At 33.7% G+C, this 106,263-nt stretch overlaps 2 protein-coding genes across 2 annotated transcripts; one reads left to right on the top strand and one right to left on the bottom strand.

Moving 5' to 3' along the window:
* The first annotated feature begins 18,496 nt into the window (after window positions 1-18,496).
* Window positions 18,497-43,907, top strand: LOC129225767 (RING finger protein 145 homolog). Its single transcript, XM_054860272.1, has 2 exons — window positions 18,497-18,534; window positions 40,168-43,907. Exon 2 carries the CDS (start codon window positions 40,308-40,310, stop codon window positions 41,163-41,165), a length of 858 nt encoding a protein of 285 aa, XP_054716247.1. The 5' UTR covers window positions 18,497-18,534; window positions 40,168-40,307; the 3' UTR covers window positions 41,166-43,907.
* A 1,670-nt stretch (window positions 43,908-45,577) lies between these two features.
* LOC129225513 (zinc finger protein ZPR1-like) lies at window positions 45,578-93,756 on the bottom strand. Its single transcript, XM_054859942.1, has 14 exons — window positions 93,617-93,756; window positions 91,257-91,377; window positions 86,542-86,703; window positions 78,555-78,645; window positions 77,035-77,105; window positions 76,849-76,935; window positions 75,770-75,810; window positions 69,809-69,890; window positions 66,335-66,470; window positions 55,294-55,454; window positions 53,705-53,815; window positions 52,147-52,236; window positions 49,749-49,814; window positions 45,578-45,800 (listed from the first exon to the last, which is right to left on the bottom strand). Exons 2-14 carry the CDS (start codon window positions 91,368-91,370, stop codon window positions 45,687-45,689), a joined length of 1,326 nt encoding a protein of 441 aa, XP_054715917.1. The 5' UTR covers window positions 91,371-91,377; window positions 93,617-93,756; the 3' UTR covers window positions 45,578-45,686.
* Window positions 93,757-106,263: the final 12,507 nt, after the last annotated feature.

The raw sequence follows: 106,263 nt of genomic DNA, 5'->3' as shown, positions 1-106,263 counted from the left end.
CCTCTAATATTGTAAATATGAAGGCCTGTTTTTTTTAAAATAAATAACTGTAATATATAATATTTTTATCTAAAAATTGGTTTTTTTTTTTGATAAATAATTAAAATACTAATTATCTTCGAGCCCAATGAGTTGTTACTTAGTAAAATAACAGAAATATTGCTTAGATTTGATCGGATAAAGTTTTGAATTCGACTTCTGCTCTCCTGCTGAGATGGAGTAAGATTAATAATAATAACAAAACTATATGTAACATTTCACCAGAGGAGTGAATATTTTGTATATTCTCTTCAAGTAGCAGTTTTTTACAAAAAAAAAAAAACACCATCAAACCTGCGTTTTTTATTTCAATATCTATGATTCTTACATTCATGAGGGGGGGTCATGTCTCCCTAGCTTTAGGGACGCTTAACGCATTCGCAGACTTGATAAATATATTTTTTTTTGTACCATTTCTACTTGAAATTATGCTATTTTTAGCCATAATAATGTACAAAATGGCAAAATATTTATGTATATTTTTTATTTCGTTTTAACTATTTTACAAAAAAAATGGAAAATCAAAAATTGGGTAAAGTCTCCCTATATAGAATGAAAGAGTGACTTATCTTAGAATGTGAAATTTCGTATTGGGTACTCAAACAAAAAAGGGAAAACACAACTGCGAAAACGCAACGAAATGAAATGTTCTTAGGCGTGAGTAGAGTTTTGAAAGAATATTCTAATGAGTCTTTTTAAAATAAAGTTTAGAATTGATCAAAAAGCAATTAGTTCAACAAGACAAATGTTAAAAAGTCGCTGTAAAGTAAGATTGTCTCCCTGGTTACATACGCATCAACAAGATTTATGTCCATGACCCTATTGACTTGTTGATCTCGGTTGACCTTTTGACCCTCTTTGTACTAGACCATTGTTTTACGAAAATAGTTCAATTATACCTCATACAGAGATATAAATAAGACTAATGATATGTTTATCGAGGAAAATCAATGAACTCGTATGTAATGGTGAACAAAAGGTTTACAGATAGTTTTCAACTGTCAATTCCTATCGATAGTTGTTTATTTTTAATTTTTGTGCACTATAGATCCTTTGAGAATCATAAGCTTTCCGGATGAGTATGAAAGTTCACTATGTTTCAAAAAATTATATTACAGTATATTTTTTAAACTAACTTTTATTTTTATTTTGCCAATAATAAGGTACTAATGTCTCAATGACTGGGAAAAATATGATTTATGAATTATTTATATTCTAGAATTTATCTAAAAAAAATCGAAATTAGGGGATATTGTAGCTGTTTATTTCTCAACTAAAGGTGAAATAAAGAAAAAAAAATTCCATCTCAAACTAAACAAACCTCTTTTCCAGTACACTAATATTGATTCTTCATCAGATAAACAATCCCTTAATTGGTTAAGACGACACAATGGGGGATGTTTCCTTCAGTCAAAAATACTACTTTTAGTCACTGAAATTGGTAAAATAAGCAAAAAAAAAAATAGCTTGGACCCAGAAAATAATTATTATATTTCCAACATTTAATTTTTTATTATTTTGTTTTTCAATCTTTGATTTTTAAACTAAGATGTTTCAGCGTGTGACGTCACAAGTGATGAAAGCCATCTTGAATCGGAGCGCGTGGTTGTCTTTTTCTGGCAAGATATCGTCTTTCAATGATTTCTTTTCACCGCGAGCAATTAGTGGAACGAGAATTGTTAGTTAAATAAAATAATCATTTAGTGAAGTTTGGCAGTGTCCTGAAACTTTTTCCTGGTAACCCTAGCTATTTGCTTACTTGTGCCGTCAGCAGCAAAAATTAAAACAACGGTTGCATATCGTTAAAGATTATTTTTTAAGAGTGAAAATAAATCAAAAATAAGAAAAACAGTAACTTACCCCATATTTTTTATCATGCTCTTTCAGAAAAAAAATTTTTTTTGAAAAATGGGAAACAACCCGATTATATATATATTTCAGCTATATCTTTTAATGATTTTAAGACCGGTTTCTAGGATTAAAATGAGTCTCGCTAACGTTGAAAAAAAATGATTTGTAAATTTAGAATTGATATCAAGTTCTATCTCTCAAAATGTTAATCATTATGTTTCAGTAAATTTCAACTGTTACTGAATTTTATACCAGAAGCAGTAGTTTTGTTTTTAGGAAACAGTTCTCAACTTTTCTTTACCTTTCAAATCCTAAGCAGATCACACACGATAGAATAAAGAGTTTCACAATGATTAATATTAGGTGTAATGAGATAAATTCAAAAGTTATCTTTAATAAATTTAATTACAACTTTTAAAATGATAAAAAATAGAGCGGCGCATGTTGGTACATTTTTTATTCTTTGGTATGTAACATAGTAAATTAAAGATGTTGGTTAACCCACATTTTATAACAGCTATAGTTAAGACACAACGAATAAATATTCTCTGAATACTTGCCTCTTTTGAAATAACTACTAAGGTAAGTGCACCTGTAGTAGATATACACTAGAATCGGATAATATCTTCGAAAAATAAAGAGAAATAAAACTTTTTCTTTTTCCTTAGTTAGGTGCCCCCCCCCCCCCCCCCCCCGAAAAAAAAAACTAAGGACGCAATTTTTAAGGAAACCACCTAACTAGGGAAAATGTCCTATAATCTTTTTAGTTTTTCGAAGGCGTTATCCGCATCTGGTGGGGTACAAAAGAGGGGCGATGGGGCGATCGCCCTTCTCTTGACGGACTCTTCACCGGTAATTTTTCGAAAATGAAGTTCAAAAAACTCAAATTTAGAGTTTCATTCAAGTTGGGAGAAGGGAGGTTTGGGTTTTGGACCCTATCCCGGAACTGTTTTGGAATTGAAGTCCAAAACCTTTGTAATCAGTATTTTCAAATCAGTATATATCGTAAAAAGCGAGTAATAAGGATCAATCGCCCCTCCCTTGAAAAATGTATGGATCCGTCTCTGAGATAAGTGGCAGTATCTGCAGAAATGAGCTTTTCATAAATTTGAAGAAACGCATTTCAGATTCAATACCAACAATGGAGAAACGTTGGAATTAGACGTTATTTTCGCGCTTTTTTGCTTTTTTTTAATGAAAATTTGCAGTTACTTCAATTCACCTACCCTCAACAGTATAGGTGCACTTCCTCAAGTATTCCAGCACGCCCCATGCTCCAACGTGCCCATCTCTCTACTAGATTAATTTTCACTAACTGTTCGTTCACCAGAGATTGAGAATCAGGAACATAAACTGTTGAACTATATCACAAAAAAACATTACTGCCAGTTAAAATTTCGAATTTGAATACTATTGGTTAAAAAAAATTAATTAATTAATAAACGAATTAGGTTAGTAAAATTTTTAAATAATACTAGAGTCGATAATTTTGCAACTTTTCTATGAAAACATTTATAATAGCATGAGAAAAAAAAAAAGTACATTTAAAAAAAAATATTTGTATAAAAAATAAAATCGTTTATAGCTCCGTCTTTTTTGGGCAAAAAAATAGCTTCTAATTTATTTTTTCCTTCGTTACCAGAAATGAGAGAATGGTAATAAAACTTTGGAATTAAATTAGAAATTCCACCTCAATATTTATTTATAAATTTGAGCACTGCATTCACTTCACTATTTTTATTTTTCAATACCTATTTCATTAAATTTATTTTTGATCGCCCACCGCCCCATTTTTAGCGAAACTTTTACAATACATTAAGGCAGTGGTTTCACACTATTTATACCAGCCCCGCCCCCATTTTCATTAAAAAATATTTTCCTCCTCCCCCTCCTCACTTTTTAATTTTCATAATAATTCAATTTCATAAAAACTATCTTGAAGCTACAATTTATTTAACGGGTTAGAAAACGAATACCATATTTTAAATGACGTTCATCCTTTTAGAAAGATCTGAAAAATAAATTTCGCTATTTTCACTCGGAAATATACGCAGCAGATATGATTTAGTTTCAAACTTATGAAGCAACATCCCCCGTGAGACGTAAACTACGTAAGATTCTTTACAAATACGCCAGCTATCGTGTAATGCAAACACTGAGAAGTTGCCAAACAATCTAAAATAAGTTCCTATGTTTACATCTGGCGCTAGGTTTTGCGTAAGCATACACTGTTATACAATATGTTTTTGCCGACAACGTTGATGTGAAACTTTTCAATGTTGTTCAATTCATGGCTTTGAGAAGATAAAAAAATTTAAAATTTCTTTACATAAGGCAAAGATACTTTTAACACACCCCTACAGGCATGTCTCACGCATTGGAAATCCAAAATACGCCTCAAAAATCTAGTTAAGCGTATTTTACGCTTTGAGTTTTGATCCATTACTGCCAGAATTATTATTTCCTGTAGAAAAATATTTTTTATGCATAGAATGTTAAAGAATAATATATTTAACACTAATAAGGTGGATCTTTGATTTCAAAGTAATTTACGTAGGTTGTTGCTAAATGTAGAACCTATGTTGAAAACACCATGTTTTCCTGCCACTGGACTTAACGTATGGTATTGATAATGTGCATGTAATGCCATTTAAGTTTTTTCACCTCTCATCAAGCCTATCAATCTGCATTTCGATAACCTGCACATTTTCAGCTCTCTCACTCTGTCCCCCCCTCTCTCTCTCTCTCTCTCTCTCTCTCTCTCTCTATATATATATATATATATATATATATATATATATATATATATATATATATATATATATATATATATAGGGGAGGGTGTTGTACCTTGGGACACTGCTAATTTCTAAGAATCTAATTTTAGCAGCCATGTCTTTGTAATCTCTAATAGTAACCTTCACCAATAAAAGGCGCCATAGCAAAAAAACAGTATCAAATGAGTAAAATTGACAATTTTGTGAGAGAAAGAAAATTTCATGACTCAAAAGTAAATATTTTCTTCATTTTTATTTCATATTTTGTCTTTGTAAAAAAAAATCAAACGAATTTCATTTTGTTACAAAAGAAAAGTACATTAAATATTTCGGTTATGAGAAAATATTGATAGTGCATTTAGATTGACCATCATTTTGGTTTTTCTTAAAACACGTGGTGATTGTACCTTGGGACAGCCAAACATATTGTAACTTAGGACACGTTCCGAGGTACAATGTATGCATGGTTCTTAATAATTAATATATGTTTAGGAACATGGAACAACGATCAAATGTTTTGTAATCTTTTAAACACATTTAATGTTAGATAATAATTCGTAATTCATTATTCATAATTTATTCTTCATTATTCATGATTTAATTCATTACCATGAAAGAAATATCTTGTTTTGTCTCTTTATGCAAAACTGGTTCAAGTATATGGCTGTTTCTTGAATCATGAAGACTTTCCCATGGTACAACAGGATGTGTCCCAAGGTGCAATGGGATGTTGTACCTTGGGACAGATTGGAACTCTTACTTTAAATGACTGGCAATACTTTATTTTCAAACTGTCTAAATTTAAAAAAATATATTGCATAGAAATATTTTGGGGTATTTTGATGTGACTTTTAGATTTTAAATTTGATTCAAATAATTGACGTTAAAACTTAAAATATGAAAAGTGTCCCAAGGTACAACACTCTCCCCCTATATATATGAAGAAGAGCTCTCAATTTTTTAAAAACTTAATATGAAAACTAAACTAAAAAAAAAAAAGAATTAACCTTCTAAACTGTATTAAAAGTGATAAATTAATTTTTGGTATTTTGAATCATTTATAACATCATAGGTTTTAAAAGCAACCAACAACATTTAGGGGCAATTCCACGAGTAACTGACTGACATTCTCAAAACAAAACAGTCTTTTGTAAAATACAATGCAAAATGTAAAATATCTAAAACATATTTTCCTCCTGGTTAGTGAATTTTTAGGCGGAATATAATGGTATAATTGAATTCTAAAAATACATTTTGTGATTAAAGAAAAACTGTTAAAAGCATGGTAACGGACATTAATACAACCAACATGTGAGTCTACTAAATATCATGTTGTTTCCAATATTTTTTCAAAAACCATCCAAAATTTATTTGGGGCATTCAATTATAACATTAAGTTTAGCTTAAAACCCAACAAACCAAAAAAAAAAAAGATCGTTTAAGTAATTTATATTTCACCTTGAATGTTACAAAATACTTATTGATTCGCTTTGAGAGTGTCTGCCAGTTAACCAAAGAATTGCCCGTTGTTTATTAACCTAAATGTGAAGCTAAATTAATTCTCCCTCTGATTCTTATCATAAAGTTATAAAGACCTCTTCTTACAAGTAAAATACAATAGTTGTAGTGAATAAACTGCTATTCGCAGAGTACAGAGATAACATGTCACAACAGTAACAGTTCATTTTCACAATCGTTACACTAATTTAAAATATAAATAAATCTTCACAATAGCATTTAATTCGATAATATGTTGAAACCCATAGTTAACATTACTTTCGATTCCACAACACATGTTTTTAAGAAATAATTATAAACTAATTCAAATATTTATAATTAAATGCATAACTTTTTTACGGTTGACACATATCAATCATTTCTTTTTCATTTCCTATCACTCATCTTAAAAATCAATGCTTCAATCTTCCTTTGGCGAAAATCACCTCTTCAATATTCGTACTAACTTAGAAGATGTATGCAGTCATTTTGAATTACATTGCTTGAAAGAAAAACATATTGCTAGATTAGCATGAAAAATGAAAATTAAAAAGTGTCAAATACACTCGCACAAAAATAGTGACTCCAAAAATTGTTCGTACACTTTGAAATTTTTTAGTAAAACCAAAATAACGCGAAACTGAATTCGAAGTCCAATAATTTTTTACATCATTCCTATGTCATTCTAAATAAAATCCTGTAGTTTTTTCAAAATATTCAAGGATCTTCTTTTTGAAATGGGTCAAAAAATGAAGAAACAGAGAAGTAATACGCCACAAAAGTCATCGTATACTCAAATATTTTCGAATAAATTCATGATTAAAATTATCGTATATCGTTTTTTTTTTAAATTATTTTTGCATTGTGTTGACCTTCAAAAGTCATTTGGCTCAAATTTTTTGTTTATTTATTCCTTAATTTGCTTATTTCTTTAAAATGGCTGGTATTTGTAAAAAACCACAAACACCATTCGAAATTTGAATACTTTCCTCACTGTAGTGGCAAATTGGTTTGAAATGTCTCTAAATTAGTTAATTTATTTCATTCTATAGTAAAGTGCTTGATAAAATGCTTTAAAGGAAAGAATCGGACCGAAAACAAGGTAAGAAAAGGTCAACCAGCAAAGTTGACAAAGCGTGATCGGAACTTTACAGTTAAAAAATTTATGAAAAATACACATTTGAGTGTTGCAGAAGTTTCTGCAGAGTTAAATGAAAATTTTAAATTTAATTTTCCCCTAAAATTGTTCGCCAAGTTCTGATTAGCTGGATTAAATCGGACCTCTTCCCGCAAAAATTTTCTTGGCCGTGCGAAAAACAGAAAGCTTACGCTTTTCGTCACAAAGTCGATGATAAATAAGCTCAAAACGTTTTGGAATAACGTCTGAGTTACAGATAAAAATGAATTTATTATTTTTGGTTAAATTGTTGTATAATTGCAAATAGAAGAAAAAAATAGGAACTTAATCTTAAGAAATTAGTTGCACCAGTTAATCAGGACGGCGAAGGTGTTCTTGTTTGAGGGTGCATATCAGCATTAGGATTTGGAAGTTTGGAAGTTTTTGATGAAATAATGAATCATGCTGTTCATTTAAATATTTTTAAAAACCAATTTTAAAATCTTAGCCAGAAATTTGGTTATCGGAAACAACTTTGTTTTTTATCAAAATAACGATAAGAAGCACACGGTTTTCAACGCTTGCGTCTAGTGCCTCAAAAATTGTCCTAAAGTTTAAAAAATACCCCTTCAATCTCCAGATTTGAACTTGATATAACTTATTTAGAGATACCTGGATGCTAGATTACGAAAATACGGCTTTGAAACGAAAATAGAGCTAGAAACAGTAAGACTCGAAGTGTGGTTAAACACTTACTCCGAAATAACGCTAAAAAAAAGAAAAAAAAAGAAAGAAAAAATAATGAAATCTATTCCCAGACGTTTGAAAGGTTTTGCTGATACTGCATGATATTCTACTAAATAATAACTTAATAAAAAGCTAGATTATTCAGGAATATATAGACATTTTTCGAAGTGTACGAAGACTTTTGTGAGATAAAATTCCCGGCACTTTTTGGTTCTTGATTTTTAAAAAATGAAGTTTTAATATTTCCAAAAAATATTTCATATAGTTTTGTTAAAAATTTATCATAGATCTTATAATTAAATACCTATTTCGAAACATTAATTCTAACCAATGGATAGGGTCCTATTTAATTGAAAGTCGTGGGTGTACGAACACTTTTGTGAGCCACTGTAGCTCCATTGATGTATGTTTTTAATGTGCAGTAATTGCTATATTATGTTATGAAAGAAGTGATTTCAATGTTTATTTTGAGGTATGACATCAAATAAACATGAAAAATGTATAATGGAAAAAAATAATTGGGCATGAGTACTTTTTTTTTTCTCTTGTTCCTTACTTTTCTGGATTGGCTCTCTTTTTTGAACAGAATTGTTGTTAATATTGAGCTAACATCAAAAACTTATAAGAAAAAAGGAAGCTTTAGACGCATAACTGCTTACGCAAGCTCCCGAGAACGAGCGGTTTTCTTAAGATCTTTTTATTATTATTATAATTATTTGTGAACTTTTTGTTTTTATTTTATTACGTATATTTATTTATTTATTTATTTATTTGTTGTAAACAAACTTTGATTATATATTGGGAACACATGTGTGAAATTTGAGAATATTTTTTTTTCTGCTCTTGCTTATTATTTTTCTGGATTGGCTCTCTTCATTGAACAGAATTGTTGAAATAACAAAATTCATTAGAAAAATGGGAATTTTAGAAGTATATAACTGCTGACACAGGTTCACAAGTAGAAGCGTTTCTTTTTCTACATTTTTTTATTATTGCCATTTATTATTTATTAACTTTTTGTTTCTTTTTTTATTTTGTTATTTTTATTTATATTTATTTTTATTTTCCAAATATATGTATTTATACTCTGACGGAATTAGATGCCGAAAAGAGGTTGTTTTTATCCCACGATCTTGTTTGATCCCAGCCTATAAATATTTCACTTTAACAAATAACTCATTTTAACAAATAATTTATTTCCTCTTCAAAGAAATCTTTAAATAACGGCGTAAATAGACTTAGGTCGCAACCACGTTTCCGGTCCTACTTATAGAATAAAGTAAACCTATGCGGTCAGAAATAAGAGAAACACTTTCTCTAATTTTATCTTTTGACATTTCTATGCTAAAACGAATGGAAATGTCACCCCATTTGGAATCAGACGACCACTGAATCTTTAACCTACGCTGCAGTGCGTCATCCACTTTGAGAAATCTTCCACTGCCAACGTGGCAGGCTGGAGGTTGCGCAATGGGTGGACGTCGCATGGCAACGCTCCAGAAAGATGCTTGTTTTCTTGCATCTCGTTATTGCGAAAGAGTTTCCTTACACTTTTCTGGCTCGGAAAAGGGGAGTTCAAAAGAAGTGAGGGCTTCTCGCAAACATGTTTTCAGGACGTTGATCTCCGCTTTGCGGTTGGTAAAATCTTGAAAAATTCGGAATAACTTCAGAAATACTCCGTTTCTTCCTTCAACTTCTCCCTTTCTGTCTTTCTTTCACATAAGGGTCTATCTGTTAAGACCATCCACCATCCCCAGGAGATTTTCTTAATTTTTGTCAGTCCTTTTAATTTCCAGCCGAAAAACATATCACACAAATATTTTTTGTCGAGGAGTCATGTCATGTTACACTGCGCAAAAAAAAAAAAAAAAAAAAAAAAAAAAAAAAAAAAAAAAAAAAAAATGATGATGATGATGATAATAATAATAATAATAATAATAATAATAATAATAATAATTTGAATTTTGACATCTTGAATTCAAATTATGTTTTTTGCAATCACGAGTGTGTGTGTATGTAGGCGTGTGTGTTTGTGTATGCGTGTGTGTGGGATATGGACGCAACCTGGAGACTGTTTTCGCTAGAGCAGCAGCATCGGGATGGGCCGGTCGACGGTGGTAATGCAGAGGGAGACGGGGGAAAAATAAAATCATAGGAACGTCATTCAAAGGTCAAGTGAGAACAATAAGCAATCGTGATTGCTCAAAAAAAAAACTCTAAAATGCTTCTCACACCATTCTTGTTAATTCTTATGTAAAATGACCCTTTGAATACAAATATGACCCACCGTTTTCCATTATCCTTCCCTTCTCCCCCCCCCCCTTTTTTTAGAAATAACACCCCCTCCCCTTTTTTTTCTAATTTTCGACAGTTTCATAGCCATTATTTTTATTTTGGGGGGAAGGTAGCATGATGTTAACCGATAACATTTTTCTGAGGTGCTAGAGAAAAGAAGAGCTCAAAGGTGTGAACATTTGTCGCAAGTTGGATGACTCATGGGGATATTCCCCCCTAAAATGTTTTTAAATAATCATCAAAAAACGACCTTTTTTCTGGATTTTGTTTTCACATTTTTTTTTTACTTATTTTTCATTATTAATTCAGGGTATCGGCTCCACTCCCACGAGCTCAATGTCCTAAAACATTTTCATGTGACATTTTTTTTTTAATAAAATCTTGGAAGCATTTCATGTTACATATAAGTCGCATTTCTTTTTTGCCTCATTTTGATCACCGTTTACTTAAACAATTTAACGATACTTCAATCTATACACAAAATAATTTAAGAATATCCTTACTCGTACAAATATTAACCTTCACTTCTAGACATTGAAATTTAAACCTTAAAAACAAAGACAAGCAAAAATTATGATATTTCATGTATTTAAACAAATATAAACAAGCACAGTAGGATTAATCAGCTTAAAATTATTTTTTATATTCTAAAACAAAAACAATCAAGTCAAAAAAAAAGCATGAGTAACTTTAATTAATATTTTGTCAAAAACTAGTTACCTCAATTGCACCATTTCAAAATATTTCTATGAAACAAGGTGCTGAAAATAGTTCTTCTAATTTCCATCAAGAGCAATATGTTTTTTTTTTTATGTTTGAAAAAACATTTATTATTGATTCTATTTATGTCCTTTTTCCCATATTTTTTTAATACTTATTTTGACTATTTTTATTGCACTTTTGTACTATTGAGCAATGAAGAATTTCTTATTGCGCTAACTTGACCGTAGTTGATGTTCCTCTTTAGAGTTGAATTTTCGTCGTCATGGTTACAAATCTTTGCATTCATTCGAGGTTTAACTCGAGCAGATTTTACATTAAAAACGGGAGAGGGGGGGTGTAAAATTCTTTCAGGAAAAACACCTATATAGATGAACTTAAGTGTTCTAGCAAAACTTCTTCAAATGTAAAATTTCCTGATTATTAATTCTCATCATTTAAAAATGATAAGAAATAAAAATACCATTCCGGTACACGCTGTAAATATAATCTTAACGATTAGTGTACGAGCGCAAATTAGCCATAATGCAGTGAGACCCTGATTTTACGTTTTCAAGGGACCGGGCTAAAAGGTAGTAAATTACGGCGAAAACGTAAAATACGAGAGATGCACATCAGCAAAACTGCTGATAGGACCCAATGAAAAAACGTTAAATGCGGGGAAAATGTATATTCGGTGGGCGTAAGATCGGGATTTCATTGTATCTACTGTATCTTTATTACCGCATACTAATTACTGTCGTTTTTTTATGTGTATTACCTAATACACATACCTAAACCAGAATGACCTAATCTAGAACATCAATAGTCATACACTTCAGCCGAGGACTGCAACCTCTTGCTTATTAGCACTCATCAGCCCGGCATAGGAAGTAACTGAACTGAAGGTGGAAAACCTCTTAAGGAAGCCAAGAGTGCCAAACAAACTGGTAGCTAATGTAGAATTAGCACTAACTTACTGAAAAATCAATAGTCATAATATGACGGGTGAGAATTTCTTCTCCATTTCCATTATATTATATTGGTAGAATCATTAAGCCTAATGAATAGGGTTCTATCTCAATTCGGGATTGCGAAAAACATAGTCTGAATTCAAGACATTAAAATTCAAATGAACACCTGGGCTGGATGCTGAATATTTTCTTTTATTATTATTTTTTAATTATTTATTTTTATTTTGTTTTGTCAAATTTTTCTAATGGTTAGAATCTAGACTGATCTGACCTAACTTTTAAACAGTTTTGGGTTAAATACTCATCATGAAAAAATTTTGAATATTTTAGGAACTCAACTAACCCTCAGGAGTTGAGAAATTAAAGAATTACAATTTTCATACTTTTCTCCGCTCACTAAGCAGTTTCATTTTTTATTCGGATTCATTCATACTTTTTCTCAGAATTTTCTATTTTACCTATAAGATGTTATGTGTCCCTGACGAAGTCCAAAAACTAATTCAAAATTTGAAAATCATCCCATAATCTTCGGCCAAACGCCGGATAATCGTCAAAATTGTGCTTGGTTCAATTATTTAATTTAAAATTTAATAAAATAAAATTCTCAATTTAAGTACAAAAGATCCAATAGTTTTTCAACAACTGACAATTTACCTCCTATTTCTTTAATACCAACAAGTGGATTTTGTGGTAGCCAAGAAATTTAATTCTTAAAAATTAAGAACCATTCAACACGGAAATTTATTTCAGACGAACAATGTAATCCCAAAATCCCAATTTTATCTGCAGAAGTATTTTAGTCAAGCTTAAACAATTGTTCATAATTCGACCTCATCATACATTCTGCCGCATAACCGAGAGGCACATGTAATGTTGTTTATCTTGTGTTACTTTAACGCGAAATGTAAAAGTAGATTTACAGAAAAACCCGGTCGTCCATTGCAGTGCTTCTCGACTTGTTCGACCAGCGGACAGGCAGAAATTAAGGAAAAATTCCATGGACTGGTAAGGGTTTTTTTTTTAACTACGTTTTATTATTGTTATTACTAAAACAAAAAAATCCCATGGTATTAAAGACTTGTTGAATAAAGTCATGGCAACTTTTGTCATTTATTTACATTAATATTTAAAATAAGTAAGTACACTGTAATAATAATTATTATTATTGTTGTTGTTGTTGTTATAATTATTACAAAAAATTCCCACGGCATTAAAGACTTGTTTCGTAAATTGGTTGCAACTTATGTCATTTATTTACATTTATATTTATTAGTAAAATAAGTAGATAATTATTATTATATCTAATATCATAATCATTATTTTTATTATTATTTTTATTATTATTATTATTATCACAAAAAACCGCACGGCATTAAAGATTTGTTGCATGAATTGATTGTAACTTTTTCATTATTTACAATAATATTCAAACGAGTTACGAGTCAACAAGTTAAGTAGGTAATTATTATAATTATTGCATAGTAACAAATAACCCGAGAAAAATCCCAGATATATGTATAAAGAGTATGCACAAAATTAACGTAAGAGAATTCAAATAAAACATTATTTATTTAGTTATGTATTATGAATAGAGACATTTTTTGAACTTGTACGTGCAAAATTATCCGAGGATCGGTCCAACTTTTCCGCTCGCCCGTGCTGGTTCACCATAACAGCTGTTGGGAATCCCTAGTACCCTAGTCTATTCTATTTTCGAGTACAGTAAGTTAAACTATTTTAAGAACCACAAACGAATTAATAAATTTCTGGAGAAGGAGATACGTATAACAGACAAATTTTTAACGTGTGATTTGAAAGTTAGATGTGGAACATTTTCTGCACTATTTTTAACTTCACAAAACGTTTCTTTTCAACACGTTCAAATGACTTTTTTTTTCACAAAACGTTTCTATTAAGAAATTATAAGACCACCTGAGTGAGAAAAGTAGAATATCAGACATCATTTTATAATATTTATGTAACCCTTATTATTTTATGAGGGCACGGGTAAACTTGAATGAAAAATAGCTAAGTCAATGAAGCAGCTGTCATTCAAAATTCAAGCAGAGAAACCAAACAAATCAGGAATAAAAAAGATTAAGCCTCACTGGATGATCGATAGTTTTTCCGATTCCCAACTAAAAACATTTAATGACTTGCGAAATTCCAAAGCTTTGTGTCACAATTTGAAAGAGTTTTAAACCTAAAACTAATGTAAAATTTATGTAAATGAGGAAAACGCAATAGTTATTAAAAAAAATAATGGGGAATAAAGACTAAAGTGTGCTAAAAAATTAATTAGAAAGAATTGAAAAAATAGTTTATGGAACATTTTACATTCAATAAAATAGTTTTCTGCAGAAAATTACGAGCATAAGTATTTATAAATAGCTAGTGCAGAGTAAAAATTCTTAAAATAAACAAATATTTTACGGTTCAAACATTTTAGTTACTTTTCCATTCATGTCACCTAATTAAGATTAAAATCGATTTTTAATGGTCAACCATCTTAAATATAAACTCTTAACGAACTCGGCGATATCATATTGTTTATTTTGTCAATATGTCGGAGATTAATGGTGTTTAAAATAGGAATTGAATTCGTTTGAGTCAATCAACGACTCAAAACAAAGTATGTCAGAGTATAACTTTTGAGATTATAAAGAAAACGCACTTTAAAATCTAAACATTTGTTCTAAGCTTAAAAAAAGCTACAATTTCTAAGATATTACAGATTAAGAGCCATTGTCTGTAAGAATCAGGCAGTTTAAAGCATTTGTGATTGTTGACATTTTTAATTTTTTTTATTTTCACATATGTTGTTCCTTATCATAAATGTAATGTAAATCCGAAATTTGAGCTTTGTCTGACTCACCATTTTTGAGAAAACAATTTTTTTTTGTTTAGGGGGCGTGGCACATTTTTGCCGGTTTTTCAAATTTGCAGATTTTAATGTGGTTGTTGCTTGAAGCGCCCTTATAATGACATGGATTTTTTATTTCCATTTTACTATATGGTCTTGTTAGATACTGTTACAGCTGTCAAATCGGTGACACTACGAGGGCGACGCCCACAAACTCCGTTTAAAAATGACCGAAAATGAATTTTTTTCTATATTCAAGGCCAATTTTCTCAAAGCGCCTTCATGATGACAACAACATTTTTAGATCATTTTCTAGCCACACTTACATACATCGAAAATATGTATCAAAATCGGCGTCACTTATTTTTGGAAATATAATCGTTCCAAGTTAGTACGTTATGGCGTTTTTTTATATTTATTTATTTAATATTTTCACACCCAGATTTTTTTTTTTTTGTACATATTTATTTTTAATTTAATACAAAGAAGTGTACCTTATAACATAAACAGCTTTGGGCAGCAAGAGAGTCTTTTTCTTGAATAGAAAATGCCCGTTTTGATATAGGTACCAGGTGGATCTATTGTGCATAACATGTCTAGACTATTATACTAATACTCGTCTTGTTTTTTCAGGCCAAACAAATTTATTTATTCCAATTGTTCTTGACACGCATTTGGCATAAACTTGCAAATGGTCAATTTCTACTCTTTTTCTGGGATACCATGTTTTCCCATGCTTTAGTGCTACAAAATTAGCAGTTTTCAATAAGAGATGACCGTCTTTCTGAAATTGGTTTGACTTGATTCTTAATGTTTTCTTCGTTTTGGTCTACGTTATCCTCAAATTCAGTTTCAGATTCTGAATGTTCGCTTTCTTCAATATTCTCATTTGATGTATTGAGAATGCATTCGTTTTTTTTTTTTTTTGTTTCTTCCATCGAAAAAAAAGGATAGGATTTGTTTCATAGTACAATACTCTGAAGCAACGAACAGTTTTTTCCCCGTTACGAACTGCATTTCTCATCTAGTGTGCAACTTGACGGGGATGTTGTTTTTTCCCAGTATTTTCACTAATCGTACATTGTTCTTATAAATACTCCTTCTGCTTTGAAGTGAACTTGAACTGAACTCGTAAAGATAGGGACCATCCAATTTCATTAAATTGAACTTTTGGCAATGCAGGGGTATTTATTAGTTGAAAAATTGAAGCATTTATATAAGATGTTTGTAAGAGCTTCTCTCTTACATCTTTCGTATAAAATCCATTTGCAAGTTGAGGTCAAATGTATGTCAAGAACAATTGGAATAAATAGATTTGTTTGGCCGAAAAAACAAGATGAGTATTGGTATGATAATCTAGACATATTATGCACAATACATCTGCCTGTACCTATATCAAAACGGGCATTTTCTATTCAAGAAAAAGACGCTCTTACTGTCCAAAGCTGTTTATGTTAAAAGATACACATTTTTGTTTAAATTAAAAATAAATATGTTCAAAAAAAACTATCTGGGGTGAAAAGATTAAATAAATAAATATAAAAAAACGCCATAACGTACTAACTTCGAACGATTATATTTCCAAAAATAATAGGAGTGACACCGATTTTTTTTGTGCAAATGTTAGACAAACATCAGGTTATCAACCTAATTTAGTATCAGATCTCTGCTATGAGGGCGACAGTTGTAGTTAGATTTTAAATATTTGTGTTTTTGTGAAATTTATCGAATAAAAGTTCCAATATCTTCTGGCGCCCTTATAGTGACACCGACTTTGATACATATTTTTGATGTATGTAAGTGTGGCTAGAAAATGATCTAAAAAGGTTGGTGTCATCATGAAGGCGCTTTGAGAAAATTGGCCTTGAATATAGAAAAAAATTCATTTTCGGTCATTTTTAAACGGAGTTTGTGGCCGTCGCCCTCGTAGTGACACCGATTTGACAGCTGTAATAGTATCTAAGAAGACCATATAATAGTATAGAATTTTAAAACCCATGTCATTATAGGGACGCTTAAAGCAACAAGAACTTTAAAATCTGCAAATTTGAAAAACACTCAAAAATGTGCCACGCCCCCTAAATTAAAAAAATTAATTTCCCAAAAACGGTAAGGCAGACAAAGCTCATATTTTGCACAAACATTACATTCATGATAAGGAACAACATTTGCAAAAATAATGAAAATTAAAAATGTCAACAATCACAACCTGCCTGATCCTTACTGACAATGGCTCTTAATTATCAGAATTACTCTTTGCAGATAGACTTATAAGAAACCTTTTAAAAACTTCAATGATCTCTGGTTGTCTATAAATTAACATATGAGTTCTATGGAAAGAGAGAGTAGGGTCTAGTCTTGTCTTCATGGCATTTAGATATCACGTGTGTCCGAAACACACTGTTATAAAACTGGTTTCTTTCAGAGCTGCGAATCGAAGGAAAAATGTCCGACTAAAGGGAATTCTAGAGCGTTTGACTCTAACTCCAACTTCGATTCTTTTACCTCAAAATCAGTCCGACTCTGACTTCGCAGAGTTACGGACTTTGGGGGAAAATGACCTACTCCGACTCTGTCTCTTGAAATTTTAAACCTTCGACTCTCGAATCCGACTCTTTTAAACCAAAATCAGTCCGACTCCGACTTCGCAGCCCTGGTTTCTTTCCCAATGAGTGTCCAACCACATAATCAAAATGGTGTACGAGTCTATCTGAGCAAATGTTAAGTGGCATCCCTTCCCATTAAACTTCTCAGTATGAGTTTTTTTCATCAGCCTCCTATTTTCTCATCATCAGCGACTGATGATAATTTTAAATTAAATGCTAAAAGGTAACGAATATAAAGGAAAACAATAAAAGTCATACGCATTCTGGTAGTTAGATCTGCTGCCTTTCTCTAGGTGGCCTAGGGCTCAATTGTCAACATGGGAAGTACTTGACCATTTCGTGTACGCCATGAGCTGTTTCCTGAAGTTTCTCCTTAAACCTTCTCCTGCTAAAAGGTATCGGGCAGATGATAGTTACCGAGTTCATGCACCTAAGTAATTCTGATTAACTTGCAGAAATAACAAAACAGTAGTCTCTAACTAGATCGGGTGCAATTTTTATTTTGATCAAAATTTAGCAAAAAATTTACACCAGAAATTCTGATTAGAACTGCCGAGAGAAAAGGCGGGCCCCTAGTCAGTTTGGTCTCCGGGGCCCCCTCCCTAATAAAAATAATAAAACTTATACTACCCCCGTTTCCGAAACGGGGTCCCATAAGGGCGGGGCCCCTAGTTTCCGACTAGGCACACATGGTCTCTCGTCGAGCCTGATTCTTATTGCTTAAAATTAACATCATTGATATTCTAAGATGAAAAAAACTTTTTTTTTCTTAAGCTGAAGAAGTTCATTGATGCTTTCATCTCTCTCTCTCACTTCTTCGTGAATAGAAATGACGTAAGAACCTTTTTCGTGGTAGCTGGAAGGTGTGTCATCACGAAAAGGTTAAAATCAGAGGCACAACATTCTCGGAGAAAACTACGCGACAGACGAGTGATGTTGTCATGGGACGTTGACGTAATACACCCAATCTTAGCTCTCAACGTCGGGGGCCAAGTTCTTCATTTTAGAAACTGTCTTCGAAAGAAACGGTAGCAAAACACAGCTGTCACTTGTGGATACTATTTTGAAGGTAAGTCACAAATGCTACGCAATTAGTCTTACCATAGATACCTGAACATTTCTCGAACGCCAAATTATATTGCGAAAATACTGCAATTCTTTTCTGTGTTTTCAATCAAAATAAATACAATACCAGAGCAACTTTGAGCATTGTGTAATATCTTTCTAATGTATGGATTTTGTTCACCGCGTAGTTTATTTAAAATGTCAAATTCATAAATGATTACACTTCAAATAGTTGTGCATTTCTTATGTATGGGCAAAAGTAATTTTTTTAAGTTTTAACCTATTCAAAAGAGTTTTTACAATTCTATAGAAAAAAATATGAAACATTTGGGCAGCATGGAGTAGAAGATTAGAAATGGATAAAACGACTAAATTTTGGAAGAAGCGTGTTTTAGGGAGTTACATAAAAGCATTATAATTATTGTAAAAATAGAACAACAAGATTTATGGTCTTTTCATAAATATAGCTTTGATGATTAGGAGGAATACTGCTAGATCAGTATCGTGTGCTAGTGCACCAAGGCATCGTTATTTTCAGTGATGAACTTAAAACTTCCAGCATAAAATATTCTGCAGTTCCAGTGTATAATATAGCAGTGCTTCTCAACTGGTGTGCCACGACAAGGTCCTTTGTGTGCCGCGGTATTTTCAGAGTTGTAGAATAAGAAAGAATACCTATTTTACCTGAGCAAAAAACCACATATAATGTACCTAGTTTCATCAATTGTTGCTAGTTTCATTAAGTTAATACCAACGGTGTGAACATTTATTTTACCAACATGTAATGAAATCGTACGGGGAACGATTGGTTCCGATGCAATGAATGAAGTGGTCAAAGTACCAATTCCAAACGATGTTATCATGCGACTAATTAATGACATGTGGGGAGACATTAAATACAATGGTTGATAAACTACAAGAAGCTGTTTTTTTTTCCCTAAGTTGATAAATCAACAGATAAAAAGTGCACTTTTCTTGCTAATGAGGACGGCATTCAAGATCATTTTATTTTCTGCAAAGAACTTTCTCATAATGTAACGGGTAATGAAATATTCTGCGTTACAGCTAAATTAGTAAGAAGCAACGGGATCTAGTGTTACAACTGCACGCACGCATGAAGTGATGGAGCAGTTGCAAAGATGGGAAATATCGAAGGGTAAAGGCGTGTGCACGGAGGTCACCAGGGATACCGTGGTACCCCCATTGCACATAGAAATGAAAGTTAGTACGAAAGTCACCAAAATTTTTACATTTTTAGGTTCATTAATTTCTTACCTCATACGCTTTAAAAATGCTTTTTTACTCACAATATTTGAAAATGTTCCTTAAGCGAGCAAGTTTGATAGCCTTTCCAAGCGCAATTTCAACCTCATGGTACAATGGTACCCCCATTTCTAAAGCCCTGAGCACGCTTATTTCGAAGGGTTCATGTTGAATGCGAAAAATCAAAATCCAGGTGTTCAAATCGGTTTCCTTCATCGTGAAACTTTCCTGGCAAACAATATGAAATATGAGCTGAAGTTAGTCATGGTTGAGGCAGTAAAAACTGTCAACTTCATGCAACTAAGACCATTTCATTCTCATATTTTCATTGTACTTTCGGAAGACGTGGGGGCAGATCATCACTCCCTGCCTCCTTCAGACGGTGGTTCGCTGTTTTTTGAGAAGCAAGGTCCTGCCAAGAATTTTTCAGTTGAGGGACGAAGTACAAATTTCTGGTGTTTCACTACGAAACGAAACGTACCAATTTATTCCAAGACAAGTATTTTCTGGGAAAACAAGCGTAGGCGGTTGATATTTTTTAGAATCTTAACGAACTGAATCGAAGAATTCATGGACACGGTGGGTATTGTGTCCATATGTATGCACGGATTCCAATTGTAAACGGATTCCAACCAAAAATTCAATAATGAAGAGAGAAATTCGATTGTGGCCCACTGGACATGTTTAAACGGACCAACTATAGTTGGGGCAAACCTAGCCTGGCAGCATTACGAAGGCTACGCAGATTCAAATCATCATTACGATGCTGCCAGGTTAGGTTTGCCCCAACTGTATATACACTTTGAAAGAAGAGCTTAAAATCGTGGTAGAACATTTGGCCTTGATTCAAAACAAAGTTTAAGCACTACTTCAAGTTGACTGGCACAGAACAAAATGACTGGGTTTGTGATCCGTTGACGCATTAGCAAGAAACTTTCTTCACAAGAAAAATTTATTGATCTCAGGAGTGACCACTCCTTAAAACTGTGGTTTAGCGCCTTTGGACGTACACTGACTGTTAGTAAAAAGAGCATCCTGAAAATTTCTGATCACGTTATTTATGAGCTGTTACTGTAACCATTATTCATAGCATTGACACTTTTCAAGAACAAAAATATTGTGGCAAGATCCTCGATTTAAAAACCTCCTGTAACTCTTTTCATCATAGAGCTGAATAAAAAGCGTCACTTTCCCTCATGACAGATATAACTTTCTCACTCATGTTAAATCTAAGTTTGGGACTTGCTGTCATAATAGCCACTAAAATTCATGATGAACTTTAATTCAATTTCTAAAGAAACTGAAATATTTAAAAGATTAAATGTTGAATCCATATAGAAACGCTGTTTTTTTCCCTTCCTTGCTTCGATTAGTTAATGATGAAAACATTGTCCATATTGACATATTAAATTTGGTTCAGTGTGCAGCAACAATCGAGCCAAAAATCAAGTGTGCCGTAAAGTAAAAAAGGTTGTGAAGCACTGTAATATATCAGTAACCTTAACTTTATCACGAATGTGAATCAATTTTTGTATACTTGTGAATTTCAATATGGACTTTAAACAGAATGTTGCAAATTTTTTGTCTCCATAATCTTTAATAATTGTGTTACTTTTAAAAAAAATATCATTACTTAATTAATACCAAAACAAAGTATTTAAATGCTTTTTCTGAAGTGAATTGAAAGTTTTTTTAAAAAAATGGAGTTTTAAACGGAATTTCAGTATAGAAGCTAAAGCGATGTGCCATGTAGGATTCACGAAATAATGTCAAAATTTTGAAAAACAAGACCAAAATTCTTTTTTTTTTTTTTTTTTTTGAAACCTAGATGTTTAGAGATTCAATCAACATCTGATGTAGAGTCTCATTGGCAGAAATCACAATGGAAAAAATCATCAACGCTTCATGAAACACATTTAAAACTAAACTCTAATTGTTTTGAAGAACTTCTGCTTCCTTTTTTATTGGTATGCCTCAGTTCTTATGAATTTTATGTTTTTGTTAGTCGTGTTTCAGGAAATATGTCAATGTAACCCGAAGGTCCATCTTGGAACAAGTAATCCATTAATTATACAGAAACACATATCAGCTAATGAGTGAGCACGACACAAAACTATCACTATTTTAGTGGACATTACGATAAAAATTAAAACAAATTTTTAAAATTTACTTGTTCAAATTTCAAAAAACTCAAAAATAAAGCCTTCTTCATAGAAAACGCACTGCAGCAGACAACTGAACGAAATTGACACCAGACCATTACCGATGTATTTAATGTAGAAGTAGGTTAACATTATCAGCCTTAATGGAAGAGAAAACTCCGTATTTCGTATAGACATGACTATTTCATAACATCCGCTATTGTATTATCTATCGAACATTATTGAAAATTTAAAAAGTTAATCTTAAAAGCCAACAATTGGTTAGATTTAGTCGAAATTTGTTTTCCTTAGGATTTTAAATCACGTAATTATGAAATATAATTTTTATTAAACCGCTCATACAGAACGTTTTTCATATTCTGAGTCATAAAAATAAACTACAATTATTACTTGGAGAGCCATTTTTGCAAGATAGTGAAAAGTCGGAGCACTACAAAGTTGGAATCCAATCTTGAAGCGCAAACCTGCATCCAATTTTTACATAATTCTCTAATAATAAACATCGATAGGAGTGACAAGCGAGGCGGTCATCCCGAGCGCTCAGACATGACATGGCACCTTGTGGTGAATTTTAACGTTAAAAAGCAGGATAGTTGTGCAATTATGTTTTTAAAGCTTTATAAGGTATTAATGCGTTAAAAATATTATTAATAGATTCATTTCTTTAACATAACTGAATTTAGCTCCAATTGTCACTACAGGCAGACCTGAAATTTTCTCTCCCTAAAAAGTGAAGCAAATTTACTTTGAAAACCAAACTAAATCCTTTAAAAGGAGTGCTCCCAAAATTTAAAAGCTAACTTTTCTTCTAAACAACTTTCATTTAAGCGGGAGGGGGGCGCAAGCGCCAGAGTATATTCGCCCCTAGCGCCAACCTGGCTTGGGATGGCCCCGATGATAAACCATATTATCTAATAATGTTCATTGAAATGCGATTTTCAATAGAAAAATTATGCTTCCGTGCTGTTCCAATGGCACCAACATTGAAAATATTAATCCAAATATAATTGTTTTTTCTCCCAGCATTGTGAAAGAAAAAAAAAAGACCATCGCTCAACTAATTTTAATATACATTTACTAAATTAAGTAAAACTGTTCCTAAACTTTCTATGAGTTATGTTAGAGCACTTTAAACAAAAATCTAACATAAGAAAACAAATTGATTATTTATAAAATAGCATAAAATCAAATCGATTTTTTCTTCCAAATAAAGCGCAATATCAATGATTACGCGCATTACAGAAAATCCCAATGCGAAAAGAGGAAGTACGGAGATTATCTACCTTTTTCTCGGGTGAGGGGTGTAGTTTGAAAGGCATTTTTCGTTAACGGTAATAGCAGAAGAAGAAACATTCTACTTCGAAAACAGAGTGCACCGCTCTGCAAGCAGCTAAAAGCAGAGACGAATCAAGTTCATGAAACTCATTCGGTCGCTGAACTGCGCACCAAAAGTCCGTGTTGATGAACTTCACTGAGGCCTGAAATTGCTCAGCCGTCTGGTAGAAGAGGATTCAGGGAACATTTGATGGAGCGACCCTATGGTCTGATGCCAAGAAAAAGAAAAGGGAAGAAAAAGCTGATTAGTTTTAGGAAGTCGTCTGTCTGTCAAAGTTAAAATTAAGGACTACGATAATTGAAAGAATCGAACAAAGGCAAGCCCCTATTTTAAGCCAAAAAGGGGCTTGATAAGGGGGAGCGGTTTTCGGGTCAACCCTTCTCCTAGAACTTTTGGTTTTGACACAGATTGCTAATCCTAATGCAGTGATTTTTCGCTAGTTGACCGCTATCTCCCCCCTCCTCAATCATTAATCTTCATATGCATTCCAATTATATTTAATAACATAGTATACTTTTTCAACAAAAAAAAAAGCTGAATAATGTGACAAAAATGCACATTTTTTTTAAATCAAAAACCACGTGGTAAATTTTTATCCAAGTGTCTAAATGAAATAAGTGCACTACAGTGCGTTTTCTCCCTAAAGAAAATTATCTTCTGACATTGATAAATGCATACAGTGAAATGAAAACCATCAAATTTTACTTTAACGAAAATAAAGCTCTTCTTGTGCGAATACACACACAAAAAAAAACACGCTTCACATAAAGTGAAAATTTTCCCATTTATAGTTATTGCCTCAGTTTTATGTGATTATCATAGATGATGTAACGAAAACGCTAATAAACTATTTAAATAGTTGAAGATATCTATCGAAAATGACATTTTATTTTTCAAAACATGCGCATTTCTTTTCTTCTTTGTAATTGTATATTCATATTTTAATATTAAAAGAGATAGCTTTTCGCATACAACTGCACATTCTCGTTTCTTCTCCTCTCTTCATAATACTCTATTTTTAATCATTTCAAATAATTTTATTGAAAGTTTATTTCTTATTGAAAAAAATTCTCTCGGTTTATACTATACATAGTAAACAAAGCTCAGAACCGCAGTGTTCACATGCTCGAAACTGCTATCTTGTATCACTAAGAATTCCACCGCTTCTACATTAAAATTAATTGCATAAAACACGAAATTGAAAGATTGTACTTCTGAACCTATAAAATAAGTGCCAAAAAAGTGCGCCGAGTGCAGAAAAGTGAGTAAATTAAATTTTAACTTCAAAAAAGTACCGTAAGAAAATAAAACATTGAAGCTTATTTCAGACTTTAGGTAAATTATGTTTTATATTTTAAAAAAATGCACCGTTTAAATAGTATAGTCTCAAAAAATCCGTAAATTAAATACCCTGCAAACAGCTATATTTGAGACTGTATTATACAAAACTCAGTGAAAGGATTGGAAGAACTCATTCCCTAACGAGGAAGATAGTACGTAAAGTAGAATTTTTTCGTTCAGTTTAATTATACTTGTTTCTATCGTTGCCAAGATTTTTTTTTTTTTTTTTTTAGTGCATTAGCGGGGGTGCTCACCTATGGGGGGTCATGGCGAAGACTGCGCCATTGAAATTTTTAGGGAGGGTTTTAATGGGTATTTTTTACTTTTGGGGGCTCTTGCTTTTTTTGGGAGGGGGGGTCATTGCGATATTTAGGGGGTGCACCCTGGCTTTTAGCAGATCCCGAAGTGGTTTTTTGAGGGGAAAAAGTAGGAAATAAGGAATCAAAAATTAAAAAAATAGGAAAAGTAGGAAAAAAATCACTTAAAAAAGTAGGAAAAAATAGATAGGACTACACACACGTCAAGACGACTGACAATCATCAGTATGAAAAATAAACTGGTGGAAACAAAGATATTAATTACAAAAATATGAAAATAAAATCTAAACAAAGAAACACCTTTAACCGATACAGTAATAACATTTTTAAGTGTGAAAGAATAAAATGGAATATAGCGTCCTATTTTGGCTCAATAAAACCATTTTTGTTAAAGATTTGTTTTGTCAAAAACGAAAACATTCCTTTGAGTGCATCCATTTATCATTTAAAAATACTATCACTTTCAGCTCCTGTTATCATAAACTATGATACAAAAGCAAAGCAAATATTAAATTAGTTTTAGTTAAAAATAATTAGCAGCTGATATGCATTCTTGCATAAACAGAAGCAGATGCTTTAATTTGAAAAAAAAAAAAAAAAGGAAATTGACTGAAAATGCAGAACTAAAATAAATGTATTCTTAAATATGGGACATAAAATTTATAGTAAAATAATTAAACTAAATAAATAACGAAATAAGTCAACTAAAGAGTTTGTACTGTGTTATGTATTTTTAGCATTCAACATACATTTTTGTTTCAGGCACGTCATTTATGGGGATCAATTTCTCCCCTCCCTGGCTTTGGAAAATTAATGCTAGCTATACAAGTTTGTGCGGTTTTTGTTGTTTGCAGATAAAATTTGCATTCAGTATACATTCTTCGCTAGCTACCTCCGGGGGAGGGGGTTGGGGGGGGGGGAGGAATCAAAGTGATGAGCCAGTTCTAATTTTAATCAAGCAATAAAAACGAATATTGTCTTAATGGTTTGATGATTTTTACCTCCTTCTTGTTCCAAAATTTTTGTCACGAAAATAAAAGGAAACATCGATGCATGGTAAACATAAAATTTTTATCAAAGACAAAGATCAGTTACTAATGTTTCTCTGTGCATAAAAGGGAAGGCATGTAGTTTATCTCAATCCTCACCATATAACAAAAATATTCATTCGGAAATTGTTCATGAAATTGAGAGTGAGGGGGGAGCACTTGGCATCAAATGCCTGCATATATCTCTTTCTCCACCCCCCCCCCCTCCCTTTGATCAGGCACACTAAGTACAATAACTTACAGTAGATACGCTGCATCGGTATAATTGCCGCACCCCGACAGAGTAAGAGTCTGTCAAAAAAATTTTTAAATGCTCAGAAATGTCGCATTGCCATAAACACAGCACATTAAAATGATGAGCAACTCCTCGATATTGATGATATATCAGAGTAGAAAATACCCATTAAAAAGAAAAAAAATACATATTAGTTTGTAGCTCTATCCCCCAACTTTAAAAATGTGAAGAAATGAAAACAAAATATTGCATTTAAATTGATTTCCGACTTTTCTCCAAAAATCGGGAACGTTTTGCCCATCCAGGTTTTGGTGCTTTTTTTTTTTTTTTTTGCAAATACACTCTTTGCAAGGAAAGAAAATGAAATTTTATAAATTTTATAATCAAGTTTATGATTTAGAATGAACAATAATCATATTTATGTACGAAAAAAGATTCCACGATTATTTTTGAAGTGATCCGTTTTTGCGAATTTCTGTTATCTGTCGCTGTTATCTGTAATCTGTTATTCTGTTATACTAACATCAATAAAATATGTACAGCGTACAAGTTTTCCATTTTTTGCTTCCTTATGTTCCTTTTAAGGTTTTACATTGACTTTCTGTTTAAATAGAGCTCCATTTCACTTGCAATCATACAAAAAATTTGCGAATAGGAAATTCGGTTTTTCCCGCATTTTTTGAACAGTCGGACTTTAATTAAAGCTTCTAATTGATGAGTAAATAATATATAATTGCATCAGAATGTGCTAGTACTAGGGCTCGACCGATGGCATTTTTTGGCCGATGGGCCGATGCCGATTGTTGGCCGATTGTTCAAAGATGGCCGATGGCCGATGGTTTTCCTCCAAATGGCCGATTGCCGATGGCCGATGCCGTTGGCCGATGGTAAAAAAAAAAAAAAAATCTAACAGAAATAAATTGATAAGATTGTCAGGGATTTAAAGGATCATTGATTCATTTCACTTTACTTCCTTTCTACGAATAAGGAATTGTAATCACAAAAAAAAAAGAAAAAAATCAGATTTCGACCTAAATTTTTATTTTACGCTCACCCAATTTAAACTTCACAAGTTTTTTCGGCACATCTGTACATGCATATGTACCTAAGAACATATAGATGACCAAAATATCTATTTTGAACGCCTCCTTAGTTAATTATCGCAAATTCTCTTGTGACGGCTTCATGCGCGTAAACTTGCGTCACTCAAAAACGTTATGAAATAGTAAGTTGAAAACTCATACGTACGTAGTATCACCTAAAAGTTCGAGGACAAGTTGTTTAAAACCTTACCCTGAATAGTTCACCTTACCGAAGTACATCTATCTACAAAATACTCACCTTGAACGACTATGCACTTCTGACAACGTTGATGTGACAAACAAACAACATAACGTTTCGTCGGATTTAGCTCCGTGTGACTTTTAACTGTTCCCAGCAAAAAAAAAAAAAAAACATTTGCATGGACGCCGCTTTCTTCCTTCAGGAGAAGATAAAGCTGCATCACAGAAGGTAGCGAAAAATGGCTTCCAGGAGTGTTTCCAAGAGTTATATGAAAACTGGCAGAAGTACATAGTCTCTCAAGGTGCCCTTTTGAAGGTGCATGTGCTTAGGTAATGTGAACTATTTTGGGTAAGGTTTAATACAGTTTGTCCCCGAACTTTTGGATCGTACTATGTACAATCTGTATAGGGTGTAGTTATGCTTCTCCTTTTTTGACTGCTGTATGATGGAAGAGAAAGAACAACAGCAAAAATAAATAAATAAATAAATAAAATAAAAATAAAGGAAGAAAAACAAAGAGACTGTTTAACAACCAATTGACTTTTTTTTTTAAATTGAATTATGACTAAGATTTCAGTAATATTGTAATAATGTATAGATTTAGGTACACTAAACATCGTTAAAAAACATTAAATTATGTTGTTTAATCATTAAAAAAAATTAAGAATAAAACTATGAAACCGTCAACAAATTACGCAATTAAAGTGGAAAGATTGCACGTAGACATTTTTTAGTCATCAAATTAAACAAAAAAGGGAACAGATAAATTACAATATTAAATCATAATAGGAATATTTTTATACTTATTTAAAATTTATGAAAGGAAAAGTTTGCATTTTTCATAAAAGCTATAACCGTGACATAAATTTTGCGAAAAAAAAGAAATAGCCACGAAAAGAGCGAGGTTCTTATAACGCAGCCACAATAAACAAACTCAATATTTACATCAAGTTAATAATTGAATACATATACTACTTGATCTGATGTTTTCACACGTAATATTGAACAATTTGATTGTTTAATCTTTTACGAAGCACTATAAACAAGTTCAAATTAAATTTTGAAATTTAACAATAATTTTCTGAAATTTAAAAAATTGCACAATAGAAAATCCTAAGAAACTTTTCTATAACATATTATTAAAAATATGATGAAAACGAAAATAACTTATTCATTTATTTTATATATAGAGAGAGAGAGATAAAAATAGTTACTTACAACAGAAAAAAAAAATTGATCGCTATTAATGATGCAAAAAAGATGGCGCCTTACGAAATATAGGTGAAACAAGTATAAGAAATACGCAAGATGTTATTTCTTGACCAAAATAAATAATCGCTAAGTATTTAAGAAGTGCTTGAAACGACGAGGTTGGGTTAGGGGGGTCACCCTCTGATTTTGGAGTGACTCACAACTTTAAACTTCGGCCTCATTTTTTTAGTACAGAACCGCTACCATCAACGTCTCGGAAGAGTTTCTGTGTATACTTCAGCACTTTCGAAGAAAAAATTCAAAAGTCCCTTTGGTTTCCGAATTATGTTTCCATTCAAAACGTCTTTAATCAATTTCTGACAACAATAGATAAAGCTTGAAAAAAAAATCTCTAATTTTAATTTTATAAATGGTGTTAGTTTTAAACAACTCAGAAGTACAACTAGAGTTTAATTTCAGAAATTGTTCGATTTGGAGGAGGGGCACGCAAGTGTTCTCGGAAATACAAAAAATAATCGTAAAAAATAGAGTTCAAAATAATCATAAACATTGAGCCAGGAAAACCCTTTTAAAACTTGCACCCGAGTTTGTTTTGACGTGCAGTGGCGGATTTAAAATATAGCAAATGTTGCAATTGCGCGAGAGGCCCCATAACCATAGGGGAACCGTAGGAGTTACAAAAATGCTTATGATAAATGTTTTACAACTTCTGTGATAGAGAAATAGGGCCCCAAAATGTATTTCGACGGTCCTCAAACTTGTAGCTCCGCCGAAGCAATACAGAAAAAACTGCATTACTGTGATTCATATTACAAATATCAAAAAATTAAAAATTACCGTCGTTTCAACTGGAATCTAACAAAATGAAACAAAGTCGGTTTCGCCATCTCATATTTGTTTCCATCAGTGGTGGCTCTAGGAAATCTCCGACAGGGTGGCAAGCTTGCCCGACAGGGGGGCATAGCCAAATTTTAGTTTGCATGATTCCCCCCCCCCGCCCCCCCCCCCAATGCAGGTGATAAAGAAGCTAATCATTCTTTGCGTCTAAGAACACGAATTCCCCATAAAAATTAAAAGCAAAAAATAAAAATTTTAAAATAGATAAAATGAAATATGTAGGGGAAAAAATCAAATTTAAAATGAAAAACATGAAACTAGGTTTTTGTGAACAGGTTCATCGCGAGATGAATAAACTAGAACTGTCTGAAAATCAAAATTTGACGAAAAATCTGAATATGATGTAAAATCATTATAAATGTGTGCTCAGAGTTTTTTTGCAGAGAAAGAAACTGAACAGGAATTTAGTTGTGGGTGTAGAAATTAGGGGGGTCCGGGGGTTCACCCCCGGAAAAATTTTGAAATTGTAGCTCTGAAAACGCATTTTAGATGATCTTCGGTAATGTCAAGGAGAGAAGGGTTTGGGTGCTCACCCCCAAAGAATTTTACGAAATTGAAGTCCAATAAACGAAATTTTAGTCGATCTGTAATGATATTTTATAGGGAGTGAGAGTCAAGGTGCATCCCCGAAAAAGTTTCAAAATTAAAGTATCGAAAACGCAATTGCAGGTCATGTTTGGTAACGTTAGGGTGATGGGGTTAGTGACCGATTAAGATACTGAGGGCTCCTCGCCCCTCCCCCCTCCTCCTTCCGTAATCAAACCTAATAAACACACAAATTTACGTGGTGGAAACTCCAGGGCTCAAGGTCATAGCGGTGCTCATCCACTAGCTCAAAATATGGTATTGGGGAGCAGAAAAACCCACATCTTAAGTAAATAGAAGAAGAGTAACTAATATTAAGTTAAAAAATTCAAAAGAAACTTGAGCCCGATACCTAGCTTTATATTAAGATGCACCTCGCGAGTCAGAACACGTATAAAATAAAATTTATTTATATTTTCTTTCATTATATTAGCTTTCCGGGATAACTTGGGAAAGAATGGAAAAGGGAAAACGATCACAACTACTAATTTTTGCTAGCGCAAAAGCAGAATCAAGAGAAAAAATTTAAAATCTTTTGAAGAGCGTAGCTTGCTAAAACCAATTACAAGTATTTTAGTTGATAACAAATAGAAACTGGAAACGGATAAAAATTTTGCGCTAAAAAAATTAGAAAAGGTGCAAATTTTTACGGTTTTTAATTAATTTCTATGGTTATAAAAGGTCTACATCGATTAGGCCTAGCTGGTGATGGATGGAGCCGGCGGGCAGCCGGGCCAATCAAATAAATAATCATGATCATGTTTCATAGGGGCCGCGAACATATTTCATTCCTAGATTTTTAAAAATATCATTGTACAAATCACAGCTATTTGGAGGAAAATGTGTGGGTCGCCGAAGCATGTTTGAAACAGAAAATAAAAGTTAAAATGTAGTGAGAGAGATTTAAATTATTGAAATGAATAGTCCAGGCCCGTCTCCAGGATTTAATAAAGGGAGGGGTTTTGGTTTCAATATTTTTTCATTCATTTCTGCATTTTCAGGAAAACACAACAGTGTGCCAAAAAATTATTCATTTCTGTTTGATGGTCACAATGAGGGACAAAGCGGGGAGTCAAATTACTAGAATATTTCGCTTTAAGTAATATTACCATATCTATTATTGTATTTTTTCGGTGGAACGTCGTTTATCCGGCCCCCATTTAACCGGATAAAATTTGTAGAGTTAAAAAATATAGACCAAACCAAACCCAGTGGCACGACAGCCCATGGGGACTAAGGCCTACTGTGCTCATCTCAGTCTTCCTGACCAAGGGCTCTGGGGTGCTAGGAAGATGTTCCGGTTAGGTGGTCAGCCTAACGCGTAACCTCCTGGGTTTAGTTTCCAAGCGCGCTTGGTACTCATTTTATCGGCAAACCAAAGGGATGAACGGCTAAGTCAACACATAGGGATAGAACCCGGACCTGTGGCGTGGAAGTCTACCACTGAGCCAATGGGCTTCAAAAAATATATACGCACTTAAATAATAATTGTAAATTATGATTGCTGCAAGAACGGAATTATAAATGCGACAAATATTTGGTGTTTGTTTTGATTAAACATACAACTCCTGCATAGAACATACAATAAAGTATAGAACTATTAATTTAACAAACACTATGGAGATTTTGGAGCGTCACACTGACACCGCTGCAGCTGAACTATAAATGATCAAGTATCTTCGAGAAACGGTACTATTTAGATTTGCTAGAAAACATTGGTTTTTTTTTTTTTTTGCTTTAATCTATACTAATATTATAAAGAGAGAGAGGGCGGATTTTTGTGTGTTTATATGTTCGAGGTGATCTCTGGAACCACAGCACCTATTTGAAAAATTCCTTCACTATATGAAAAGTGCTTTCTTACTGAGTGATATAGGTTATAATTCGAAAAAATCCAATAAATAGTTCCTTTTACTTCCTTTTACAAACGAGCTGATATGTGCATCACATGACTTCCTTTTACTTCAATTTAATGTCATTTTCCCATTATTGGCAATTTTAATGGGATTCAATAGTTTACTCTCTGAAAAAAGATATCTCTCTTTTTCCAAAATATGATTTTAGTCGATAAAGAGAAGGCATTTCTAAATTTCTAGGAAATTTAAAAGGGAATGTAAAAAAAAAAAAAAAAATGCCGTGCACAAACTTCAACATTCAAGTTAATTTTAAGCCAAATTTGCACTTTTTTTCATTTGGTTTATTAATTTTTCACCAATGGGAGGGGTTTAACCCCTAAAACCCTCCCCTTGGTCACGGCTCTGGAATAGTCACACCAGTAGTTCTAAGCAGGACTGCGGAGTCTGAAGAAAAATGACCGACTCCGACTTGGGGGAATTTTAGAGCCTTCGACTCTGATTCCACAAGAACCGGCAGAGTTGCAAAAAAAGGGGAAAAAGATCGACTTCGACTATTGAATTTTAAAACCTTTGACTCCTGACTCCGACTTCGTTACCTCAAAATCAGTCCGACTTCAACTCCTCACCGTTGGATCTAAGTTTTTGAATGTACAAAACGAAAGTAATGTGTGCGTGTGTTTTGTGTAATCCAAAAGAAAAACAAAAAACGAAACTTGATAATATGGTCGGCACCATGCTAAACTCGGTAACAAACGAAGGCGAAAAATCGCGAATCTCGTTTTTCAAATTCAATGGTTTGCCATAGTACTCAAAAAGGGCTATTACTACAGTACACTCCCGATTATCCGCGGAATTGAGTGGCTCAGGTACCGCAGATAATGCGAAGAAGGTTTAAAACCAGAGGTAAAGAAGTCAGAAATTATCTTTTGCTTGAGAATGATTGTATTGTAAATAAAACGTGAAACGTTTAAAAGAGATGCGGCATTAAAAAATATTTGTATTTCAAGCTCTACAGAACTAGAATAAACTAAAATTTAAATCATGAGGTTGACTTTCCGTCAACCTAAAACATTCAAAAGCCCAGAAGTGAAAACAGTGACCGCAACAAAAAAGACCACCCCATCAGAGAACTCCCAGAAGACCTGTAGGCGTTTTCCTAACCTTTCTCAATCGGAACAGATGATAAGGATAATGTCGTACGCTCCTTAGGGGATAAACTAGGGACCTTCAGTAAACACATGTGTTTTACCGAAATCAGCTGAACGCTTTCCCTTGAGGCACGTGTCAAAGAGAAGTCGATGACAATGCTTCGACTTTCACGTTTTTTGAGAAGGAGCACTTGTCGTGGGAAAGGGGGAAAAAAATCTGGGACGAATTGATTTCAGATCCGTGTTTTTGAAGAACAAAATTTTTCTCCACAAGGATTGAGTTAACTATTTTTTTTTCTTTTTCCGAGACTTTCGCGGATAATCCGCTCGTGGATAATCGAGAGTTTACTGTACTTCAAACAATAAGATTTACACTTAATGTTATTTATAAAAATAAAAACATTGAAAATAACTGAAGCGTCTGGTGGACAAAAATATTGTTTCGGCTCTCCTGAAAAGAGCCAATTTTCACATTCGGTAGTTCAGCATAGTGCCGACGATATTACGCCGTAAACAAACCTATTAAGTATCAAAGTAATTAACATTAATTGCACAAGTTTCTCTTGTGTAAGGTTTTTTTTTAAATTAACTATAAACCTAACTTTTTTATTTTTCAAATTTTTTGAAGCATTCATAATTCGAAAATGCATAACCATTAGTTTCAAACTTTTTATTGAACATGCCAGTTGAAATCTGTCATACTTTAAAATTTTAAGTTTTAATTCACTTTCCAGACTAAGGAAGGAAAATGTCAATTCAAAGTCTTACCTCAAAATTTATCTACATGGACCATTTTTGCAGATCTGCGGAGTCGGAGGGAAAATGGCCGACTCCAACTCAGGGCCGGATTTAGACTTAACGAGGCCCTAAGCTATTTTAGGTATGGGGCCCCTTTTGTAGTTTTAACAATGTTTCTCTCGGTGGTGTAAGAGAGAGAGAGGCATTTTTTAAATTTTTTTTCTCCTTTACTATGTCTGTCTCTTTCATCTGATACATACAGCAATACTTTAATTTTTGTTGATCGTGTTTTAATGTGTTTTTCCTGATATCCTGTGTTGGATTGACCTGAAGAGGGGAAATGTTATCAAGAAAGTGACACATGACTCCCTTTTAAGTGGAGTACAAAATATTCCCAATTGTAGAGAGCCCGGGGATTTCTTCCCCGGAGGAAATTTTGAAAAATAGATATAAAATTCTGCATTTTGAAGCCTTATAGGATGTAATTGGAACTACAAAAATATCAGGACAGAAATAGGCAAACAAAACTTTTTTTAAGTTATAAATTATATCAAAAATTAATATAATACACAGTAAAAATTGTTTTTGATTCGAAAAACCAATGACAGCAGTCGACAGAGAGAAACAGCGCGGGAAACGAAAAGACAACTCATTGCTTCTTGCTCACATTGGCTTTCGATACAATTAGTTTTTAATCACCCCTCCAACTCACCGACAAACAATTCAACTCCTCCGACTCCTTTACCTTAAAATCAGTTCGACTCCAACTCTCACTCCGACCCCGCAATCACTGGCAGTGTTACAGGCATTGAGGGAAAATGACTCCGACTCTTGGAATTTTTAACCTACAAATGCCGACTCGGACTTTGCCTTTTCCAAAAGGTTCGCCCCTCCCCCTCCCCCAGACATTTTTCTCAAAAAGAACCCAAACCCGATGCATTACCAACCCGACGTTTAATAATCCAATGATTGTTTGGTTGTGCCAAGCCCGATGTTTAGTAAATCATTCTCATTTCTTCTTCATTCCCAACAAAACTATTATGCAGCCTACAAACAAGATCAATATAAGTTTTTGAGAAAAATGTATTTAAAATGTTAAACATCTATTTTCTTTTATTATATTAGTCTAAAGAATTTTTTTCCTGCATTTAGCATTTGCCGACTAAAAAATTAAATCTACTTTAGTACACTTCCTTGTATGAGGTAAAAGGATAGTTTACTCATTGATATGTTTTGTTGCAGAATAATCCAACAATAATCAGAAAAGTTGTAAATAACTATAGTAATAACTTACTTGTAACTTTTGAGTGAAAATAAAGTACTTTAAAACAAGTCAATGAGTGCGTCTGCACACTTGACATGCTGATGAAGAGCTGTTTAGCAAATGTAATAGAAAAGCAAAAATCTCCAAAGCATGTTTTTTCTCCGATGACAACCCTCTCCCCTCCCCTCTCGTCTCGTCATGGCTATTGTCATTCGGTACGTATTTGTCTCGTAACCCGATGACGACGCCTTAGGTCTGACCCAGGACTGGATCTGACCGGTAATCACCACTACATTCTGCAGGGACGGGGAGGGGCTGGTACTCTTTTAGTCTTAAGTGGACACCCTGAGGTCAAAACCAGCTCATCGACACCCTGCATCGACAAACAGAAATTTCAAGGATCAAAACACACCATTTCCCCCGAAGCAATAGCTATATTTTGTCACCATCTGGACGACGCTATACGGACTCGGGCTAACCTTGCCTCAAAGGGGATTGATTCTTTTGGGGATCCGGATTTTTTGTTTCCTTTATATATATATATATATATATATATATATATATAAGATACTTCTACTTTTTTCTACTAATTTTTTTTTCGAGTACATATATGAGAAAATTTTTATCATTTACGATAAACGCCAAAGCAAACAGATTCCCCGACGAAATACTAAATTTTCCCCGACGGGGGGGCAAGACGTTTCCGACAGGGGGGCAATTGCCCCCCCTGCCCCTCCCTTGGAGCCACGTCTGGTTTCCATAGTCTCCAATTCGGCAATATATCACCGAATGATCGTCAGTTTGAGACGCTATATTAGTTTAGCATTGAAATAAGTAATTAATAGCCACAAAAAATGAGTAAATAGGCCTTTTAGAACACCCGATCGAAAACAAAAAGTGAAGTTCACAACTGGAACGTACGCACACCCCACATGCGAAAATTTAGCCTGCTACAGTTTACCATTTTTTAGCTATGAATTATGAGAGATACGTACATCCAGCCGCAAGAAACAACGCAACAATTAACTTATTTGGTACCCGAATGCTGTATAAAAAACTCTTTCAGCGGTGACTAAAATAGAGATTCATACTGAAATTTAAGTAAACAATTTTATATGAAAACAATAACTTCCTTTACTTTGTATTAAAAAGTAAAACAACAAAGGTCCTTTTTTTCAAAAACATCGGCCAATTCCATCGGCTTTTCGATGTTTTTTAAGGCCGATGGGCCGATGTTTCTGCAAGTTAGCATCGGCCGCCGATGCCGATGGCTAAATTGTTGAACCATCGTTGCGCCGATGCATCGGTCGAGTCCTAGCTAGTACCTATTTTTTTTTGTTTCGTTAATACAGTAGGACTGAAGTCAGGGCGATAAAAAGAAAAGTCGATCATAAACGCCGCAACGGGAAAAAAATTCACTTACGAAAATTTAACTTTTAAAACACAAACGCCGCGGCGTTCCTTCCAGAAATTACTGTAGTCATTCGATGAAAAGCTAAGGATCCGTTTGTTCCTTTTACTTTTCAAAACCAAAACATGCATAAAATTATCGGTACGGCATTGTAAAAATAAGAATCAATGCACAATTAGAAGTGCTATACTAAAGAAAGAAAAAATAGGGAAAAAAAAAGGAAAAAGTAGGAAAATAAGGAGAGAGCTCTAAAAAGTAGAAAAAAGTAGGAAAAATAGGAACTCTTCGGGGTCTGTTTTAGGGGGGTGCAAAGCCCTGGATTAGGAACTTGAAAATTTTGTTCCACTGGAAAAGTATTTCACTTATAATTCATCGCCAAAAACAAAGACTATGCTACATTTCTACACTGGTGTAAGAAATTAAGAGAATTTTCAGATTTGGTCAATTATCTACAGAACTACTGGATCGATTTTAATGAAATTTGGTATGTACATACATTGAAACAATACAAAACAAATAACCATCCAAAATTTAAAATATTCAAGCATGATCACAAAAAACACTCGTCAGAGCCGGATGGTATGAAACAGTGGTTGAAAAGTGAGCAAAAATTGGGTTCATTTGGGTTATGGTCCCCTTTAACAGACATATAGGCCTTGCAGTGTGACTTCATACTTAAAATAAAGCAGTTTATGGGATCCTGAGGCAATCGTTTCCACTCGTTCAACAACGCTGTTCTCAGGCTATGGATGGTCCCCGTAGGGGTGTTGCGAGTTGCTATTGCCCTCACGAGAGCGTCCCAGACACGTTCTATAGGATTGGAGTCTAGAGATCTGCTTGGCCAATCCATTCAGTGAATATCCTCCCCTTCAGAACATTCGTCGACCAGAAGAGCTCTATGTAGCCTTGTCTTAACATCCATTCAAATTAACTCAGGGCTAACAGTACCCCTCAAGAGGTGAGCATATTGCTCCAAGACCACATCTCTATACCTCGCAATTGTCACAGAGCGTTGGTCAAAGACATGGAGGGGTGTGCAGCCATCCAACATGATGCTTGCCGTGACCGTCAAACCTCCTCCTCCATAATGGTCGATTGGAGGGCAAATAGTGAGTATCGGTTCAGCTTAACGGACTATTATTATCCTACGTTCATATGGATAGAAGCAGGAACCCGCTACCTACCCTCCAATGTCCGCGAAATCTACCATTATAGCGTTGGTGGTTTGACGGTCTGGGCAGGCATCAAGTTGGATGGCTGCACACCCCTCCATGTCTTTGACAGAGGATCTGGGACAGTTGCGAGGTATAGGGATGTGCTCTTGGAGCCCTATGCTCACCGCTTGAGGGGCGCTGTTATCCCTGAGTTAATTTTAATAGACATTAACACAAGGCCACATGGTGCTCTTCTGGTCGACGAATTTTGGGAAAGGGAGGATATTCACTGTATGGATTGGCCAAGCATATATCTTGACTCCAATCCAATAGAGCATGTCTGGGACGCTCTCGGGAGGGCAATAGCAAATCACAACACCCCCTATGGGGACCATCCATAGCCTGAGAACAGCATTATTGAACGAGTGGAAACTATTGCCCCAGGATCCCATAACTGCTTCATTTTAAGTATGAAGTCACACTGCAAGGCCTATATGTCTGTTAGAGGGGACCATACCCCCTACTAACCCCCCTTTTTTTCTTTTTCTTTTTTGTCCAATTTTGCAACCTCTGTTTCATACCATCCGACTCTAACGAGTGTTATATATGATCATGAGTGCGTATTTCAATTTTTGGATGGTTATTTGTTTTGTATTGTTTCAATGTATGTACATACCAAATTTCATTAAAATCGGTCCAGTAGTTCTGGAGATAATGAATCAAATCTGAAAATTCTCTTAATTTCTTACACCAGTGTACATTACATTATAATTGTATATTACTTTATATTAATGCTAAAAATTTAAAACAAAAGTAAAGATTGTTCATCTGAATACTTATTTGTATCAAAAATAAAATCATTTGTATATGAATTGTGATACCTCATGAAAAGAAAAAAGCGCTTGGATTCCGTGCACTTTGTTTTAGTCAATGAATTTTTCAACTTCCTTAAGGCTGACTGCAAAGAAATGCATTTCGGTTGTATTGACCCTTTTTTTTTCCTCTTGAAACAAAACAAAAACTAAACCTTTTTAGTTCAAAAAAATGATCTTTAATTTTAAGTGTTTTTAAATTTTTGGGATGAAAATAGTTTAAATTTCTCAAGTAGGCAGTAATAATGATAATATTTTTGAAACGTTTATTTTCAATATTTATTTAGCTTCTTTTATTCATTTGATTATTTATTTATTTATATTAATTTTATTTTATTTCATTTTTTTTATTTGAATAAATATTAATTAATTCACTCTTTTATTATTATTTTTTATTTTCGTTACTTGTTTACATCATTTTAATCTTTCATTTCCCCTTATTGCTTATTATTTATTAATTTACTTGGCAGATTTTTTTTTTTTTTTTTTAAATCCAAAAGTGAGATGAAAATCGGCGAAGAATAATTGATAAGCTTGTTTCCAAATGACGCTAAGACAATTTCTTCCTCATTCTTGAAAAAACGTGATTTTCTTTTATAAGATTCATTCTTGAGTTTAAGGAAAATGTAAACTTTACCAGCTTTCAATTGATAATAATAAAACTAAATTACATGGTTAAAAAAATCCTGGCAGTAAAGTTATTTAAGAAATGAAAAAAAAAGGACCTAGCTTGTTTTAGAACAAAACTATATGACTTACGTTCTTTTGGCACAAACAAATGACGAAATGAAATGACTTACTTTCATTTGAAAGGAATATTGTTTTTTTTTTTTTTTTTTTTTCATGCAAATACAGCATACATTGGTGTGCAAAAAATGATAACGAAACTTTTTCAAAATAACGTTCCACAAAAGCTTTCGAAATCAACACATATGCCACACGATCTTCAAGACATAAGATAATGTAAGCAACACTTCCCAAAAAAAGAAATAAAGAGAATAAAAATAAATTTTTTGAAAAAGTAGCAAGAGCGACCTCCTAGAACCTTTTATTTTAACACATATTGCCAACTTTAACATGTTAGTTTATATCCCGAAAAGAGCTTTTAAGACCAATATTCACCTCCCTTGTATCTGCAATGAAAAAATATTTTCTAAAAAGTGTAACTTCATCTGTATACACAAATTACCGCCCAGGATGTCACTCGTGTTAGGAATGCTACTGTTTAGAAGTTTAAAACAACTAGAAATTTTAGAAAAAAATAGGGCAATTCCAACCCTTGCAAACTCACATGAAAACACTGGTTTGACAAAAAGGCTGTAGTAGGCAATTGTACCATAGAAAAAATATGATACTTTCTATAGGTAACATAAAGTGCAAAGTCTCAATGACAAATAGCGCTACAATTCAATTCATTTTTTACACAAAAGTTTAAATAACTTATAACACAGTTGTCTAAAAATAATCAATCTTTCAGAAATTCATTAAATTATATCTCTGATTTCTATTTCAGGTATCACCATGGAAATTTTAAAGCATCTAACCATCTACTGTGCAGTTAGAAGAGCTTAAATCGAATAATTTTGGGGGGAAAAACAAAAACATTAACATTTCGAAAACGATTTGAACTTACCTGCCTTATAAAAGTCTACAATGAACAGGGAGAGAAGAAACAGCGTGGAAACCTACCAGAGGTCGGAAGCCATGGCAAGCTTGATTAACCAAATCATGTTCTTTATGCTCTGCGACAGGTGGTTTTGTCCTGAAGAGAAACTGACCGGTCTGTATGCCTTGCTCTTCTACAATGTCATATGTTACTTATTAATGTACACTCAAAGACTTGTATACCTGCAAGACATCACACCAATTGTTTTTGTGTCTGAGCATTCCAACATTCGACACCTTGCAATGACAGCCACCAAAGTGATGCTGGAATTCACTAGAGCTGTTACTTTTGTTGTAACAGGCGTTTTTATGCTTCTCGTATTCGGTTTAGAACAAGGTTTGGAGCATTTCAACCCAACATGGTACTACATCGGCATAACAGCAATATATTTCACAATCACAGAGAGAACTTGTCAAGAAAAAATTCCCTCTTTGCTGACGTATTTAAACTGCGACATGTTTGAAAGTCTGGAAAATCTTTGGACACCGGTACTTGTTCGCCTGTGTTCGTCTATTGCTTCTGGCCTCATGATTTTGCTGGTATTCATATGTTCTCATGAAAACTGGATACTTCTTTCAGCAGCGAGTTTCATAAATGTTTACATGACGATTAGAGACATTGACCAACATTGGCAAGCATTGATGAAAGAAAAATCCAGCATACACAAATTCAGATTTGCTAGTGCACAAGAACTGAGTGATAATGACGACGTATGTGCGATCTGTCTGCAAGGTATGTCTAGTGCACGAGTAACGCCTTGCCACCACATATTCCATGGAGATTGTCTTCGCAGATGTCTCAGAGAAAGACCGACGTGTCCAATGTGCAAATATGTGCTGGAGTAACCATTTGGTATATTTCTCGGGATACAGAAAAAAAGAAGAAATATTTGTTTTTCAGGAAACTTGTCCCATTACAATCTTAAGCTTTCAAAGCGTCAGAAACTGCAATGTTAATACTTGAAGTGAAGTAAATAATGTTCAGCCATTAAATGGGAAAGAATACATTCAGTCATGGTTTTTGACAAAACGTTACACGTAACTAGGCATTGCCGTGCACAGAAATTTTGGGGCCTGTCAAACGACTTTTACGGGTCCCCCTCCATATTGTTTAACTCTATATTTCACCGCTCATTTTTAAAATATTGGGTCCCCTTCAGGCTCGGGCCAACAGATGTCCCTTATCCCCCTCCCCCTGTGCACGCTCCTGTAACCAGGCATCTATGCGACATATAGAAATTATTGGACGCTGATGGACCTTCAATGTCTAATGTATTCTACATAGTTTCCAATTTCCTGCAATATGAAATGCAATTTGAGTAAATGATTAGTTCAAAAAACCTTATTTATGCGATTAGAAACAACATTTCTCTTAGCTTGAAAAGTTCCCCCAGCACTTTATAAGTTAAATATTGTGTACTTGACCTTAATTAATTCACGACAAAAGTATCTTCGCCACCTATGCAATGCACTAATATAACATGTACATTATTTATGAACAAAGTTGTTATTTATGTACACTACTTATAATCTATCACATGAAACTATGGTTTGCATGAAATATAATTATGAAGATAGAAAAAGTTCTACATGAAGCTATATTTTGCATTTTAGAAGTTTTAACTAACAGTCAGTAGATTTACAAATTAGTAGTTTTCTTACTTGTGAATACTCATTGCTCATTTAATTCCAATACAAGCAAATGAAATAAGCAATAAACTAAAATAACTGAGATATGTGTTTGGAAATTCTAAACATTTTTATTTCATTTCAAAGTATGTCAGCTTTTGATAATAAAAAAAAATTATCAATGAGAATATAATTTATGATTTTTTTTACTTAAGTATCATCTTTTTATTAAATGTATGTTGTGGATTTTTTGGATGCTCCATAGTTAAAGCAAACTAACATCACTCATCAATTCTGCACTAAATTTGGAAAGTTTTCAAAAGTAAAATACTTCAAACACTTAATAATACTTACTCTAGATTATGAAATTAAGTAAAGTAAAAATTTTAATAACTCCCACAATCAACTAAAATTTAATACTCTCTGTGACGTTATAAAGTTCTTTTTTGTTGTTGTTTTTTTCAAACATTGATAGTTCTAAATAGAGTACAGTGGAGTCTCGAAAGTTTGAGGTTCCGCTTAATTAGAGGTGCTTACTTTATATATTCAGTTACATTTTTTAGTCCAAAAAGAAATATTTTCATTAAAATCTGAAACGAGAAATCTTTCACGACTGTCTAACTCATTTATTACACAATGTAAATAATAAAAAATGCATTGAGAGGCTAGTTTTAACAACACTCCTTAATTGACATGAAATATTCATCGACTACTAAATATGGATTAAAAGATGACTTGGAAATAATAACTTGATAAGTAAAATTTACATTAATTAGCTACAAAGAATGTAGATAAACGTGCCTTTTGGAACACCCAATTGGACTAAAAAAAGAAGACTCACAACTTGACGCTGCACGAGTCGAATATACGAAATTTTAAACCTTACAACTAACTGTTTTTGTGTCATGCAACAGATATACAAGCACATAGATATAGATGTTATGACAAAACTCATCAAAATGGAGTTGGGAACTCTCAAAATGCACACTTGGTTGCATACAAATTTGTACACATAAATAGGTACACAGACAAGGGTGCCCATATGCAAAACTTTAAGGGGGGCTCAGATATTTTCCTCGTGGTTTAGCAGATTTTCCCCATAAAAACCGATTTCAGTACAGATTAGAGTTATTAAAATTCGACATTTTTTAATAACTTATTCATTAATTGCTGGAGAGGAAATGTTTTTGCATTTTTGCAAAGAAAAAAGTACTAAAAGCAAGGAAGTTCTCATTTCAAAGGGGGGGCTTGAGCCCCCACTGCCCCCCCCCACTCCCATATAGGTGCTCTTGTACACAGACATCATTAAAATTTTTACAAATTCGTTTAGAGGTAATTAAAAGCGAAATTTATTCTGAAATTTCAGTGATAATATTTTTCGTGAAGATTACTTCCTTTTCTTTAGACAAGGAAGTAAATTATGCTCCTCCTTAGGTCATCAAAAATTCTAAAATTTTATCTCGAAGGATTTTCCAGATAATCCGAATTTTCAGTAATCCAAGTTGAGGTGAGCCCCAATTACCTGAGATTTTTGAGACTCCACCGTAGAATATTTTAAATACTTTTCAGAAATTGTGTGATTTTGTAAGAACAAATGAAGAAAACAAGATTGGTGTTACCTAAAAATAAATAATGCAGACACTATAGGAGCATTCAAGTAAATCTCATGAATTGACTAGTTTATGTTTTTATACACTTTTGTAACAATGAAATATGACAAAGATGACTTTCATACTGGCCCAGTTGATCTGGAATTTTGTAACTCCCGATATTGTATATGTTTTTAGGGCTCTTGTATTAGCAAGATTTGTAACAATTATAAAAAATATTTGTACTTGCTCGCGAACAATATAAATTTGTACAAAACTTATAATCGTTTTACCTTATTGTTTTAACTTATGTTTAAATGTAAAAAATAAAAATAGAAATAAATTCAATAAAATAACGAAGAGTATTCAATTTCATTCTTTAAATGCTTAATTGACTCGTTGATAGTTAAACTAAAAATTATAAATGCAAGTTTTTTTTTTAATTAGTAGTTTAACATGAGAAAAATCATCCTGAAGTTATCAGGTCAATACTGAAGAGAGGTTGCAGCGAACAGGACTTTAAAAAATTCACTGGTTGACGTGTCCAAGGAGTGCAATCATTTGATACGGAAATAGAAAACATATTTTATGAAATAGATGTATGTTACTGAATCAGCTAATTTTCAATGAATATCTTTTCTTTATCTTCAAGGGAATGAAAAGTAGAAATGAAAAAAATTTTAGTAGTTTTACAGTATGGTGTTTGAAAAGATGAATATACAAATTTTCTAATAGTTCACAACAAAAAAATGGAACTGAAATCAAATATTTTTTTTTTTTTTTCCTACAATGAGAATAAAATTTTAATATGCCAACAGAGACCGAAATGAAATTAATAAGGTATTGATGGGCAAGGTCATCAAGTCTGTTTTAAGCTTGGAAATGTCACTCTTTTACAAAAGAAAACTAAAAGATGTTACTTGCCACTCTTGGGTACTGTCCTGCAATCAGGAGAAAAGCCCCCACTGAAATGTCTTGGACTGTCTGTTGCTATAGCAACGAGGAATGTCTCATTTTCCCAAAGGAAGCTTAATGTTGGAAAAACCCATTCCACTGCACAAAGGCAAGAAGACGAGTGGCAAAATGGCACTAAGAAAACCCCTCCTGATAACCCTTGCAGAAAATGAACGAAGTTCGTTTCTATGGCAGTAGACGGGCTCAGATTTTACGTCGGGAGCTTTTCTCGTGAAAGACAGACAGTACTTCTGCATGGTATTTCAGTTTTGTTTTAATCTCTTCTTTTAGATGTATTTTAGGTTTCAGTCAGAACGAAGGAATTACTTTTCCTAGTTTAAAGAGCCATTACTTATACTTATTATATTAAACCCTTTAACCAGAGAACATAAGTGCTCAAATCTCTCATGTCTCATCACTCTGAATTGAAATTTTAACATATTTAAGTTTTGTCTTACTCAGGCACTTTTTTCCACTACAAATCACTGTTTTTGCCACTTAATTCCTTAAAGTGCCTAATCTTCAGAGATTGTGAGAAAGGGCAACCCAGACTAAAAATGTTTGGAAGAGGAAAATTTACAATGTACTGAATGAATTTCACCAAATGCTAAAACATGAGCACACACATATATGTATATTTATGGGAGGAGACATTAGGCATCATATTAAAAATAATAATAATGAAACAAAAAAAAAATTAAATAAACGAATAATTGATAATACTGATAAAAAATGTTCTGCTTTGAAATTTCAAATATAAATCTAAAACCATATATAGTCAAAAAAATATGATGTACTGATCAAGTTGCAGTTATGTAATAAGGGGCTGTCAGCAATTGAGACAAACATACTATATAAGCTGTTGCTCGCAATCCTATGAAAAAAATAATGCGCCACAATTGTTAATCGAGTGTGGTTTTGGTTGTTCTCATAACAAAATTAAAATAAAGAATCAAATAAGAGAATATTAGAAAGAAGCAGTTTCTAATCACACTTCTAAAGAAAAAGAAATTAAGAGAATTGGCTGATAGAAATATAATATTACATCTTTTCCTATGTTTGCAAAAATACAATGCTTATTATGAAGCTAAAAGTTTTATTTCACAATGATATATATAATTTGAATCAATTGTTTTTTTAAAGGCGAGATTTTAAAAATACTTTTTACACAGTGGAAGCATAAATACATTCATTTTCAAGTTTCTTCATAATTTTCAACTTTCATATCCAATATTCCCAGTTCTTCATCTTGCTCTAAAGTTCTTTGATATTTCTCGATAACTAAATTTTCATCAGAATCTCCTAAACTCTAAAAGAAAAAGTACTTTTCAAAACTTTAAACTGCAGTGGACGCCAGTTAACTAAATCAGTGGTTAATTGAATCAACCGCTTTAATGACTCAAATCGTCTAAAACAGCTATATTGAATTAGCCACTTTATTGAATCAGCTGCTTTAGGGTCATTCCATGTCAAGTGATTAAAAGTTCTTTCCCTCACCTTTTTGTATTTCTTTGAAATTTGGCTCATCGATTGTGCCCTTTGAGGTAATCAAAAATCCAAATTTTTAGATTTTTATCTCTATTATTTTTTTATTTATGGCACTTTGATTTTTCGAAAAACCCTCTTTTTTCCATGGATGCTTGAACATAAAATGGACAATAACTCAGCACCAAATATAGATAGAAAGATTTGGTAAAAAGCATTTTAAAGTACATTAGTTGCTGTTTAATGGGATAGGCAATGTGACTAATCTCAGGAAAATTTTAATTTTTAAAAAATGAAATTTGAATTTAAAATTTAAATTTCTCAGAAAAGGTATAATGAATTTTTTTTTTAAAAATCTCAAAAATTTGTGTGTATTTTATCTTCATTTGTGCAAAGTTTCAAGTTGGGATCTCAATGGGATCATAATTTTATGAATTTTTAAATAAAATTTGACATATGAAATAATAACATTTTTCAGGTTCTAACTAGTTAAATATGGGGTTCTCTTACTGGGGATGGTCTAGTAAGTAGTTAATGATCATGACTATGCTTGAAATTGAGCTGACATGAATTTGTATATTAGTACCGCCCCCCCCCCCCCCCTTCCGCCACACCACTTTTTATCTTTTTTTTTTTTTCAAAACAGTATTCAAAAAAAAAAAAAAGCTGGCACGTAAGAGTTATAACCGTAATAAACTGGGACGCACGCTGCAAAACATCAGTGGTGATAAAGGGGGGGGGGGGGGGGGTCATAAAAACTTTAACAGACAAATAGAACCACTCATTTACAGCTTTTTTTTCTTTCGGAAACTGGGACGGTAGGGGGGAGGGGGAGGAGGAGGAGGGGGGAGGCAATCTGGAATGAAACTTAACAACATGGAAGGTTATGCTCAAACTAGCAAAATTTGATTGATCTATAACTGCTTTTAATATATGTATAAATAGATCTCGCTGCATTGCTCTCCTTTACAACTGAAATTAAAAGAAAGCTAGCCTTAAAGAAAAGAAAACAGCTGCACTCCAAATGCTGAAGAAAGACATTTAGTTTTATGCGGACAGACATATGATCTGATTCTTAGATTTATTTTTAGTTTAGTGTGAAAAGAATGAAACAACACGAGGGGAAACACTCATATTTTGCTATGATCTTGGGACAAACTATTTCTTTCCTCCCTCCAAAATTGAAAGTTGGTGCAGGGGTAAGGGATGAAATGAATCATAACTTTCCTTATCAGATAGTGAAATAATCAAGTATACTTTGTGAAGTTCGGATTGAAAAGGAAACACTTGGTCTGAAAAAAAAAAAAAAAACATCAGGTGAGGTGTGATACTAGTATAGTGTTAATCGTATGTGTGGATGAGTGGGGGGGGGGGGATAATGTACTTTGTCTTGCTTTAAAGAAGAACATTTACCAGCTTTTAATATGTTTTCTATTCATTTTGTATTATTTTATTCATTTATTTATTTTTTACATTTTGAAAATAGTTTTGAAAAAAAAATAATAAAAGTGGTGGTCCGGGGGGGGGGGGGGCTTTTTCTTATTTTAAAGAAAAAACATTTACCAATTTTTAATAAGTTTACTATTCATTTTGGTTTTTATTTATTTATTTATTTTTTACATTTTGAAAAGTTTTGAAAAAAAAAAAAAAAAGACACAAAGTGGTTGTGTGGCGGAGGGGGGGGGGGGGGTACTAATCTACAAATTCATGTATTCATGTCAGCTCATTTCAAGCATAGTCATGATCAATTACTAATTACTAGACCATCCCCAGTAAGAGAACCCTATATTTAACTAGTTAGAATCTGAAAAATGTCATTATTTCATAAGTCAAATTTTATTTAAAACTTCATAAAAATATGATCCCATTGAGATCCCAACTTGAAACTTTGCACAAATGAAGATAAAATACACACAAAATTTTGAGAATTTTGTAAAAAAAAATTCATTATACCTTTTCTGAAAAAATTAAGTTTAAAATTTAAATTTTATTTTTTTAAAATTAAAATTTTTCTGAAATTAGTCATGTTGAATATCCTATTAAACAGCAACTAATGTTCTTTAAAATGCTTTTTATCAAATCTTTGTATCTATATTTGGTGCTGAGTTATCGTCCATTTATGTTTAAGCATCCATGAAAAAAAGACGGTTTTTCGAAAAATCAAAGTGTCATAAATAAAAAAATAATAGAGATAAAAATCTAAAAATTTGGACTTTTGATTACCTCAAAGGGTACAATCGATGAGCCAAATTTCAAAGAAATACAAAAAGGTGAGGGAAAAAACTTTGGATCACTTGACATGGAATGACCCTAAAGCAGCTGATTCAATAAAGTGGCTAATTCAATATAGCTGTTTTAGACGATTTGAGTCATTAAAGCGGTTGATTCAATTAACCACTGATTTAGTTAACTGGCGTCCACTGCAAGACATCTAGTAAGACATCTAGTCTCACAAATAACACTAAGATATCCTACCGTTGCTCTGAGGCGAGGATATATGTAAAACACAGTAGAACTCCAATTCTACAAACTACGATTATCTGAATTGCTGATTATCAGAATCACTTCTAAATTTTTTGTTTTTAAAGGGGAGATGGAAACATATTACGGTTTGCAAAATAATGGTTCTGCCTCAACTCGCCACCTTCTTTCCACAAAGCTAATGTAGATGCAGCGCAAGCATTATTGGAACGATGCATCATTGTCTCATAGACAGACGCAGATACAAATTACCGTTTTAGGAGGGTCATGCTAAAGAATGACCCCCCCCCCCCGCAACGGAACTATGATTTAGGGCATAAAATGTTTCTTAAAATGCTTTGGTGTCAATAAAAAGTACAAAATCAGTCAGGAATAGGGCTCCTAATAGGCATAAATGTTGCAAATCGATTGCATAAGCGATGAGAGGAGAAATTTCAAAAATAGTGAATTGAAAAGAAATGAAATCCTTCGCCTTTTTATTCATACAGCGTTACAGCACAATGTGGACGGATACTATTGTCAGCGGTTTTGGGGAGAAGGGGGGTCATGACCCCTTCCCCAGTATCTGCCACTGCTAATAGTGTAGTTTCTGTTATTGGCCTCTAATGCGTAGCACTTGTAAGCACCCTTCAAATAAAAAGCATTGCCATTTATTCTATTAATTGAAAGCTATTTTACTTTAAAAACAGTCCCCCCCCCCTTTCCTTTTAAACATACATAACGTAAGTAGACACTTTTAAGAGAGAAAATCCAATCATTCAAAATTTTGGTTATCCGAATGGGATCAAATTACAACTGACTAGGATAATTAGAGTTCTACTGTATGTGAAAAAAGATTAACAGTAAAAATGAAATAAACAATAAAAAAATTGCAGCTTTAAAGGATAATAAAATGGGGGGGGAAATCTTCTCTTTGCTGGTTTACTCTGTTGCCTAATTAAATGTTAATTTAATCAGCATGCTCATTCCAAAGTGGAAAATATTCGACGAAGGTTACTGAACTTATAAATGAAGCAAATACAAGCGATCATATCATTTTCTTAATCCAGAAAAAAATTCTCATGAAAGAATTTAAATCTAAAAAAATGATGTGATACAGCGTCATAGAAGAAAAGAGAGATTTGAACCCCCACATCATAAAGAATAGAAATTACAGTACTATATATATACATTTATATGTATGTGTGAATGAATTGCATGCATGAAAGTATGTGGGAGTATAAGTGAGTCCTCCGATTAAAATTTCTTGCGGTGCCACTTCATAAATCATGCAAAATAAAGCTTTTTATACCTGCAAATAGCTGTTGCCACAAGGATCATCAAAAATAAGAGTTGCTTTCCTTGAACCAGAAATTATCTAAAAAATAAATACACCAATGCATATTTTTAAGCAAAAAAATTACTAATGTAAAAAGTTACAAATGCAACAAAAGCGATACAGTTCCTAAAATGTTCATGAATTTCATACTAGAACATATTTTTAAAAATAGTTTAATTTCTGAATGCCATGCATGATTGCTAATACATTTCAGTTCAGCATTCAAAACAGAAAAAACTTTTTTACAACCCCAGGGGCAGAAATAGCACAGCGAATGCTGCAGCTGTGGCTTGAAGCCTGCAGATAAAATTACCAATTATAAAAAAAAGGAATTTACATTAGAAGAAAAAAATGCCCCTTTTAAACTTTAAACATGTCCCTTTTCTTTAACCCTTTTAAACATTTTTTTTTTTTTTTTTCATTTCTATTGCTATCTCAGAGGAGATATGCTAAAGGTTTGGGGTTAGTAGCTAGCAATTCCCTCTTTAAAAGACTTCAAGACTTATTACATAACAGTAGCAAATCTGATATGATTGTACTTATTACGGTCAGTAGTCCTGAAAAAAATTTTACCTTAATCATAAATTTTGAAAGTTGCATTATTTGAAAACTATGAAATGTCTACCAACATTTTAACTGCATGTCCCTAAATGTTGCTTTCAACAATGTTGTAACTTCAAAATTAGTTACCAGTGTTGGCAATGATTCAGATTATTTCTTAACATGTTTCTAGTAATTAAGTAGTTGAAACAAAAAATCAAAAATTAAACAACATTCAAGTTATTTTTCCTTATTTTGAGTTTTCTTTTCATTTAGTAGCTTCCATTAGCGTCTGTTTCAATTTTGAAATACAGTAAACTTGAGACAGCTGGAATAATATTTTATCTTGAAGTTTTCATATGTCCCTAACTCTTGAGAAGGTTCTTGAGAATTCCCATACCTCAAACTACTAATAGTTCAAAGGTATAAGCCAGTCTCTTGGGACTTTGAATTATGGAGATTAACTGTATAAATATTTATACTATACATGCTAGGTTCTTCTGCCTTTATATAGGAGTTTAGTAAGACCTCATTTGGAGTACGCTGTTCAGTTTTGGTCATCTTATCTGAAGAAAGATATTTTTGTATTGGAAAGGGTTCAAAGGGTAACTAAATTAGTAAGGGGACTCTCAGATTTAGATTATGATACCAGACTTAATAGGCTTAACATGTATAGCCTGGAGCAAAGGAGAGTCAGAGGGGACATGATTCAGTTATTTAAATTTATCAAAATGAAAGATGTAAATGGATTAAATTTTTGCGGGGAAAATAGGACAAGGGGTCATTGTTTTTAGCTATTTAAATCTCAGGCTAACTTGGAAATTAGGAAAAACTACTACTTTAGCAGGGTCGTGGGCACTTGGAATAGCTTACCGGAAGAGGAGGTAATGAGCAAGGGGGTGGATAGCTTTAAGAGGGCCATTGATCTTCATTGGGGACTAATTAATTGACTAGAACCAGCCTAGCTTGGGCCCACAGCCTGTTGCTGGTCGCCACATTTGTATTTGTATGGTACCTGAAAATTCTAAGTTTACTTCTGAATCGAAGCGCTATGGTTAGAGTAATCTTAACCTGGCAGTGTCATAATGATGTGATCTACTAAGCCTTGACAAGGCTGCCAGGTTACGTTTGGCCCAAGCTTTAGAAGCAAAGTGGTATAAGTGTCAAAATTAAAATTTTGAAGGTAACTAGTAGAAATGGTTGCAAAAACTTTCATCTGTTTTGGAGAAAAAGATGATAATTTGAAACTTATGTAAGTTGACTGCTTGTGGTGCAGTACTTTAGTGGTAAACTTATAGAGGTTGACATTTATGATATAGAACAAATTCTGCCTCCGACAAAAAGTCAACTTAGGTGATAAACTTAGCCAGCACCAATTTTTATTTCTTTCTTTATTTATTTATTTATTTATGGATATGCAATTCTTATGTTTTGATGAAATGACACAATACATCAACGTAAGATTTGCTTTTTTATTTTATTTTGAAACTCAGTAAGAGTAGCTTAAATTAGTAAGTTTATGTGATTTCATGATTTGTTTATTGTTGTCAATTGGTTTTCGTTACCAAAATCATTGATCGTCAACGTGATCACATTAAGCGTTGACTACTGTATAATTTTTTAGTTTGACTCAGATGTGATAACAAGTATAATACTATTTGCTTTTACAAACAAAATAAAAATTAACAATATTCAATGGAAAACAAAGGTATTGGCATCATTTTGAGAAAATTTAAGAACTTTTAAGGCCTTTTACTTGAGTGGAAATTATCATAACTATGAAACATCAAAATCAAGAATACAGGAAAAATAACTCTTTTTTTAAACTTACTTCATCTATTTTGTTGAAAAGCTGCTCCATTTTTTCTTTTAATAAAGCATCTGCACTGTCTCCACATAAAAAAGGATTATTTTTCTTCAACTGTAACAGAGGAAAAACTAATACATGGTAGAATGGATCAAAAATATAAATTTTGGAAATCATATTTTCCACAAGCTTGCCCTACTTTCATATTGTATTATAGAATTAAAGGGATTAAAATCAATGGAATTATTTTTATTTAGGGCTCGCAATGATTTACCACAAACAGAAAACATAAAGTGGAGTTTTTACTAAAACATGGATAGTTTGATGATAACATTTTACTAATGATATAAACAAGCACAGAAATATTGTGAAAAGGTATTTCATAGTTACAGTGGTCATAACACAAGTTTCTAAAAGGCTAATGTTAACATTTTATTCTTGTTTACTAAGATTAAAATAACATCATTGACCATCAGTGTCACCTTCTAGACCCTTGGAATTGGAGTTCTGGTCGACCTCACATATTTTCTGCATGCTCGCTAATGCTGACCAATAGGACAATAAAAGTTTAGTAATAATAAATACTGAAGCTATTGACGATATAGGATTATTATTAAGTACATTTATTAGAGAATCTTGAAATGTAAGAAAAAATGTAAATAGGACGCACCTATCATCTGGCAGGAAGCCAGCATAATATATTTTGCTTACCTTCTTGTAGATTGCTCAATTAGTGTCTGTAAGCATTGTGAAAATAAAATCATGTCGAAAGGCAAAGAAAGACATTTGAATGATTACATCTGATGATTTCAGAATTCTTTTTAAGTTATATAATTTTAATGATCAAAGTTCTGATCACTAAGATGTAAATTTCAATGATCAAAATTTTGCTGTGTGCAATTTTTTTAACAAAAAATAAATAAATAAATACATAAAAAAGCTATTTAAAAAGCAAAAACATAGAAGGTGGAAGTTAAAATGCATGACAATTTTGCTTTTTCATAGGGTGAAGAGTCATTACAATCACAGTGTAGAGGAAAAGATGAAAACAGTGCTTTGAAAAATATAAAGAAACTTGGAAAGAAAAACAGAAAAAAAAAAATTAAGGTTTTAAAAAATATATAATTGAATTCAGCGGGTCCTGAAAAAATTAACAGCTAATATGCAATCATTTGGAAAAAATTGGATAGTAATTTTTTCAAAGATTATCACCAGTTTTAAAAAAGTATGCTCATTTAAAGTTCATAATACAAGAGAAAAAAGTTTGTTTTGCAACTGGGAGAGAAGAAAGGTGAAAGAGGTGTGATAAGTAAACAAACCTTATCTAATGTCATCTACATTTTTTAAATGCTGAAAATTTAGTAAAATTTTTGCTTAGTGTGACACATTGGCTAAAAGCAGTGTCAACCATGTGTTCAGCAAGGACAATAACATATCAGCATCAAGTCAACAGCAAACATAATTTTACTTATTTTACAACAGAGAAAATCCCCAAAAGTGGCAAACCTTCTGGCAATATTTTTTTTACATAATATAAGAACGATCATAGAAAAATTTATAATTTTTAAATAAGTGTACTTACTTCATCTTTAATGGTAGTTAATATTCCTTCAACAGTACTATATCGTCCACCAAATACTGCAGAACCAGCTTCCAATTCTAATTCTCTTATGCAGATGCTACAGGTATCTGACTAAAGAAAATATTCAAAAATGAATTGTATTGAGTGAGTGCAAAAGTTTGTGCGGAGTCTGTGAAAGAAAGTCATACAGTGATTAGGCAAGCAAAACTCTTTATTCAATCAATGACATATTCTCCATCGTTGTCTATAATCTTCTTCCAACGTTCTGGCAGCATACGGATGCCCCGATCATAAAAACTGCGTGGTTTAGATTCGAACGAAGACACAACGTTTTGTAAGGCATTCAAAGAGTCAAGTTTTTTTTCATTAAAATGATTTTGCAATGACCAGAATAAGTGATAATCCGATGGTGTGATATCAGGAGAATACTGTGGATGAGTTAGGACATCCCATTTCAGGCTGTTCAGTTTGCGTAGCGTCTGTCTTGAAACGTGTGGTCTAGCGTTATCTTCATGAAAGACTATGCCTTTGCGATTTGACAAACTCAGACTTTTCTGTTTTATTTCTCGGTTCAGATTAGTTGATTGGCGACAGTACTTGTTTGAATCAATCGTTTGGCCGGCGGGGAGAAACTCAAAATAAATTATACCCTTGCAATCCCACCAAACACAGAGCATCACCTTCATCGGCTGCAAACTGGCCTTTGCCATTGCGTCACCATGTTCACCGGCCTGTTTCCATATGCATTTGCGCTGAACGTTGATGTACAGGACCCATTTTTCATCGCCCGTCACTAATCGATCCAAAAACGGCTCGTTTTTGAGCCGCCCGAGTAAAGATACAGCAGCAAAAATTCGCTGGATTTTGTTGCTCTTGGTCAACAAATGGAGCACCCATATATCGAGCTTTAAATCGAATCCGATTTTTTTTAAACGCTGAAAAGCGGTTGATCGGTCAACGTTAAGTGCTGTAGCAACTTTCTCTGTTGAAATTCTGAGTAATCTGAATTAAAGAACGCAAAACGTCGTCATCAATGCCGGAGGGTCGACCTGAGTGTGGCTCGTCTTCCAGCTTAAAGTCTCCGCAACGAAATTTTGCAAACCATTTTTCCACAGTTCATTTAGCTGGTGCTTGATCTTGATAAACGTCTTGAATGTTTTTACGGCTGCTGCAACGTTTATTCCATTCCGAAACTCGTAAAGCATAACATGCAGTAAATGCACTTTATCAACACTCATTTTAAAAGTAATCTTTCTCGAAGCAGTTTGTATCTGCACAAATTATTTTGATTGGAATGAAAGCTGCACACGTCACCTTTCCAACGATCTGACTTACGTAGATAGTGGTATTAATAACAACAGGTTGCGCCCGTTCTAACGCCATCTATTGCAACTCCGCACGAATTTTTGCACTCACCCAATAGTTTTAAGACTTAATTTAAAATCCTAAGATAAAAATCTGATTTTTTAAAATCAGTAAATACTATTGCTTTTATTAATATAACCAATATACAATTAATACTATAACATAATATACAGTTACAAGACACAATTAAAAACATTGATACTTTCTGCTTAAAAGAGCCTTACTTTTAAGACATCTCTCGATAAGTCTTCTGGAGTCTGTATAGATAAAGTAATTCTCACACCTAAAGGTTCAATTCCAGTATTACTTTTCACTTCATTGGTTTTATGGCCACAAGCATCACAAGTAGTAGCCATTATAACTACATCTTTAAAATGAGGTATCTTTGATAAAGGAGTTAAGGAAAAGTACAACTTTAGGGTTAGGTGTGCCACACAGTGCCATCCAAAGAGGGGGGCGAACGGAGCAGTCGGCCCTGAATGCCAAGATATGAGAGGGCACTGTAAACTGAGCTTTTGCTGCACAACAATTTAGTTCTCCCCCCTCCCCCTTTTAATAAGTACTAGCTGTATTGCCCCACTTTGCAGTCTACCTCAAAAATAAGTTTTGTCAAGTGACACATGTTCAACAATCAGGATTCAATTAGAGAAAAAAAAATACTACAAAATTTCCTGTTAAAATAATCATTCCCAAAAAAAGAAAACGACAAATCAAAAGTTCCCGAAATAATTAAACATACGCAACCCTCCATAAATACAGCTAGAATCCTTTAAAAAAAGAAAGAAGATAAATTGCCAAATAATTATCAAAAGGGGAAATTTTAACCTCAAAACAAAAACAAAATTTTGCTTAGTCACAGCCAAGAAAAAAAAAGTGACAACCTTCTGAACGCTAATTTTAAAATGAGATCACACAAACGATGATTTTCCGATTTAAAATGTCTGTTCTATTAGGCGAAGCAGTGTCAAGTGATTTTTTAGTTTTCTTTTTTTTTTTAAATTCAAAGGAAGTGAATGTACTCTATGGGTGTTTTTCGCGGGCTTTCGAATGGGTCCTGAATCAACAAAATCGGATTATTATTTCGGTAGAAAGAGCCATTTAATGCCATTTTTGGGCTTTAAAATTAAAATTCGAACTTTTCAGCTCTTTTTTGGCATTTGAAAGTCCCCCTATGTTTCTTCTCGAGTACCCAAGTATTTCTCTGTCAAATTTGGTCGAGATCCGACGTAAACTGTGGATTTGTATAGGGAACACCACAGCCTTCTATATTTCAGGCCTACGTGCTGTATTGCGCAATCGATGTCACGTGACCTCTCAGAGGCGATGAGCGGTAAATTCCCTTTAATTCAAACAACGTTCGTGGACTAGGTGATCATTGCAAAACAACTCTGGAATTAGTTAGCAAAGTAATAATTATTTGAAAAGTATGTGTGAATGTTCAATTTACGTTATCAGCAGTCTTTTAATGAAGACTTGGAATGATGTTCTTTTTTTCTTTCTTTGTATTGTTGTGCTTAATGCTGCAGAAGCCGTTGGGATGCTTTAGTAGTGAAAATTTAATGTTTTAACATTTCCGAATATGTTTGGAAGCTACATTTTTGGACCATAACATGTTTTCAAGAAGGTAAGTCTGATTATCAATGCTTTTTTTTAAATAGAATCGATAATAAAAAATAAATACTAGTTAAATAATTTTTTAATGATTTTTTCCCTGTAAGGTACAAATTTTTATGTGTGGTTTTTTCATGCTATACATTTTCATTACTTTCGATTTTAGTGACGAAGGATTTTAGCCCCCACTTTGGGTAATAATTATATTTTGTAAATATTGTTCCAAGGAACTTTTTAGCATGAATTGTCTGAAGAGTGCATTTTAGTAGAATACAATAAATAGCGGCATTTTAAAAAGACCAATTGTTTTATATTTTAAAGCAGCTTCTATTATTGTAAGGTACTGTATTTTATTACTGTAAGGTACACATTTTTATGTATGATTTTTTTTTTCATGCTATATATTTTTATTACTTTCGATTTTAGTGAAGAAGCTTTTTTGCCCTCAATTTAAGCAATGATTATTTTTTTTTGTAACTAATGTTTAAAGGAACTTTTTACATAAATTATCTGAAGAGTGCAGTTTAATAGATACATTAGACCGCGGCTCTTTAAAAGGGCCAACTGTTTCAACTTTTAAAACACCTTCTATTTGTACAAATATATTTCAAAATGTGGAAAATTTTTAGGAGGAATTCGTATTAAATGAAAATTAATTAATGCTTTTAGCAAATATCAGCAAGCCATGCATTAGAAATCTGGTATATGATCATCACAAGCTTTGGTCTCACAACATTTTCTTGATTTTGCGAAATGTAATGCAAACGATTTATAAAATACTGTTGTACAGTGATGTTCTCATGAATTTTTCTGAGGGTTTACTCCCAGTAATCCATTACGCACAATTTGTGTATGTAATCAAATGCATGTCATAATATGAAAATTTACGAAGCTGGAGGGTATACGCTATATGTCTAAAAAATGTTTGAGAGTATACGGCGTATCGAGTATACCCTATGGGAACACCACAGTTGAATAACTTTTCAAAAAAAAAAAAGAATGAGAACTAGTAATGAAAAAGTAGCTAAAAGAAAAATAAAGAAAATAACTCACAATAAATAGATTCCCAGTAAAAATTTATGATAAATCCATACATTTTTTGCTCTGAAATATATGCATCAGTATTGTCATAATATATCAATTATTTGGATTGTTTCACTTGTTTAGATGTTTTGTAATTATTATTGGGTATTATTACGATTCATTTCTCAAAAATGTATGCTTTTTTTTATTTTTAACAGTTAGAAAACTGTCTAAATATATAGGTTTTTAATTCCAATTTACATTATTGTTTCATTTGTTTACATTTATATCAAAGAAAATCAATACTACTGTTAATCATTTGCGGGAAAAATGATTATTAGATTATGAATAACAATATGCACTCCCCATTTATCTTAACTCATTTTACAATTTACAGTAATCAAAATTTATTTCGTACTTTCTTTTACGTTAGGATTTAAATTTCAAGAGTGTTTTCTTCATATCCATACAAATAAATTTTTATTTTCCTTTCTTATCTGTATATGTTGCGTAATATAATATTTAATGTGTCATATGCATACAGTTTAATTTAATTTACTATTTAAGAACTATTTGTGTCGATATTAAATCTTAAACGATATAAAGTTTTAAATGGGAGATGTATCAGAGTACTTCATGTGAAAACCATTTACTTTCTCAGTGGATTTAAAAAAAATCTTAAATTTTTATTCACGGTAGAGCTATTATGAGATGTAAACAAACCGCCTTCACGGGCAGCCATGTTGAATGAGCGCGCAGGCCTTGTGTTAAGATGGCTGTGGGAACACACATAACAAACATATACAGTGAAGCACCGTTTATACGTTTTTGAAGGGATTGTATGAAAAAAGCATATAAATGAAAAAACGTATAATAGGTGTACGTTAATGTGTATTAGACTCTACAGGGACCAATTTAAAAAACGTGTAATTGATAAAAACGTATTTGAGAGCAGTGTTGCCAGATTGGGGGAAATGTCCCCATTTTGGGGAAATCTGGTGCTCTCCGGGGGAAATTTTGGGGAAATGGGTTTTGAGGGGAATTCTTTGGGGAAAACTGGGGGGGGGGACCCAAAAAACCTCGGGGGGGGGGGGGGGGGAGAATTTTTTTTTCGTATTTAGATTCGCGTCAAGAAGTAGTAGTTTGTATCAAACAGCATTGGTTTAGCTTTGCTCAACTTTATGGAATTCGAATTTCGCATTATGTGGAATATTATGCTACGGAATTCGCATTGATGTTCTGCGTGAGTAACTAGTTGATACGTGAAACAAGTAAAAATAAGTGTGATGAAGAATGTTCTTGGATAAATATATACAAAAATCAAAGTTTAAATATACATACAGAAACAGAGTAGTATATGCAAGTAGAAAAAAAAACCTTTGGCTATTTCTTATCTTTCGGTTAGGCACTTATGACTAGTGTGCACCCGCACTGCTTTGCCCGTAGTAGAAAATTAAAAGGTCTTTTGGTTCCCCTGTATATTTACAAATAACGCATGATGAATTCCTCGCCAATTGGCTTACGGTTCCACGTTATGATAGATTGGTAATTTACTCGTCATTTTATGATAATTTTGCTCAGGAAAATGTTCTTAAAATTGGAATAGAAAAAGAACAAAATCGAATTTTCAAGAAATTGCTTAAAGGTGCACACCCCCATACTACAAACTAAGCCTTTGCCAAATTTCATGAAAATCGGCCGAACGGTCTAGACGCTATGCGCGTCACAGAGATCCTGACAGACAGAGAAAGAGAGAGACTTTCAGCTTTATTATTAGTAAAGATAAAGAAAGATAAAGACAAAAAAAAAGCAAAAATGGGGGGAAAAAAAGTTGGGGAATTTTATAAGAAAATTTGTCTATTTGGGGGAAAAAAAAATTTTTCAAGAGACAAAAATATTTGAGGAAGTCGATTCATTTTAAAAAAATATTAGTGGAAATTTTTTTTTTGAATTTGGGGAATTTTGATAGAAAACATAGCTTTTTGGGGAAAAGTTGAAAGGGAATTGGGGAAATCTGGATTTGACCATCTGGCAACACTGGATAGAAGCAGGAACCGGCTACCTGCCCTCCAATATCAGCGAAATCGGCCATTATGGCGGTGGTGGTTTGACGGTCTGGGCAAGCGTCATGTTGGATAGCCGCACACCCCTCCATGCCTCTGAGAGAGGCTCTGTGACAATCGCGAGGTATTGGAATGTGGTCTTGGAGCCCTATGACAACCTCTTGAGGGGCACTGTTAGCCCCGAGTTAATTTAAATGGATGTTAACGCAAGGCCACAGACAGCTCTTCTGATCCACAAATTTCTGGAAGGGGAGGACATTCACTCGATGAATTGGCCACGAAGATCTTTAGACTCCAACCCTATAGAACATGTCTGGGACGCTCTCGGGAGGGCAATAGCAACTAGCAAACCCCTCCAGTGACCATCCATAGCCTGAGAACGGCGTTGTGGAACGAGTGGAAATAATTGCTTAAGGACCCCATGAACTGCTTCATTTCAAGTATGGAGTCACACTGCAAGGCATATACGTCTGTTACAGGTTACCATACACCCTAATAACCCATTTTTTTTGTTTAATTTCGCAACCGCTGTTTCATGCCATCCGACTCTAATGAGTGTTATTTCTAATCATGCGTGTGTATTTTAAATTTTGGGTGGTTAATTGTTTTGTATTGTTTCAATGTATGAATACCGAATTTCATTAAAATCGGTTCAGTAGTTTTGGAGATAATTGAACAAATCTGAAAATTCTCTTAATTTCTTACACCAGTGTATATACACATATTCTTTGTTTTATTTATATAGATTTTTCTTAAATAGTTTTCAGAATTAGTTTTTAGAGGCATAAGATTTAGTAACTTTTTTTTTTTTTGATATGCAAAGACAGGGGTGCCCCCCCTAAATATTGCAAAGACCACCCCCTCCCCAAACAAAAGAGCCCCCCTAAAAATTTCAAAGGCGCAGTCTGCGCCATGACCCCCCCTTCCCCTAGGTGGGCACCCCTAGCAAAGATAGCATGATCAATAACTAAAATCAGCTATGATTAACAATTTAAATATGAAAGTATTCAGTATTTTTCCATTATATGCCAAGGGCGCCCATATAGGGGGGGGCAAGAAGGGGCTCGAGCCCCCCCCCCCCCCTTAGAAACTAGAACTACCTTGCTTTTAGCACTTTTCTCTTTGCAAAAATGTAAAAACATTTCTTCTCCAGCCATTATTGAATAAGTTATTGAAAATTTCAAATTTTAATGACTCAAATCTGTCCTGAAATGGGTTTCCAAGGGAAAAATATCCTGCTAAACCATGGTTAAAATATCCGAGCTCCCCTTGCAATTTTGTGTATGGGTGCCCATGTTATACGCCCACTGTACTCGTAGTTGTTAGAGTGAGTTTGGCGGCTTTAAAAGAAGGCCAATGTTCATCTTACTGTATATTGACAAATTCTTAATGAGCTTGATTTATGTATGTAAGGGGGGAGGGGGCACCTGCAAAGATTCGCCCTGGGGGCCCTTGTTTCGTTAGACGGCCCTGGTGCCACATAAAAGGTATCAAATTAATAAGAATTAAAAAATTACTTTCTTAAAGAATACATTTAATTTAAGATTTACTCCAATTCACATTTTTTAAAGATTCTTTAACAAAAACTACTAACAATATTTTTGCAAAATAGTAAATTTATAAAATAATAATCACAAATTTTTGAGCTTGCTTTTTACTATTGTAGAACTTGGATTGATAGAAACTCTCTTAATCAAAACCAAGTTTCCCCAAGAGCAGTTCTAGCTTCAGGTTTTTTAGTTTTTGAGAGGTTCATCATCAGAACAGATCATTAAAAAAAATCTTTGGCGGGGGGGGGGGGGGAGATTTTTCAAAACATAAGCCCCAAAAACCCTCATTTAGGCTGTATTTGGTTGCTTAAATGGGAGGGGAGGTCATAATCCTAGATCCATGCAAAAGCTTAACCAAGGGTACTTGATTTTTTATTTATTTATTTATTTTTTGGTGCGCAATCAACTTCTCTTCAAGGTCACCAGAAGCAGCCATTTCTACTGCAGGCACAAATTTTACATGTATTTCCATGACTTCTTCTCACAAACCCACGTACTAGGCCCTTTTTTGAACACTAAGTTATTCTAGTTTTTAAAATTCAAATAAATTCAAAAGCGATCAAATGTTAAACTACAGTAATGTACAGTAATTATTTTTTAACTACGCACTGTGGTTCAAGTTAAAGAACAAAAAATACTGTAAACCTGTATTATAAAAATTAGATTAACCCATTCCTTGCCCCGGCCGATACAGGATCGGCCGCGCAGTTTGTGTTAATACTGCCCCGGCCGATTCAGGCTCGTCACAAGAAAATGGTTCCTAACTGCCCTCGACGATCCTGTGTCGTCACGGCGTTTCTAGCAGTTTTTGCTTCGGCCGAATATGTGTCGGCGATCCTTCCAGGAGCAGAACCCTGTTATTGCGCTTCTCTGTTGGGTTCTGGAGCTTTTAGGGGAGCGGTAATCAAGCTCTTTTCTTAGACAAAAGGGATGTAACTTATAGTATTTCACGGAACTTGTTGTAATTTTATTTTACTAAGATATTAACTTTTCAAGTACTCTTTGATAGGACACGTATAATGCTTCAAATAATCAGGCATTATATTTTTATCTTTTCGTGGAAGCTTTGTTTCTTAGCATTCTGGCATTTGAACTCCTGATGAACAAGTGTGAAAATATTTCCTTACATATTTATCAATATTTCTATGCCTGAATAAAGCAAATAAACAGAAATATGTTTTTCTTGTTATCAAAAATCCACCTTCTTACGCAAGTATCCTTCACTAAATTGTTCATAATCCTCAAATTTTAGAATTTATTTTACGCAATATTTTTTTAAAAATTATCTTACGTATCTTAATTTTGTACGAGTACGTTTTTTTTATTATTATAATGTGTTTACTACGCTTTTTATTTATTTGTATACTATTATTATTTTTTAGTGCTTATTTATTTTTAAATCATGATATTTTGAAACGTAAATTATATCTTTTTATATTCGCGGCACCCTTTGATGGATTTTTAGTGATACGGTTTTGAATATTTTTTATTTCACGAAAAAAAAAAAGACGACCGCATTGACTATACGTAAAAGTGGACTATGTAAAACATAAAACAGATACGACAGTACGAATAAAATGATAATATCTTGAGTTCTTTTTTTGTACGCTTTACTCATAAGAAACAAAACATTCCTTTTCTCCCATTCTTTTTCAGATTTTATTTATTGTCTTAAAATAGCTCCAATGTTTTAATTGTACCTTCTTTTATGAGATTTTAAAAATATAAATTAAATATTTGGTTTCTTTTCAATAATCAAATTGCCATAATTAGTAAATAATCCTATGAAACTAACTAAAATTTATCCAAGTATGTTTAAAAAAAAGATTTAAAATCCGACTCGATTTCAAGCAAGATCTCCTTTTTTTTTTTCCTTCTGAAGACATGTTCCGTCATATAAGCATAAAAGCTTGCTTTGAAATTCCTTTCTGAGCTAAACTGTTTTGTTGTAAGAAAATAATGTGGAAGGGTTGACCACAAAACACTAAAACCTTCTGACCATTCTTTGAATGGAACTAACTTGCTTGGATGTTTGCAAAGAGGGTCCTTGGAGAATACAGACCTCCCAGTCGGTCTAGTTATTCCTCTCTCAGCTGGGGGCTTTTAGTTGCATGCACAAAAGTATCCTTTAGGGAAATAGGGGATTAGCCGCAAGTTTTGATCTTTTGTAATCATTTATCTTTAAAATACTTCCCACGCTTGAGCAGCTGATATCTGGGCATTCAGAAGGGATTTAAAAGTCACCTGAATTACGATAAAAGTCGACCATAGTCCTGCCATCAAAGGGTTCTGTGTTTATTGATCGTTTTGAAGTGTCACAATATATCAAAAGGCACCGAAGAATACTTTTTATCCTCTTAGAATATCATTCCCACACTTAAAGCGTTTTTGTCCATTCAGCGTTTTGTCCGCTTGCTCACGCGTTGGATCGATCAGTCAATTATTTGAAGAATGTTTTGTTGAGGCCTTTTGAAAGATAGATCATCTTACGTTTAACAGTAAAAGAAAAAAAAAAGATATACTGAGATAAAAGCAAAAAGAAAAATAAATTAATAAAATAATTAGTGTTATGAAAATAATTTCTTTTCGTCCAATCCTCTATTATTTCTTATTTTCCTGTTATGTACTGCGTAAATGTATGAATATTTCAGCACATATTAGCAACCTTGTATTTTATTGCACTATTTAATTCAGCGCTTAAAAACAAATAAAGCGAAGCGATTTTCGAATGCAAGCTGAACAGCAAAAACAACATTAAAATACCGATAGCAAAATGGGGAGAAAAGTGTTATTACAACGTAGCAAAAAGCAACTCTGTTTCGTTATCTGCGGCATGCGCGTTAAGGGTTTTCGGGCTGGTCATCGAATGGGTTAAATGACAAAGTTTACTACATTGAGTCTTATAAAATTTACAGTGTTTTTTTTTTTGATCGTGCAACATTTACAGAACACATTTGGTAAGTATATGTATAGTTAAAAACATCATCTGTATTAGTCTTTATGTAAATGAGAACAGATTATAGTTAAGTTTTGGCTGTCTTCTTCTTTCATCTGGAATTATTGATTTACCAAACGAGGTCTGATCACAATCACTTTGGTTGATCCAGGTCCTACTGTATTTTCTTAGTTGGCCAACAAAACTTGCATCAAGCTTACTCAAATGTAATTTGATCAAACATAAAATTACATTTTTGGCCAAAACTATTTTAATCAGCTATAAATAGGATACTACAAACACATTACATTTTGTAGCATTTAAAACTTTAGAAGATTTAACATCAAGAATTCAAAACCATGAAAATGCTCAAGACTATAATCTATACAAATAAAACAAAGAATATACATGTGTGTGTATTATATATATATATGTTCCTTATACAAATCCACAGTTTACGTTAGATCTAGACTAGACGTTAAATCCCGGTTATCACAAATTTGCCATTTCAACTGCGCTTGCGTGCGTACTTAATTTTTTGGGCTTTCTGTTTTAAGATTTCGTGTTACTTGTTTATATTTAGGCTGAGCGAGAGTCTCACCAAATTAATGAATGCGATCAGAATATTTTCACAGCGATTTCGTGATATATTATATGAAACTACGGATATGAATAACTGATAATCTTAAGAGAAAAATGACACTTCAATACTTATTAGTTTGGAAATATTTATTTAACATAAATGTAAAACACGTTGTGTACTTTAAAAATAATTGGAATATTAGTACAGAAATCCGTCTTTTGTGGAAATTTTACGTTAGGCGTTAACAACATATTATTATACATTTTTATTTAAGTTGAGGGTTTGGCTTTGTATTAGAAGTAATGCTGCAATTCTAGTACGCTCTTCTGAGGTTAAAAATTTGGTCCTGAAAATGGACAGACAAATCAGACGCCAAATCCATTAATAATTAAGACACAAAATTCAATCTTCACCGAGGCATAAAAACTAAATCAGAGAAAACTTTGTGATTAAACTTTGTGTGTTCGAGTTTAAATTTTGGGATCCAAAAATGGCATTAAATGACTCTTTCTACTTGAAATAATTATCCGATCTTCCTGATTTAGGTCTAATTCGAAAGACCACGAAAAATACCCCCAAAATTGATTTACTTCCTTCAAATTTCAAAAAAAAAAAAAAAACAAGACTGTAAAATCACCAGGGAAAAAGTAAAAAGCATTTTTAAGCCTAATGGAACGCCAATATCAAATCGGAAATTTATAGTTTGTCAACGAGCTCAATTTAAATTAGTCGTAATAAAATAACTTTTGATCTGTGGCCATTTTTACTCTCAACTATGAGGAAATGAAATTCTTGCTTTTTACTTTAAAGTAAAACTTTCCCTTTTGATTATTTTTTGGCCAATTACCTATTATTTATTTATTTATTTATTTTTGGACTGCTGGCAAATGATACTCAAGGGTTTTAGTTGTATTAACGGAGGATTGCGTTTAATTTGTTCAGGAGTTTCGGATTAGCCGTTAACAAAATTTATGAATCATGATTTTGATGGGAAATTGTACAGTATTTTTTTTTCTCTTATTTAAGCCTAATTGTTGAACATGCATCACTTGAAATAACTTTTATTTTTGCGGTAGACTGTGCAAAGTCAAGCAATGTAGCTAGTAACTTATAAAAATGTTTTTTTAATCAAAAAGAGTAAGTTAAAATAAGTGACTAGCACTTTGCACTAGACAACTAAGAACTAGTTTAAAATGCTTAATATATCAGCAAGTAACCTAAATTCATATGTAAGCAAAATATAGCTACAAATAAGAATTAATTTCAATATTTTAAAACACAAATTTGAAAAGTACAAATGAACAAAGAGTACTCAGCAAAATTATAAGATAAACTGAATTTCTACGATAACATCAAATCATGATAAGGTTAGACGGGTGCAAAAGAAGGATTTTAAGGACCATAAACATTACTAGTTAACATCTTGAAAACTTAACCAATTTATTTCTCAATATTAAGTAATAGTAAATGTTTTTTTGAATACATAAATTAAAAGGATATGAGTTAATTTCATGTTTGTCACACAAGGTGCATTGCAAGAATAACAGTTGGTTGGCAAACCCAAAACTTCATCTTTCAAGTCACTAGCATCATCATCAGATCCACTACATTTCTCCTCTGGTTCAAAGTCTTCAGACTATAAAAATAACATTAAATTTTAATAAAATGATTTTAGTGCAACAAACAAAAAATAATAGATGCATTAAGACTTTTTTTAATGGTGCTTTTTAATTCTAGATCACATCATAAGTTATGCTTATTGTTTTGCTTTTTTTATAATTTATTACTTGTTTTCTTATCTATGTGTGTATTCATGTATTGTAGAAATATGAACATTGGATATGTGTTTTGTGACCTCTGTTATTCTCTCCACCAAAGTGAGATACAATATATGATTTACCAAAGAAACTGAACTATGAAACTAACACCAGATTTTATATTATACAGGGTGTTCCGTTTTAACCTGCAAGATCTTTATTATCGCAACCGTTAGTCCTAGATTAGTCCTTCCAATTGCGAAAATGTTCAAAATCAGATGCAGAGTTAAGATATTGAAAGTTTGAAGTAAAAATAAAAATAAGTCAAAAGATACAAAATTTAACTTTTTATACCGGCCCCAGGCCTTTTTACTTATATTTAAGGAAATTTTCCCCATTGAAAAACCATTCCAACATAAAAAGTTTGACATTAGTACGACCGATATTCACCGAGCTAAAATACGAAGTGTTTTGCGACTTATACCACTTTATACTCGCCATTAATAACACCTTTTGAGGGAGAATATAGCGGTTAACAAAGGTTTAAAATTATTTTTGTGCATATAGTGTAATTTTTCAAATTGTTCGAGGTTTTGTGGTGTGCTTTTGCGTATCATGGCATAACATTTGCATTTATTTTGAAATAGCAATGAAAAATATAACTACTTATTTTATTTACTTCGACAACCTGCCATACCTCTGAAAGGGCGATAAGTTCCAATCTCATCTTTTGTATGGTCCAATAAAATTTTGAACTCGTATACCTTCTTGAGTTTTGGTCGCACAAATGTCAAGTTTTTTGTGTCAGTAAGAGTTTTCAATGGAGATTATTTCTCTAAATATTAGTTAGGGGATATGAGGCTCATATAAAAAGTTAAATTTTGTATTTTTGGCTCAATTTAATTTTTGCTTCAAATTTTAAATATCTTAACTCTGCATCTGATTTTGAACATTTTTGCAATTGGAAGTATACATCTAGGACTAACGGTTGTGAAAAATAAGGTCTTGCAGGTTAAAACGGAACACCCTGTATATATAGAGAGAGATACAGTTACTAATCTTTTTTTTTTTTTGAATTTTTTTACTCTTTTGAACTGCAAATAAAATTTATAAAAACAAAAACTTGTGAAATTGACAAGTACTGAAAACTATGTACTACATATGAGGCAGTAAGAAGCAAAGGGATGTAAGTGGACAGTAAAACATTTCGGGTAAATTGCGTTTAACGTTGAGATTCTAGGTAGGCTTTCATCTTAAAAAAATTCTAAATCAGCACCTACTAGGGCTACTAGTACTATCTCTTGCTCCAAGACAGAGGAAAGGTCCACCTACCATTTCTACTGGTTATCTCCAAATTTTTAATTTTGTCACTTTGATTCTCACTGCCTCATATTATATGCAAATTTTTATGGTGAATTGTATAGAAAACAGACATTTTTAGTTGATTAAATTGAATGCATGCTACAAAACTAATGCATGCAATTAAAACACTATCTTGATTGGCCTTATTTAACACATTGAAGTAGTTTGAAATTTTAGCTTGCTTAGATCCAACATTTCAAAAGATATTCCACTTCATCAATATTAATAGACACTTCATTTCTGTTTTATTCCAATTTAGAAGTCCAAAACTTGAGATGAACAGGTCAAATTGATCTTAAGTTTTTGGGTCAACTAACCATTTTGTAACAAATTGAGTTTTTTACAGGAATGAAAACAATGACAGGGGAAGATATATTCCAATAGAAGTGAAAAGGAAAGGATCTTCCCTAAGTTTTTTAATTCTTGCTGCTGAGATTTTTAAGAAAAAACTAATTTAACTTAGTGTTGACTTAGTTTGGGGAAAAAAAGAGTTTTGCTATTTTTAGCTTGTAAAAAATAAATAAAAATTACATTGTATCAATTAACACTAGAACGACTGACATTTTCTGTATACCTAGAAAGACTGAAGGGGCCAGTGTGGCTCCTACCCATTTTTGGGGTGAATTCTATTAAAAATTCTTCCTGAGGGAGTCCACATGCCTGATACACCTTCTTTCATGACTAAATAAAAACTTAGTACTTAATTATTTTTAGTTTTTCTCACTATACTGGGCAAAAGGTTGAATTAGTTTTCCTTTCTAAGAGCAATGGCCACCGTTAGGATGGTAAGCAGTCGGTACTGTTTATAGCATTTGGATAACCAATCGGCTGCATAAAGAGGAAGTTACAGGTTAAAATAGAGTTGAATGGCATTTTTTTATGCTACAACAATTAGGTGAAAGGAAAAAAAATAAATTTTTTAATTGTCAAAATGCTTAGGGGCCACTGTGGCCCCTCCCGTCTTTCTAGGTATGAGGATCAATATTAACAGTACTATGAGGCGAATGAGGAAATGATTAAACAAGCATTCAAATAGTGTCATATAATGAAAAGTCAGAAAATTCCATTAAGTTCCGTTAGATATTACCCGAGTTATTAAACAACAAACTACGCGAGGGGCCACACAGGCCCCTCCGTCTTTCTAGTGTTAAAGACTTTTCAAGACTAATGAAAAGTTTGCAAAATTATGTGCGAGCATTTGTAAATTATGTATTTGTAAAATCAAGCATTAACTGCAGATATATACTTTATATTTTACTGAAAGGAAGGATTTTACTTCAGCATTTCAGTTGCACATATGTATTCAAAAGCAATAACCATTCATACATATCTTTACTAATAATAAAGCTGAAAGTCTGGATGTCTGGATCTCTGTGACGTTCATAGCGCCTAGACCGTTCGGCCAATTTACATGAAATTTGGTACAAAATTAGTTTGTAGCATTTGGTACAAAATTAGTTTGATTTTGTTCTTTTTATATTCCAATTTTAAGAAAATTTTACTGAGCAAATTATCACAACGTGGATGAATAAATTAGGGAATTATCATAAAGTGGAACCGTAACATGGGCAAGCAAATGAATATAGCAAATTGGCGAGAAATTCATCATCCATTATTTGTAAATATACAGGTGAACCAAATTACCTTTTAATTTTCTACTTTGGACAAAGCTATGTGGGTACCACTAGTTTTAAATAAAATGTTTACATCAAATCAGAAATGAAAACTACATATTTTTATTGCTTATATTAAGCACATTAGTTTCCATTATGCAAAATATGTCAGAATTTAATGCAAAAATAAAAAAGTAGCACAAAATAAAATTTATTAAATCTTTTTTTTTTAGCATACATACATAAAGTCCTAACATAAGACTTTCCTCTCTGTTCCTCTCAAAATGAGTAACTTCTAACTGCGGATCTTGCTTAGGAGCACATCTATTTTTGTAGTTAAGTAAAAAACTTTTTTTTTTTTTAATGTTCTGTGCTTACAAAGACTTTTGTTCAACTTTCTTAAAAACACAAGATGAATTTTGTCAGAATACAAAACTTAATCTACATAAAATACAAGACTGAAAAGTAGTGGAGGATAATGTTAAAATAATTTGCATTTGAAAGTATGAAATAGCTCAGCTCCCTCTTTTCTTTAAATTAAAGCTTTTTTTCTACTTCATCAGTTTAGAAGAGAAAAACGTTTATAAATAGCTATTTAAAAACCAATTATTGAGTGAATTCTGATTTCTCAGAACTATCCCAAAATACAAACAAAATTATATAGTATGAAATTATGAGTTATTTGAATTATTGAACACTTTTAATGTGAAATAAAGATATACTTTTGTGAAGAAAAGTAAAAGAAAATATAACACCAATGAATCTCAAATTTGCAGAGAACAGCAAATATGTGTTTAAAGTTCTCAAGGAACCACTTTTTCAAAGCGGAAAAGTGAACTTTAGATTCAGCAAGCTAAAAGCTAATTACAGTAGAGTCTCGAAAATTCGAGTCTCAAACTTTTAAGGTTCCACTAATCCAAGGATAAGGCTCACTGCATTGAAAAGGGGGTTTCTTGAAACTTCTGAAACAGGCAGCAGATATCTGCAAATTTGTGAGATTTAGTGCTGTCCTATTTTCTTTCCACTTTTAATACATTTATAAAGCATAATTTATTGCTAAAGAAGTGCCCCATACTATCACCTCTCTTCAAAATAACTTTACAAAATTTCTTAAAATGTGTTTTACTTGCTATTAAAGGTGCTATCAGCGGTCAGAGTGGAGATTAAAAAAATAAAAAAAAATCAATAAAATGTTAGGACATTTTTAGTACCACAAATTTCAAAAGCTATGAAACAAACACCGTTATTTTGAGCATAAGCGTCATTTTTTGTTAAATTTGTTATGGACTGTATCAATACCACGGATGATGCTCCCCCATTCAGTGACACCCATTTAAAATTGAAAGAGGGGATTCGAAAAAAGGGGCCTGACCTTCTCAAATCTGGCTTTCCGATGTTGGAGGACAATGCAAGACCACACTTAATAACTGCAATGCAACACCATATTGCAACTCTTAGTTTGGAGTGCCTAAACCATCTACCATACAGTCCTGATCTCGCACCAAGTGACTTCCACCGGTTTCCGGCTTTGAAGAAGAATCTTGGCAAAAAGCACTTTGGAACCAGTACTGAAGTCAAACAACTCATTCTCATTCAACTCTTCTTTCATATGCAAAGTGTAACGGATTCGGTGCAACTTCCACTTTCTTGAAATGAAGACACAGTTCTTGATAAAAGCACAGGAAATTTATTTACACTATGTACAGGAAAGATCGTCAACAACTGCTAAATTATTTATCAGCAATTAAGCAACTGTTACACAACACCGTAAACTCAACGTTTACACACGTATTTACTTCCAAATACGAAAACAACACAGCGAAATGCCTCGCAATAAACAGAGCAAAAAACGCTCTCAGTTCGAAATCTCAATCGAAACTCTCCCCTTTATCACGCAGGACGCTTTTATAAACATCGAAGAATTTTCCACAACATTCTTACCTCTTCTCGAAATGCGTAGACCGTTATCAAATTTTATCAATGAAAAGAAAAGAAAATAGGGGGTCGTATACTTTAGCCGAATGAAAAGGGGTTGTATATTCATTACGGGAAACTATTTACAGGTTACGTTACTACAATAATTACTATTTACAGGATTTGTAACATTGCCCCCTTCCTAAGGACTGCACGTCCCGGGCAGTACAATCCCCAGAAAGGGTGCCAAACTTCTATCACATGTTCACAAATACACACATTAAATAATAACCAATAATGCATAGGAAACACACTAATAACAAGAAATATTACTAAACATTAAAAGCAAAAAAAAAATTATCTACAACTTTTATGTTATCAACCATGGTTGTTTACGTAATACTCATGAACTATGGCCATAGTATGGGGCTAACCGATCATAATGTACAACCCTAGGCTTTGCATTAGGTGATTTTTGGATCCTCACTACGACTGCAATTTGGGTGAAAGACCTTTCCGTCGGATGGGATTCCATAACCAAACCTTGTCGCCTTCGTTGAATTCATGTCCAGTAGACCTTGTGTCGTACCGGGTCTTCATCTTCTCCGCCGCGATGTTGATTCGCTCTCGTGCGAAGTTATGAACGTCTTCCAACCGGCCTGGAGATCCTGGATGTACTCCTCAGGCGATGCAGGCGCATCCGGAGGACGACCGAAGACGAGATCACAAGGTAGCCGAAGCTCTCGTCCGAAGAGCGTCTGAGATGGGGCAAATCCGGTAGTCTCGTGGACAGCACTGCGATAGGCCAGCAGGAACAAAGGTAGCTTCTTGTCCCAATCCTGTTGATTTCTGGAGACCATAAGCGAGAGATTATTCAGGATTGTGCGGTTAAATCTCTCCACCATGCCGTCCGATTGTGGGTGTAGTGGTGTTGTCCTAGTTTTCTCAATTCCGAAAATTTGACATAGGCCCTTAAACACAGCAGAGATGAAATTCCTCCCTTGATCGGAATGAATCTGCAAAGGTGTTCCGTATCTCGAGATCCAATGTTGGACTAGAGTCTCTGCTACGGTGGTAGCTTCTTGATCTGGAATGGGATATGCTTCCGGCCATTTGGTGAAGTAGTCGATGGAAACAAGAATGTATTTGTTCCCATCAAATGTGGCAAGTTTAATGGACGGTCGAGCAACCGATGTGGGAGCGCCAAACTGTACAGAGCCGCTTTCCGCGGTCGCCAATCTCCTTTCCATGTCTTTAATTATTTCTTCCTTAAATGAAGTAAATTTCTTGTCTTCTTCTTCCAACTTATTTTCCACATTGGCGATACACTCTTCCACAGTATCAAATTTTTCTTCCAGAGCATCAACTTTATCACCCATGGCGGTTAGTTGATTCTCCATCATGGTTTTCATCGACATTAGGTCACTTTTTATTTCATCTTGACTTGTAGTAATTTTAGCAGTTAAATCACTATTTAACTGTTCTTGGTTAGTCGCCAAACTTTCGGTCAAGTCACTTTTCACAGCATTAATTGCTGCCAGAAGTTGTTTTAATTGGTCATCCATTGCGCGAGTAATCACCATAAAAACAAAGTCTATAAATTCAAACAGTCTTTATGAAAAAAAAATGTCCAAAGTCACACTTACTCCAAGAAAGTCCAGAAGAAGCCCCACGTTGGGCGCCAAATTGTAACGGATTCGGTGCGACTTCCACTTTCTTGAAATGAAGACACAGTTCTTGATAAAAGCACAGGAAATTTATTTACACTATGTACAGGAAAGATCGTCAACAACTGCTAAATTATTCATCAGCAATTAAGCAACTATCACACAACACCGTAAACTCAACGTTTACACACGTATTTACTTCCAAATACGAAAACAACACAGCGAAATGCCTCGCAATCAACAGAGCAAAAACGCTCTCAGTTCGAAATCTCAATCGAAACTCTCCCCTTTATCACGCAGGACGCTTTTATAAACATCGAAGAATTTTCCACAACATTCTCACCTCTTCTCGAAATGCGTAGACCGTTATCAAATTTTATCAATGAAAAGAAAAGAAAATAGGGGGTCGTATACTTTAGCCGAATGAAAAGGGGTTGTATATTCATTACGGGAAACTATTTACAGGTTACGTTACTACAATAATTACTATTTACAGGATTTGTAACAAAAGCATTTAATTTATCCCGATGGACTTAAAAAATGTTCTAATGTTTTTGGTACTTATGAGAAAAAATAAAGTTATGTCTTATCTTTAATGTCGTACAGGGCCGGATTTAGACTTAAAGGGACCCTAAGCTGTTTAGGTATGGGGCTCCTTTTGTAGTTTGAACAACATTTTTCTTAGTGGTGTAAGACGCAATTTTTTAATTTTTTCCCTTTTTATGTTTGTCTCCTTCCTCTGATACATGCAGCAATACTTTAACTGTGTTGATTGTGTTTTAATGTGTTTTTCCCCGATGTGCTGTTTGAATTGCCCTTAAAAGGGGGAATGGCATCAAGAGAGTGACCCAGGACTAAAGTGGAGGGCAGTTAAGATTGGAGTGGAATATTCCCAATTGTGGGGGGGGCTGGGGGGTTACCCCCCGAGGAAATTTAGAAAAATAGAAAAAAATTCTGCATTTTGAAGCCGTATAAGATGTAGTTGGAACTACAAAAATACCAGGGTAGAAATAGGCAAACAAAACTTTTATAAAAGTGATATACTCTTTCTAAAATTACGATAACACACAGTAAAAATTGTTTCCTATTCAACAAATCAATGACAGCAGTTGACAGATAGAAAGAGTGCGGGAAGAGAAAAGACAATGCATTGTTACTTGCTCACATGGGCTTTCTGTACAACTACTTTTTAATAACCCCTACAACCCGACGACAAATACAACAGTGAATTAAATATAAAATGATCAATAGTAAAAAATGCTTCAAAATAAATGGTTTAATTTTAGAAAATATGTAACAAGAGAGTGACACACTGCCCATTTGAACAATTCATAATGTATACCCTTCATAAGAAATAAAATTAGAGCCTACTTTGCTTAGGATTTTCAAAGGCTTATCTAATATTTTTCAAGGACTCTAGAACAGTTAAAATTATTTAATGCAATTCATTTGCAGGGCCCAATTAAGATATCAGCGGGCCCTAAGCCATATGCTTCCTAGGGGCCCCTGTGTAGACAGACAACCCTTACAGTTTTAGCCATTGGAGAAAACAGTTTAAGCTATTGGTTAAAAAATTAGCCATTTGGGGCCTTTAAAAATTGGGGGCCGTAGACCACAGCCTAGTTGGCCTATTCAGTCATCAGGCCCTGTTTATTTGTACTTTCCTGTCTCTGATATTTTAGTACTTGATTGTCACTTTTTACAGTCCAGTTCTAACTTTGTAAGAAAAACTATTTTAAATTTAAAAGAAAAAAGAAACTATAGATTTCTTATAACAACAACTTTGCTGCAGTTGCAAGTAGGGCAGAAAACGAAAAGGAGTCGAGGTAGGTTTTTTTTTTTCCATGCTAAACAGATTACAATATGCAGAAGAAGTAAACTAAAAGCAAGCAACAACAAAAGAATTTCCAAAATACATTCAGAATTATATAAATAGCAAGATATGAAACATTATGAGTCACAAAAATTTGTAATATGTTTCAGAAATGTGAGAACCATGGTTTTTACATTTTTGGTGCAGGATGTAGCAAAGAGCTGAACTTGACATAAATTGGCATTTCTTCTCCCTATCCCTTCTCATTTGTAGTTCGTAGCCACACTTTTCCAAATTTTCAAGGTTTTTAAGCACTAGAAAATGAAATTTATTTTTTCAAGAGCTTTTTTTTTCAGAACAAATCGTGCAAATTTCCGGGAGTTTGTGGCCCTTAACAAAGTGGGCCCCTATGCTATAGCTTGCTTAGCTTGTACCTAAATCCAGGCCTGATGCTGCATTATATTTTTTGACGTTCATACACAACTCTGATTACAGTCAACAGGGGAAACATATTTTCCAACTCCCCGTCATAAAAACAGAAAAGAAATATTACAAAGAAAGATTCTACAGGGGGGAAAGCAGCTACAGTGCAACCACTAGCATTTCAAAAAAAATTTGCTGATTTTGTGACCTACAAGCTTTGTGAAAAGGGATCATGATATTTGCAGAGAGTTTTGGAACTCAGAGGAGGCCAAAAAACAAGTCCCCGTTCTCTGAATACATTCACAAACACATTAATTCACAACTCAGATATTGCAATTTACAATGTACAAAGAAAAACAAATGTAATTAAAATTAGAAAAGGATACAAATTTTCAAGAAAACTATTTCCAGAGCAATCACGCACAATCTGAAAGAAGACAAAAAACAGTTACATACTCAATTCATAAAAGAAGAAGAAAGTACTTAACAGAAAACTTACATGAATTAACTAAGGAACAAAAGAAAAGTAATGATATATTATGTGCAAATTTTAGCTTCCTAAAATGAGGCAGTGAGAAGCAAAGCCTTTTTTTTTCTATTCAAAACATATTTCGGTGACTCCTCAGTTTTCCTCTATTTAGCAGTGATTTTCGTCATAATACTTTATGTAAACAATTAGAGATGTAAATATGTCGGTGGCCCTGATGAAGTTATCAATTTTATTTATCTTTTTTTTTTTTAACTGGAGCTTGCCATGAGTACCATATACTTTTTTTCGTTGGAAAAAATCTGAAACGTACATTTGGTGACCTTTACTTAAATAATTTTAATAATACAGAATTTTGTATGATTCTAATTTAAGATTACACTGTCTTTTAAAACTTTGCAGAATAAATACTTTTTGTTACTTATATGAAATTTGTTCATTTATTATTACTATTTTAGTTTTTTAAGACTGTGACTTCTTTTTTTGTGCATCGCTAAAATATAATTGGAATGGAATTCTGAAAAAGGGTGTGGGGTAGTACCCACTGTACTCCTTTGAAGACGGTCCTGCAGTACACTCAGGGCCGACAAGAGGTCATGTCAGCTTAGCCCGAATCTAGGTTGCCCGCCTCGGAATCGCAGTCATTTTAGTTTTAATGAGGATAGGGGGCCAGAAAACCAACAGACAGGTGGCCTTGGCTCTCGGGGGCAGCGAGTTCACTTAAAAATTTCCTCATGGGCCCTCCTGATATTAAATCTATATCCTGTGCCTGACTGCCACCCAAGCCTCAATTAAGCATAGGCCTGCCGCAGGCACCACCAAATTTGACGGTCCTTCAAACTCATATTTATGAAGAGAGTGTTGCAAGTAAAAAAAAAAAAGAAAGTTTAACCACAAATCGCAACTGATCCCACAGCCCACCGGCCCTTTGGGAGACAGCCCGACCGCCCCTGAAGTAGAAACATCAAAAGAACTCACAAAAGTGAAAGGAACATCTCCAGTTTTAAGTTTTGTTAGTTCTTCCACAAATTCTGACAATTTTGAAGCCGATTCTGAATCCTCAATCTGTAAAAAGCATTGGATAACATTGGATAACATTAGATATGTCATTAATCAAACATAAAAAAATCAAGGTAAACAGTAGAAAATATTCTTTGCTTAAACCTTTAAATAGTTCAACTTAGAATTCAGTCCACTGCAAGTTCTATCAATTATTCCTTCAATAGTTGTTACAGCTGGAACGAAACAGACAGAAAGATTCTAATTAATTACTTTAGACACAAAAAAATAAATTAATAAATGAGTCAAGATAGGTACAATCAGAAGCACAATGTACTGGTTCACCACAAATGAATTTTCACAAATGTTTTTTTAAATGATTATGTTCCAATATAAATTACTGCTTTTTATTTGATTGAAGTACAAAAAAAAAGTCACAATATTAGAAAAAAAAAAAAAACCTTATTTGTGAGAACAAGTATGGAATCACATTATACAAAAAATTTTATTCATATTTTTATGTCATTACACTAGGTCCTTCATTTTGAGTTTTTTAGATGGAGGGGGCAAAAGGTATATGCTCAAAACAAATTACAACAAAAACAGCAACAACCATGCTCACTTTCATGTAAATACATTAATTTTCCACAGCCAGGGGTGTAATTGACCCCCTAAACAACAGGCCTGCATTACACAAATCCAACATTAGTTGAGTCATGGAAAAGAGGTGGAGAGGCGCTTACAGATACAAGCATTAGTCACTAAGATAAAAACAGAGAGGATGCTTGTGTTTAAACCAGGGGTTCTCAAACTTTTTCCACTTGCGGCACCCTTTGAAGATATATTTTTTTCTCACCACACCCTAGTCCATCTCTATTATGTAAACTAATAACTTGTTACTTTCTAGTGGTTTTCCCACACCTGTGCACAGTTCCTGCACATATGTGCAGCATATGCAGCACACGGTCATATCCTCCTCCCATACTCCGGTGTTATATTATAAAGACACCGGAGTGTTAATAAGGTGAACCATGGTCCTATCGTACTACAATCTACTTTACTAGGTTATCAAATCTCGAGGGGGGGGGGGGGAATGAAGGCACCCAATGACATTTTTCTTTTTGAATTTGTCAACTACATAATTTAGGTTTCAAGATCAGTATGGAACTTTTTTTATTCTAGTTAAACTTCAGGGAACCATGTAGAAACAAAATTTATCATAAAATAAGATCAGTTGGTTTTGACATCATTCTTCTGCAACAACTTTTGCTGCACTGTTCACTGTTGCCTGGTAGTATAAAATGGTTTGTCGATAACACTTTATCACCAGTTAGGCTTTTCAATAACGATGAAAAAGGATCTAGTGAATTTTTGTTATATTATATTAAAAAAGGGTAGGATTTTCTTACTAGTCAACCAGGCATTATTTGGCTCACTCGCCTTACATATATATTGATATCACGGACGCTTTGCAGCACCCCTCACCACTTCTTACGGCACCCAGTTTGAGAACCCCTGTGCTAAACTATAAAAGAGTGGGGGGATGCCAATGTGAAAACAATGCAAAGAGCGAACACTTTAACAATGCATGAAAATGAATACGAGATATATATATATATATATATATATATATATATATATATATATTAGAAGTAAAAAGTTTTGATTAAAAGATTAATACTTACTGCCTTCCTGAGATTGTGCAGGAATTTCAAAATCGAATTCTGGAATCATAACACTTGCCCATTCTGTTTTCACAACAATTCTTGATAAATCCTGAATGGAATTAAGATTACACATGAATATGTTGAATTTGTTCTCATAATAGCATGATTAAGCTAGGGGTTCCTAAACTTTTCTGATTCACGGCACCCTTTGAAGAGTTGGAATTTTCTCGTGGCACCCTAGTTTATCTGTTACATATGTATTGATACCATGGACACTTCATTTTGGGAATCCCTGGGTTAAGCAATTAAAACATAAGCAGCAAAATTTTGTTTTATTTGAAAGGTGATGTCCTAATACTAACTAAGACAGGAAGAGTACCCTATTTTCCTGCGTATTATCCGCGGGCGGAATATAATTGGCCAGAAGGAAAAAAGCTTTGTATAATCCCTGGTCGTATAATCCACGGATAATACGATGTAAAAAAAATAAAGTTTGAATTTGACATACCATTAGAGCAACTAAACTAAAAACGTAAAAAGGTAATTACTTTGAAGGCATAATCAAAATTAATCTGAAATATAATCTACATATAATGATTTTTTCTTGAAATCAAGATTATAGTACGCTAATTACTTGAAAAACAGAGTCAAGACAAAGGAGCAAACGGTCTTATCTTGTGCAAATGGCTTCCTAATTCACTGTAATGTTGATTATTTTACATGGCCTGAATCGTGTAAAAGGAGCATTCAAGCAACGTAAAATAACCAACATACAGGCAGGCAGCGAGAAGGAACATACAAGCAATGTAAAATAAACAACATTCAGTCGGCGTACGGTCTCAATCGGTGAATTGGGGCGTTTTGGTGTTAAGAAAAAAAATCACAGATAATCCGCAGCAGCGTATAATCCGCACCTCATAAACTTTGCCTTTTTTAACAGATAATCTGCGGATTATATGCAGGAAAATATGGTTTTCAAAAAGAATACATTTAATATTTTTTCAATCACTTTAAAAAGCCAGGGCTAAGTAATAAAGTCAGTTCGCCAATTATAGCTGCTGAGTAAACTGGCTGTGATTACATATTACTGCCGATTAATTAGTGCATCCCCAAAAAAAAGGTTTATTATTTTAAATGAGTATTAAATAATAATATAACTCAATTAATACAACTCAAATGGGTGAAATTTGTGTAAAGTTCTCACAGTAACTTTGACTAATCCCAGCTTTAAATTGAAATAAGAGTCCTCAGACTTTCATATTTTTTAACAAGTGTTTTAGAGTTAGTGCTGGTAAAACCACAAGTGAAATACAAAATGGAAGCTAGAAACCAAATCTGTAGAGTTGGAGTCTGACTGATTTTGGGGTAAAGGAGTCGGAGTCGTTAGAAAACATGCCGACTCCAACTCAGGGCTTCTTTTTTTCTTTGATTTTCACTGATTCTCCTTACAACTTTTTACAAAAAACTGACAACCAATTGGTTCGATTACATGTATAAAGACATAGTAAAAACTGTCATTGGCAACCAGCAGGCTTAATTGTTTATCGAACTTTCTGTAATAACTAACTAGGCCGTCCCCTAGTTTGCTTGTTTATTAACTTTCTTTAACTAATAGAAACTGTCAGCAAACAGTTTTGTTGCCTAACACTTTATAAGTAATCATTTTCAAATAAAAATAATATTTTTTTTAAACTTTGATCTCAGGGCCGATCCTAGCAGGTGTGCAGAGTGTACGCCGCACAAAAGCGGCCAAAGCAAGAGGCGGCCGCAGGCCGCATCATATAGCTCTTATAATCAAGCAAAATTCCTCAAGAATTTCTCACAAGATAACTTATAATAAGGAGAATAAATATGCTGATTTTTAAATGTTCAATTGTCAAAGTATGTGTCGATTTCCCGACAGCATAGCATAGTTTAAGAAAAATAGAATGTTAGGGAACATTGTGTTGGTTCATTGTCCATTAATATCTACTCTTAACAACATGCTTCATTTGGTTGCAAAGTTTGTGACAGAACCGGTAATCAGGCATGGATACAGGGGAGGGGAAAGGCCCCCTTCTGAAGCATGAAATGGTGCCGTCTAAAAGGAGCACCGAGGGCGGCCACTAATGTTTACCCCCCCCCCCCCCAAGCTTTTATAGACCTAAACAAGGAAGACATATTTTATTTAAATTATTAAAAAAAAGCTATACTGATTAGATACTCTTGCAAGCATTTCAAGCAACAAACTATGTAACAAACTCTGTGTTTAACAATCAAGGATGCGTGGAGAGAAAGTGGAAAATTGCAACTCCCTTGAGAGTAACATATATGAATGATGAACTAAAATGTTGTACTTTTCCCCCTTTATGACAATTTTTCTGATTAAAATCTTGAATGAACTGTCCAGTTTCAGATCAGGTAGGAGGACAGGACCCTTGCCCCGGGAAGCAAATTTAAATGTAGCTCCAAAACGAAGATCCAAAAGGATGCCATGACCTCCTTGACGAAACTAAAGAAGGCTTAAAATTGCGTTTCCAGGACTTTACTTTCAGAAAATTTCGCTGGTTGAACCATCGATCAGGGGTAGAAGTGACCGACTTGTCACATATAGGACATTTTCCACAAAAATATAGGACAAATTATTTGAATAATTTTGCTATGAAAAAAGAAATACATATCATATATTATTTAGTTATTCTTATCAATGATTTCGTTTAAAAAAAATTTCAAACAAAATTATAACTTACATCTGAAATGACTTCCTGTAGTTGAAAGAAATATTTTTGAAAAAAGTGTACTTTACAGACTAAATAACTAAACAAAATTTGAACAAAGATAAATTTTTATTTTTTCTTTCCCACTTACGACCCAAGTACTAATTCCACTGCTCTTTGATTTTATATCTAAACTGAACCCTTTACCACTTGTATTAAGAACAAACAGAGCTTGAGAAGGATCCTTCTGGCGTTTTTCAGAGTTTTCTTTATGCTTAAATGTTTTAGCATGCAGCCTCAATTGCGAAAATCCACTATTGCTTATGGGCACTGAACAGTTGCAAAAATGGCAAAAAGCGGTAAAATCATCTTTTCCTTTAGTGCACCATGCACCAAAATTTGTACAATTAATGTCCTCCTGATTCAACCACTCCACACGAAATTTTGTTGAGCGATGCAATTTCGCCATTATAATTCCACTTATTACCACAAACTATGTTTTAACATCACAAGGAACTAACATTCCACAATCCAAAATTCCACAAAAAAAAAATTGCAAAAAGAAGATTAGAACATTCCGATCAGAAAATGCACTGAACACAACACATACCAATATACCAATGAAAACCATGATGGAAAACAAAACAAATGGCTGTTGCCCCCCCCCCCCCCAAACGCAAAATTCTAAAACCAACTTCAGATTTAGTTCTCGAAACTCCACCCACTACAGAGTGACGTCACATTGCTGTAGCCAATGAGTGAAGATGCCTGTCGTAGGATTCAGTCAGTTGAGTTTTTTAATTTGAAATTCGTTTGGGCACATATTTTCAACAAAAAATCCGATGTCAGAAAGTTTATTAGAAAAAAAGATATATTGGGTGAAAAACGGGAATATAGGAAATATAGGACATTTTTGAAAAATATAGGAAATATAGGACGATTTTGATGCTTTTTTTGAAAATATAGGAAATATAGGATATATAGGACTACTTCGACCCCTGCATCGATCTTAAAAACCCAATTAAATCTTTGATTCACCTCTTCCACCTTAACTTAATCAAACATAGCCTAAAAATGTTGGCTCCAAAATCCAAAATGTCTTTTCAGATGACAGCCCTTGCTATCATCAAAAGTCATATAAAATTACTTCGGCATTTTTCGAAATTTTTGCGGTGGAGGACCCCGAAATCCATTCGCAAACATTACTACCAAAGACAGTCTCAATTAGCGTCTTTAGAGAAGCCCCTAATTCCATCCCCTCTAACTTAACGTATTGAAAGACAAAGTAAAAATGGGTTTTTTAAACATCAGTTTCAAGAACTTTTGGGGAAAGACCCCGGATCCCCCTTTTCTCCAACGCTATCACTATACCTGAAAATTTCGTTTTTAGACGGTTCCTTGGAGCTACAGCTTCCTGCCTAAACTAGCCTGAAATTGACTTCAGTTTCAAAAACACAGTTTGTGAGGGCGCACTGAACCCCCGCCCGCTCTTCGTCCCATCGTTATCAAACAATGCTTAAAATACGATTTTGGGACTTATTTTTCTAAAGAATTCAGGAGGAGAACTGCCAGGCTTATGTAACTTTTTACGGCGCTAGGGCATATCCATCAATCGTCGAGGTGAGGTGGACAAAAGTCTATAGTTATATTTTTCAGATATTAATGTTGAAAAATATCCGAAAGATCCGTAGAAGCTTCCCAGTTTTCTTAACGTCACCAAAGATAATATATGCGATTTTAGATATATCCGCTTAAGAGCTCCAAAACTCTTCCTTCCCAAAAATAGCCTATAATGGATTTTAGTTCCGAAAATATTTTGGTTCGGAATATTTTCACGTTTCCCCTATTGTTTTTAAATCTAGCCAAAAACGGGTTTTTGAAAACATAGTACCGAGAAATTACCGGAGGATAGCCGCCAGATCCCCTACCGTCACCAAAGACGGCCTAAATTTGCGTTTTAAACCTACATTTCGAAATCTTTCGATGGGAGACGATTGAATCTCCCTCCCTCTTGCAACGTCAATAAAGGTAACCCAAAATTGCGGGTTTAAAATTTCAGTTTCAGAGATTTTTCGGGAAGAACGCCGATCCTTCTGAAGCTACGGTGTTAAAAAATAGCTTCAAATTGATTTCAATTTTGAAAGAATTTTAGGATAGAACTGCAACATTACTTTCACCTAAAATCTCGAAAAAGTTCCTAAAATTGCGTTGTTTGACGTCAGTTTCGAAAATTTCTCCATGCACTTTGAATATACATACTTGACTCTTTTGTCCTTGCAACCAAACACAACTAAAAATTAAATAAAAATATTTTTCATACGCCAATTTTGATAATTTTCTTGGAGCAATCCTCCGCCCCTGAACCCCTGACACCTCCCCCCACGCTTCTCCTTCCTCCGTCCCTTCTCTGATGTCACCGAAGAAAGACCATAAAATGCGTTTTTACGACTAGTAAATTTTGGTACCTATTACTTTCTTCAAAGATATAAATTGTACCTAAGAAGCTTTTTATTATAAAAAATTTCTTCTTTTTTATAAGATCATTCTTCTGTTCCCCCCTCCCCTTTTTAAATTCGAACTTGGCATAGAAATTTAAAGAAAAATTTATATAGAAGTTAAAAATTAGTCAAAATATGCAAATTACACTTGAGGGGCGGCACATTAGGTCTTTGCACATGGGCGGCCGACACCCTAGGATCGGCCCTGTTTGATCTCAGTTATGAAATAGTAAAAGGAATGTATCCTTTGAGCTTGTTGAGTCCTGTAACAGGAGAGGATACTTCTGAGGGTGTTCGTTGAATTCAAATAAGTGTTGGCGCAAAAGTGAGAATACAAAGGATCCAACAAAATATATCTGTTTTTTAAATCTAAAGGATCTATAAACATGGTTCTCATTAAATAGCATAAAATAAAATAAGTATATTATTTCTTGGTTACAACACTCAATAATTGCAGTAAATCCTGAAATCTTCATATTAAGATTAACTCTAAAGCAGACAATAAAATCAAATTAAAAATTGAGCGAAGAAGAAATATAGGTATAGTAAAGGCTATTCGCACAAAGCTGTATACTGTCGCCATTTGTGTAAAATTTGCTCCAGACATACAAGTTCTTTCCCCACAATATAGTGCGTTATTTTGGTTGAAATTTTACAGATGAAATGCATTTTAAGTTCTATTGAGGACGTTTTTCAGAACAAAGGTGTTTAGCCATACTATTAAAATCTGTTTGCGCCCGTCTGTCTGTCACTCTGAAGATTGAACTTCTCGAGAATCCCTGCAAGTCGAGAGTCAAACCAAGTACCAATCGATTCAAAATTTTCCACAGAAAACAATAAGACCAATCTCGTAATTGCACGACTTTAATTAGCAGAGATATTAATTAAAACGTTTATAACATTACGGTACTCAGGGATTTTTATTTCTTTCCTGTTGCCACTTTGAACAAGGGTTTGAAAATAAATTTCTAATAACTGTTTTAAAAGGAGAGATTTTTGGCTGCTATCCAAATCTTGAAACAATTTTTTTGCTTAGATTTTTTTTTTAAATTAGCTTCATTTCTCTTTTATTCTGGTAGATAAATCCTTAAACTACTTTTTTAAGCAATTTTTTTCTTTTAGAATTTTATTAGAGTTTTAGATTATTGAATTAGCTTTGTTTCTCTTTTACTCTAAGCAATGATTTTTATTTTTTTCTGTTGCAATTTTACATATGTGTGGGACTGACGTCATCAGAACAACCAACTTGGTTAATCAGTTGCTCTATTCGGACATAACCTTTCTGCCATTTTTTTTTTTTCACATTTTTTACAACCAAAGTTCTTGACTCTTTTCAGCATGTTTATTTATTGTTGTGTAAGTTTACCATTGCCAGCCTTATTTTTTGGTAAATTTAGGATGTGCGACTAATTATGTTTAATTTGTTGGACTTTTTCCCTTCACATGGGTGAAGTTTCGAATTGTAATAACTCTTTTTTTCCTCCTTGTTTTTACTTTTGAAATACATTTTATATCTTTAAATTTTAACGGTTAAAAGAACACATTAACATTGTTTGGAGTTCTTTAAATGAAACAGAGTTGAACAAAAAAGTTTGCTTTTAATGATTTTAACTAAAGCTTAATTGGAATCTGATGACTCGGTATTAAATTAATGCTTATTGGTATTTATTAAGTCTTGATGTTTTTGTTTCACGTAATCAACCAAGCAATGTGTGTCATTTTACGTAAAAAGCTGATTGTTATTGTACATGAAAATTTCAGATATAGTCTATCAGATATAAGTCAGTTTGACGTGAAAACAGATTATAGTTGATAGTGCATATATTTTCATCTTTTGTGCTGATTGAAAATACTTATAACTTGTCTCACTGGTAACTATGATTAATGTTAATGAGATTTTTGCCAAAAATATGTTCTACTAGTATTTTGCAAAAACCTTGCATTACGCGCATTTATTTATTCCTTGACTCCTTAGAAACTGATGTCAGAGTACTACAAAAACATCATCTGGACATCATTTCATTTTTTAGGTAGCCCGTGCAGTGCTGGGCATGCAGCTAGTATTTTTTATAAATTTTGAAATTAGCTTGGGGTGTCACCCATCAGATGGGAGTACCCCAGGGTGGACTGTCCCCTCGAAAGACAGGTTTTTTTCGACTCAAAAAAAAAACATTTTTTCTCTCAAGTTACAGCTTTCAAAAAATTGAAAACAACATTTTATCAACATCTATTTGTTGAACATTAAAGGGGAGCAAATTAAACTTTTCAATTTCTTCAAAAAATGGGATTTTTAAGTAATCTCACTTTTAAAATTGTAACTATAGGAAAATTTGGTTTCCAAATTTAATTTCTAACAATGTATGCATCTAAGGTTTACAATAAATACAATGTGAAATATTCATGAAAACAAATTTATATTTCAATCTCTGTTTAGGAGTTTTTCCCCCCCCCTTCATATTAGGGGGAGGTAGGGGGAGGAATGAAAGAAATAAAAATATAGCTAAATAAAAAAAGTCAGAGTCTGTCATTTTTCTTCGACTCTGCTGCCCTGCTTTCGCCACAAAATAACAATTTCTATTGTACGCATTTAATACATTGCATCAGGTGCTCAACTAAAACATATTTTCATTGCATTTACAGTATTCAGACAATTTATTTGGAATATTTTCCAAAAAAAATATTAAGACATTTCATAAAAAATTATCTTAATTTTAAATATAATCAAAAACACACAGAAAGCAAACCCCAGTGAAACATTTTACACTATCTAATAGTTTAATGCAAAACACTAAGGAATAATAATGATCATACTCTAATACTTCTGGCATTCAGTTTATATGAAACCCCTTTTTCTTGAATTATAGAAGCTGGTTTTAGCTCATTATTTTCCCAGTGGCAATGGTCACATGTGAAGGACATTATTACAACTTCTTTATAAAATGGAATTTTTGTCAGCAGTAATCTTGTCATTCCCTAAAAGAAAATTAAAACATTAAAGTAACAAAATTTTAAAGTTTCAATAAAAAAGTAAATATGTGAAAGCATTACTGGAAAACAACAACATAAGTAAACTTTTCAATGAAAATTGTTTATTTGATTATTCATTTGCTTTCTGCCATAAATGTTCACATAAAAGATTATATAAAAAAACAAACATAAAATGCACTAATTTGTGAAAACATGCAGACAGGTTTTTGGGGGTTATAGAGAACCCCTTTTTTAACGCAAAAGTGATCGTATGGAAAGGCATCTGACAAAAATGGGGATGTGTCGTTCATGAACAAATGGGTCTGAAAGATGACTCATCAAACTGTAAAGTGTAGTGCCATCTCCTAAAAAAATGAGCTGCCGTTCCTTTGAATGACTATTTTTATGATATTTATTGCATCGTTCTTCCTCTTTCTCCCAAAAAAAGAGTATTCTGATATTACTTTCATGAAACATATTCAAAATAAATTTTGCTTTATTTTCATTTACAAAATATTTTATAATATTTGGTATTTGGATGGGGAGATTTTTTTTTTTTTACAAGATAAATTTTTTAAATTTTTTGATGTCATGCCAATTGTATTTTATTTCTTTTATTGAATACGTTTGAATTATTTAATTTTGCAGCATGTTGGAATTGAGCCTGCAGCTTTTAGAATCGAAAACAGATATTTTATTACTTGGTTATGGAAAAATAGCTAACAAAATAACTGTTTTATTCATCTAAACCAAAATACCAGGGCGCTCTGATTGGAAGTCATGCTGTGACCTTCCAAAAATTTTCCTTATTCAGCAAAGAATTTGAGAACATGATTGTAAAATGAAAATTTCTAAATGCTCAAACGTTACTTTTTATCAAATGTACTTATGATGCTTATCTACGCATACATGTATTTTATCATTCAGCAAAATTTGGAGTTTTATTCCACAAATTGAAACATGAGTAACTCTCAAAGATATCATCTGTGTGATGTGCTCCTTTCCCTGTGTTCCTAACTGCTGTCCGACCTTAATAGGTCACATAAGGTTAACATACAGCACCGTCCAGTCTGAGCAGTGAATAGGCTGGTTCACCGTTAGGCCCTTTGACGGTGTCGCATCTTTTGAAGGCCTATTACCATGGTTGCATTTGATCTTGTGCCGAAATGCCAAGCTCAGGGGGAGGGTATTGACTTTTTGGAGCCTTGGTAAAGCAAATCAAATCTCTGCCTGATTTGGCTATGACCACAGTGGCAAGAAAGTCAAATAATAAAAAAATTAAGTTGGCACGGACATGCCTCTTTGTAGGTTCCTGTGAAAAGAAAATTTTTTGATCTAGGGGAGACAATGTCAGGACTCCATGGTGTGGAGTCTAAAAAAATACCTGCTGTCTCACATACCTGGGGTTTGGAGCAAGGTTGACAATGTTCGAATCTGTGTTCCAGAGGCACAACTGTTGTTGTGCTGCTTCATCATTAACATTGTACAAACTGCACGTAATTTCTTACTAAGTCCTCTGTTTGAGGCAAAGTGTCATTGAAAAAGCATGTATGTTCATATTGGTGAACGAAAGACTAAATAGTGTAAATATATGCAAATAGCCCAGACTGCATTAATAAATTTATATTACATGTACACTGTGTTGTTACTTTGCAAAGTACGTGTAACGCAAACATTATGACTACGCCACACATGCAACCTTTTAAAATAAATGAAGTCATTCAATTGAACAAGTTCAATGTATGGGTTAAAAAATTAAACAATTCTTGGATGAATGGATCATTAAAAAGAATAACATTGCCCAGCTCTAGACAAAAGCTAAAAAACATAATAGACATATCCAGCTGCGGCGATTCGGGGGGGGGGGGTCAAAAAAATAAATGAACTATAAAAAGTAGTGGAGGGAAGGGGGGCAACCGCCCCTCCCCCTCCCTCCACTACTTTTTATGGTTCGTTTATATATTTTACTTTCCAACCAAACCTAAAAATTATTCAAAAAGCAGAAGCATCAAAACTTTCAGATCATAATTATTTGTTTTACTGTGTATATCTATTTACAAAACATTATGTAACACAAGGCATAACTTTTAGTTCTAAGTAAAGTAAGAAATAACTTCAAAAAGTACAAATTGCAGATTACTGCAGACATGTGTTTCGGCATTACATGGAACACCTTTTTCAATGCAAAAAAAAAAGCTTATGGTTGAAGAGACATCCGACAAAAGGGTGCTTCCCCCTTTTGAGAAATTTACTGTATGCATAATTTATCAAAAGCTTAAGAAAAACATGAGTAAAGTTGTTAAATTTGCATCAATTACCACTCATATGCTCTAAAAACCAGCCTTAGCAAAATTTTGTGTTTTATTCTTTCTTTTTTCTTTTATTTTTTTTTTGCTGCCGCTGAAAACCCTATGGCTTGATTTTTTTTTCCTTTTTTTTCTTTTCCCCTTCCACTTTTTATTCCCAATCGCTGCCTCTGGACATATCTTATGTGGGCAGTTCTCAAAAGGTGGGAACAAAAAAGTTAACTTTGAGCAATTTCAAAAATTTCAAATTTGGCATCAATTCTGCTTTTATTCTACAGCATGCATACCTAGAACACAATATATGAACATGAAAAGACAGCAGGTATTTGTAAAAATTGTTAATTAGCAAATCAAATCAGCAGTCTATAGGTAACAGATTTTGGACATTGTTGTCCTGTTGGTAACGGATTTTGGACATCATCATAATGTAAGTTTCACCATTTTTGTCAATTGTTAATCTGATTTTTAACTTTTCCTATGAAAATTTAATTTACTACTTTTTGAATTTTTAAATTTAATAATAAAGAGAATATTAATGAAGTACTTGAATGGCTATACATACTGCTCTTTACATATAATAAAGTTTTGGAATGATTTTGAAGAAGTTGATGAAAGGTAAAAAAAAGCTTCATGGAAATAACTATACAAACTCGTAGCTTCTTTTATTAAATAACATTTGTATTTCTCTGGATTATTAACTTTCATTTCTGCAGATATTTTCCAAACTTAGAATGTACTTCTACCAGAACTCACTTTTTGTTCTTCTTCTAGGAGACATAATCTCGTGTGAGCATTAAACTTTGCAATAAATCCTTTTGCAAATAGGTATTAAACATCAAAAATGACTTCAAAAAGCATATACAACACAAATTCCATAAAAGAACTTAATTAAATTGCTTAAAGCACTTTTTCGAAACATGTTGTTAATTCAAAAGGCTTACTATCTCTCAAATCTCAAGATAGAATGAAAATTACCAACTGATATTTGTTTACAAATCAACTGCAGAAGATTTTAACTCTAAAAAATTAAAAATAAAAAAATTGCTAGCGCAGGTGATAAAGTCGCCAAAACTGGTGCAGCTGACGATAAACTACATTTGTCAAACTGGAAATCCCCTCTGGTAACCTTCAGCTTATCGTATACTGTGTTGTCCCCAATAGAGGTTTGCTTGGCGATTTTAGCGCAAAATGGCTTTTGTTACGAACATAACCAGCCATGTTTCTACTGTAATTTATGTATTGTTCAATGTGTAACGTATTAATTATGCAAAATACCAATGGATTAAAGAAGATAACATTATAATATCCTTTTTTATCGAGGTTAGAAGACAGTGGTTCATCAAAAAATATGAATAAATGGACAGAATTATCAGCGTCAAGATCGTAACGCCATTTGGACATCTCACATGTATGTTTAAGAAAAATGATTTTTCTTCTAAGATACTGCATAAAAGCTTATGAAAACACTTTTAAACAATTAAAAATTGATTCTGAGGATCGATAAATACCGTTAAAATGAAAACATCATATACATAGTTTGCAAATAATAGCATTGTAAAGATCGTAACTTTTGGACATACATCAAATTTCAAACTTACGTTTTTTTTAAATCGCTTACAAAGTAAATAATCTATCTTTACTTTTGTTATTTGTGTAAAATATTAACAAAAAGTTATTCAGTGTAAGATTCATACCTTTATTTTTTTTTTGAAATGTATGGAAATAATTTTTAAAAAAAATTTTTTTTATGGTACATTTGCTCAGTTAACGTTTTGGTATGTCCAAAATTGTGCCTTTTAGCAAAGAAAACATTTTTTTAAGGGCATTTGAAGAGCATTTTTTCCATAATTTATGTCAATTCTTGTCTCTATACAGTATTCTAGTTTAACTCAAAAATTTTTGAGTTAATTAAAATGAAAGTTATTTGGTGTTGAAGCTTCAAAGCTGAGGTCTGTGTTTGCTCCCACCTTTTGAGAACTGCCCATGTGCGTAACTGAGCAAAAAAAAAAAAAACATTTAAATAATGTTCTGGAAACTTCAAAACTTGATCGCATTGTATAGAAGTGAAGTCCAAATTCTTCATAAAGTTTATGCAACAAAATAAAGACCTAACATTTTTTGAGTTTTTGAAATAATCAATAGTCAGTTACAGTGGAATAGCTCACAGCCCTACATAATTTTACTCTCATCCCTTCTTTTAATAAATTTTCAAAATATATCACAAAGTTTTGAAAAGAATTTAGTTTTACATACATTATTTTGACACCTTAGGCAAAGACTTTCAATTTCTGTAATTTCAGGTTCCGCATCAGCATTAAGGTCTTTAAATATAGGGTCCTTGGTATCTTTAGCAGGTGAAGAAGACATTTTAATACTGTAAAAAAAAACTTGATTCACATTCAAATGATAATGGCTCAGTAACATGTACAAATATATAAATCTTATGTGTTAGATAAGCTAGGAGCGGATACAGTGAGACAACAGCAGTATATTTTGGTTTTTTCCAGCCAGAAAAAACTTTTGAAAACATTCACATACTGAGAACAATAGTATAGAAAAGAGGTTGTTTCAAATCTGATGCAAGGAAAATATTTATGTCATCATACTTTGAACCCATCGAAAAAAATATCTGTATTGATTGTTGCAGTTTCTAAGGTGTTAGATATACTTTACAGACTGGCAGGCTCATGCTGGCCCACCAGGACACCGGGAGGAATACCGGTGCGCCCTCCTCTTATGGGGGCCCCTTTCTTCCATTTCTTATTCTTCTTTCTCTTTATCAGCAAGTGTAAAATTTTGCAGAAATTACCACAAATGGATTTCTCAAAACCAGTATGAATGAAAATAATCCTATTTAATAAAAGCATAAATGGGTCCCACAAAAAATTTATAGTAGCGAACAACTCAGTGCGGGATCTAGGGGGGGCAAGCCGGATCCTCTCCTTTTCTTTAACATCACAAAAAATTGTCTAAACTTGCCTTTTTGAACTTTTTAATATCCAGAATTTTCGCCGGTGCTTAACCTCATGCCTTCGCCTAACTACTTAAAAGGTGGCGGACAATTGCATTTTTAGTACTTAGAGAGAACCACAGCTTCTACCGAAACATGAAGATTATACGAAGTTACATTTTGGGAACTTTAATAACGAAAAGCGACTCAGGACGAATTCTCGAAATCGGTTCCTTCCCATAAAGCTACTGCTGACGGTTAACTTCCTCATTTCAAAAATTTTAGCTTCCAAAACTTTTCTTCAAAGATTGCGTACAATAGTGTTTTTGAAACTTAAATTTTGAAAGTTTTCCCCCCCCAGGGGAAAGTTCCAAACTCCGTTCCTTCCGCTAATGTCTTGAAAGAGGGTCGGCAATTGCATTTTTAAGACTTCAATTTCAAAAAAAATTCCGAAGATTATCCCTAAAATCCGTAATCTCCTACTCTCTAGTATCATTGAAGATTGTCAAAGAACAAACACAATATTTTTGGAGGTTCAGTTTTGAAAAACTACTGGTGGAACATCCCTGAACCCCATCTCATCCCTAACACACGAACCATTTTTGCGGAAAGGATGCAGAACTTCTCATTTCCCTGAAACAAAAAATAACATCTAAAACTGTGTCTAGAGCTTCAATATAAAAACATATGTAGGGGAGAGTTTCAACTTTATGACTTCTCCTAGCATCCTCATAGATGGTCTACAATTTTGATTTTTGGACTTTGGAATTTACGGAGGAATTACCCAAGACCCCCTTTTCACAAACATCAAAAGCAGTACACAGAGATGCCATCCTGGTATTCCTACTTTTCATTTTCAAAAAAAAAAAACAGTACCAGTAAGGATTTGATTATCAAAAATAGCTTCAGAGTCCATAAACAAAACAATTGTTGAACAGGGTGAATGAAGTTAATAGATCCAGAATGTTGGTAAAAATCTTTTTTTTCTTTCCCGACACTCAAACATATTCAATTTTCATTTAAACTCATTCAATCACAGATATTTTATGAAAGACAAATCACACGACTCATATCTAAATTTGCGTTTTGAAAATTTAACTTTCATTAGTCACTCCCGCCTCCAATATAACGCATTAGATACCCCCGCCCCTCTGGATTTTTGTATGGATACACCCTTGATCTGTAAAACTTGCTGCCCTATAAAGCTGGTCTTTCCACCGCCCTCTTTGGGCGCCCAGCACAGGCCTGAAGACTGGTATTATTACTTTTACATTAGCCTATTATTTTATGTTCATTTTAGCAGTAGAATGATGCTGTCAATTTTCTTTGTAAAACGGCACCAACTGAGTTTATATATTGCAATAAGGGAACAAACAGTAAGACATTGTTCATTCCTATTTTTCCAGGATCCATTTGTATAATACCTGTTACAGCGACGAACACTGTACCATTTGAAAGATACAGTAAAACCGGTGAAGTTGATTATCCGTCTAAGTTGACCGCTTTTTTCAGGCACGGAATTAGCCCTTATCATATAAATCAACCTTTGTAAGTTGACCACCTGTTTAAGTTGACCTTTAAAGTAGTGCATCGCAAGTGGTCAACTTACACAGGTTTCACTGTATTGATTTCTGTGTTTTTTAACGATAAAAAATGCAATTACATTAATAAATGAATGAGAAGCAAAATAAATAGCTAAAGTCCAGCGATTTCCACGAAATAACTATTGAAGATTCATCACCAAAAAACAATTTTATTACGAAATATTTTTCACATAGTCAACCATGCACCAGCAGACGATTTGAAAACAATACGAACACGGCTACATGGATATGTTGCCATTACAAAGTAAAAACAAAATATGCACGGAAGGATTCGCAACTACGGACATGTTTGAATAGGGCAACTGATATGATCACGGAAACCAGAGAATGCGCAAGTATCAACTACACACAGCTAGCTTACGTTCGACGACCACGACCGGTTAGTTAATCACGTGACAGCTAATGATCACGTGCTCCAATCAACCAATCAACTGCTCAGAATGGTAACCGCTGCGTTAACTGGTTGATCATAGAACGCTGCGGTTTTTAACCGGTTACTTATCGGTTGACCGGTGAGTTTCGTCGAACACAAAGCTAACTTTCGGTTAATTACCGGTTACTTGCGCAGACGAAGAACACGCTTCAGGTGAAAAATACTTATAATTGGTCAAAAATGTCACGTGGATGAATCAACCAGTTTAAGTAGCGGTCGACCGGTAGATCAACCGCTGAGGCTCTTATACGACATCGGTAGCAACCCGTCAACCGGTTGCTCTCATAGAACGCTGCGGTTAGTTATCGGTTAGTCACCAGTTGAGACCGTCGAACGCAGCCATATGCAACCAGAGTAACACACGTCCATCTACATTCTAAACAGCACCCTGAATAAGCTATCTGACTATCCACATCCAAAGAAAGACCACCCTTCCCCCCCCCCAGCCCCTCGAAGCTTTTCAATGGGGCTGTCTGCGTAATGACCCCCTTCCCCCTGTGGGTAGAGCCGTATATAGATAGGCCGACGCATCCGTTTAAGTTTAGGCATTTTGGATCGGATTTTCATTGTTGCACTGCTAGGATTACTACGACAGCAAAGTTTCGGATTTCGCCAAATTTGCTGAAGATAATATTTTATATAATAAACAATTCACGTGTGCCTTTAATAATTGCTCACAGTGAACAATCACCAAACGCGATAACTAGCCAGAAAAGAAAACCACTCAAACACGCGCTCCGATCCAAAATGGCTAATCTTAAGCTGATACATCGGCTCGTATATATAGGGGCCTTATCTGTGGGCACACCTCTGCACCGGTCTAGGAAGATAGGGTGCAGGGTCTTTTAGGCCGAAATGGGAAGATTGGGCGCCGACTATTGGACGCCGAGCACTTTGGGCGCCGGGAACTTTGGGCGCCGAGCGTTTTGGGCATAGATCTTAAAATAGAATAGATGTGCCTTCTCCCCACTTTTCTCCTCAGAGCGCGCGTCAACATCCCCCCTTGGACATCACGTGATCAAGGGACACCTCTCACAAGAAACTTTCCCCTATCGAAGAGAATCACTTTGCGCCGCGATCATTTGCACAATTAAGGGAAATTAAAGCATTTAACCCATGGGTTAAATGCTTTAAGCATGGGTTAAACTCCCCTTTAAGCGTGGGTTAAATTAAAGCATTTAACCCATTATTAAAGAAAAGGGGAACACTCTGCCCCTCACGTAACACCTCATATTTTTCACTAAAAGTAATAATTAAAAAAGGTAACAAATTTGTTTTCATTAAGAAATCGCAAATGTATTTGTTGTACTTTTGCAAAAAATGTCCTTTGTTACTTTTTAAGTTATTACATTTTAATGAAATGTGGGACAAAATGACAGCTTTTTCATGGAATGGTCCATTAGATATTTTCCCAATCATAACTTTTGAAGCAGGCGTACAAGCTATTTAAACTTTTTTTCAAGTGCTTTAAATACTGAGTAGAAATAGACGTCTTCAAAAATCTTAAACAAAAATTGACCTTATAAATTTCCTTTTATTTCAATCAAATTTTTCAAATACAGATAAATGGTTTCAATGCGTGCTTTTTCCCACAACTTTTGAAGCCAATGCAACAATTTAACATAAAACCCTATCTAAAACCATAAACCAATTAGAAATACAAATGTAAATAGTATCGAATGTCAATTAACTCAATTAAATAATATTCTAAGATTCGCATGCGTTTCTCACCAACACTCTATTAGCCAAACAAATAACTTTGGTTTGATCCTGATTTTTAAGCAACTTCAGTGTTTTTTTTTTTTTTTTAAAGTACTCAGAAAATAAATTCATTTGCAATTATAAACTACATGAATGGTCATTTGACTTCCGCCCCCTCCCCAATTTTTCTTTTCTTTTTTTTTCGTCCTACAGGATATGACAATTTTGACAATTTAAACTCGAGGGTGAAGAAAACTAGTGATTATTGTCCCTCAACAATATTAATTTTGTCACTTTCCTACTTGTTGGTCTTTGTGAATTATTTTCATTGTTTGAACTGACTGCGCGATACATTCCAACGCTTCAATATTTAGTAACGACTAATTTTATAAACTTGTTAACGAGAAAATCTGCTGCTTCTGTTTCCAACATATGCTTATTTAAACTTAGAAAAACGGAATTAGAAATTTTTCTCATAACTCTTGTGGCTTCATGAGTAACATTATATTTTTGTGTTTTACTCCCAAAACTTTTTCACATTCTCGCTCAGTTGTTCTTCACAAATGTACATATTTCAATGGCTTTTAACCTTGCAATAAGTTATCATTCTTGAATGTGTCTCGAAATTCTTAAATTTTATTATGCCTATTTTTTAGTTTATTGTAGTTAAGACTGCGTTGCAGTCGTCGCAGTTCACAACAGAGTGCACTTGCCGGACAAAAAATCCAGCGTAGTCAGAAACATCACTAATATACTGCGTCATGTTAACTGAGATGATTTCTGAATTTTCCAAATCGTCGTCAAAGGAATCGGAAAAAAAGGCTTTCTTTCAAATCATTTTTGCTACGCTTCAAATTTAATCTTAGCATTTGAAGGTTGCTAAAATCAGCGCAATTTAAAGAACTGAACTCCTTAAATTTCCGTATGAATGAATAATCTTTTTTTCGCACTTCGAAATTGTCCGACGATTATTGTTGAATCCCCCCTCACAACCTGATCGCACTGAAAAAAGTTTCAAGGTGATCCTGAGTAAGCTTATAAGTCATTATGCAGTTTAGAACTGGAATTCGGACACCTACATACTTTTCATATGTTCCCAGCACACTTTTCATAGAAATTAGGAAACTTAAAAATCCAGTTTTTCGAGGACATACTATAACTAATTTTCCATCACTTGTTTTTAGTGATTTAATATAATGTTCGGCATCTACAATAAATTGCTTAAAATATTCTTAATTTCGACTCTGCAGGGGACTTTTTTTGCCTTTAGCAGAAAGAAAGATTTCTGTTACTCAGAAAGTCCACTATGTCTTTATTTTTTAATAAAATTGGCACCGCATTCATCAAACCCTCTTTCGCTAGAAAATCTCAGATTCACACATATAGAGATTTCTCCTATAAGTATAATGAAAATCTTCAGATAATCCTAGACTTTTAACGACGCTTCGTATTGTTAGATCACTGCTGCCCGAGAAGAGGGAGACACGATGTCCCTTGATCACTTGGGCGCCAAGCACTTTGGGCGCCGGGAGCTTTGGGCGCCGAGCGTTTTGGGCGCCAATCACTTTGGGCGCCAAGCACTTTGGGCGCCGGAAAGCGAATTCTGAAACCCTCAGTTACAGTGCATTGGCGAAATTCGAAAGCTACCAAAATGGTTGGCGAGAATTTCGAAGTGCTACTTGCGTAGCGCAATGCTGCTTATGCTCCGCTTGCAACCTGTATTTGAAAACAAAGTTCATTATAATAGTCGCGATTGTCATCGTCATAAAGTTCTGTATTTTTTAATCTCTGAACGATATTCTTGGTCTTATTAAACAATTATTTGAACACAAGATGAATCAAATTTTTAAATGTTGCAAGTCGTGGGTGGATATTACGCTAGTTACATTTTGTATTGAGACTTATAAATTTTGTTTACAAATGCTCCGTGTCGTGCAGTCGCTAAAGCTACTCATTAGATATGACCCTGAACTAAACCTGCAGTGAGAATTTAGAAAGGAAAGTTTCCTCCAGGAGGGATGGTACATACCGTTGCATTTTATAGAGAAAAAACTCAAAATCGATATTTCCAAAAGCTGGAGGGGAGCAATGACAAGCCCCCTGAATACTCCCTTAAATAAACAAAATTAATTAAACATAATGCAGGGTCTTCCAAAAAGAATGATCCGTGAAAAATATTGAACATCAACATTTCATATTAATTTTAAACTATGTAGATAATGAACCACTTTTTTAAAACCAAATTAAAGTGGTTAAAGTGTCCACGTTTTCGTTTTAAAAAACTAATGAAGCAAAATCAAGAGCCTAAGATAATTTGATTTTTGCCATACTTTTTAATTAGTTTTTGAAAAGTTTTTAATGCACAGATATGTATTCAAAAAGTACTTTATTTCAGTGACTTTAATTACAGCACAACTTTTAAAGACAATTACATTGTTGTATAAAAACATGTATGGAACAATTCAGCAGCAAGTTATCCAGGGCTAAGGTAGATATGCAATATAGCGACAGCCTGGTTATGACATCCAGAGACTACAGTTTCGTCATTGTTATGGACTCATCAGTCTGGAACAGTCAATAACTAAGCTGGAGGCAGATGTCATCTCATTGATGCTTAGAGTGCCAACAGACTGGTAGCTAAATTAAAATTAACACACCAGCGAGAGACCCCAGCAATGGTGCAGTTCAACTCGTCAATTGAAAGCAAAGCATGGGTATAAAGCAGTTTACCACCTTTTAGCTAGGGCTAAGGTAGAACTACAGGCAACATACGGAAATCATCTCATTCAAGCTGAATGAGTCTCGTATCTGCCTCTCGAACTCGGTTCTTGAATATTTCAGACTGATGAGCCCATAACAAGGATGAAACTGCAGTCTCTGGATATCATGAATGGGATGTCAGTATATTGCATGTAGTTCTGCCCTAACCCAGTCTTAAGGACGGTAACTTTCTGCTTTATATCCATGCATTGCCTTCGATTGTTTAGTTGAAGCACACCACTGCTATGAACCCTTGTGATTTGCTCAATTAAATTTAGTTACCGGTTTGTTGGCACTCTTAGCTTCAATGAGATGACATCTGCCTTCAGCCTGGTGATTGACCATTCCAGACTGATGAGTCCATAACAAGGATGAAATTGCAGTCTCTGGATGTCATACATGCATAATTGACAAATAAGAAAATGTAAAAAAAATGTTTTTCTTCAAATCTTGCTCATAATCATCATTAACTTTCAAATTGGAAGCAAAAATCAAACAAAATGTTAGGTTCCTGTTTTGAATCTTGAAAGATATGCGGGCCTTTCTTGTAGTTTTCTCAATTTTTTTGATGCCATATTACTTTGATCTGTTTGATTCTTATTTCACTGTTAATTAGCAATTGCAAAAAGTTTTTATTTCGAAGCAACTATCATTAAATGAAATACACTTACTAGCAGCAAGTTTACCAATAAGACAGGCAATTTAATTGATTTAATCTGCCATTACTAATAAGCCAGCTAGTGTCGAGAAAGCAGGTGGTAACCAAGGCTGAGGAATTGGAGGAAAAATGACTCCGACTCTTTGACTTTGAAAAGAATAAGGTTTTGTCAAAATGTCTTCTGTTGAAAGGTTCTTCATTCATAAGGGCGTAAGGATTGGTAGGGGCACCATGGGCTCTCACAACCCTTTGCACTGAATCTTATTCAGCTCCCTATTCTGCACAAAGTATGAAGTTGAGAAGATGATTGAATGTCATGGAGAAGCGTGCCATATCTTGCGCTCACTCATGCTTCAGATCTGGCCCTTCCCCAAATTTTCCTTCCACTTCCACAGTGCCATGAATTCAAAATTAATTATAATGCAAGAATAATTAACTGCAAGCTCCTTCTGCAAACTTATATGGATAGCTTTGAACCTAAAAAAGAAAAACATGGGTGGCTCACAAGTTGTACTTTGACTCAAGCAGGGCCGGATTTAGCTTTTGAACCACTCCGTGCAAAAGGGAAAAATTGCGCCCCTTTTGAACTGCATGTATAAAGAGCCCCCCCCCCCCCCCCAACAAATGAAAAAAACACACGATCTTTTTTACATTTTTTGGCAAACACATACAATGTGTCAAAGTAACTTGGCAATTAATGTAAATTGTAAATAACAATTTTCAAATCGGTTGACAGATTTGATTCTGGTGATTTCAAATTCTCCATTCATAAGACAGCGATCTGAGAGAGAGAGAGTAGATCTAACGTCTGTGGCTTAAGTGGGAGTAAAAAAGCCAAACCCTGCGGCACGGCAGTCCATGAGGGCCGAGGCCTACTGTGCCCAACTCAGTTTTCCTGACCAGGGGCTCTGGGTTGCAAGGCATACGACCCGGTTAGGTGGTCAGCCTAACGCGGAACCCCAAGTGTTTGGTTCCCAAGTGCACTTGGTACTCATTTTATTGACCCATTGAAGGGATGAACGGCTGAGTTCAACCATGCTCCACCCGGGAATAGAAATCCGGGCCTGTGGCGTGGGGGCGCGAAGCGCTAAGAGCTCACAAATCAGGGGACTTGTGTTATCTATGTGGAATCTAGAATTAGTAGAATTATGCTTATGTGTTACATGCGTATTACTAATCCTTTTTCTATGTGCAAATAAATAAATAAAACAGTTTGAATTTTGAGATTTTGAAATCAGATTATGTTTTTCTGCAATCACGAATTGCGATAGGACTCTACTCCTTGGGTTCTACTAATGGCTCTTATCGCAACAAAAATTAGAATTTAAGACTTTAAAATTCAAATGAATGCCAGGGGCTGGTTGTTATGTGCTGAATGTTGTGTGCTGAATACTTTTTTCGCGAAAAAAAGATTGTGTACAATCGACGGTCGTTTCTAAATAATTCGATTCCGAGGCACGTGGACGCCTGCATTATAATAGAAAAATAAAATTAAGGGACGGGACGTCGTTCAACGGTCAAGTAAAAACAATAAGCAATTCGTGATTGCTCAAAAAAAAAAAAGCAATGTGAACATTGCGTCATGGGTAAATTTTGCGCCTAAATAGGGGGTCTAGGGGTTACACCCTGGAAAGTTTTCTGAATAGTAGCTCTGAAAACGCTATTTTAGACAATCTTTGATGATTTGATGATGGAAGAGAAGGAATGTTAAGGGGACCTTAGTTTGGAATTTTTCGAACTTGAGGCTTAAAACAAAATTTTAAACGATTCAAAATTTTAATTCTGTACACAAAATTTGAAAAAGAGAAGGGAAGAAGAGGTTGTCAAAGCGTCTAGAGAGGAAAATTTTCCAAAAAAAAAAAAAAAAATGCAGTTGTTAGCAATCTTTGTCTTTTTTTATTTATTTCTTATGAGACTGTGTTAGAGGCTTTCACTTTTGTAGACCTAGTGCGATCTCCCGGTGTAGCATCCGTATCAGATGGAGGTACCTGGGCTCTTACAATGCGAAACTGAGCTGGGAATTTAATTTTCCCGAGACTACTTCAAGCCAAACGAATAATCGAAGGATCTTTCACATGCCGCAAAATCATACGACCCGGGAGCTGTCTATTTTATTCATCTTGAAAATCCATCGATTAAAGCCAGGTTTGAACCTGTGTCTTCAGGCGTAAGATGCCAACGCCTAACCATTACACCACTCGGTCGGTAGGCAACACTTGTTAAAGTAAGGGAACGGAATGGGATCTGGGATCATCCCCCATACATTTTTCGTCCAAAATACGTAATTGTAAGTAATTGTAAGAGAAGGAATGGGATTGGAGAAATCTTCATTAGTAAATTGTCAGAAGTTTTAATTTCCAAAATCGCAGTTTTAGACGATCTTCGGGATGTTAGGATGAGGAGAATTTAGTGTCTCTCTCCTCGGAATTTTTCGAAATTGAAATCGTTTAAACAAAAGTTGACCTTTAAAGGTGGAAAGGGAAGGTTGTAAAAACATCCGCGAAAACTTTTCAAAATTGAAATACGTTAATAATACGTTATAATTACGCAAATTGTAAGCAATCTTTGATGACGTTAGGGTAAGGGGTAAGATTTGCGGAGACTTCCTCGGAAATTTTTCAAAATTAAAGTTTCGAAAACAACTTTAGACAATCTTTGATGATGTTATAGGGATCAGGTTTTAGGGTTCTAGGGTTTCACCTAACTCTGGGAACTCTTTCAGAATACAGTGCTAAAACCGGAAATATTAAAACTTTTAATTTTCACCCTTACCTTACATTTTAACATGTTTGAATTCAAATGCTTACAGCCCCAGAAGTATATTTTATTGATTTGGACGGAGGTGTTTTTATTTATTTATTATTTTATTTTATTTTTGACTTTTGTGTGATAACTATGGTCATTTATCTACTATGTTTCATTTTAAATATCGTGTCTCATTAATCTCCTGCAGAGTTCTTGTTTTAACCTTCGTTTTTTCCCTTCAACCATTTAACAACTTCTAGTGCGACTTTTCATATCAATCGTTTAAATCTCACTTCTCTCTCTCTCTCTCTCTACTTTGATTTATCTGTTTGAACCATATTTTAACGGCATATACATTTTTCAGCATTCAGCTTTGAGATTTTCATGGTAAGAAAAAAATGAAAGTAAGAAAAACAGAAACAGAAAAACATCAGCACCCCAGACGCTATCTTGTTTATTTATAAATTTATACATTTTTTAGTCTAAAGCGTGCCATGAGTTTCCAAATTGCACTGAATACTGTAAGAGCATTTTTTTCGCGAGGCTTTAATTTTTGCAACCCCGTCATAATAAAAGTTTTTAAACCTTGTAAAAAATCTTTTTACGTCGGATTTTTCAATTTTCGCTTCTGTTTGCAAAAAAATACCGCGAAATTTTGTTTTCCGATGGGAAGTCACTGTAATCTTCCAAAAATTTCATAATTCGGGACATTTTGCCTGATGATTCTGAAAATTTGGAGACATAATCTTTACTAATAATAAAGCTGAAAGTCTCTCTGTCTGGATATCCGGAGGATGTCTGGATGTCTGGATCTCTGTGACGCGCAAAGCGCCTAGACCATTCGGCCGATTTTCATGAAATTTGGCATAAAGTTAGTTTGTAGCATGGAGGTGTGCACCTCAAAGCGATTTTTCGAAAATTCGATGTGGTCTTTTTCTATTCCAATTTTAAGAACAAAAATATCATAAGATAGACGAGTAAATTTCGAAATTATCATAACGTGGAACCGTAACATGGACACAAGCCAATTGGCGAGATACTAAATTATAACGTGGAACCGTAACATGGGTGCAAGCCAAGTGGCGAGAAAATTCACCATACATTATTTGTAAATATACAGGCGAACCAAAAGACCTTTTAATTTTTCTATTACAGGCAAAGCCGTGCGGGTACCACTAGTTGAAATAATAAAATGCCTAAATGTAATTATTTACTAAAGATGTAAGCACATGTGTGAATATCCATAATTTATCATTCTGCAAAGTTTAGAGCTCCGTTCGGCAGAAAAGTCCTCTCCTCTTAAAAATTTAAGTTCGAGGCGCCCCTGCTGGTGTTGATCCTACTTATGACAAAATAATTTTAAAATCTCTGTAATTAGTATAAAAGAACTAACACCTTTTACTTCAAACTTGTGCAGACTACGGTTATAGAATAGATAAAGGGATATCGCGATGCGCCCTCTTCATTTGTAGATGGTGCCAGTATTTTTTCCAGAGAAATTAGTTTTTTTTTTTTTCAGCAGCTCAGTTGCAAATATTTTTCATATTTTGATTTGGCAATTTTGCGCCCCTCAAAAATCTTTACTCCGTGCCGGGGCACGGACTGACGGAGTATTAGTCCGGCCCTGGGCTCAAGAGCCTCCCACCCCCTTTCCCCGACTACCAATCATTTCTGAAGTGCTTCAAATTGAGAGTTAATTACAATACAATATGAATAGCAACCCCTTCCGCAAGTTTTCCGGATTGCTTCACATGCCATGAATGTAAGGGAAAAAAACGGAAACGAACAAGTTCAAAGGGTGCAAGAATGCACTAGCCAAGGGCACTCACTTTGGCTCCCCTCCCCCAGGGTTGGACTGGGTCCTCAAAAAGGCGCATATCCCAATTTTTCTGAAGGCGCATGCCAAGGGGGGGGGGGGGGGATCGTAGAAAGTATATAGACGATCATTTTAGGGGAGCGATTAGTGGCGGATCCAGACGATCGTGGTCGAGAGGGGCGATTTAGTAATTAATTACGGGGGGAGAGAGGACTAATAAAAATAAAATTTTTAAAAAATTTGTAAGAACTGAATCATGTTTTTTTTTTTTTTTTCGAATGATGTGCTTTGTTTAAAGAGTTTGAATGAAAGTAATAAGTATTTCGAGTATCACACACACACAAGAATAAAAAATTGAAACAAAAAAAAAAAAGAGTTTCTACTAATATTCTGGATCTATTATCAAAATTAAACCCTTTAACTTGTGATTCGTTTGAAAACTCGTGAAGTTTTTCAGTTGTTATTCAGGTCTTCAATTGTACGTTTTTCCTTATAAAAGAAAGGTTGCAGCACCAAAATGGCATCTCTTTTTACCAGTTTACGTACCGAACATAATGAAATACTAAAATTGTATTTCTAAATAAAATCCCAACAAAACACAAATGTGAAAAAGAAGCCAAGTTCAGTTGAAATGAGGTGCGGGAAAGACGGTGTCACCGACAAAAAAAGTTCAGATCTAAATAGTTACCAAGTTCCATACCAGTTCCTGATAGAAGTTGGATTTTCCCACGTTCTTTAATTCATTCAGAAAACAATATTTTACTTGTTTTGATAATGGATTTTAAACTTGCGGCAAGTTTTAGTCATCACTATTTTTTTATTTTTTTTATTTTTTTCAAACTTGCCAAGTTTTAAATTCAATATCAAAGAAGGTAAAATATTGTTTTCTAAATGAATTAAAGAACGTGGGAAAATCCAACTTCTATGAGGAACTGCTATGGAACTTGGTAACTGTTTAGATCTGAACTTTTTTTGTCGGTGACACCCAGGGGCGTAGCTAAGGGGGGGGGGGTTTGGGGACAAACCCCCCCCCCCGAAAAGTTAGTCTCAAAAAAAAGAAAAAGAAGAGAGAAGAGAAAGAAAAAAAAAGAAGAAAAGGAAAAAATTCCAAGCGATTATATATATATATATATATATATATATATATATATATATATATATATATATATATATATATATATATAAAATATATATTGATATATATATATATATATATATATATATATATATATATATATATATATAAAAGAAGTAAACCCCCCCCCCCCCCGAAAGTCGGGTCTAGCTACGCCACTGGTGACACCGTCTTTCCCGCACCTCATTTCAACTGAACTTGGCTTCTTTTTCACATTTGTGTTTTGTTGGGATACCATTACTTTTTGAAAAGCTAAATCAAAGGACATGTTCTAATTTAGACAGTTATAAATGCAAAAGCGTATATTACAAATATATGATTTCCTTTTTTTCCCCTGCTGTTATGGTGCACTGGTTTGCGGTTTCTTTTTATTAGAAGTTATGAAGATATTTCGGTAACTGAGGACTAGGCGCGATCACCAATTTTGGGCAATAATCATCTGTTTTCCCATTTATCAGCAAGGCCAACGTACATTAGCTCTTGGTCTTTGGCTTCCTCAAATTTGTCGGCAATTAGGAAAACTGCTAAGACTCATCTCAAAATCTGTCTGGGGTTTATTTATTGTTCGGGGTGATTATCATAACGTAGATCGTAAAATATGCAGAATTTGCGAAAATATTCCTTAATTGTTGAAATTTTTGCTGCTATTTTTGCTCCTCCTGTAAAATTTTGCATTTAATTGAGATCTAAAGTTTTTATAAAATTTTAAAGCTGGTTATTTTTGATTTTAAAGGCTTAGCTCTAGATTTGCAATTTTAATTATTTGATGGATCGTTTTTCATTTTAGCGGAACTTAAAGTATTGTTTCAAGCGCCATTTTGGTTAGAAATTTAATTGTTAATTTCAAACTTCAACAAACTTGTTTCGGCAACGTTTGACGAGCTCATTTGTTTTGATTTATTTGGCGAAATATTTTGCAATCGCGCGGTGAAGTGATTACGCCGTGATGCTCATAAAAAAATAGCGTAGTTTTTTGCTATTTTAATGTAGTTCTTTGACTTTTTAGATTTTTCCCTTTACATATCCGTGAAAATCTATCTTTATGACAAATTTCAAGTATGTGAGACACTTGGAAGTTCGTAAACATTTTGATGAGTGAGTGAGTGAATCAGTGTCAGACAAAAGACACTTTTCAGATAGTAATAATTCCATAACTATAACAGGTACATTCATGAATTTTAGGATTATAGGTCTGCTAGGCAGCTCTATTAGACATACAAAATTTCAAGCACGTAGACTTAATAGTTTTTGAGAAATGATGGAGTCAAAAGTAGCTTGAAATGATTCGTGTAAGATACACACTGACAGATGTGTTGCCTGATTTCCGAACTTGGCTGACACACTGCCGTGTGTCTAAATTTGAAGATAGTTTTGGATTTGTTTGTTGATTGAGTTTTGTTTAATATTCGCACAAAGGAAGGAGTGTTTGCAGGCTTTCTCCCGAAAATTTTTCTTCAA

Source organism: Uloborus diversus, chromosome 7 (assembly GCF_026930045.1).
Source record: "Uloborus diversus isolate 005 chromosome 7, Udiv.v.3.1, whole genome shotgun sequence".
NCBI classification, from domain to species: domain Eukaryota; kingdom Metazoa; phylum Arthropoda; class Arachnida; order Araneae; family Uloboridae; genus Uloborus; species Uloborus diversus.
This window is presented reverse-complemented; position numbering and strand designations above follow the sequence as displayed.

Excerpts from the sequence above, each read along its gene's own strand:
- LOC129225767 (XM_054860272.1), top strand. The coding sequence starts at position 40,308 with ATGAACAGGGAGAGAAGAAACAGCGTGGAAACCTACCAGAGGTCGGAA.
- LOC129225513 (XM_054859942.1), bottom strand. The coding sequence starts at position 91,370 with ATGTCTTCTTCACCTGCTAAAGATACCAAGGACCCTATATTTAAAGAC. Across the intron at positions 76,936-77,034 it reads CTAAGTTGAACTATTTAAAG|ATTGAGGATTCAGAATCGGC; the intron begins GTTTAAGCAAAG and ends TGCTTTTTACAG. Across the intron at positions 49,815-52,146 it reads TTTTCAACAAAATAGATGAA|ATAATTTCTGGTTCAAGGAA; the intron begins GTAAGTTTAAAA and ends TTTATTTTTTAG.